This window comes from Gordionus sp. m RMFG-2023, chromosome 2 (genome assembly GCF_954871325.1).
Source record: "Gordionus sp. m RMFG-2023 chromosome 2, tfGorSpeb1-WG-v2, whole genome shotgun sequence".
NCBI lineage: Eukaryota > Metazoa > Nematomorpha > Gordioida > Chordodea > Parachordodidae > Gordionus > Gordionus sp. m RMFG-2023.
This window is the reverse complement of record NC_088776.1, coordinates 43,868,067-43,992,978: the sequence shown is the minus strand read 5'-3', so window position 1 is coordinate 43,992,978 and position 124,912 is coordinate 43,868,067. Positions and strand designations below refer to the sequence as shown.

The 124,912-nt window shown below is 27.2% G+C and overlaps 3 protein-coding genes across 6 annotated transcripts; 2 read left to right on the top strand and 1 right to left on the bottom strand.

Annotated features, from left to right (window-relative positions):
- The first annotated feature begins 11,001 nt into the window (after nucleotides 1-11,001).
- Nucleotides 11,002-70,915, top strand: LOC135925164 (DNA-directed RNA polymerase I subunit RPA1-like). 4 transcript variants are annotated; one of them, XM_065460376.1, is made up of 31 exons: nucleotides 11,002-11,064; nucleotides 11,121-11,231; nucleotides 24,368-24,469; nucleotides 24,517-24,644; nucleotides 24,814-25,551; nucleotides 33,302-33,417; nucleotides 34,818-35,034; nucleotides 36,358-36,578; nucleotides 36,829-37,078; nucleotides 37,658-37,800; nucleotides 46,962-47,138; nucleotides 47,590-47,689; nucleotides 48,215-48,475; nucleotides 48,713-48,847; nucleotides 49,176-49,402; nucleotides 49,692-49,776; nucleotides 50,026-50,226; nucleotides 50,789-50,917; nucleotides 51,061-51,194; nucleotides 51,417-51,657; nucleotides 56,840-57,082; nucleotides 58,438-58,499; nucleotides 58,675-58,869; nucleotides 59,327-59,541; nucleotides 66,949-67,233; nucleotides 67,991-68,151; nucleotides 68,661-68,744; nucleotides 69,621-69,776; nucleotides 69,923-70,033; nucleotides 70,169-70,361; nucleotides 70,672-70,915. In XM_065460376.1, exons 2-31 carry the CDS (start codon nucleotides 11,210-11,212, stop codon nucleotides 70,782-70,784), a joined length of 5,445 nt encoding a protein of 1,814 aa, XP_065316448.1. In that variant the 5' UTR covers nucleotides 11,002-11,064; nucleotides 11,121-11,209; the 3' UTR covers nucleotides 70,785-70,915. The 4 variants fall into 4 exon arrangements, with proteins under 4 accessions (XP_065316448.1, XP_065316447.1, XP_065316446.1 ...); XM_065460375.1 differs by lacking the exons at nucleotides 11,002-11,064; nucleotides 11,121-11,231 and having other exon boundaries at nucleotides 24,295-24,469; nucleotides 59,327-59,514; XM_065460374.1 differs by lacking the exons at nucleotides 11,002-11,064; nucleotides 11,121-11,231 and having other exon boundaries at nucleotides 24,295-24,469.
- A 20,181-nt stretch (nucleotides 70,916-91,096) lies between these two features.
- LOC135924365 (follistatin-like) lies at nucleotides 91,097-94,884 on the top strand. Its single transcript, XM_065459421.1, has 4 exons — nucleotides 91,097-91,310; nucleotides 92,206-92,424; nucleotides 92,879-93,106; nucleotides 94,640-94,884. Exons 1-4 carry the CDS (start codon nucleotides 91,097-91,099, stop codon nucleotides 94,882-94,884), a joined length of 906 nt encoding a protein of 301 aa, XP_065315493.1.
- A 1,128-nt stretch (nucleotides 94,885-96,012) lies between these two features.
- Nucleotides 96,013-121,106, bottom strand: LOC135923362 (pre-mRNA-processing factor 39-like). The gene is made up of 16 exons (XM_065458059.1): nucleotides 120,835-121,106; nucleotides 120,455-120,792; nucleotides 120,372-120,410; nucleotides 120,201-120,326; nucleotides 119,755-119,912; nucleotides 117,625-117,792; nucleotides 113,784-113,898; nucleotides 103,527-103,640; nucleotides 102,987-103,187; nucleotides 100,934-101,060; nucleotides 100,459-100,673; nucleotides 99,808-99,867; nucleotides 99,000-99,181; nucleotides 97,267-97,344; nucleotides 96,685-96,904; nucleotides 96,013-96,323 (listed from the first exon to the last, which is right to left on the bottom strand). The coding sequence occupies exons 1-16, from the start codon at nucleotides 121,079-121,081 to the stop codon at nucleotides 96,213-96,215; spliced, it is 2,499 nt and encodes an 832-aa protein (XP_065314131.1). The 5' UTR covers nucleotides 121,082-121,106; the 3' UTR covers nucleotides 96,013-96,212.
- Between the last annotated feature and the right edge of the window lie 3,806 nt (nucleotides 121,107-124,912).

Here is a 124,912-nt window from a genome sequence, read left to right as displayed (position 1 = left end):
ATGTTGATATATTTGAATTATATCAACTTAAATTTTACCTTACGGACTTATTATATTATTTCTTTCACTTAACATAATATTAATCTAATAGTTACATTGATTGTTATTTACTTTTGAAAAGTATATATATAGAATTTATTAGGTTAATAGTCAGTTAGTTATATTTTATAATAATAATTTTTGTTTCGATATCTTTTTGCTTATCCATACCACTCACACTATATTAGCATATGTCAAATTCTGGCTAAAAACATAGTCTTAAAAAAAAATTTTATTTTTATTTATTAGTCAAACCATAAAAAAAATTAAATATATAAATAAGTAGAATTCGTCTTTGTTTTTGAGTAAAATGATCAATTACTGAATTATAAAAGTTATTGCTAGATTTTAAATTTTTTAATAAGTTTTTTTCAATCGAAACCAAAAATAGATTTAAAATTTAAAAATTATTTTTATATTAAACTTATAATTTATTAATTAAAAGTTAGCGGAATATATATAAAGTTATTTTACAAAATTCTATTTGCTTAAAATAATTGTGCCCAACAGTGGTATTGTTTATAATTAATTGGTGTCATGGCTAAGCAAGGATTTATAAATTCCTTTTGCACGATAAAAATATCAATCACAATCTTGAACTGATATCTATAGATATAAATGAGAAAGAATTAATATTTATATATTTTTTTTATTTAAGTTTTAATATTATATATATATAATTAAGTCTTAATATTTTTATAATATATATTTAATTAAATTATATGCTTATACATATGTGATAAAATTTACACTTAAACATTTTTATTTTTAGATAAAAAAGCGATAAATAAAAGCAGGGATGTGAACCCTTCGTCTTAAAAAAAGGTTTCGGGTTCGGGTACAGTTAAAAAAAATTTAAAAAGGGTCCGGGTTCAGGGATTAGGGAACGTAAAAAAAATGACTCAAAATCAGACTTTTTTTTCATTTTTTTATTATATTTAATTATATACACATTCATAATTAACAAATAAAAAATTTTAAAATAATTTATATTTTAAATGTTTTATTAAATCGCACAATCATAATATCTTCTAAAATATCATCCTTGAGATTTCCACGTAAATTAGACAATATTTATTTCAAAGATGAAAATCCACGTTTGCGCTTACCTAAAATAGAAAGTTATCTTTATATAACATAAATTATTGTACTTGTGTCGCCGGTACAACCATGACGATTCTATAAAAGATATATAATTCTGGATATATTGAAGGATCCCAGGATTTTAAAATATTTGTATCCTTTATTCTCTTAACTTCTGAGAACTTTTCAATTAAAGATGCAATAGTCATTTTTTGATCCTCCTTTGTATCGAATGATAATTTGATTTTTTCTCTATCTAAAAATATTTTCAAGATCATCATTGTTGCCTTCATTATCATCAGTGCAACCAGTAGGTATTGGCAGCCTCTAATATACTGTATATACTGGAGTTTTGCGTGTGTCATAATTAAGATGGTCTTTAGCCATTTGTTTTTGCTCTACTTAACTTGATATCGAGGGTCTACATGTTTTCTAATACTCCTTATGAAAAAGGACTAATAAATCTTTCTAAATCTAATCGGCATCTAATCCATATGCCATAAAAATAAGTAAACATAATTGTTCTGATTTTCATTCTTAATGTTATTATTTTTAAAGTAACTAATACACTAGTAAGGTCCTTTATTTGCCACCAATCATCTTTCGACAAAATGACTTCACATGCTTCTATAATAAAATGATTACAGAAATCTTTCAAACTTAATAGTCATTCCAGCAATATAAAAATTGAGAATCAACGTTTGTGCAATCTAATATTGCCATTGACCTTTTCATTGATTTTAATATTCTTACAATTGTGGGAGTTCTTAAATCAATGATTAAAGTGATTTTTTTAGGCGATCATTAATAGCCAATTGTAGAGGAAATAATATTAACATTGACAAAAAAACCGAAAATAAAGAGGAAACAAGAGGTTCAAATATTAATTATATCAGAAAAATTACTAAGACTAAATTCTACTATAAAGCTAAACTCAGAATGCAAACTATCAAATTAAATGCTAGGCAAACTAATCTTCGGATCTATATCTTTATTAAATAAAACTATTTCAAATTACAAAGGTAAAAAATTAAAGGCGCAAAATATTATCATAATTTAAAAAGGTTTTATTACCATCAAAAAAAAGGTTATCAAAAATTTAAAAGTCACAAAAATATAAAAATCGAAAAGTCATAAAAAAAAAGTGTTTCTTTGTTCAACAAAAAAATATAAACAAAAATCTTTGTCAGAAATGACTGACATTTGGTTAATTAAAAACTAATATATTTATAAAATTGATTGATATTTCTACTAAAATGGGTATCATTTATGACATGCCACCCCTTTATGGGCTGTGGCACGCCAAATAACAAAAAAAATATAATATAAAAGGTGTCTGGGTGCAGCGGGGACCTTTTGTGGAGCCTTCAGGAGAGTAACTGATTCTCCCACAAGTCCATGTCATCTATACGTGTAGCTTCCGCAGAAAAAGCTGACGTCGTCGGCGTAGGTCCTTGAATGTTATCGACCGTTCGCGGGAGAATGTTGTCAATGGGGGGGTTTGACGTGCTGCTGGAACTTCCGCTGGAGGTACCATTCAGGGCACCCCTGTTGGCTGACGGCGCTTGTCGTATGGGAGCGCATGGAGCTGTCTCCCGCGTAGAGTCCTCCCCTCTCCTTCGATATTGCCTGGTTGATTGCCCAATAGTGTTGTCATTGATAGGGGCTAGAGGCGATCGCCCGTCTCTTCCTAAGCTTGGGCACTGGCTTCGAATATGATCATTGCTTCGACAATGGAAACATTTCTTGATACGGGGACCTCCAGACATCATCGAATTATCTAGTACCATCGTGGCTGGTATTGTCATACCGGTATTCTTGGGGATCAGGGTAATTTGAATGTAGCAGGACCCCCCTAGATCCACTAATCGACTGGTAGTTTCCATTTATCTTATCGTCCGGAATATGTGGATATCAGCTGCAACGGGAGATTTATTTTTAAATTTTTAATATAAAGTTAATTTACTTTAACCTCTTTTTTTTTTTTAAAAAAAAATTTTAAATTTTTAATATAAAATTAATTTACAAAATTTTAAATTTTTAATATAAAACTAATTTACTTTAACTTATTTTTTAAAAAAAAATTTTATGTTAAAAAATTTTATGTTTAATAAAAAAAAACTATTTTTATACTCACGATTTACGGCGCAAGCATATTGTATCAAAACAAAAAAAAATATTCCTCTCAATAATATTATTATAATATCCCTTGGTGGGAGCGTCAATTGAAACAAATAACATACTTTCTAACTTATTCACGCGAATCCCCCAATAAAAATAAGTGAGGAAAAATTTTTGCCATCCTAAAACTAACAGAAAAAAAAAACTAAACTTTCTATTATTCTAATAAAAGATAAACATCTTTTCTTTTCATTACATTTTAAAAAAAAAACTTTCTATTAATCTAATGAAAGATAAAAACATTATTTCATTACTTTGAAAACCAAACTTTATTTAATACCAGATAACATTAACACAATTTTTCCTTACACAAAAAAAACTTGCTATTCATTTAATAACGGACAATATACACACATGTTTTCATTACTTTGAAAATCAAACTTTATTTAATACAAGACAACATTAACACAATTTTTCCTTACACAAAAGAAAAAAAACTTTCTATTCATTTAATAACGGACAATATACAAACCTGTTTTCATTACTTTGAAAATCAAACTTTATTTAATACAAGACAACATTAACACAAATCTTCATTTGACAAAACAGACAAAGACATTCCTTAACGAACCAAACCGAAAAAAACTTTCCATATCATTACCATGTTGATAAATTTATTAAACTTGTCTATATGGACCTATTTTTAATATGACCAAATATATTAAGAACCCGATTTTATTAAACTCATCTAATCTAAATTGAAATATGCTTTTAACTGAAAATGACCAACAACCTGTCTATATTGAACTATTTTCAATATGACTAAATATATTCGGAAACCGAACCCATATGTACCCCAAACAAATAAGACGCTTCTTATTTATCCCAATCTCATATGATCGTGATGCCGAACCACGGTCACCCCTGTTATTAACAAAATTTCACTTAATTTCGAACCCCGGTTCAATATGACCCGACCCTTTTCCCATTTGGTTGCTCGATTGTCGAACAATCGGGCCCAAACCTTTTGTCCCACGGCAAACCTTACCCTTAATTTTACTTCCATTGAGGTAATAGTCTTCTTCTTTGGTTTTAAGAAATCCAAAGGACCCCGTGTTCGCCTACCTAAAAATAACTCGACAGGCGTAACTCCCTCTCGATTACGAGAATTGAGGTAATATAATTGAGACATGTAAGCCTCCTCTTTATGGGCTCCAGCCTTTTTGATCCAATTTTTAACAATGGCTACCATCCTCTCCTCTCAGCCTGTCCATTCGAGCTGGGATGATATGGTGGAGCTAGAATGTGTTTTGTCTGTGACTCAACACAAAACTGTTTAAAATCTTCGCTGACAAAGACGGGACCCCCGTCAGACACTATTTTGTCCGGAAAACCGAACCGAGCATATAATTCTCTTAATTTTTTCACAACAATTTTTGTGGTGTATCCATGTACTAATGCATATTCTATCCATTTAGAATATGAGTCTACCACTAAAAAATATGTCTTTTTATCAAGATCAAAGAAATCGATGTGGATACGTTCCCAAGGTTTCTTTGATTTAGGCCAAACCTGCCCTACCTCTTTACGGGGCATAGGAGCACATGCATTACAAGGAACGCATTTCCTGGTAATCCGTTCAATATCTTTGCCCATACCAGGCCACCATACATATTCTCGAGCCCAAGACTTCATCTTGTCTCGACCTTGATGACCGGCGTGCAATAATTTCATAATTTTACTCCGTAATTTATAAGGAATTACATTACGGCCCTGTTTCCCCTCATAATACAATCATCAACAATTGATAATTCTTTCTGTATTTTTTTATATGCATCATATTTGTTTTTCCAAGGTTTATCTCCTGTTAGACTTAATTTTATCTGACCTAGCACTTTGTCATTCACAGTATTGGCTTTCAAATCCTCCCAATTGGTAGGACCCCCTTTTAAAATATAAGACAGAGAACGCACTAAGGCCTTCTCTCTATCACTTATACTACTATTTATTTCCGGGTCTGCACAGTCAGAACCCAACCTGGACAAAATATCCGGCAAATGATTCTCTTTGCCCCGACGATATCTAACTTCCACGTTAAAACTTCCCACTAATAACAACCAACGTTGTAACCGGGGAGATAGCATTAACTCCCTATTATCCTTTCGGAATAGGTGGATTAATGGCTTATGGTCAGTAAAAATTTCAAATTTTTTACCAATCAAATATTCACGGCATTTCGTCAAACCGAAAATCACGGCCAAGGCCTCCTCCTGTTCAATCACCGAATATCTCGTTTCGACATCCCTAAAAACTCGGGAAAAAAAAAGGATGGGTCTTTCCACAGCATCAATTACATGTAATAAGGCTCCTCCAACACCTTTGTTGGAGGCATCAACCGCTAAAATAATTTCTAAATCATTGTTGAAACAGACTAAAATTGGCTCTTCCCCAATTTTTCCCTTTAAAATTTCAAATGCTTCTTGTTGCTCTACTTTCCAATCGAAATGAACGCCTTTTTTTAATAACTCATATAACGGGGCAGCTACCTTCGCAAAATCCTCTATAAAACGATGATAGTAATTTACCATACCCAAAAAGGACTGCACTTCAGCCTTATTATTGGGCTGCTTTAAATTTAATATATTTTTCAAATTTTTTTGCAATGGCTTCACCTCAATCCCATTTATTTGATGGCCTAAATATTCGACCTCCATTACACCCAAAAGGCTTTTCTCTTTGCTGGCTCTCAAGCCTTTACCCTGAATTCTTTTAAAAAAACTTCCTCCAGACGATGGTTATGCTGCTCAGGCGTTATCCCTGTAATTAGCACATCATCCATGTAATAAAATACACCCTCTAGTCCCTGGAAAACGGACGCCATGGTTCGCTGAAAAATAGGCGCTGACACACTTAACCCAAATGGTAATCTACAAAAAGCGAACAGCCCTTTGGGAGTCGTGATCGTCAATAATTTACGAATCTCCTCCCTCAAAGGTAATTGTAAATAGGCGGACGAAAAATCAACCTTTGAAAAATATTTCGCTCCCTTCAACTGGGCCAAAATTTCCTCAATTCGGGGTAAAGGATATTTAACCTCTACTACCCATCGATTAACGGTTACTCTGAAATCAGCACAGAGTCTCAATTTACCATTTGATTTCTTAACCGGTACCAACGGGGTTGCCCATACACTATATTCCACTGGAACAATGATACCATCTTTAACCCATTGATCCAATTCTTCGTCAATTTCCTTTTTCCATTCAAAAGGGACTCGCGACGACACGCTAGGAAAATAGGTGCAAATCCTTCCCTTAATTTTATATCTACTTGATAATCATTAAGACAACCTAATTTGTCTTCGAAAATTATTTCATACTTCTTCATTAAACGAGATATATTTTCACTCATTTTATGTAATTCAGGAATACCAATAGCCACCACTGGGGTTTTATCAATGCTAATGTTGTTTTCAACCATTAATTCCGTGGACTTTACATACCAATCAGAATTATGGGTTGAATCATTTTGTTTTATGGTTAAATCCTTCCCTTCTATTTCACAGATATTTTTTAGAGCGTTATAAGCAATATTTTGGTCCTTCGGGTTAATTATGACCGAACCATTATGTAGGGCAAAAATATTCCAATAATTACTGAAAGGACCTAACTGAACAATCCAATCCCACCCCATGATGGTTTCCACATCTTTCTTTACTACCCATAAATCTAGGAAAAATGTGGTATCATGAAGAATTACGCCCAATTTAGTTTTTCCCAAAACAACTATTATCTCAGACCCATCAAATTGTCTGACGCACATAGATTCTTTCTCAATCTTACCTTTAGGCCAATACTTAAAATAATTTCTTCGAGACATTATAGAAATGCTAGCCCCTGTGTCGAACAACATGTCAATATCCCTAGAGTCAACTCTTACGATAACTCTTGGACAAGGACGAGGTTCGACTAATCTTTCAGTCATTAAAATATCATATGTTTTAATTGACGGATCAATATTAATCTCATCTGAAACATCAGTTTCATGAGAATTCTCATTTGAACATAAATTCAACTCGGAATTTAGTGGTTCCTTAACAATATTCATATTGTTTTTTTTTATATAACTGGGATATTTTTCCCATCTGAAAATATTCATATTCCTTTCATCGGAATATTTAACAATACCCAAAGGATATTTCTCCCATTTAAATTCATTAGAATCTTTATTATTTTTATCATCATAAATTAAAAAATTTCGGTTATTATCATGGTTATTTACTTTATTTTATTTTTTTTCCATCCCGATCTCCTACCTACTATATGATTACATTTGCAATCATATAGTCAATTTTTGATACAGTTTATGGCTACATGTCCCGGTTTGTTACATTTAAAACACAAACGGGATTTGCCATAATTCGGTCGTAAAACATCAAATTTATTCGTGTTAGTACCAGAAATTTTTCTAACATTAAAATTTTCTGATGCCAATCTCCTTAACGGAAAACCTTCACGAAAATTTTGTTCTTTGACTACGCAGGTCTCTACCTTGTGACCCACATACCCACAACGGGTACATTTCAAATCTTCAAAAATTTTCTTATGACCTGAAAAGCCATTCTTTTCAATGGAAATATTTTTTCCATCTGTCCATGTCGGACCACGCACCTGGCCTTTATTACTATTACTATTAGCCATAACCAACGTATTCATATCCTGATATATAATCTTAATCATGTCTTTTAATTCTTTCAATTCCTGGAGGATAACTATAGATCTCTCCACACTATCTATCCAAACGATCATCGTTATTATCTTTCATCATTTCCACCTTTTCAGGTCTGCCGTTCTTGATTTCATTTAAAATTCCATTTAAACTACTTTCCAAGACCGAAATCTTTTTCCAACAATCAGCCGACACCGGAGTGTCTATTTTCCAATTACCATATACTCTAGTCGCGCCCAGAGTACATTTTCCAAACAAAAATTTTATTGTAATATATAACACGTACAGTAGAACCAACAATAAAATTGTCACTACGGCATTATTTACATCAAATTTATCAACCATTTGATACAAACTTTGATAAGTAATACTCGGATACTCCGAAATTTTATCAAATACGCTAGGCTCAATATCAAAATTAAATATAAAGCCCATCTCATTATATGAAAAATTTATATTACCTTAAAACGGCCTTGTTCAATTTTTAAAAAATTTAAACAAAAATGTGATTGCGTTGTGTTCTGAGGTGAGATACAAAATATAAAATAAAATATTTTTTCTTTACCTTTGAAATACCGAATAACCCTGGAATCTAAACAATCCTGGTGGTCTCGGTCACCAATGACAAAAAACCGAAAATAAAGAGGAAACAAGAGGTTCAAATATTAATTATATCAGAAAAATTACTAAGACTAAATTCTACTATAAAGCTAAACTCAGAATGCAAACTATCAAATTAAATGCTAGGCAAACTAATCTTCGGATCTATATCTTTATTAAATAAAACTATATCAAATTACAAAGGTAAAAAATTAAAGGCGCAAAATATTATCATAATTTAAAAAGGTTTTATTACCATCAAAAAAAAGGTTATCAAAAATTTAAAAGTCACAAAAATATAAAAATCGAAAAGTCATAAAAAAAAAGTGTTTCTTTGTTCAACAAAAAAATATAAACAAAAATCTTTGTCAGAAATGACTGACATTTGGTTAATTAAAAACTAATATATTTATATATTTATAAAATTGATTGATATTTCTACTAAAATGGGTATCATTTATGACAAACATCACTGGAAAATAATTTATGATATTAATCTCTAAATAAAATGGAAGTCCAGGAAGAAAATTGAAAGAAAAACGCGAAGAAAAAATAAATGATTCCACGAAAAAAAGTGAATAAAATTTAAAAAAATATTTTTATGACACCTAGAATCCTTGGAGTCCACTTTTAAAAAGGGTCCCGATTCGGGTACAACCAAAATACGAGGGTCCGGGTTCGGGTCCACATCCTAGAATAAAGGTTTATCATAATGTATCTTAAAAGTATCTATAAACAGATGCAGATACCTCTGAAATAGTATATAGATATTTTTTATACAACTCTGATAATCTTTATAAATTTTCAATAATATAATTATAAACATTAATTATTGCTTTTAAAAAAGAAAAAAATTTTATTTAAAAAAAGTAAGGAAAAAAATAAAATATAAAATTTTTTTTTCTCTTTTATTTATTAAAAAAATAAGCATTTTTTTTATTTGCTTCCCCAATGCTTATTTTTTAAATATAAAATTACATAATATTTTTTCTTTATTTAGTAAAAAAAAGGAGCAATATTAAATTTGCTTCCCTCATACATTTTTTTTTAACGTAGTAAATTTCTTAACGTGTAAAAATAATAGTAATTCTTCTTAACGTAGTAAAAATAATAATAATATTTTTAACCTTATAAAAAGAAATCATATTAATTCTTTTAACGAAGTTAGATTAGTTTTTTTTTAAACATTATAAAGATTATTAAGTTTATTTTAGAATTTTATAGGAAAAGTTTCAAGGGAAGCAATTCTCCCCTTGCTTCTATGGAAGCTTCGTCACTGGTCCCTCCACAGACATGATAGTAATCAAAATTTTATTTGTAATTCCTTAAATTGACTTTCTAGAAATTATACACAGGCTTGCCAATTGTTTATCGAGTTGCTTAAATGTATGAAAGAAACGAGCTTATTGTTTTAATATATTTTTAAATTAACTGTCCATCTAAAGCAATTACCAAACACAACGTTAAATATAAAATGTTTCCAAAAAGTATAATATCAGTTTCTTTTAAGTTCTAATTTAAAAGGTACTTGATTGAAATATTTATTATATAATATAACTATATCCTGTTAATGATTTATTTTAGATATTGTATTTCATAAACCTATTAGCAATAGCATAAATAAGGAGGGAGGAATACATGAAGGGGCTCGAACCCCTTCAAAAATTTGAATAGCCCATCTGAACGAAATTTTTTTAATGATTCCCTAATAGCTCCCAGAACGAAATAAAAATTTTGATAGCCCATTCAACGATTTTAAAAAAAAATCCTATTATGTATTATATAAAGATTTGATATTATTTTCAAAAATAAGTCTATATGAATTTTAATTAAATGAGTGCTATTTTAATTATTAGATTAATAGTATAAATTATATTTTCACTACGTTAACAATTGCAATCTAATTTAGTGTTAAAAATGGAATAACAATATCACTCATCATTATAATAATTTTATATTTTTTATATGTATATTAATATAGAATTATGAATTCTATTTTCATATTACAAAATTATTAGTTTTTGAAATTCGTTATTAAATAGATATTAAATTTGACATATTATATGACAAATAATAAATATTTATATACTTAATAATAACGTCTTAATATCAATCAATCATTAACAGTTGAAACATGATTGATTTATATCATTTTAATTATTCTATAACCCTATTTAAATAAATATAATTATTTATTAATTGAAAATAAAATAAATCCAATTTAATATTGTGATTTGTATTAGCCGAGTTCAAATCACTAATCAACTATATTACACATTTTAAAATTAATTTACTACACCTCTTGTTATGAAAATTTCTAAGATCTAAACCGGTATATAAAATTTCTTTGTTAAAACTTACTCATTTATTTTATATTAGAAATTGAAGGAAGAGATTTATTTTGAGATGATGATTTAAATAATGGAAATGGAAGCAATATTGATGTTGATAGACAAAAGAAGAGGGGGCAATGAAGAATTGGAGTTGAACAAAGTATATTTAATTAAAACATTTTTAACTCATTTATTTTATATTTATAATGAATAAAGAAGAGCTGATTTTGTGATGAAAGCTTTATATAATGGAGATAGAAGCAATATTGATATGGATGATATTTTAGACAAAAGAAGATGAGGTGATGAAAGAGTTGGTTAAACAAAGTATATGTAAAATGTAGTTTTTCAAACTATGCTTTAAATAATAAATGAAGAGTAATTGTAGTTCTGAGAGGTATGAACATTGAGAGCAAAAATGTTAAGAGAAAGAAAATAGGTAAATTAATTTATATACAAGATATTTTATTTTTAAAATAATAGAAGCATGGGTGATTCCACGTCAAATCGACCAAAAAAACGAAATTTTCGGCCTACCATCTCAAAAATGAATGAAACTTGGCATGTTAGTTATTTATGTTGTAAACGTTAATATAATCAAAATTTTTGAGTGCTAGCTTAACCAGATCCAAAAATATACCCCTTCAAAGTCGAAAATCGCGAAGTGCGAGATTTCATTAAATCTTGTTATTGTAAAAAATACTTAAGATAGAGTTACAAATTATATATCATTTTATAGCCCTTAAAAACGTTGGAAAATAATAAAAAAAATTAAAAATTTCAAGTGTTTTCTTATTTCCGGTAAAAACAAAAAATTAACATTGTTAGGAAGGGATTTTTTGGGGGTGTTGATATTCACTAAAAATGTTTATTACCTTTATTTTAAACGAAATCTCGATAGCCATTTTTGTTTTTTTTAATTTTATTTGAATTTTTATTATTTTTATAAATAGAAAAATGCATAGATGGCGTTATATTAATTTTTTTATAATATATAATTTTTAATAAAAATATGAATAGTATTGTTATTAAAATTAAAAAATCAGTTGAGTATAACCAAGAAGGATGTCCTGGGGCGATATATTAGCAGGCAGCCCATACAGATATTATTTTATTGACGCTATATTGTAAAATAAACATATTTTAAAATTTTATATTCAAACTATTATAATTTTACGCTTATTAATAGAAATTCCTAAGGCCATATGTTGTGGATCTACTATCGTTATTATTTGAAAATAACGATTTTATCAGCTAATTTTTTTTTTATTCCTATCATCTCTACCAATCAATCATCATATATTTCAAAACTTAAACTTTTTTTACAACCAAATGAATTTGTGATTTCTCTGAAAATTATGCATTTACAATCCAAGACGCTGTTCAAAGATTCCACTAGAATAATAATCAAGCCACTATCCATCATATGATAGCATATTATTATAATAATGGTAATATCAGAATCACTTCAACATAATGTTATTGAAGTACATTTATACCAGACTAAAATGATAAAATTTCTGACCAATCAATTCAGCAAAAAGCCAAACAAAATATATTACTTGCTCTGACGGATCAGCTGCGCAATATAAAAACAGAATTTTTTTTATAAATCTGTGTTATCATAAATCAGATTTTGGTGTAGCAGTTGAATGGCATTTTTCAGCTACATACCATGGAAAAGGTCCATGTGACGGCCTTGGCGGAACATTAAAAAGATTAGCAGCACGTTCCTTCAGCGCATCAGTTCTGGACACATTTTAACGCCAATTGATTTATATCAATTTGCAAAACAAAACATGCAATCAGTAAATTTTACATATATAACCAACGGACAATACAATTTACAAGAGATTAAACTACGAGAAAGATTCAATTTAGCTCGTCCCATTCCAGGAACACAGGAAATACATGCTGTATTTCCTTTGAGTTTAAGTAAACTTAAATCAAAAATTATTCATATGTAGAGGATTTTCAAATTAACAATATCTAAAATGCCGATAATTTGTCTTTTGCAATTTGTCTTTTGCAATTTGTCTTTTGCCGATATTAAAGGATTCGTAGCATGATGTGTTTATGACGATTTTTGGTGTTTAGCCTTAGTACTAAAAAAGAATAAAATTGAGATATATATTTCCTTTTTACATTACCATAGACCATCACCATCCTTCTTTTACCCTACAATTGCGGAAAAGATATGGTTACCCATTAATCAAATAATAACAATAGTAGATCCTATTACAGTGACAGGGCCTACCTACAAATTATCGTCTCAAGAATATCTACTAATAAGCACAAAATGAGATAAGATTAAAACAAGAGGTATTTATTTTTTTATTGTTTGTGTATAAAATTTAAAAATATGTTTATCAATATAGCATCCTAATAAAATCATATCTGTATGGGATGCCTGCTTACATATCGCCCCAGGACATCCTTCTTGGTTATACTCAATTGATTTTTTAATTTTAATCACAATACTATTCATATTTTTATTAAAAATTATATATTATAAAAAAAATTCTATATAACGCCATCTATATTGCATCTTTTTTTTATATAAATAATAAAAATTTAAATAAAATTAAAAAAACAAAAATGGCTATCGAGATTTTTCATTAAATCGTTTAAAATAAAGTAAAGGTAAGCATTTTTTAGTGAATAACAACACCCAAAAAAAATCCCTTCCTAATAATGTTAATATTTTATTTCTACCAGAAATAAGAAAACACTTGAATTTTTTGAATTTTTTTTATATTTTCCAACGTTTTTAGGTGCTATAAAATGATATATAATTTGTAACTCTATCTTAAGTATTTTTTAAAATAACAAGATTTAATGAAATCACGCACTTCGCGATTTTCGACTTTGAAGGCGTATAGCTTTGGATCTGGTTGAGCTAGCACTTAAAATTTTGATTTTATTAACATTTACAACATAAATAACTAACATGCCAAGTTTCATTCATTTTTGAGATGGTCGGCCGAATCGCTGGTCGATTTGTCATGATAACCCATATGTGAGGCTCAATGTGAAGATATCCATCATGGTATTAAATTTTCTCATGTAATTAAAAATAAATTTAAATATAAGCATGAATTCTGATCAGGATCCTATAGTCTGATTGTCGGTAGAATATTTTTTCATCACTTTTATAATTCTTTACTAGCAAATTTTTTTTTATAATTGAAATCATTAATGCTCTTTGATATTATATATTATAATATATATTCTGCAATCGCAAATATTAATTACTGTAATAAATTGATAAATAATTTATATTAAAAAATATTATTTTTGAAGTCTTATATTGTTTTACTTATTATTTATATTATATGCCAGTATTAGTGTGTATGCATAATAAATGACAAAATATGAATATTATTTCTTCAAATTCAATTTAAAAAGTTTATTATATTTTTTAAAAAAACCTGATAAAATTTTATTAATTGAACCTCCTGGGATTGTAAAGGCTAGAGACGCTCTTGCTTATTAGTTTATAATAATTATAATAAATACATAAAGTAAAAATCACTAAATAATATATTATATACATCATTGACGTACGCAGCGGGGAGGGCAGGGAGACAAATCCCCCCCCCCCAAGGCAAAAAATGCAAGTGCCGGATATATTTTTCAAAAATATTATTGTTTATATTAATTTATATTTGTTAATATTTATTCGTATCTCACATTAAATATATATTTAATTACATTTATTATCACATTTATCTACTGTTATTTTATCAATTAATTTCGATTTCAAGTTTTCCGGGGTAATATTTACTTATTATTTTCAAATTTTTAGTGGCGTAATATTTATCTACCATTTTCAAATTTCTAGTCAAATAATAATTATTTCTGAAACTTATTGTTCAACAGGGAAAAAGAAATTGCAACCTTGTCCAACGAGATAGAGTCTCTGCCATCAAGCATTAACAGCTTTTAAGGAGTTAGAAGAGCCAATTATTTGCTATTACTGAAATATCATGGCCTGAAAGAAATATTTCCTCAGAAGTAAGAAAATTATTGGATTCAATGCTTATTCCAAATTTTATTTCTCATTAGAATGTAATATTTAATTATACAACTATTTTAAGTATTACTTTTCATAAACATGACATTGACTTGATTAAGAACATGAGAATAGCGGAGAGCATTTTATCAGAACTCAAGGAAATTTGTTTCCCTCGACTTGTAGCAAGGCAAGCTCATCGTTAAAACATTAATATAGGATCAGTAGAAGAGTATATCTTAAATACAGATACATTTATAACCCAAATAAATGAATTTTTAATTCATCATGCAACACTTACTAATCTGCAAATAAGTTCCACAAAAGATTTCCCTACCTTTTTTCAGATAGTGATAGAAAAAAAATATTTGCTAGATTTTTATTATGAAGATGTTAAAGTATCTTATGATGGCTTACTAGCTGAATAACTATGTTTATAAGATTAACTATGGTTGATATAGTCCCAAAAAATGCTATGGATGCTCTGCATTATTTCAAACACATTTTAGATTAAATTCCCAATGTATTAAAAGGCTTTATAAACTCTTCCCATTAGTAAACTAATGAGAAAACATTCTCTTTTTTAAGAAGAATAACAGAGGCCTGCAGAAGTACCATTTGCAGGGCACGGCCCGGATGAAAATTTTCAGGCCCGGCCCGGATTTTTTAAAAATAAATTATATTTATTTTTGATTTTTATAGCTATTAATAACGATTTGAAATATAGGCTGTTTTAAAAAATACAGTCCGGATTGGGTGTATTTTTAAAATAATTCAGGCCCGGCTTGAGTGTTTTTTTAAAAAAATTTCGGGCCCGGCCCCGTTATATATAAAAAAATTAAAATACTCTCCGGCCCGGGGGCCGGGCCTGCAGGTCTCTGAAAAACATACCAAGAAGTACAACATCTGAAAGTAGATTGAAAGGTTTGGATTTTTTGAATATTCATAGGCATTTGACAACAAGCAAGGATGAGATAATTGAAAAATTAGCTCAATCACAACGAAGATTGGATTTTACATTGTAAATGTATAACATACAAAATGCAATTATTCCTTAGAAACTTTTTGTGTAAAGGCTCAAAAAATTCAAAATTCTATTTTGGGTTATTTAAGTGATTCTTTACATATAATTTTTTATAATTCACATTAATTTAAAATTGTGTATTAGAAATAGTTATTAGCCCTAATATATTTATGCTTGATATTTTTAAAAAATAATAATATTTTTTTTAAAAATTTATTATCCCCTCCCCCCAGACCAAATTCCTGCGTACGCGCCTGATTGTAAACATTTTTGAGAGAAGAGGTTACGAAGGGAGGGATGGTTTAGAAATTTTTTATTAGCTTATAGGCATATTTAAAAGACCAAGTAAATTTGATTAATGCTTTACCTGAGTTTATTTTAAGCTTATTAAGGAAATGCAAAGATATAATTTCGTTTGCACCAATTTTAATAAGTGATTTTAAAAGAGGATGTCTAAAAAAGTAAGGGATAAGGTTAAAAGATTTAATAAAAAGAGGATGATTTTATTTTTTAATGCTAATCGTATCTCTGCAAGTCTGATATATTAAAAACTATATTATGAAATATAATATATATAATTTTATAATATTTTTATGTCGACTCAAATCGGAGTCGTTTTTTCGACTAGAAACTAGGCTCGAGTCGCAGCTAAGTCGACTTGGCTTAGCCATTTAACAACATTAAATTGCACAATTAAAATTATTGATTTGATATTTAAAATTATTACATATAGAATACTATAAAATTTAAAATACAAATGATACAAATCATATTAAACCTTTAATAAGATTGATTGTATAAAATCACGCATATCCCAAATAAAATTTAAATAAATAAATTAAAAGAATGATAAAATCTTAAAACTATAATATCTCATTAATTTGGAACTTTAACGTAAATAAAGAAAATTATTTCTAGCAACAATTTACTAAGGATTTCAATAAAAAATGATATAAATTATTGTATCTCATATTTGCCCTAAGCCTATTTTAAATTTACTAAACCTTCTTTCACAATTCAATTGCGTTAATTATAATGTTAAAATATTCATAAAAATAATCGAGATTATTATAATCAGTTGTGTGCAGATTTTGGGGAAAAAATTTAAAATATGGTAAATTACCCTTAATAATATTTATTTTCCCATTTTTAAAATCTAACGAGGAGCTTATATTGGCAATATATTGTGTGTCACTTAACGTAATCCTTGTTTTCATTACTTTTGAAAGGAAATTTTTATGATTTAAATTTTTATTTCAAATTTTATCAGTGCTTTATTGTGGTCTGATTTTATGTTGCCTAAAAATCAGCTAAACTAATGAGGCATTGGCTAAGGATTTCGGCTAATTATGTGTCAGCATTACACAATTTTTAATTTTATTTATTAAAATTTATTTTATTTATATTTATAATATAACCCTGAGGGTGATTAGCATCAATCCTTATCGGATGTCTAATTTTTTATTAATTAGTTTTGATTATTTTTATCTATAAACTTGGCGGAGGTTAAACAACTTAACTAAAAAAAATTTATTATTCAAAGCTTATATAGACTTTTCTAAATGTGACTACTTGGAATTTTTATTTCCATCCATTTATTCTAGAGATTCTGACCTAAGATCAACTCATTACATGCAATGTCTATAACATATCTCTTAAAGCATCGACTTGGATTTTTTGTCCATTTTAATTATATTCCTTTTAAATATTGCCTTTGCTTTTAATGGAAAAATATTTCATTTTTCTTTCGGTTAACAAATATTTAAATGATTTTAAATTAATTAATATTTCAATAACTGATCAAATTTATTTTAATGAATTATACATCAAGGAATGGGCAAATCACAGATATGCGTTTTTTAAATCATTCAAAAAATTTCTGATAATTGGTGGATTGTTAAGTGAAAGAAAGTACGATTTTAAGGCTTCATACATTTTAAGAAATGACATAAGGAAATAAAAAATTTATTATATTTTTATGATAATAAGTTGTTTATAAACAAGTTCAATGAATTAAGAAAAGTACACGATAGGGATGCATAAAAAAAATATTAAAAAAATTTTTTTAAGAGGACAAATTAAAGCAAAATTGAAATAGGTACAGTACATCTTTTTGTGGATTTATCGTTATTTTTAAAAAATTTTACCCATTTCTTCAATGCTTTTAGACCATTTATTTTAGAGTATTCTGGAGAATAGAAAAAATAGGGGGTAACAATCTCCCCAAACAAGACATCAATATCTTGTCCTTATCTTTCTTTTGGAAACTATTTTTGTCGTACTTAATTTTATTTTGCTATAATTTTTAATCATTCCTTTTCTGACATCATATATGTTTGTAAAAATCAGAAATTACGATAATTTTGTTAAAATTATTTGTCTTACAAACATTTTCCAAAATTTATATAAAAAAATTGTAATAGTTAAATATTTCAAAATATTTGTAGCATATAGATGAACGATTTAAGAACTATTTTAGGATAAATTTATATATCCAAGTGTCTTAAATTTTAATATGGGATGACTGATCAACTTCCCCAGTTTTTTCTTTTCCACTATAAACCCACCATTGGCGTACTAGCGGGGGAGGGGCAGGGAGACAAATCCCCCCCCAAGCCAAAAAATGCAGATGCCGGGAGATATATTTTTCAAAAATATTATTGTTTATATTAATTTATATTTGTTAATATTTATTCGTATCTCATATTAAATATATATTTAATTACATTTATTATCACATTCATAAGTTATTTTATCAATTAATTCGATTTTAAGTTTTCCAGCGTAATATTTACTTATTATTTTCAAATTTTTAGTGGCGTAATATTTATCTACCATTTGCAAATTTCTAGTCAAATAATAATTATTTCTGAAATTTCTGGTCCAACAGGGAAAAAGAAATTGCAACCTTGTCCAACGAAATAGAGTCTCTGCATCAAGCAGTAACAGCTTTTAAGGAGTTAGAAGAGCCAATTATTTGCTATTAGTGAAATATCACAATGGCCTGAAAGAAATATTTTCTCAGAAGCAAGAAAATTATTGTATTCAATGCTTATTCCAAATTTTATTTCTCATTAGAATGTAATATTTAATTACACAACTATTTTAAGTATTACTTTTCAAAAACATGACATTGACTTGATTAAGAACATGAGAATAGCGGAGAGCATTTTATCAGAACTCAAGGAAATTAGGGCTAATGTTGATGAAGAATTTCATATTTTATATTTTATTGTTGAGTCAAAAGCAGAGCTATATGTGTTTAATATTTGTCTCCCTCGACTTGTAGCAAGGCAAGCTCATCGTTAAAACATTAATATAGGATCAGTAGAAGAGTATATCTTAGATACAGATACATTTATTATATAACCCAAATAAATGAATTTTTAATTCATCATGCAGCACTTACTAATCTGCAAATATTACTTTCATAAAAGCCTTCCCAACCTTTTTCAGATGGTGATAGAAAAAAAAATATTTGTTAGATTTTTATTATGAAGATGTTAAAGTATCTTATGATGCCTTAATAGCTGGATAAATATGTTTATAAGATTAACTATGGTTGATATAGTCCCAAAAAATGCTATGGATGTTCTGCATTATTTCAAACACATTTTAAATGAAATTCCCAATGTATTAAAAGGCTATAAACTCTTCCCATTAGTAAACTAATGGGAGAACATTCTCTTTTTTAAGAAGAATAACAGAGGCCTTCAGAAGTACCATTTGCAGGGCACGGCCTGGATTTTTTTAAAGATTTTTTAAGGCTCGGCCTGGGCTTTTTTTAAAAAAATTTTTAGGCCCAGCTCGGCTTTTTTTATAAAATTTTCAGGCCCGGCCCGGCTTTTTTTAAATCAAATTATATTTATTTTTGATTTTTATAGCTAATAATAACGATTTCAAATATGTTTTAAAAAATACAGCCCGGCCTGGGTGTTTTTTTAAAAATAATTCAGGCCCGGCTTGGGTGTTTTTTTTTAAAAATTCAGGCCCGGCCCGGGTATATTTTAAAAAATTAAAATACTCTCCGGCCCGGAGGCCGGGCCTGAAGGTCTCTGAAAAAACATACCAAGAAGTACAACATCTGAAAGTAGATTGAGAAGTTTGGATCTTTCGAATATTCATAGGCATTTGACGACAAGCAAGGATAAGATAATTGAAAAATTAGCTCAATCACAACGAAGATTGGATTTTACATTGTAAATGTATAACATACAAAATGCAATTATTCCTAAGAAACTTTTTGTGTAAAGGCTCAAAAAATCCAAAATTCTATTTTGGGTCATTTAAGTGATTCTTTACATATAATTTTTTTATAATTCACATTAATTTAAAATTGTGTATTAGAAATAGTTACTAGTCCTAATAAATTTAAGCTTGATATTTTTAAAAAACAATAATATTTCTTATAAAATTTATTATCCCCATCCCAGACCAAATTCCTGCGTATACGCGCCTGATATACATAGATATATATAGTTAATATCTTTGAGTATTTATTAGTGCTGTAAGCGTTACCATAAAAAAAACGCGTTACCGTTACTTGTTACATCTGAAAAAAGGAACGCTTTACCCTTACTCGTTACTTTTTCAAAAAAGGAAAGCGCGTTACCGACTTTTCAAGGTAACGGGCTACTCGTTACTTAAAAAAATTAAATATATACAAAAATAATATTTATTTTTTTTTTAACAATATATAATAAAATAAAACTACAAAAAGAATATATATAAGATCATTTTATAAAAAAAATTATACAAAAGATAACATCTTTCTTTATGTAACAATTTTTTATTTATTTTTAGCAACAATTGATTTCAAAATTTTGATCAGACAAACAAGAGCGCTTGGTGCTCAACACAGCTGGTTAAATAATGGGATGTTAATATTATTTTATAATACATTAAATCTATAATGAAATTCTCTGTAAAATTTTGTTATTGGATAAATCCTGGCTACACCACTATTTCATATATATATTATTTAAACGAAGTTTTTTAAAATCAATATTTTTTATTCTTTAAATTTATTAACAATTATAGTCAAACCAATAGCAATACTAAAACAAGAAATAGAAGATAAAAAAACTCAATATAATACTTTGAACCAAACCAAAACCAATATTTTGTTAATCTTGGGTTTTTAATGTTGGTTCCTAGCCCAATACTGTAGTATAATTTAATTGCTTATATTTAGGGCTGTGCCTATCCACATATTTCACCGATCCGATATTTATATTGATTTTTCACCACCCCCCTTTGAACCAAATGTAATTATGAAATCAATATTTTTTATGCAAAATATCAACATTATGCATTTAATTTAATTTTTTTTTTATTTCTACATTTAAGACTATAATTTAAAAAACATATATTTGATAATATATCCATTTTAAGTTGGTATGAAAAATAAAATTGTATTTAATATATAAAATTATAATATATTAGATTTTTTTTAATAAATACTAAAGCCTCTAGATTTTCTGGTAATAAGCTTCTACAATATGGAGTATCTATATCCCTTGCCGTACTGAAGGCAAACTCAGATGATTCCGCAGATAACGCATTTTGCAAAATTATCTTTGTCTTTTGTAAAATATTTCCATAATTCATATACCATATTTAAAAATATTCTTTTATTTAAATTATAAATAATAAAATTGGCGTTATTATTTAAAAAGATTTAAAATAATTAAAACTTTGGGAGTTCTTTTCTATTTTTACAAAAAAAACTTTTCAAATACTGTAAATATATTTTAAAATATAATAAAATTTAGAGGGTGTTGTGCATTTGCATTGTTTAAAAAAAAATTATTTAGAAAATATTATAATAATGTAAAATAAATATACCTAACATAAAATAAAATAACAAAAAAAGAAAATTAAAAAGATCGTATCGGTTTTTTGCAGGTATCGGCCCTTTTAGGAAAACGCTAAATATCGGTGTTGATACCATCCGATATTTAATATCGATACAGCCCTACTTATATTTTATTTCCATGATTAAGCTTTCAAAATATTATGAAAGAATATTATTTTATTATTAAAGTAATGAATAATGATATATTAATTTATCTTATACCTTAAAATGTTTTTTTAAGTTTGAACTGCTGGACATTGAGGTTGAAATATTTGTGTTGGGATATAATTTACATTTACAAAGTGTAGACTTGGTACCATAATTTTCTTTATTGGTTTAAAATATATTTCAAATTAGGGCCAGGGAAGGGTTAAATCATCTTCATCTGAAGAAGTAAGTACTATGGACATAATATTCTTAAAATAAATTATAAGAATAATAATGTCATTATTAACATTTACTTTGAATTTTGATTGAATATTAATTTCGACAGAAAATTTAACAACGAGAATTTAAAATAAAAATGAAGGAAGTGGTTTATATGAATTAAAACTCTAAATTATTTATATTTAAGAATTAAAAAATAAATAAAAGTAATTTTATAATACAATATGTTTTTTAACGAGTAACCTTTTGCGTTACCGTTACTCAAAAAAAGAAACGCGTTACTCGTTACCTCTAAGGAGGTAACGAATGGCGTTCCTTTTTTGACGTTATTTCACAGCACTAGTATTTATTTATTTTTATGTGATTATTTAAAATTTGTTTTTATCAAGGGTGATATATTTTAATAGTTGACAATTTAGAGTATTATAAATTTTTATATTTTATAAATAATTTAATTCTTTAGGGTATATAAAAGTTTTTATATATTAAAAATAATATTTTTTTTTAATAATTAAAAATATGTTTTTATTCACTCAAAACTAGTAATTTTAAATATGGATAGTCTATTGTGCTAAAAAATATATGGTATTTATTTATATCAAATTAAATAAATATTAAATGAAGTTTAAAAAAATCTATTCATTAAGTTTTGAACGAACGTGAACGAGATCCTTTTTTTGAAGGTTTCAACCTGAACGCGTTCAATTTTAGTCCATGAACGTTGGACGTTAAAGCTTTTGATATTTTTGGAAATGTTTACAGCACTTTATATTCGAAGTCTTTAAATAAAAAAATAGAGGATGTTTAAAACTACCTATATATTTACTTTGGTAAGAATTCAATATATTTTCCTAGCACAAGTGAAAACATCTCCTACCTCCCTTTTTAATAATTGTAAGAATTCATTATATTTATCTTAAAATAATTAGAAAGTATAATAATTTTATAATCTAATAAATATTATGAATTTCAAATAAATTTTGTATTATTTTAATTAAAATTGATCATTATATTATCGTTAAGAATTTAATATATAGACAAAAATAAGGGCAAAAAAACGGAAGGTTCGTTAACTAGAAGTAAAATCCTCCAGGCCTCTATAGATATGGCTCCCTTTCTAAGGAAAATTATAAGCTATGCACTGAATTATGTGATTACTCCTCACATAAAAATTTATAATTTTAAATTAAAATCAGCTCCCATAAACTAATTTAAATATCAGGATTTGGTCGAATCCCTTTATAATCAGCCTACAGACGTTTAATAATAGTTCTCGGACTATATGCATGCAGGTTACATGCGCCTGCCTGCAAATGTTTAGACAAATCCTCAAATAATATTTCTCAGTTTTTTTTATATCTAGTTTGATGGAAATATTAAATACCTAGCGTAGCTCTATTTTATTTACGATACAGAGAGCTTATACGCTTAAATCATGTATTACATTAAAATAATTGAGAATCATACCGGGAGGGTGGTGGGTGTAGCCCTTTTGTTTTTGTATATTCTTAAATTTAATGGGAATGTTTACAAAGGCGGATTATTGAAGTAAGGGTATATCTAGCAAATAACTTATAAAAATATACATTTTTACTTTATAACAAAGTCAAATTGATAAAATTATTGGAAGAGGTGAGGTGGATCTAATCATTAACTATCAAAATTTGACAGCCCTACAAAAACGTGTTAACTTGACGACATATTTAATTATTTTTTTAACTACTTTATAATTTTATCTAATTTTTATTCACAGAACATTTTAAACTTAATTGATACTTCAAAGGATATGACCATTTTGATGTAGTTCTAACAAAAATATTGATGTTGTTTCTTGTAGTGTTGTTTAAAAAGGCTAACTCAATATTTTAGACAGAAATATATTGCCTAGGCCTCGAGATTTCATTAATAGATGTCCAAACCTTTGTGTCATCGATGAGCAAAATCTTTAGGCTTGCATAATATTTTTTCTGAATAAAATATTGAGTTAGCCATTTTTAAAAATGAGCTCAAATCGAGCCGTTTAACAACACTAGTTTCTTGTCATTTTTTTTTACAAGTGACATGTATAATTTACAATCACTTTATTTATATTCTAATAAAATGGGCCTATAATCCTTCATCATAAATGTGTGATATTCAAATGAAATACATTTCTAAAGTTACCTTTAATTCTTTTAAAGATGACGAAATTAAGAAAATATCGGTTGTTGAAATAATTAACCCAAAAGCTATTGATAGAGATTTAAAACCAACGCCTAGGGGTTTGCACGATTTGGCCATGGGTAATATTAAATGTACCTTTTTAAACTCAATAATTATTATATTTTAGGCCCAGTTGATTACAAGGATATATGTATAACTTGTGGATTAAATTATTATAGCTGTCCTGGTCATATTGGTCATATAGAATTACCATTAATTATATATAATCCTAGCCTTATCAAAGTTTTATATACTGTAAGTTTTTTTTTTATTAAATTGAATCAATTAAAATAAATTTAGTTAAAAAGAAATTAATATATTAAATATTTATCCTTATTTGCCTTTTAAAGACAAATTTTATATAATTTGCCAATACATCATAAAATAGTATTATAGATTTAATATATAAAACATTTATTAATAGATTTTAAGAGGATCCTGTCTATTTTGCTATAAACTTCTAGCTCCATCTATTCAATCATTTCTTATTAGAATCCAGACACATTTAATTGATCAAGGCATGGATTCCTGTGTTAAAAATATTAAGGATATTATTTTGAAGCCTAATGATAAAGATATTAATAATATGGGATTAGAAAATTTTGACGAATTAGAAAATTATGTAAAAGAGAATACTTATTTACAAAGCATACTTGCTAACAATAAAAATTATGTTAATCTGACTAAAAATACTAATGAGTTGAAAAGTTCACTTCTATACGATTATATTAAAAAATATCATCTTGGGTCATCATTTAAATCTTGCACACATTGTCACTCCAAACTACCCTCTTGGAGACTTAAAGAGGGTAGCAAAATTTTATTATCCTTCATTCATAAACGTAAAGATGCTGGCATACACAACCTTATGCTAAATCAACCCAATGAATTAATAAACAATTATGATAATAACAATGAAAACCCTTTAATGTTTGTTGATCCCCAAATTAAAGGGGAACAAGAATTAACACCTTTAGAAGCCAATCGTTTATTGATTAAACTTTTGGAAAATGAGCAAAACTTGAATACACTTTCCATCATTTTTGGTTGCATTAAATTGAAAAGTTTCCAACACAATAATTTATGCCCACATTACTATGAAGATATTGCAAGGATGTTTTTTATTAAGACACTGCCAGTCATACCATCTAAATTTAGACCTGTAATACATTTGTTAATTAATAATTTTAATATTTTTAGTGTTATAGATATAATAAGAATAAGGAGGGTGCAGATTAGAAGGAAGGGAAAGGGAATCATTCTATATTAAATGAGCAAAAAAATGACATTTTTGGTTTATCCTCTTCGATTTTTTTAAAATTTGGTAATTAAAGAAAGGTTAATGTAGCTAAGAAATGGATAAAATTTTAGCTAACACTTATATTTTTATTAGGGTTTCAAAGTGGCAAGAATGGCATATTTTTACCATTATCTGTCTTCTTTCAATTAAACATATCTTAAAAAATACATGATTGTAAATTACAAATTTAATCAGGGATCCAAATCGAAACGAATATCGGTTCGGTTCAGGTTTGGATAAAAATAATGGTTTAAGGTTAAGGTTCGGTTCGCAAAAAATAAAAATATCGGTTTGGTTCGAACCTCTAAAAACTGGTTTGAACACATTTGTATTCAAACCTACATTAGGATTATGTATCAGGAAAAAATTTTTTTTATTTCATAATTAAAATAAAAACCATCATTTTTATTAATTGCACATTATAAAATAATATTTAATTTATAAATATAAAAATAAATATATCAATGATTAATTTAAATATGAATAATTACTTAAATTTTTTATATTAAGCTACACAATTAATATATTTTCAAAATTTGTCTCACTCAAATTACATCTATAAGGAGATAATATAAATTTAATTGTTGAAAAACATCCTTCCACACTAACTTGGGTAGCTGGCATTGCCAGTATGATATCAGATTTGATGTGTCATTTATAATACTATATGTAAATAATTTATATTAGATTTAATTTTTTCCATTATAATTTATAAGCTTAAAATATTTAAAAAATATTGCAAAATGGCAATACACTAAAGTTTATAAAAATTATGACTGACGTTTATCAATCAAATGTGATTGATAATAATTTTTAAAACAATTTGATTATAATTAAAATATTTGCAATATACTACTAGTAATAACTTAAACATTATTTTATAAGCATAATATTATGAGACTTGAACCGGTTCAGAGTCATTTTAGCGGTTTGGTTTAGATTCGATAAAAAATACAGGTTTTTAGCGGTTTAACGGTTCGGTTCGGTTTGGATCCCTGAATTTAATACATTAATATGTACAAAGATTATTCTTCAAGATAAAAAGAAATGTTTTTTTATTTTTCAAATTTCTGGCCATTTTATTTAATATAAAAGAATTAAAAATAATTTTTTGGAAATAATACCACCTTCAATTTTTATAAAAAATTTAGTTTACATTAACCTGAGACCTGCAGGCCAGGTCCGGGTACCAGGGCCGGCCGTTTTTAAAATTTACACGGGCCAGGCCGAGTCTGAAAATTTTTTTTAAATGACGGGCCAGGCGGTATTTTTTTTAAAATTTTATACAACATGAATTATTATATTCGTCAATTAGATATGGTTATAATGATTATATATAGTTATGATTAATATAATGTTTGGTGATAGTTAACACTAGCTAACACTCATAGTATCTATTACACAATATAATTATAGTTTTCCTGCCATGGAATAAATATGCAAAGGATTAAATACAATATTATATAATATATGTTATATTTTTTTTATTAATTAATATCAGTTTTAATATTTTTATAAATACAATTAATATAGTATATTCTCTAAATATTATTTACACATTTTTTATAGTATCAATTTGTAATATACTAAATATCTGTTTAGAATAAAAATAAAAAAAATATATGTTGTTAAACAGCTCGTTTTGAACCGATTTTTAAAAAAACTCAGTTTTTGATCCAGAAAAATATTATGCAAACCTAAAAATTTTGCTCATGAAGGAGCAAAGGTCTAGACATTATAGTATATAAATTTCGAGGCTTTGTCAATATTTTTCTCGCGAAAATATTGAGTTCACCGTTTTAAAAAATCGGCTCAAAACGAGCCGTTTAACAATATTAGTTAATATGCTTGCTTATTAAATGATAATACTCGCCGAAAAATATGATAAAATACCAAATAGATGAATTTTTTGTATATACCAGGTCGAATATAATTTTAAAAAATTCCGAGCCGGTCATAATAAAATTTTTAAATCCTGGCCAGGCCGTAAAAAATTTTTGAAAAAAAAATCCGAGCCGGTCATAATAAAATTTTTAAATCCTGGCCAGGCCGTAAAAAATTTTTGAAAAAAAAATCCGACAAATGGTACCTCTGCAGGTCTCTGACATTAACTCTTCTTTTATATTTATAAAAAAAAATCAGTCAGTGACGCGACCAGCTTCATCTTTAATCGGGAAAAAATATTAGAAAGATGTTTAATCTTTTCCCTAACGGGGGCGTCTTTGTTTAAAATTACATATTATTCCGATTTTAATCGTTATTTTAACATTTGATATAATTTAAAGGCTTATTCTTCCTATAAGGGAAAATAACAATCAGTGGAAGTTTCAATCAATAAAAAAAATTCGGGTATTTCATGCCAAGTCGATCATGATTCGGCCGGCCTCTTTTAACATTGAATTGTTGGAATTATTTAAAATCGGTAAAAAAAAATGATAAAGCAGTTTTTAGCTCGCTAGCTCACCTGATTCCAAGATACAGGGTCTCAAAGGTGCGAAAAATAGCGATTTTTGCGCCTATAAAATTTAAAATTTCTTATATAAAAAATTATTTAGGTAGAAATAAAATAAATTCATCATTTAGGTATAAAAAGATTTAAAGGTCTATCGAAAAAAAATGGCTCAAATTTGAGTCCTTAACTTCCGGTATGAGTCTTTACATGTGTATCAAAGAATTAGAGGAGTTGGTTTAAAAAAAAGATTGTTGCCTTTTATTTAGGCACCTTTTATAAATAGGTGAAGATTCTAGCGACGTTATTGGCTCTTCCTTAATATACATTTTTAACAAAAATTTAAATTTTTATTTGCATAAAATAAATCGCGCTATACGAAATTACGGATTATTGCTAAAATTTTGTCGCTAACTTACTAATAACAGGTTTTCACTTTTTATACTAAAATATTTTGAATCTCTATTAAATGTATTAATTAAACTGATAGGCAGTGGTGGCAAATGCCCCTTAAAATTTTAATAACATATCAAGTTTCCAATCATAAATCTCTTTCTTTCAATTTTTTTATTATTCATATTTATTTAATGACATAGAAGATAATCAAATTCATTACATTATTTAAAATATATTTGAAACAAAATAAAGTTAGAGATATAAATAATTATATATTTAAGCAATAACTATAAGATGAATAATTTAATTGTCTCATCTTTATGTAAAATGTTCGTTAGGGTAGCAGTTGAAAGATTGGCCACATCTAAAACTTGTACTATCTGTATCCAATCTGTATCCACAATTTATCTATCGGGGAAGGATATATATAAGAGTTTGAAGGTCCTTCAGGATGCAAAAAACTAACTAACACCTGTTTACTAAATTTTTTTCTAAAAAGGTCATCCACCATTGATTATTTATTATTTGCGATTCTATTGAATTGAATAAAATTCAGTTTCAATTTTATCTTAAGAAATTTGATAAATAGTGGACTAAATATTTTTGGAATAAATCAACGGCAATTGTATTATGAATGAGATTCCAAAATTACATAACTTAAATGATTTAAATCATTAAGTATAACTGTGCCGATCCACATATTTTTCACCGATCCTATCCGATATTGGTTCAAAATCGATCCGATATATTGATTTTTCACCACCCCCCTTTGAACCAAATGTAATTAAGAAATCAATATTTTTTGTGCGAAAAGTCGAAATATGCATTTAATTTAATTTTTTTATTTCTACTATAATTAAAATGTTGGTATGAATTTAAAAATTGTAATATTTAATATATAAAATTATAATATATTAGATTTTCTTAAAAAATATTTCCATAATTCAGATATCATATTTAAAAAATTCTTTTATTTAAAGTATAAATAATAAAATTGACGTTATTATTTAAAAATATTTAAAATAAATAAAACTTTGGGTCCTTTCTATTTTTATAAAAAAACTTTTAAAATACTATAAGTCTATTTTAAAAAAATAAATAAAATTTAATGGGTGTTCTAATTGCATTGTTTAAAAAAAAATTATTTAGAAAATATTATTAATGTAAAATAAATATACATAACATAAAATAACAAAAAAAGTAAAAAGATCGGATAGTTAGCTCGGATCGGTTTGACATATATCGGCTCGATCCGATATTTAGAAAACGCTCAATATTGGTGCCGACCCGATATTTAATATCGGCACATCCTTATTATTAAATGCCTTGTAATAAGTCACAAAAATCCTTGTACTCGATCATGAACGACAAAGGCATAATTCAGAAAAATTTGCCTTAACAATATATTATTCCTTCATTTAAATTCATTTCATAGAATTCATGCCTTATATGGTTTTTAATATATAATTTAAAAATTTTACAAGTGCGAAAACCTTCATTTTTCCCACATTTGAGGATCTGTTTCTCGGGAATCAGGCGTGCGCTATAGTTAAAATAAATGGCTATCTTATTTAACGATTTAAATAATTCCACTATATAACAATTTTATGAGGTAAGCCGAAAATTCGTAGTATGAAAAAAATATCCTCTTATTAGTAAGTTGGCAATAAAATTTTATCCATGCTCCATAATTTTATATATCGCCATCTATTTTATACAAGTAAAATTTCAATATTGGTAAAAAAATGCATATTCTGGAAGAGCCGATAGCGTCACATGGTATACGGTAAAGATATACCGGAAGTTAAGGACTCCTTTCTCTTTCAGTAAACCTTTAGAGATTTTTAATCTACAAAATGATAATTTATTATTTTTACCTTAAATAGTTTTTGAGATATAAGCAATTTAAAATTTTTACAGCCTGCGAAACTCGCAATTTTACGCATTTTGAGACTCTGTATCTCGGGAATAGGTGTATATGAAATACACAAGATTCTGATTCATATTTTGAAAAACTCTAAACATATTGTACATATTTTATTAATATTCATTAAATATATGTTATATGGGTAAATATTTTAAATTATAAATGATGTAATTAATTGATTGACCTCGTTGATTGTTAGTCTCATTTATAAGATGGATATTCTTTTAAATTATATCAAATTCCTTAAAAAAAACGTCACTGAATAATATATATTTATACACTTTTTAATCATTTTTCTAGGATAAAGCTGACCGCGTTCCAAACCGTTTTTATAAAAGAAGAATTTAGTAATGTCTAGTAGTGATCTGCATCGGGCCTAATTTTTCAAGCCCGGCCCGGCCCGAAATTATTTTTAAAATGATTTTGCCGGCCCTGCCCGAACTCTAAATTTTTTTAAAAAACTTTTGCCGGCCCGGCCCGAACCTGAAAATTTTTGAAAAAATTAAATATAGAAATTAATTTTTATAATTACTCAAAATATAAGACATATGTTATGTGGTGTTTTGTTTCAATAAATAAAATCAAAAATTTTTATTTTACATAAAAAATTCAATATAAAATTGATAAATTTAGATATATTTAAAAAAAATTCCAAGGTCCGACCTGACCCAGCCCGATATTTTTATAAAAATATTAGGCCCGCAGTTCTCAAATGTCTACTGAATTTTATATAAAAATTGATAGTTGTATCATTTCCCAAAAATCGTTTTTAATTCATATATATTAAATAAAATGGCCGGAAAATCAAAAAATTTATCTAGTATAATTTTTATACTTTATCAAATTTGTTATAATTATGTAAATTTTAAGATATGCTTAGTTGAATGAAGGCAGATAATGGCGGTTATACGTTATTTTTGACACTTTGAACCCGAATATCTAATGTTAGGAGGCTTACCAAATTTTTAAAACCTTGAAGTGGGTCAGCCGAATCGTGATCCCAATTGGAATTCCATACCAAATCGATAACTTTTTAGCCTTACTTTTTCATTTTGATAAAATTTTCCATGCTGAGAGAACATCATTAGAAAGCATCAAATCAAAATTTTAGCCTCCTAGTACTAATAGTTCCTGAGATATCAATGATCAAAATGCCAAAAATGACCTTTTTCAAAAAATACGATTTTTTTAATTGAGATAAACTAATGAGGCAAAAATAGAAATTATATGTAAATCTATTAAAGGCCTTTTAGTAAATATTAAGGATTCTTATAAAAAAATAATATTGTAGTTTTTATTTACATTAGTTTTGAATCTGAAAGCTTCAGGTTTTTTGCCTTCCAAATTTCTTTGTATTAAATTTTTTCACTTAAATTATATCTACTTGCAAAATAAAATTTAAACTTGCAGCCATGGGTTTTTTTAGATATTGCAATTTTAAAAAAATTTCTATATAAAAGAACTTTTTGTTAATATTCTATTTTTTAAATTTTTACCATTTTTAAACATAAATAATAAGATTTTATATATAAGTTGCTGTTGATAATTTATAGGGTTAACAAAATTTGTGATTTTTTAGATTTTAATTCCGATTTAACCCAAATACTAATATTTTAATTAGAGAAGTTGTTATAGATTTAGATTTGTAAATATCATAAATCATAATTTTTTTTACATTAGTGCAATATTTCTTTGTAATTAAAAGTTAATGCTTCAGGAGATTCGATCAGAAATTATTGAAAAAATATTGATAAGTCATGAGCTAATTTGATATTTTGTCAAATAATGAGCCTACTCTTAATCAAAAATTCGATGTTATGTGCAAACTGTTTAAGAAAAATTGTACTAGTGGATATCAATGAGTCGGAAAGAAAATCATTCATTTTTTAAAATGAAAGAACTGTAATCCAAATTTAAAATTTTATTTTTTAAACTAATGAAATAATGGTTGTTTTATTATTTTTAAATTTTACTACTGTTATTTCCCAATTGGGTGTCCTGATGCATTAGCCAAATTTATATATTCATTAATACCCTTAATTTAAAATAATCTTGATTATTAGTTTTGTGGCATTTGTTTAGTATATCCCAAAAGTTAACATTTTTAAAACTCTCCCTCATCCTTTTTCTGAAGGCTAGTTTTTAAATTATATTATGATAAATATGTTTTAATTAACCCTTTTCTGAGGATTAATCAATTGTTTATAACAAAATATTACACAAATCAAATAAGCAGTCTAAAATGTTTAGTTATTTGATAAAAGTAAAAAAAAATTAATAATATCTAAATTAGATTAGTTTATAATTATTATTATATAGTTGTTATAACTCACCATCCTGAAAATCAACATTATTTACTTTCACCGTCACATTTCTTATCTTCTCTTTTACCTCTCAAATATGTTTCAAATTTAACAAACTGTCTAAACCGAGTTTTTAGCCGAAAACTATTATTTTGGTCTCGGGGTTTTTCTTAAAAATATAGCAGCTCAATTTTGAAAGAAACTAATATAAATTAAAACGCCTTAATATTAACGGATTTTCTCCGAAACGCGATTGTATATTGAGCTTAATTAGTCACATTTAGCCATTACCCAACTATTCTTTTGACCATTGATATCTCAAATACTATAGTACTAGGAGGCTAAAATTTTGTAATCAATACTTTATGATGTTCTCTCAGTATACAAGTTTTTATCAAAATTAAAAAGGTCTGGTCAAAAAGTTATCATACCCAAAATAGATAAAGGCATTTTTGGTTTGAACATTTATGTAAAATAAAATTTATTTATTACTATTACCTCCATCAGTATAAATTATATCTTTTCATTAAAAAAAAGATAAACTCCCTTGGTGATTCCAAATATGTGACAGGCCAAACCCTAATATACGTCAAAATTTTGGCTGCATGTCAGTTATTATCTGAAATTATGAAAATTGATGCATCCACTAACAAGTTTTTATTTTAACTGAAATAAAAATAATGTATTTTTATTGGTTTAGCATTAATAATTTGTATATTAAATATTATGATTTGGATTAATCGATTTCACATGAGAACGATTTTATAAAATTTTATTTTAAAAAACATTACTGTCATCATATTAGCACTACTAGATAAGAAGTATATTTGGATACGGAACCTATACTTATAATATATTCTAATTTTGAATATTTTTAAAAAGTTTTGGATCCAAATAATTTTTAGAATGGATTTTTGGGTTCTAGTTTTTGTATTTACATGATTATAGACCAGTTTGACCTAAAAGCCTATCTTGGCTAAAAGATTTTCAAGCCAAATTGAACAACTTACGTAAAATACTTTTATGAGTCAAGTCAGAATTTTCCAAATTTTTGTGAAACTTTGAATTGGGTAAATTTAGCCTTCATAAATTATCACGAATCACTAAAATTGTTTGTTTTGAAGAAATGATCGACAAATAAAAAGTCTAATATATTTTATTGACCCAAAATAATGATAAAAATTGTTTAAAAACTTAAAAATAAAAAAAATGATTTGAACATCTTTATTTTATTATAAAACATGAAGAAATTACAAATTAAGTAAATAACCATATATAAATTTGCTTTTGCAAAATATGTTAAATTTTGTCAATCATTTAGAGTAAGTAACTATAATTACAAGTACTCGTTTAGAAATTTTTTAGCCCGCCCACCCATGGTTTCTTTAATTCACCCTGTCGCCCATTTATCTAAAAGTATCTGGAACTCTCGGAACCACATTAAAATTAAAAACAAGAACACACTTTTAAAAATTTTAGCAAACGAACTAAAAACTTGTTTTTTTCTCAGGTTCTAAACTCTCAGAGAAACCTTCTAACATGAATCAAAAACATTTTAAACTATATACATTAAAGATTTGCAAGCTCGGAAGAAAGGTCCAGCCGGAGATTGGGCGAAATTAAGTCCGAGCTGGGCCAGGCTTTATAATAAAAAATGTAACAATCCTAGATTGAGCCTAAAAATGGAACCTTTTTGCAAAACTCGGGCTAGGCGATTTTTATAAAAATGAATTTAAATTATATCGATCAATCATTTAGAAAATCATATAATTTATCGTTTTAGTATTCATTTAATCATATTTTCAATTTCCTTTGAAACAATTTACCTAAATAGAGCCAAAATTTTCAAAATGACGATTTTTTAAAAAAAATATGGTTAGGGGCATAAAAATTATTCAAAATAAATTAATCCGGGCCTTGCTATTTTTCCTTAACAAGAAGGAGAGTTATAGTCCAACTATTTATATTTATGCTTCACCTTTTCACATTTCTTTTTACTTTGATCAACGAGAGAATATTAATTATTTTTTATAATTAACCCCCCTAACACTAGTATGGATGCTTTGCAAAACGAAAAAGTTGACAAAGCTCTTCGATACTCCAAATCGTCAGCGAAATTTCGCAAAAATTCTAATAAGCCTTCGACCATTTCTGGCGTTAAATTACCCGCGCACGTGACTGTGTGGAGATATATGCAATCTTGTGTTAATTTGCTACTGGAAAATGACCCGTCCCTTTTTCCGCGAGAAAAATTGACTTCCATCAAGCAAGTTATTGAACTTTTTAAATATTGAGCTCTATCGATAAATGCATTTTCATCCTATAGCCCTGGGCAAACCGCAAGATCACCTTATAATATTGGTCTGGTTTAAACAATGGCATTAATACTAACCTAGACCGATGATTCATTTATTAAAAGTGTGCCTACATTGAAGTTAGCTGTGATTCATGTCATTGGAAACAGATGCCCAAGCGGAATTTCGTTTAAATGCCTTTTAATGGCTAACTTCAATGTATATACAATTTTTAATACATTTTAATGAATGAATAGAAGGTTTAGGTTAGTAATTAATATTGGTTTAGAAGCTTGAATTAATTTATATTTCCATTTCTTTTTTGGATTGAATTTTCACAATTAAAAATGATACACACAGGAAAAATAAAATAGAACAGAAGATGGGAGGCGAATAACTAAGGCAGTTTTAGAAAAATGTTTTTTCAAAATTTCTTTGGTTTATAATTATAAAAAATTTTTTTTTAAAAAAAAATTCTTATATTCCATGGAATAAAAACATAAAAAGTATTTAGTTTCTAGATTTTACAACTGAAATAAAATCATATTATATATAATGTTAATTGAAACAAAATACTACCAAATTAATCAATCATTTGATTAAATTTTATTTAATTTGAAAACATGTAGGCTCTAGATGCATGACTCCAAGCCCATGGTTTTTGGTTATCAAGTTGACAAAAGACAATTTTGTAGACTATAAGAATCATTTAAGTTTTTTGGGGATGGCAGGGGATTGTTATTTAGAAGTTTAGAAGCTAAATAGAAGCTGGTAACTTAAAACATAATTTCACATCTTTTATATAAATTGAATTATAATTTAAATAATCTCAATGACTAAGCCAAAGCAATTAGTTAGTAAATTTTTCAAAACTTAATTCACATTTTTTGATTAAAATTTTCGAACCAAGCTTAGTCTCAAGTCGGGTCTAAAAATGAATAAAAAATTCGGACCTGGACTAAATATTTTATTATAGAGCTCTAGAATGATTTAGTGGTTAAAATTATGGCTGCAATGTTTAATCAATAATTTCTAAATCTATGCTTATTTTATTATCTAAATCTCAAAAAGTTGACTAAAAGATGTTTGTTGGTTTAGATTAGCTTATATTTTTAAATTTTGTCTTATATATACCTGTCATCTCTTTGAGGTTTTTATATTAATTTCACAAAACGTTTCATTGATTGTATATCAAAACTACCCATTCAAAAAGAAATATTTTGAATATAAACTATAAAATTCATATTAAATTTTTAGCAACATCATTTTTTTTTTACATATTTTGATATCCTTCAAAAGATATTAGAAAAGAAGGAGGGCCTCTTCAGGAAACATATGATGGGGAAAAGGGTAGATTTTGCCGCCCGTTCCGTCATTTCTCCTGATCCATTTATAGATTTAGATCAGATAGGTATTCCATTAGTGTTCGCTTGCAAATTAACTTTTCCAGAACCCGTGAACGCTTTTAATTTAGAAAGATTGAGACGCGCTATCATTAACGGTCCCGATATTTATCCAGGGTACTATTTTTATTACTTCCTAAGTTTATATTAGAAAACAATTAAAATTAAAAAATGTCTTAAAAAATCATGTTTATGATGATTATTATAGGGTTTTGTATCATTATATTTTTAAAATTTTACAAGAGAACGAATTTATAAAACACCCATGACATCTAGCTAACCTAAAAAATCATTTAGGAATTAATTTTTAAAGTTTTTTTAATCATCATAGTCATAACTTTATTGATTCATCTTTGACTTAAAATAGCGCTTTCACTGTCAAAAATGCCCGGGGTAATGTCTTATTCATAGATCCCAAGAACGTTTCCCAAAGGCTTAATCTAGCGCGCAAATTAACCTCCTCGGCAATAATAACCGCTATTGATGATAGTTGTATCATGGAGGCCTTGAACGATTCGAGCAGAATAGTGGTTGTCAATAGGCATTTGATGGATGGCGATTTATTGTTACTCAACAGACAACCTACGCTTCATAAACCTAGTATCATGGCACATAAGGTCTGATTTATGATTTTTATTTTAAACATGTTTATGATTTCTAATGTTGTGTAAACTATTATTTACATATTATGTAATACATTCTACCCAGTTGAGGATCAAATAATTTTTCAACACATTTTTTTAGTAACAAAAACAAATTATAAAATATTGTAGAGCCAGCTCTGCATCGGTCGTTTATTTCTAAGTCCTACCTGATCAGCGGTTTTCCGACTGATTCGATCATAGAATTTTTTTTTCATAGCTGGTACTAAATTTTACCTATCTTTCTTTCTTTCAGAATTGGGAATCCTGATCCAATCCGAATTTTTTTATTATTTGGCTGATAGAAAGGTGCAATATTTCAACGAAGTCGAATTTAAGGATAATAAGCGATTTTCGTGCTTATTCTTGGAGATAATATTCATAAAAATATCAGCAAAATAATTAAATTTTTGTCAGGTTCTGAATCCTACCAAGTCTGAGAAAATGTCTTCCGACATATTCGAGTTTGATGGAATCGGATTCTGGGTTGAATCAATTTATGGGTTCTAGAATATTCTATTTGAAATAAAAATGTTTTTATTCATATTATGCAAGGCCAAAATTTTACCGGCTCAAAGGACTCTCAGGTTACATTACGCTCATTGCAAAGCTTACAACGCGGATTTTGATGGGGACGAAATGAACGCCCATTTCCCCCAAGATTATTTGGGTGTAGCCGAGGGACACTATCTTGCCGGGTTTTTTAATTAAAATTTTTTTGATTGCTTTAGATTTTATTTACTAAGTGTATTTTATTTAAATTACAAATTTCTCAAATTCCACTTTTATGTGAAATATTTGGCGCATAGATTTAATTCTTAATTACAATTCTTTAATACTTGGTAATATAACATATTTTATTATTTTTAATTTATATATCGCATAAGTAAACTACGAATTGTGGAAAATTAAGAATCGACAGGTAATTAAAGTGACTAAACTGTAAATCGCGCAAATTAATGTAATTTACGAATCGAGCAAATTAATATGACTTAACTGTGAATCGAGTAAATTAATGAAAATTAAAATTGCTAAACTGCAAACGAGAATATAATATACGAATAGACCATGTAAACAGTAAATTGAGATAACTTCTCCGTTTTATGGCGATTTCCAGGTTTACCCACTTTTCCAGTTCTGACGGTCCTGAGCATCAATATTTGTAAGATTCATGCTTCTTATACTAGCCGCTATCACATTTGTCCACGTCATCTTGGGCCTTCCTCTAGGTCTTAATCCTCCTACTTCCATCAAGGTGCATCTCTTTACCCAGTCATCTTTTGTCATACGTTCCACATGCCTAAACCATCTTAGTCTATTTCGTCGCTTTACCACTCCAATCATTTTTATGCCCAATCTTGCTCGCAATTCCTTAGTTTTTCTCTCTCTCAGAGAAACCCCACACATCCATTTAATCATTCTCATCTCTGCTCTTTCTAATTTGGCTTCATGAGTCGTTTTCATTGCCCGTGTTTCTTCGCCATAAACTAAACAACTCCTTACACAGCTTACGTAAACTTTCCCCTTTAACTTCAGAGAGACTTATTTATTTGTTAGAATAGACGTCTCTCTGAACTTCTTTCATGCTTGTCTGACCCTTGCAACGTCAGAATCTACACCATCTGCGTTTAGCATATCACCCAAATTACAAAACTTACCCACTTTTTCTAGGGTTAACCCATTGCCAATATCCAAACTACCATTTTCTACGTTATCACTATTATGTACCCCTTTCATGCACGATATACAAATAAAAGTCATTCTTGATAACTCAAACTTCCTTTTTTCCCGCTACATCTATTATCTACCCATTTATGGCATCTGGTGCATTGGATTGAATTTCTAGCAACTCCTTTCCCACATACACCACAAGGCACCGGATTACTCCATCTTTAGATTTTTCCTACCAATCATCACCTTTGTTTTTGCTATATTCATTTCATACTAATTTTATCCCTCAATTCTTCCTCACTGTTTGCCATTAATACAAGGTCATCTGCATATAATAGCTCCCAGGGAAGTCCTTTACGTATTTCTCTAGCCACCACATCCATTACTAAGACAAATAATAAGGACTCAGCACGGATCCTTGATGAAGTCCTACCTTCACTTCAAAGCTTTCACTATCACCATAATCCGTCCGTACTGCTGTTTATGCTCCCAATTGCCATCACTGCTATAACCAATCATTCCTCCACACCTGTCTGGTAACCTCACGCGGCACCCTGTCAAATGCTTTCTCCAAGTCAACAAACGCTTTATACAGTTTCTTGTCCTTCGCAAGATACTTCTCCTGTATTTGTCTCATCACAAAAATGGCATATGTTGTATATTTCCCCGATGTAAAACCAAACTGCATTTCATCAATTTTAGTTTGTTCCCTTATCCGCTTCTCTAACACCCTCTCAAATACCTTCATTGCATGTTCCAAGAGTTTAATAGCTCTGTAAGATCCGCAATCTAAAGGATAATCAAACCCGTGTATACTGGGATAATTATACTTCTTCACCAGTCCTCGGGAATAGTTCCTTGACAATTTGATTTGCCAAATTCATTAACCATTCAATCCCCAAGTCATCAGAACCTTTAAACATCTCTGATACCACCATCGTTAAACCCGATGCCTTCCCTTTTTTCATTTTTTTCACTGCTCTCTTTATTTCATCCTTGCCAAATTTACACCCTGGACCTTCTACCTTTACACAACTAACATTATTATCCCATTCATTTTCTTCGTTCAAAAGTCCTTCCATGCAGATCTTTCAGGTGTTCTTAATATTATTACTATCAATCACCATTTTTCCTTCCATATTTTTCAAACCTTGCCTCTTTTTTGCCATCTGCTTTGCCATTCGAACCACATTTCCCATTCCTTCAAAGCATTCCATTTCTTTAGCAAACTCCTGCTTTTTTTCTTCTTACGCCTTCGCTATTAATTTCTTAGCATTTCTTTTCGCCATCTTGTAAATATCGTTACCACTATTATCTTTACTATTATATCATTCTTTAAAGCACCTGCGTTTCTCATCCACAGCTTTCGCTATCTAGGGTTCCACCACCAAGTCTCCTTATGTCCAGGCGACCCTTTTGTCTATCCACATATTACCTCAGTTGTCATCACCCAGGCTTTCTTCATGGCTTCCCAGTTGTCATTTAGCCCAAATGCTTGTGCCACCTCAACCTCCTTTATCGCCAATGTCATATTGAATTGACGTTGCACTCTCCTCCTTCAATTTCCAGACCTTCAGTCTTGGCACAAACTTTCTTTTAGTGATCCTGGCACCTTTAAAAGTAAGATCTCTTAGTCGATGCTGATTTATACATTCCTCTCCCGGTATCACTTTCACATTTTTTACTATACATCTCCTTAATAACAAATAATCCACCGCACTTTTGGTACTATCCGACTTATTGTTATTAATGAGAATTTAGAGAATACAAATAAATAGCATAAATAAATAAACTACTAATACTTTATTAATTAATATAAAATGTAATTAAATAAATCAAAAATAAAACAGCAAAATAAAATAATGTAACAAAAATTAAAATTAAAAGATTAAAAATTATGTTCGCAAATTCATAATATATTTTTTTAAGTAAAATATCCTCGATTATATATACATTTATTTACATCGTCTGTACTCAAATAATATAATAATTCGTTTCGTTTTTCTGTTTAAAAGTCGATTTGAATATTACTTCCTTTTTCTCGATTTTATTTCAAAGTAAATTAACATATTACAACACTTATAAGTCACTAGCTTCTCTGATTCTTTCTTAAACATTGTATTACAGACAATCATATCCATAGCATCACAAAATCTAAAATCCTCTCCCCTTCCAGATTCCTCCCGTAACTGTACCTTTCATGTACCCCTTCATAACACTACTCGCTCCTACATGTCCATTCAGAGCACCAGCCAGGATAATCCCCTCAGACTGTCCCAAAATATATCTTTCACTTCTTCCACCTGAGGAACATATGCCGAGATAATATTATATAGCTTTCTACCAAAAATCATTTTGATAACCATTATCTGGTTATCTAGCCTTCTCACTTCGACTACTTTGTCTACCAATTTTTCTGCAACCAATACCCCAACTCCAGCCTTACCATCATTACTTCCTTGCCAAAAGAATATACTTTTCACTAATCTTGCCAATCATTCTTGCGCCATTTCCTTTCCATCTGATCTCCTGTATGCAGCACACATCTATATGCCTTCTATGCGATAATCGACCACTTCTCCCGCTCTTCCCGACATACTCCCAACATTCCATGTAGTGCCCTTACTCGATCCCCCATAAAATGATTTCTCTACCTATTATCAGGTCGTTTATGGCCGTCATAAGTTTCATTTTCATGAATCGTGGTTCCACCAGATTTTCCATCTTTCTTTTTATCGTAGGCTGATGAGGAGGCCCACGGGGGCTGTACCCCACCCATGCTTTGTTATAACCATAGGGAAAATTTGTAGCAAGATTTTTACAATCGGATGCCCTTCCTGACATCAACCTCTTTAAGTGGTTTTTACACCCCGTCGAGGAGACGGTGATCCTATTCTAGACCCAGATCACGGGTAACCTTATAGACCTCCATTAGCCGCCAAAACGTTGCCACTCCCCCGCCAAGATGAGACTGAAGGTGAGAGTAAATTGAGATAACTAAACTAACTATCAATAAACGAAATAAACTAGAAATTGACGTGACCAAACTGAAAATCCACCATATGAATTAGCAATTTAATAAAATTGCTAATCAAGCTTGTAAATGTGAATCTAATTGATCAAATGGAAATTTTATAGCAAATCTACGAACCAAGCAAAACTCCAACAAACATTTAAATTTATAGTTTCGTAGAAATATATCAGGAATCGAGCAGGTTTTTTTGTAATATTGTATAGAAAACTATAAATCAAAGGTATACTAAAGAGCAGCAGAATAAGCTAACCTATCATCTAATCTAAAAAATGATATGTAAATTTTTTATGTCACTTTAAATTTAATATTTTAAACTGTTTTGCTAATTGTATCATATTAACTATTTCACCCTGTTTTTAGTCATTCTTCCCCGGATATGTATTAAAATTAAAAAATTGTCAAATTTAAAGGATATCTCGACTTTTTTTAATCATATTATTTTGTTAGTTTAGTCTATGATTTATAAATTTTTTATTGAAAACAAGAAAAATGCATTGAATAGATTTCGTTCTTACCTACATTTAATATACATTATATCACGATTATTTTATAAAAAATAAAATTAAGATAGTTCATAAACTTAATTCATTATATTTTTCAAATACTATTTTAAAAAATTTAACACATTAGTTAGACACTTTATTTTACAATGTGAAAATATATATAATAAAGAATAAATTTAATTCATAATAAATTTATAAAATATACAATCTTGTTTAATTATCACAACTTTAGAAATAACAAAATTAAATACAATATATAGGTGAGATATTAGTGTTTATTTTGGATATTTTTCTTTGTCTTAAACTTGAATGTACATTTTATCTGTTTTAACTCGTTCATCGTTGTTCTGATCATCATCAAGCTTGGAATCTTTTTTGATTTCATACGATATTTCGACAGGTACCTTCTTTGATTAGCGTCATTGTAATTTACCGCAATGTCTTTCTTAAATGTTAGAATTGTTTTTTTAAATATAACTTAATATTTATGTATAATTTTTATATGGAAAATGAGTTATACCATAGCAACGTTTTTGTCTTATTCTAAGCTCAGGTAACGTTTCTATTCGGATATAGATCTTCTTAAATTCTTTTTTGATCGTTCTATAACTTAAAAAATAATTATATTCATAAATGTCTAGATCCTCTGCCATATTTTTTTTTAAGTATAAAATTAGTGAATATGTGTAGCATGGGCAAACGTTTCTTTTTAAACCATTGTAATTTTTTTAATGATTTATCAAGCTTTTATATTTTATTTTTTTATTAAAACTATACTTCAAGATTTATTGTCTCACCGCTTGTGTCTCCTGTAGACTATATATAACTACAAAATGTCTATAAACTTAAAAAATTATATTTGATAATAATACTTTGCTAACCAATCAATTATTTAGAGGTCTGTATCAACCATTTAAAATAATTAGGTATTAGGTATCATATATATTAAAAAATAATTTTTTATTTGATGATATTCCATAATTATAAGTTTAAATATAAAGATAAACTAACCATTCAAATAATTTTTTAATAAATAAAATTTTATATAAATGGGTAGGCGGGTAAATTTTTTAAAAAGCTTAAAGCTAAAAGTGAAAAGATGTATCCATATTGGTTATGTATAATCCATCATTTTAAAGAAAAGCAATAATTTTAATTTACAAAAATTAAATTACCATAATCATGAATATCAGTTAGCGCCAGATATCGAACCTATTCACGGTGATTTCTTTGTTCTTTTATGACCATTTTATCCATTTAGAGTATTTATTTGGTGTTCCAATGACCTTTCTCGTCATAGAATACATATATATGGTGCTTTCATGACGTTTCTCGCCATAAACAATATTTATTCGCCATTAATATATAAGCTATGATTTGGGATGAAAAGTCGAAGATTCACCTTTAGGATTTTATATGATTTGGGACAATTTTTTGCAAATATTGTTATAAAATAAATGATTCAATAGTGTTTAAATCTTCCTGTTAAGTCAACAGCTAACAATGAGTTTATTCATTATCATGTAAAACCCTACCTTATTATGAATATCAAGATGTAATAAAGATAAAGTAAATATTATAGTTTTAAAATATTTGAATGGATATGATATTTTAGAAAGATATATACCCCTTAACAGTGGCGATGGGAACTTATTTTATCGATATCTATAGCCATATTTGGAGATGCTGAAATTATATATGGCTGGGTTAAAGCCGCTTAGAAATAATATCAAACAAAAAAATTTGCAGTTTTTATAGCCCTATGTATATTCTATATGGTGATTTATTAAATTTTAAGAACTCATCAGAGAACTTATTAAATTCTCTTTTAAATGTAAGGGTACGGCTTAGCAGAATTTTACGCCACTAGCACTGCTTTAAATGATCCTTTTAGGTCAGAAATCATATTTAAGAACTACCCTTATAGCAGGGATATACGAGATTTGGGTTTGCCAATTGAAGAGCCAATTAATTGTGTCATTCTTTGGACTAGTATTTATCCTCTTATTATAAAGCCTATCACTATTATTTATTTTACTTTTTTTATATGTGAAAGACAACACTATTGATACAGATAGCAAGCAATATACCTACAAAATCAGAAAGTAGTGCTATCGATTTACCTAAAAGTCATATCTACACTTAACAAAGTGGACTTTGAAGATATAATATCAGGTAAATCGACACAAGATATGATTATCCATGATCTAAAATCCTTCATCCAAATAAAAATAATAATGATGGAATATTAAAACTGAGTAGCGTAGATTATTTTAATACTTCAAATGACAATCTTGTTAAATATTCTATGGATTCTAAAAGTCCTTATAAATTGTCGATTCGCATAAACTCACTATATATTTATTGGCTACCAATTATAAATCAGATATTTCAATTGAAAATTCTCTTAATGTTTTGAATTTGCCCCTACACACAATATGGTAAAAATCGTAGATTATCATAATGCAGGAAGACGATATGTCAGATATTTCAACAAAGTAATAATTTTGAGATATCACAATGTATCATTAAAGTATGTCAAACATTTCTAATAAAAAAATTTATATCGCTGTTAAATTTCCATTACAGGTGTTTTAAAAGATAAAAAGAGTAATTGTCCAGGATTGCGATTATGAAATTGATTCAGTTATTTAAATGATGATTTCTTTAAATATATCTGCAAAAAGAAAGTAACATTGAGAGAAATGTAAAGAAGGCACAAAAGGATTTCATGACGAGAAATTCATGAAGGCACCAAATATATATGTATTCCATGGCGAGAAAGGTCATTGGGACACCAAATAAACTATTACCATGACGAAAAAAATCTTGAGGAGACAAGGAAACCTCTGTGACTAGTTTCGATATCTGGCGCTGACCGAAATCTATGGTATTTTAATTTTTGTAAATGATAATTATTGCTTTTCTTTATAAATAAATGATAGAATATACAAAACTAGTAAAGTGAGGATGATAAACAGCAATTATAGGTCTTAAGGCACATTTCTAACTCATTGTTTTTAAAAAAATGGCCCTTCCCACCCATAGCTTTACCGCCCATTTATATAAAAATTTGTTTATTAAAAAAATTTTTGAATTGTTGGTTTATTATATTAATTGTATATATATATATAGTTAAACTTATAAATTATGGAGTATCATCTAACAAAAAATTATTTTTTAATGTATATGATCCCTACCCTAATGCTTAAAATTATTATAACTGCCTTGTTACAAACTTCTAAATAATTGTGATTGATTGAATGTTAAATGCAAAGTATTTATATAAGACAATTTTTCAAGTTTATAGATAGCCTACAGCAAAAATAAGTGGTAAGATAATAAATTTCGCAGTATATTTTTATATGAAAACCTAAAATAAAAGGGCTTAATTTGATCGTTTAAAAATTACAATTGTTTAAGAAGAAACTTCCGTTCCCATGCTACACTTTATATTCACTAATTTTATATTTTTTAAAAAATAGGCATAGAATCTAGAAATTTTTTAATATGTTAGTGGAACGATCGAAAAGAATATAAAACAATATTTATATAAGACTCCTACTACGTAATTCCAATTAAAGAAAAAAACTAAATTACTAGAGGGATCTGACAAACGTACCTGAGTTTAGAGTAAGAGAAAAACGTTGCTATGATATAACTAAAAAATATTGAAGTTTATATAATTCTGAGGGTGAGACAGTAGCTTAGTAAATTAGAAGTGTTGCTAATCAAAAGGCACCTATCAAAAAATCATATGAAATCAGAAAGTATCTCAGGTAACCATCGCGATGAACAATTTAAACCTAATAAAATATACATTCAAATTTAAGATATTAAGAAAACATGTTACCATATTCCAAACGAAATATACACATATATATTGAATTTAATTTTGTTATTTTTAAATTTGTTTATAATTAAACAAGATTGTATATTTTGTAAATTTATTACGAATTAAATTCATTCTTTTAATTGTAGCTTATTTAATTTGCAAATTAAATGTATAGAAGAACTAAATCTATGCAATGTATTTATCTTGTTTCTTATAAAAAATTTATCTTAATATATAGGCTAAACTAATAATATCATAGCATCATCATCCTGTTAGAAATATTCAAAACGTAGAGATATCCTTTAAAACTTAGGTTACTATTTTTTAATTTTACTACATGTCCTGGGATGGCTAAAGCACAGGATTAAATAGTTAACAGTATCCAATTAGCACAACAGTTCAAAATATTAAATATACAAAAGTGATATAAAAAATTATTATATATCTTATAAATTGGATATTATAATTTTTTGTGCATGGACTAGTTTATCTGCTGAAAACCTGCCTGATTCCTGATATATTTCTGCGAAACTCTAAATTTAAGCGTTTGTTGAAGTTTTAGTCGATTTACCATTTGCAAGCTCGATTGTCTTGTAATTTCTATGTTGGTAGTCTATTACCAATTGTTCTCAGTTTAGTCACGTCAATCTTTAGTTTAATTCATAGTTAAGTTATCTCATTGGTCTTTTTGCATTTTATATTCTCGATTTAGTTTAGTTTACTCGATTCACAATTATTTCTTAACACGGTAAGGTCATCATATATATTTTTTTTGATATTCAAATTTAATTACCATTTTTCCTCTATCTAAAAAAGCTGTCAGCACAATTATCTAACATCGAAAGATGGTACACCTCTCACTGGCTTAATTCAAGACCACCTTATAGCAGGCGTATTGCTGACTAATAGAGGCAAATTTTTTGATAGAAGAGATTACCAAGATCTGATTTACAAAGCTTTTGGAGATCGTGCAGTTCCTAATATTTTTACTAGGTTACATTTTATAATATAAGTTAATTTTTTTCTTGAATTATCTTTTAATAAATTTAATATCTTGGTCCCCTTTTTGTAGTGTAGTATAGTTTCATTTTATTGGAGATATTTATATCTTGTGAATGAACTATATTAAAATTAGAGATCTGCAAAAGTCTTACTCAAGTTTACAGCTTGAGTTATCAAAAATGTGTGATTTTATTTATAAAAAGTAGACGCCAAATAACATATATCGTTTATTTTGAGTAATTATAAAAATTAATTTCTATATTTAAATAAATTTGGGCTGGGCCGGCAAAATTTTTTTAAAAAAATCAGGTTTGAGCCGGGCCAGGCTTGAAAAATTAGGCCCTATGCAGATCACTAATTAAAATATTAATTTGTTTTCAAATCATAGCTCCACTTTCTATTTATCAATTATAATTTACCCATGATTATTATATAAATTAAGAAATTATAATGGAAACACGATTTCAGAAAGTTTGGGAAAACGTTTATATACCATCAAACCAGCTATATTGAAACCTAAAGTTTTATGGTCTGGAAAACAGGTAGTATCATTCTTAATATATTTTTTTTGAGCGTCTTAATATGATTTATACTACTTTTTTTTAAATAAAATTTAAATCGTTTTATAATTAAGATATTTAGATTACAGATGCATAGCGTCGTACACTATTGATTTTCATATGAACAATTATAGTTTTTATTTCATCCTATCTTAGTGAACATATCTAATATTAATCCGTTTAAAAATTTAAAGATACATCATATATGGTGACAAATATTAACTAAGTTGATATTTAATACTCATATTATCTCCAAAATCATATCTCTCGTCAATAGATTTTTAGACATTTATAGATAAACATGCTCATAATGGTTGGGGTATAATGAAAAGGCAAAGTTTTTTTAAAGAAATATCCAATTTTCAAGTTGAAATTTCGCTTTATAATATTATGGTTCCTTTTTGGGAATACATTTGTTAAATCCTTAATTTTTTTATACAGCATTTTTATTTTATTATTAACTTAAAAGTTAATTTTAATCATCTCATGTTATTGGTATAATATTAGATAATTTCCACCGTTTTGCTCAATTCTATTGGATCAGATCGGGCCAAATGTTTTAACATGTACAACAAAAAAAGCAAGGTTACCGAAGATTTATATTGTACTAAAAAATCCTCCAAAATGGATGATAGAAATTTCACCTCCATACACCTAGACATCTTGTCAAAACATCATTTATCCGAAGATGGGGCTCTTGTAAGAAATGGATATTGGATTAGAGGGATATTCGATAAATCTCATTTTGGAGCTTCTCCATTTGGATTGGTTTGTATTTTGAAATATTTTAAAATAAACCTAAACATTCAATTAATTAGATAATTTGTTCCATTCTGTTACAGTTTCCTTTAAGATCCTAATTTTCGGAATCCCGAGAATTCAATTTTAATAAAATTAGCTGGAATTAACAAAAGTCAAAAATATTTAAAATTGATTCTTATCTCCATATTAAAATATTTAATAATAATTTTTGATTTAATATTATGTTTAATATTTTGTGTATAGATTCATTGTTGCCAAGAGTTGTATGGTGGCCAGATAGCTTCGGATATATTGACAGTCTTGGGTAAATTATTTACTTCTTACCTTCAAATCAACGGCTTTTCTTTGGGAATCAAAGATTTACTCGTAACCGATAAGGTTTAAATTTTATCCCTATTTTTTTCTAAAAAGTCTTATATTATTTTAAAGGTATAGTTTGATTTTTATTGAAAAATCCCTATATTATTCTTATAGTTTAATGAATCGAATATAAATAATGCTCTTTTTCTGAATATTTTTTTTACCTTTTAACATATTGGTCAGATGTAATTTACTTTTTGATTTGTGAGAATATATGCGGGCAGTTTATTTCATTATAAACTGGCAATAGTTATACAAACATCATACTTCTTACATACTGATTTTTTTTAAATATAAAATTTATTCCAACGAATTTTTCTTAAAATACAATTCTCTAATAAAAAAGGCCGATAAAAAGCGCAAAAAATTAATAAAATCTTGTGATAACATTGGTAAAATGATCAAACCCGAAACATTTCTACAATCTCATGAGTTATTGCGAAAAATTTTCGGTGATACAGAACCTTTAAAGGCTTGGCGCAAGGCCTTTTATTCTAGAGATGAAATACTGCTCAACGAATGGGAGAAAGGTTCGAAGAGATTCGTAGACACTATCAACAATCAGATTACCGAGTAAGTAAATAAATAAATGTAGTAATTTGGAAAATTCATTAGAATCCTACATACCTGTCCGAGTCGACTGATCTAAAATTGGCCTAGCTGGGCATTAAGGTAAGCATTTTCATTTTGACAAAGGTTCAGGGTAAGTTTGCTCATTTATCTGAATCTAAATTATCTATTTAAGCAGACTCTTTTTTTTATTTACTAATTATTATCGCATTAACTGTAATAAAAAAAAGTTTTTAATGATTTTTATTATGGCGTAAAATTATCTTCAATTAAAAAATTATCTCTATTTAAGACACATCATGGGTAATGGGCTTATCAAATCATTTCCTTGCAATAATCTTTTATTGATGGTCAATTCCGGTGCCAAAGGAACACTTGTAATGAAATTTATTAATTAATAATATGCCACGAAATACACAATTTACCCTCCTTTATTGTTATGATAATTTTATTTATTCGTTGGTTTATAAGATTTAAAATATACCAAAAGCAAGAAACAAAGTAATTATATTTTTTTTGTTCCTTATTTACCAAGTGAAAAGAAATCACCTTTTAAAATTCAATTTTGTATAATAAATAGTTAGTAAGTAAATATTTTTTTTAAAAATATATTTAAAAAAACAAAGGTAAATTGCGTTCAAATATGTTCCACTCTCGGTCAAATAGAGCTTGAAGGAAAGCGGCCACCCGTGCTTATAACCGGTCGTTCTCTACCTTCTTTCTCAAGCTTTGATCCAAATCCAAAAACGAGGGGCTTTGTGGCTTACAGATTTTTGACGGGACTCAAACCTCAGGACTACTTTTTCCATTGCATGGCTGGAAGGGAGGTTAATGATATTTTTATCTTTCAATCGTTAATTTAATTCAATTTATTTTACAATTGCAACGAATTTGTTTCATTTTTTAACTCATTAACATATTTTGTTCTTATAATTGACATGTTACACATTTTTTTTGCTAATATGCGAAATGTTGTTATTTTTTAAACCAAAGCAATGTCACTTTTTTTTCCATCATTTTACATTCTTAAGCAAAGAACCTGAAGTGAACCAAACTTTTATAATTGTCGTGAACGACTTTTATAGTCCAGTTTAAACCCTTTTAGGTATATTAATGGTTATTGCTTAAATCATTTTTTTATAAAAGTTGCGAAATCTTCATTTTCTTCTGAGGTGTTACAAAGTCCGACATTTCTTTTTTTTAAACTAAATCAAATCATATACACACTAACCCTTCATTTATTTTTTAAATTTATTGTAATATCTTAAAACCTGGGGAACCTTTGCAAAAGTTACCAACGTACTTTTAATTTTAAGCCTCTGAGCCGTAAACTGTAATAAGTTTAAGGAATCCTGATCTTAATCATTATGAAAAAAATAATTTTGAAAGGGGCTCATTGATACAGCAGTTAAAACTAGTCATTCCGGTTATTTACAAAGATGTCTGATCAAACATTTGGAAGGAATTAAAGTGTGTTATGACTCTACCGTTAGAGACTCCGACAATTCTATTATTCAGGTTTTCCTCCAGCATTTTTCTAAAAAAAACTAAGATATAAGTGAAAAATTTTGTGCTTTTATATAATTTTATTTATGTAAAAAAAATATTACTTATTTTTTCTTTATATATAAATGAGAAATAAATATATCTATAAAATTTAGTTTTTGTATGGCGAAGATGGGCTCGAAGTTACAAAATGTCAATATCTAAAAAATAAATCTCAAGTGGATTTTCTTTTAGCCAATCATTCTTCTTCCAATTTCATGTTCAAACATAAAAAGTCGTTATATAAAAGGTGTTATATTTAACTTTATAATTTTATGCATTACGGTAAAAAAATTTATTGATTATCTTAAAATGAAACTTTTAGCTTTTATGTTAATTAATAAACTCAGATTAAATAGATGGATAAAATTTTTGTAGCTATTGCTTAATTAGTATTTCATTTTGTTTTAAAACTGGTTTATTTGTAATTGTTGATTTTTAGTATTAAATTTTATACTCTATTTGAAAAAAGTTTGAAATCTTTCAATGGTGAAATGTCTGAAAACCTACAAAATTTCATAAAAAAGAATTATAGTTCTCATCAGTCGATTACTAAGGGCCATAAGAATATCTATGAATCTAATAATTGTCATAATGAATATCCATCAAGTGATTTTCCACCCAATTTTAAAGATATCAAAAAAATTTTGCGATTCAAAAATGCGCAATCATTGGTTTCGCCTGGCGAGGCTGTAGGTTTGTTGGCGGCTCAAGTTAAACTTTGTTTTATTACAATTTATTTGAAATCTTTTTTTATATTCATTTTTTATAAGATGAGAATTGTTATTAGTAAGTTTGCAAAAATTTTTTAAGGAAATAGGATATCAGCAATGCTTAATGCAATATGTGAAAATTTTCTTAATAAATATACGAGTTATTATCTTTTGAGATGAAATTTTATAAAGAAAAAGAGCTTATATCTATTCAAGCAGAACCTAACCCCTATTATTTACTAGGGCTGTGCCGATATTAAATATCGGATCGAATCGGCACCAATATTTAGAGTTTTCCAAAAATATCAGATCGATATCTGTAGGGCTGTGCCGATATTTAGCGTTTTCCGAAAATATCGGATCGGGTCGATACCTGTAAAGATCCGATCTTTTTATTATTTTATTTATATTTATTTTACATTATTATAATATTTTCTAAATAATTTTTTTAAATTTTATTTCTTTTTTAAAATAGATTTTTTTTTTTAGGATTAGGTAAACTCGGTAAAAAAATTAAAACATGAACATGAACATTTATATACACTATTGAATTAAAAATATATATTAAAAACAAAAAAATCTATATAAAAACATATAATTAAAAGAGGAAATTAAGAGAAAAAAAAATTAAAAAATTATTTTAAAAAAAAAGAGGGATATCTAATTAGGTGTGGTCCACGGGGCTTAATGACCCATGAATGGATATACAGTTTGAACGGCAGATTTCGATTGAAATCCTTTGGCGGAGGTAGAAACCTTCTTTCGGATCACCTGTGATTAATCGTAACCTTTGCCCTATTGTTTTGAATAATTTTAAGGCTTGGGGTCCGAATGATCCACAGGTGTCTGAGACTACCGGAGCGAATAAAATATTATTAAGGTGGCAATATTTATTTGTTTTTGTATTCTCCGCTTTTGAGATGGAGTTGGCAGAAAAAGATCTGGCAAAACGATCAACGCAGGTATAGTCCCAAGCGAGAGGTAAACCTTGGTTCCAAGGGACTAACGTCAAACCATCAGGTCTGGTTTGATTATCGGAGCTAAGACCGGTAGGTTCCAGTGTGGAGGGAGTATTTGTAGATCTCAGCGTTCTATTGATTATTGAATTAATGGCATAATGTCTAGGAAGTCTGCCTTTTGAGAAACGACAGTGTAGGGGGTGGTGTCCTAGACTATCAATGTGAGATTCACATAGGACACAAGTCGTAGGGGTTACGATACCGCAGCCTAATCGAAGGCCTATAGCTATTCTGAGTTCTTCGTTGGTAAGTAGTAGGCCTAGATTAGAGCTAGGGATAGTTTCTAACCATTCATATCCAAGATGGCATATGGGTGGAGCTGGATTTATTTGATCTGATAAAAGGGTCGTATTATGGACATCGAGTATGCATGGGGTTGAGCTTGGGTGGAGAAAAAGAGATGGAGATTTACTTTGAACAGCTTTGAAGTGTAAGTAATCGACGCAATGCTGTATCAATGGCAAATTCCAGTCTCTTTGTCTTATAGAATTGGGATGTGAGCCGTTTGGGGCGTTTTTTTTCCATAGATCTAATGCTATCGTGTGATGTGGGTCGATAGTATCCAAGTCTCCTAGTGTATGACGAAATTTAGCAACTAAGGATAGGAAGGCTGAGATGCTCAAGGAGATGGGGGATTGGATGCCTATACCTCCTAGCTTTGGTGGAAGGGCAGCTTGCATCCAGGAGAGTGATGTGAATTTAATGTTTAAAATGGATTCTAGGGTAATTTTTAAATGGACTTCGAGGTCCAATAGTATTTCAGGGGATGTGAAGATTGTCGATGAATGGAAGGTATGTAAAATTTTTGGGATGAATAAAAATTTTTAAGCAAATAAAAAGCCTGATGGGCAGGTAAATGTTTTAAAATATTTGTCATTCTATTGAATTTGACAAGGAATTCATCTCTGAAATGAAATTTTGCATTTTCTCCTCCAATGGGTGAACCTAGATGGGTAAAGCTAGCTTTGTTTACTGTGATAAAATTTTTAGGAGGGCAGTCTGATTCAAGAGGTGAATAAAATTCACATTTATTTGGGTTTAGTAACAGCCCTGTAAGAGGGGCTAAGCCATTTATAATTCTTGGAATTTTTATAATTTCGTTATATGGGCCAGCTACAGTGCCGTCATCCAGGTACCAAACATTTAGTTTAAGGTCACAATTGGAAGAAATTTCCTTTATGATTAATTGGATACCTTGACAGAATAATGCTGGACCTAAAGGATCTCCTTGTTGGATACCTTGTTTAGATAGAATGATAGAATCATTAAATTTTAAAAAGGTGGATTGGTTGTAACATGCAGAAATGTACGTTGAATAATCTGGGAATATTTCACAAAAAGAGGGTATAAAATGTTCCATTAATAGTGAATTGAAGGCATTTTTGAGGTCTATTTTAAGGATGCATTGATCTGTATTGTGGAGAATGACACGTGTCGAGTGGGATGTCGCCTCACATCCTCCAGGAACATTAAAACCAAGCTGGTTTGGTTGTAGTAAGTTGGATAGGTTAGATTTTATACGGGAGCAAATAATTTTGGAAATTATACGTCGGAACAATGACCCTAGAATATTTTTTGAATGACATGATTGCATCCAAGATCTCCTTCTCAGTTAGTGGAATGGGATTATTGGATGGTGGAAGGATAATTTGTGAAAAATCTTGAGGATGTTTAGATTGCAAGGCCATGAAAGTTTTATCATTATTGGGGGCCATAGTATCACTGAAACAAGCTATGTTGATAGCTGAATTTACATTGCATAAGTTAATTTTATTTTCAATAAGCTTGGCCTTTTTCTTATCTGTCAAAAGGTTATTAAAAGAATGAGGGGGTTGTTTAGGTATATCAAAATAACTTGTGTCATTAGAATTTAATGTTTTTTTGATGTTTTGTGTTAAATTTGATTTTGAAGTTGGAAGATGTAGATTTAAATATATAAGTGATAATAGTTTTATCCAATTATCTAAGCTTTTGATATTTTTATTTAGGGAGGTTAATGTGGCTAAATTTTGAGAGAATAAAATTCGAGCACCTTTTGGAATGCGAGCTATTGTAGGTGGGAGACTTTCCTTCATAAATTTTTCTAACCATTCTTGAGCCTCAACAATAGATGTTGAATTAATGTTATTATCTGGGCATGAAGATGTAGGAATTGTTTCTGTGAAAGTATTGTGGGAACTTGAAGATGTAGGTATTGGTTCCAAATTAATATTATTAATAAAAGCAGGTTAAGAAGATGGAGGGATGATAGGTTCATTGTTGTTAAAGAAAGTTCCTGATGAAGGGCATCTGTTACCACGTTTACCATGACAAATAATTTTATTTCCTTTTATTAGAGATACATTGTTATTGCAAGTAGGACATATAACCATGGTTCATTTTATTTATATATATATTTATGATTAAAGTTTACTTTATATTGAAAGATTCTTGATAGAGCTTAACAGCTGCTGGATAGGTGATATTTTAAAAGTTTTATTTTATAAAAATAGAAAGGAACACCAAAAGTTTTATTTATTTTAAATATGGTATCTGAATTATGAAAATATTTTACAAAGGACAAAGATAATTTTGCAAAATGCGTTATCTGTGGAATTATCTGAATCTGCCTTCAGTACGGTCAGAGATATAGATAGTCGATATCGTAGAAGCTTATTCCCAGAAAATCTAGAGGCTCTCATATTTATTAAAAAAATCTAATATATTATAATTTTATATATTAAATTTTATAATTCATACCAACAAATGGATATATTTTTTTTTTTTTATTATAGTCTTAATTGTAGAAATAAAAAAATTAAATTCATAATTCGATTTTTTGCATAAAAAATATTGATTTCTTTACATTTGGTTCAAACAGGGATGATTAAAAATCAGTAAAAATATCGGATCGGTATCCGATCGGTTTTGAAGCAATATCGGATCGGATCGGTGAAAAATATGTGTATCGGCACAGCCCTAGATATCTGTAAAAACTCAATCCGATCTTTTTAATTTTCTTTTTTTTGTTATTTTATGTTATGTATATTTATTTAATATTTTCTAAATAATTTTTTTTTAAACAATGCAAATGCACAACACCCTCTAAATTTTATTTCTTTTTTAAAATAGATTTATATTATTTTAAAAGTTTTTTTTATAAAAATAGAAAGGAACGCCCAAAGTTTTATTTATTTTAAATATGGTATCTGAATTATGAAAATATTTTACAAATGACAAAGATAATTTAGCAAAATGCGTTATCAGCGGAATCATCTGAGTCTGCCTTGAGTACGGCAGGAAATATACATCAGAGACCTTCATGGGCCGGCCCGTAAGTCCATACCCGGCCCATACTATATTTTTAGTGGGCCTGGGCCAGGCCTGGATTTAAAAAATAAAATTTTAATGGGCTGGGCTAGGGCCTAAAATTATTAAATTTAAAATTATATTATTTAAAAGTGTTGTTAATTTAAAGAAATATTGCCTTTTATCCTTCTAATAATAATAAATTTTAGTATTGTAAACAAAATGATTGCCTAAATATATTTAAATATTGTTTATTTTCATTAAATAAAAAAAATTAAATTTTTAGATATGGGCTTGGGCCGGGTTTGGGAAATTTTTTTAACTTATCATGGGCTTGGACCGGACTTGGGAATTTTTTTAACATTTGATATGAGCCGCTTGGTCAAAAAATTAACGATGAAGGTCTCTGATATAGATACCATATCTCGAAGCTTATTGCAAGAAAATCAGAGGCTCTCATATTTATTTTAAAAAATCTAATATATTATAATTTTATAATTAAATATTACAATTTATAATTCATACCAACATAAAATAGATATATTATTAAATATATATTTTTTAATTGGTCTTAATTGTAGAAATAAAAAAATTAAATGCATAATTCAATTTTTTGCATAAAAAATATTGATTTCTTAATTACATTTGATTCAATGGGGGGGGGGGGGTGTGATAAATAATCAGTATAAGTATCGGATCGGTTTTGAAGCAACGGAAAATATCGGATCGAATCGGTGAAAAATATATGGATCGGCACAGCCGTATTATTTACTGCACCTTATTTTTATTTTTTGAGAAAATTCGATGACCATAATTTTATCACCTTTATTAATCAATTTAAAGTAAATACTTTAATGTAAAATATTAAACAACAGAGCGTGGGTGAACCATCTACCCAAATGACTCTTAACACATTCCATTTTGCCGGACGGGGTGAAATGAATGTAACCTTGGGTATTCCCAGGCTTAGAGAAATTCTTATGACTGCAACACGAGACTTAAAAACACCAGTAATGTCGACGCCCTTAAAAATGACAAATGAAAATTCTACCTTGTCGCTGGAGGAGGAAAGGGGGGAAGAATTGAAATTGGTATTTAGTAGAGTAGCTTTTAGTGAGGTAAGTTTTTATATTGTTGTTTTTGTTTTATTCTAGATCTTTCAAAATTAAAAATGTTCCATCTTGATTATTATAATTATTGAAGATAATATATTAAATAATGTTCCATTCCACTTCTATAGAATCTGATACTTTCTGGTTCTGGAGCATAATTATTTTTAAAATTTTGAATCTATGATGCATAATTTTTTTCTTGAATAATTTATTAGAGTTAATCAAAATAAAACAATAGATATTACTTGTTTACATGTTTAATATTTTATCAGCAATTTGCAGAGGTATCATTTGCACGGCCCGGCCCGATTTTTTTTTCAAAAATGTTTTACGGCTCGGCCCGGCCCGAGTTTAAAAATTTAGGCCCTGATATTTTTAAAAAAAAAATTGGGGGCCCGGCCCGAATTTTTTAGGCCCGGTTCGGAATTTTTTAAAATTATATTAAAATTCACTTATTCGATATTTTATCATATTTTTCAGCGAGTATTATCATTTAATAAGCAAGCATATTAATGTTGTTAAACGGCTCGTTTTGAGCCGATTTTAACGGATATATGAACTAAATTTTTAGGCTTGCTTAATATTTTTCTGGATAAAATACTGTGTTAGCCGTTTATTACATTTCATATTTTTTTTTTATTTTAAACAGATATTTAGTATATTACAAATTGATACTATAAATTTGTGTAAATAATATTTTGAGAATATACTTTATATTAATCATAACTATATATAATCATTATAACCATATCTAATTGACGAATATAATAATTCATGTTGTATAAATTTTTTAAAAAATTTTAAGGCCCGGCCCGGGTATATTTTAAAATACGGCCCTGCCCTGAAACCTGGGCCTAACCTGCAGGTTTCTGATTTTTATCATTTAAGAACGTTCGATTCGAGTTTATAAAAACTTTTTTTGTAAATATACGCACATAAAATAAAATCACAAGCAGATAATATAATATTGATATAACCTATTTGAGATATCATCGGTTGAGTATTATAGTTCTATATCCATGTTTTTGCAAAATGTTATTTTATAATAAATGAATTCTTCAGTACTATATTCTTATATATCCACAGTAAAAATGCTAAAATACAATAAATTTCATTTTTTTAAATACTCTTAACAATTTTGAAAAATGAAAAAATCAGTGGCATCTTTCGCTCTTATTATTTAGGCGTTTTAAAGGGACACTTTTCTTGATTTACGAGCAGCTCAATGATATGTTTTGCTCAAATAAAACAAATTTTTTTAATATGCCCAAATTAAATACCTCACGGCTAAGCAAATATTATATATACATTAAAACTCATTATAAATATTATTTTTTTACATTTAATAAATACTGTGATAGGTTTTAGAAAATATAGAAGTTAACGAATCTATTACTACAACTTATGATTCCAAAAATCGCAAGTAAAATATATAATATTCAAGATTTTACACAATTTTAATTTTTTTATGACAATATCAATCATTTATATAAAATTTATTAATTTAAAAAATTTTTTTGTTATAAATTATCAGTATAATCCCGTTTTCTTTTTTCCAATCTTATTTACTTAATTTTTTTAAAAAAATATCTTTATAGGAAAGTTTTTTGGATCTACGAAATAACTTTCCGATTGTTACCTATTTCCTATTTGAGCAAAATTTTACCTTTAAAGGGAGGTAAAAAAATGAGAAAAAAGTTATGTAGTCATGTTGCTTCACAAATAGAAAGTCGTTTATTGAGTAGACTTGTTAGGGCTATCAATAAAGAAAATGGGCTGCTCAACAATATCAAGTATGATTATTAAATTTATTTTGATCATTCAAAAATAAGCTTCAAAAAGTCGAATCGAATATTGAAATAAATTATAAGTAGATAATAATTTACATATATTTTAATATAGTATTGGAAATTAAATCCGGTCACTATGAAAAAAAATTGATAATTGACAATGTGGCCGGCCTAATTTATCATCTAAATTTTATTAAAATATTTACGAATAATTCAAATATTTACTAATTTTTTTATATTACTCGTATATTTTTGATTGGCCTATTCAAAAATGATATTTCAATGTTTTAGTTTTAACAGTTTTACCTTCATTTCTTTTAAATGATGAAACCAAGTTTGTAGGAATTAGAAAGTATTTCTTATTTATAATTTTTGATTCCCAAAACAATTCATTCAATTTCTTTTATTTATTTTTTCAATATATTTGTAAAAAAAATAATTGATATTTTTTTACATTTAGATTATTCGAAAGTCACAAGAAATTTAGGACTTTCACATCTCTCCTTTCACAGCCCGATGATTCTAAGGACCAAGGAGATACAAACGAAGATGGAACAAATGAAATGGAAGAAAATAAAATAAAGCGTGAAAGTTCGATTACCTCGTCATCAGATGAGGAAAGTGGGGAAGAGGACAAAGATCAAATTGGTAGGTCTACCGAAGAGGAACATATAAGTATAATAAATAAATCTGAGATACACTAATACCGATATTTTGGTATCAATTGGGTCGATTCCTTCAATTTTAACTAGAGTCGGACCTATCCACAATTTTTTTACCGATCCGATATTTCGATTGAGTTTTATTTACCATCTATCTTTAACCAATGGCATAAAATATCAATATTTTCTATTATAAATAAACCAACCAACTTTCATGAATGATTAACTGTATTTTATATTCTCTAAAAATTAATGATGTTATTAGAAATATTTGCATTGTTTATGGATGAATGTGTGTTGTTAAACAGCTCCATTTAGCTGATTAATAAAAGGGACTAATTAGAGATTTTAATAAGCCTCGAAATTTCGCCAATAGAAGTCCAAACCTTCTTGATATATGTGGGCAAAATAAATAAGCTTGATTAATTTACTTTGGCCAAAATCTTGAGTTCCATTATTAAAAATTGGATAGCTGAATGTAACTCTTTAGATATTTTAATATCCTTTACTTGTTGCAGATACTATATAATAAAAAATAGTGTAGAAAACTTTTTTTTTTAAACATTACAACAAATAAATTGTATTTTAGTTCCTCTCATTAATTTATTAATGAAATTATTTATAAAATTAAAAAAATTATACAATTATACATAGAAATATAAAATAACCAAAAACAATAAAAAAAATATCGGCCATATCCGATATTTTTGAAAACGCCGAGTATCGGTGCCGATCTGATATTATCGGCATAGATATTATAATAATTAATCCTATATTTTTTTATTTCGCCTATTAGCATTATATGTAGAAAAATCATTCTTTTGCAAACAGATAAGAATGGAAGGAAATAAAGAAAGCTTTTAAAATTAAAATTTTAAGCTCCAACATACTGTTTATTTAATGCCTAATATCTTTACTTTCCAATAATAACCATCATATAACAGATATTAAAAATAAAGAAAGCGTCGTTAATTCTTTTTCTATATCTTACTTTTAAAATATGTTTCGAACATTTATTATTAAGGAAAAACATAGAAAATAAATTTTTCTTACAAGCTTCATTCAAATTTAAGTCTTTAATAAAAAAATAATTTTTGTAAATGCAGACTAAAAAAATCTTATATTTTTTATGTATTTTTTAAAAACATACTTGAAATCTCTAAAATAAGTTTTCATAAAAAAAAAAATTTAGGCTATGTCCATAACCATTTTTAAGTTTCAAAACATTCACAAATTTTATTGAAATCGTATGTTAAATTTTTAAATTATTTATTTTCATATAAATTTTGAAAGTTTGTAAATTCGATTTTAGACACAGCTTTCAATTTTATATTATCTCTCCGATTTATTTTAGTGTTTTTTGGAAATTTGACTCCTCCGTCTCTGGAAAATTTTTAAACAATTCTAAACAAAAATGAGTCCTTAATTACCAGGCAAAATATTAAATTCTAAATTTTTAAAAGCAACCTAATGAATATTTTTTTTAAATTATTTCTTAAATTATTAAACCTTTCTTTTTCCTTCCATCATATTTTGACGGGTAAATTCTCTCTTTATTTCAATAGTTGCTGATATAATATGTTATCAAAAGTTTATAGCAAATTATAAATTTTTTTATATGGTAAAATTAATAAAGGTAAAAAAAATATAATTTGCGAAAGAGGGTAAGGGATAAAAGAATGGAAACTAGGAAAGAGAAGGGAGAGAGAGAGAGAGCATAGACATAGGAGATTATTCAATGGAAGAGATGAAACTTAGGTAGTTAGAGCGAATGATGGCGGTAGCAAGTCTCTGTCGTAAGAAAAGGGACTCTTTAGGCTGATCGGTTTTTTCCCGAATCCGTTTGCCTAATTCTTTAAAAAAACTTAGAGCTTTGCTACCGAAGATGGTAAGAGTAGAGCAGGCGATAGGTATGAATAAGAAAGAGGGGTCTATGGAACTATATTTGATAGTTTTACGAGTTTCTGCTAGAGCGAGGGCATCGACGTTGTGGTTGGATGGTGCATTTGGGTCAATGCAGGTGAAGTCCCAGACTAGTAGCTGGCCCCTTGACCAAGGAATCAAGGACATTCCATCAGGACGTTTTCCGTCGGATCTAAAAATGCCGGTCGGTTCAAGTCTTGATGGAATGCCTGCGGATTTGAGAGCGCGCAATATGATGTCATTACAATTGGTGTGCCGTGGAAAACGGCCTCGGTAATGGACGCAATGTCTGCCCTTGCGATCGACGCTGGTTTCGCAATGTTTGCATTGGTACGGTAGAACAATTTCGCAATTGAGCCGTAATCCAATGGTAAATCTTAGCTCGTTAGCGGTCAGCAACAAGTCGAGGTTGTTGGAGCGTATAGTTTCCAGAAACTCGTAACCCGATCCTTGGTTTAATTGGTGAAAGACTGTGAGATCGTCGTCATGAAGGCTCGATTTTAGGTAAGCGACGGAGCCTTCGTTGAGTGGAGTATCCCAGTCTCTGTAAACAGGAGGAGGGTCGAGGAGTGTTTGGGACAACGGAATTGTCCCAAATGGTCTGGGCTTCAGCTAATAATGGGTCAGGAAAGTGAGAAAGCTGGCTAATGTTTGAGTCAGATGAGAGGCGGGAGGCGATGAATCCACTGATGGAAAGAGTTAGAGGTGAGCGTAAGCCGATGCCCCCGAGCTTGCATGGAAGTGATGCTTGTAGCCATGAATTATGGTTGAAGCGAAGATTAAGGATCTCTTCGGCAAGAGATTGGAAGTTTCAAATGATTTTAGTGAGTCGGGAAATTTAAAGATTGAGGTGGATCGAAGAGCGTAAAGAATTTTAGGAATGTAGTAAAAGTTTTTGAGGAGAAAAAAAGCTTGATGGCGAGGGAGAAATTTAGAGATGTTTTTGAAATGAAGTAAGCTAGATGATGCGTTAGAGAAGAAGTGATTAATGGATTGCAAGCCACCGACAGGTGAGCCGAGATGAGTGAGGGATGATAGCTCGGTTGTAAGGAAGTTATGGGTGAATGGGATGGAACAATGAAGTGGACAGATCTCGGTTTTTTGTTCGTTAAGTGAAAGTCCAATTTTGGCGGAATGTGTATTAATGATGGCGAGGGCCTTGGCGACCTCGTGAGGGGAGCCGCAGAATATTCCGTCGTCGATGTACCAAGTGTGGAGTGGAAGATTGCAGTTGGTAGAAATGTTTTTGACCATTTCGTTGATTCCTATGCAGAAAAGTATCGAGCCTAGAGGATCGCCTTGCTGGATCCCTTCAGATGATGAAAGTATGTAGTTGTTGAATTGGAGATGAGATGGCTTGGAATAGCAGGAGTGGAAAAATTGGGAGAAGGTGGGAAATGAGTGGTATATTTGTGGAAGAAAGTGGGAACGGCGAATGGAGTTGAAGGCGTTAGAGAAATCAATTTTGACGAGGATTTCGTCACTAGGGTTGGTTTGGAGATGGATGCGAGTAGCGTGTGTGGCTATTTCGCAACCGCCCTGGATGCCAATACCGAGTTGATGGGGTGCTAAAATTAAGGCTGCGTTGTCCTTAATTTTGGAAGCTATGAGTTTAGCAACGAGACGACGGAATACGGTCCCGATTGCTATCGGCCGGATGTCCTTGTTCGGCTTTTCGAGTGCGATTAATTTAGCGCCGAACAGGAGTGGCCTGATGGATTCGGGAACAGGTCCATGTGCTATTTTGTTGCAGAATGTTGTTAGATTCTGTAAAATAGGGACCTGGCTAACTATGAGGGGGGATGTAAGGTCCTGGAGGAATATGGGGCGAAGCCCATCGTACCCGGGCGAGGAGTCGTGATGAAAGGATAGGATACTTTTGCGCACCTCGACGGGGGTAAAATTAGTGGGAAATATGTTGGGCGGAGGAGAAGGTATGAGGTCACCTCCAGAAGGGTGCTTAAGTTTAAGTTTGTTGTAGCTCTCCTCATTACTGGTTGCAATTGAGTCGTCAGATGCTAGTAAGCGGAGAGCAGATTTGATGTTTAGATTGTTTATTTTATTAGAAATTATCTTAGCCTTTAATTGGAGGCTGGAAAGTTTTTAGAATTATGAGGAGAAAAGGTGGATGTGAGGGTGAGGGGGTGTATGGTTGCGTCTTTAATTTGTTGGGTTAAAGATTTGTGAATCTCAGGATTGGGAGGTTGGAGAGTCGTGAAAGAAAATGAAAAAAGTTTGAGCCAATGATCTAGAGAGGAAAAGTTATTTAATAGTGAATGAAGACAGGTAGAGAGAGCTTTGGCTACTTGTATTCTAGAGCCTTTGGGAATTCTAGAAATAATGGGAGGTTTGTCGGACTTTAGAAAGTTAATGATGTCGACGTGAGTGGTAGGTGGAGGGAAATGAATGTGTCTGATGTGGTTGGTATGTGGGCGTTATTGGATGAGGTGGAAGTATAACTGTGAGTAGAAAAAATGGAGAGGGGATTTTGGAAGGGAGGGGAAGGACGCTTTCCAGACTCAGGACAAGCACAGCCTTTGGATTTGTGCTTGGTGAAAAGGCCGGATTTGGTGATTTTTATGTTTTTGGAACACGTGGGGCAGCGTTCCATTGTGTGACTAAAGGAGAGGCTATGAATTGAGTGAAAGAACTTATCAGTGAGAGAAATGTCAAATTATTTTGTACAATGAATGCAGATGTGATGGAGAGTAAGGAGAAATGATCTATAGAGAATAATGAGATTGTAAAACCAAGATTTTTCCATATGGAAGGAGATGGGCATAAGAATTTTAGGGAATAGTTGGTATGTGATGTTGATTATTTGCTTTGTGAAATATAATGGGTAGGGAAAATAAAGGTTAAAAGACTGAGGAATATATATTTTTAAAAAAAAGAAATTATAGTTGGGTGTATTTTTAGGTATGAGTAAAATTAAAGATGTATAAAGAGATTTGAGTTTTCAAGTGTAAAAGAAAAATGTTAAAAAAGAATTGAGTAAAATTATAGATGTATAGGAAGGTTTGAATTTTGGAGTGTTGAAAAAAAAAAAAAGTTTTAAAAAAGAGGAAAAAATTACAATACAGAAGTATTGTAAAAAGAAAATAATAATTTATTGTTCAAAAAGAAATATATGCAAGTAAGTAGAGAATTTGTAATGTGTAATATATATATAAGGAAAATGTGTAATTTAAATGTTGAATTTTTGGAAAGTTAATGTTGATGTGTTAATAATTAGTTTAAAAAGTAAGTTTAAGAGAAAAAAATAAAATATGTAATGTATAAATGTGCAGGAAACTTCTGTTGTATTTGTTCAAAAAGAAATATATGCAAGTAAGTAGAGAATTTGTAATGTGTAATATATATATAAGGAAAATGTGTAATTTAAATGTTGAATTTTTGGAAAGTTAACGTTGATGTGTTAATAATTAAGTTTAAAAAGTAAGTTTAAGAGAAAAAAATAAAATATGTAATGTATAAATGTGCAGGAAACTTCTGTTGTATTTGTTCAAAAAGAAATATATGCAAGTAAGTAGAGAATTTGTAATGTGTAATATATATATAAGGAAAATGTGTAATTTAAATGTTGAATTTTTGGAAAGTTAATGTTGATGTGTTAATAATTAAGTTTAAAAAGTAAGTTCAAGAGAAAAAATAAAAAATAAAATATGTAATGTATAAATGTGCAGGAAACATCTGTTGTATTTGTTCAAAAAGAAATATATGCAAGTAAGTAGAAAATTTGTAATGTGTAATATATATATAAGGAAAATGTGTAATTTAAATGTTAAATTTTTGGAAAGTTAATGTTGATGTGTTAATAATTAAGTTTAAAAAGTAAGTTTTAAGAGAAAAAAATGAAAGATAAAATATGTAATGTATAAATGTGCAGGAAACTTCTGTTGTATAAAAGGAGAATGGCAGTGCTTCAATTCCTATTTTTAAGCAAGTCATGGAATAAAATCATGGATATAACATTTGTTAATTGATGAACTAAAAGCATTATTGGTGTTGTAAATATTGTAAATGTTGGTGTTGGTATTTATGTAGGATGTTCAATTGGAAAAAATGTCATTGTATTCATTAGTAGGTTGAATATTAGAATTAATTAGATCCATAAAATTGGAATATGATTTTGTGAGTGTTCTTTGGTTTATTGAATTTTTATTGATATAGAGGAGTTAAAACAAATAGATCTTCTCAGATATGTGGTCTATAAGTTGAGTTATAATAGACACTTCAATTAGGGGAGGATTGGGCTGATTTTTGTTGCCAATTTGGGGAGACAGCAATAAGAAGTTTAAGAAGTTCACTCAGTATATTTACTTCCTTATATGTATCGATTACTTAGGCAAGGCAGGCATTGAGCAATGAATAGAGATCTAGATTAGGATAGATTGTTGCAATGTGTTGTTTCTGATAGATCTGCGTTGGGTAGATTACTTTGACAGATTCTGGGTAGTTGGGTTATTATTGCAAGGGATTTCGATTATAATTAAATGTAGGTGAATTATGTTGCCGATATGGGGTTGTTGGTATATTTCACAATTATAGTTAGGTAACTTATTTTTTAAGAGAATTGTGAGATGATAATTTAATTTTCATAAAAAAAATTAACACTTCTGTAATAATTTTATTTCTTGTTTTATGTATGATCAATTAAATATTGTTTGTATGGTTGTTTAAAAACAATATATTTATTTACCTTTAAATGTTAAGATTATTTTGCTGTATTTACATAAAAGAATTTTTTATATAGCACTTTAATAAACTACACATTATTTAATAATTTACTAATATATTATTGATAATTCCTTTTAGGGATGTACCGATATTTTTTTCGGATCGAGTAGATATTTCACCCATTTTAAAATATCGGTTATCGGCAAATATTATAAAATTTTCCGATCCGATAAAAAATGGCGTTTTTAACAAAAATAAAATATTATAAAATTTTTAAAAAAGTTATATCTAAAAAACCATTTATTTATAAATAAAATAGAAATTCATTTTTATGTTTAATTTTTTAATAATAATAATTAATTAACATTCTGCCATATTGTTATTTTTTGCGCATTCTGTTTATAAAAGTGTGCGATAATCTCTTCATAATCTGTTTTTAGTTAAATTGGCAGTCCCTATCGCCGCAGACTGACCTCTGTAAATTGGAAATTTTTATATTTCTAAAAAGAAAATAAAAAATATTTTATATACTTTTAAAATTGCAATTGAATTGAATAAACTATAACTGATCATTATAATATATTTAAATGACATATGTTTTGGTATAGTTAAATTATAGATGTTATACTTATAAAAAGTATATTAAAAATTAAAACCATTGGTATCTTTTCAGATTACATTATTAGATATGATATCGGATCGGTAATCGGCCGATATCAATTTAATATCGGATCCGCCTTCAAAAAGTGGTATCGGTACACTCCTAATTCCTTTTCTTATTTTGAATTTAAATAATTTTTATTTCTATAATTTCCAGAAACCGAATATCCTAATGATTACGAGGAAGCGACGAATGACACACAGGGAGAGCAAGAAATCTCCGGCGCAAAAAGAAATAATGTTAAGAAAAAAAGAAGGAAAAAAATAGTTGCAAAAGGGTCTAAACAAGATATGCAAAAACGAAATAAGAAACAAGATGGTAGCCCCGATACAGAAGCAGATTCATCTACATTATCTTCCGCTCTTGATAATTCTAGTTCCTCTACCATTACCGGTTCTTCCATGGATTCCGACGGGGATATTGATGAGCAGAATAACGAAGGTAAAAGTTGAAATCAAGATGATAAAAAAAATTCTAAGATTTTATTATGATTTATATTTCATTTTTATAACTAATAGATAAATATATGCGCCATTAATAATATATACAATACACTAATTATTCAATGGCTAAGATAATGGCCAAATTTTATTAAATAGGGACAAAGTATTTGCCCAAATTAACCGTTTTTTTCTTTAATGTAATTTAGGAATTTTTGCATTAATTATGATTAGTCAATCATACGCACAGTTTTAAAATTCTTATTAATTTGTATTTTTAAAATTCCAATTGGGCAAGTATTTTTTCCATTTAATTAGATTTTCAGTGATCTCAGCCAAATATTGATTAATTTTATCTTTTTATAACTCATGTCTAGGCCTACCGAAAGATTTTTCATTAGCCATTTTCGATTCAAAATGTACGAATGCGAATAATATTTAAAAAATTGACAAATAATAAACATTTATTTGTTCAAATTATTCGTAAATATTACTATTATTTTTAAAAATTTTATTTACTGATTAAATATTTTCAATTTTTATGTCAGTTTTGATTTTGTGTTAATTTCTGCATTAAAATCTATTTATTTATGAATTCACAGAGCAATGCCAATTTTTTTGTATTATATTTAAATAACACTAAAAAGTCAAAATTTAAAATAATGTATATTTAATTATAGATTAATTGTGTTCCCAAAAAGAAACCTTAATTATATCTAAATTTGCATTTGAATTTTTTTTATACTACGCCTTTAAAGGTGATTATTACAGGGCGACGTCTATGCCTTCTTCAACTACATCCGGCTTTTCTGATTCCTGCCCCTTGCTAAGCGAAGAACATGAAGAAGATAGTTCTACAAAAAATAATATAAGCATAAAAAAGCGTGGCAAGTCCAAAAATGTTAACAAAACTCCTAAGGTTATTATTTTAAAAAGTTAATTATTTTTTTTACAAATATGCATTGAATTTTCATTTATTTAATTTATATTTTAAACAAATACAGTAGTACTCGTTTATAATATCTTTTGATTTTCGATTCCAGAAATGTTATAACCCCCCCCCCCACCTTTAACTTATATATTTTCGTTAAGAAACGTTAAGCCATTTCCAGTCAACGTTTTTTCAAAGTAGTTTTTGAGGCATGTTTCCATTTTTATTAACGATTAAATGGCGTATGAAATACCAATTTTTAAAAAATTTTATATTATATAAAAAATTAATTCAACATTATTATAATTGTTTGGAAATATTAAAAAATTACTAGAAACATGCCTCAGAAACCGTTTTAAAAAAACGTTCTGTCTGGAAATGGCCTTAAGCGGGTTTATATTATATTAATTAGCAATTAATAGTTAAAAAAATATTTTTTTGTATTATGCCTTGCTTGACTTTTAAATTTTAAACCTAATGTACTATTTATTTTTCAGAATAATAAAGAAACAAGTGAAATGCAAACCAATTATTATTACGATAAAAAAGTTGACGATAGTATTTGCCGTGCGACACTACAAGTAATTTATAAGAATTTTATGAATATCTTACTTATTTATTTTATTGGTTTGACCATAAATTTAATGAAAAATTATCAATTTATATTCCACTTATTGGTAGCAAAGTATATTATCCAAGTTAGATTAAATAAATATAATTGCATGAACTCATTTTATCTATGGCAAAATCAATAAATATGAATATAAAATGTGAAATAAATCAGTACGTTTATACCAGAATTTAAAATTTCGTCCGTAACATCAGTGACCAAGATTTTTTTGTTAAAATTAATTAAATAATAAAGTAAAGAGAAGAAGAATTTAATGGGTTTTGGAATAAGAAAATATCCCATAATAATGTAAATATCGGTAAAATCCGATAAAGTAAATCTAAGAACAAAAATAATAATGAATATAAAAAATACATGTATGGGATAGACTAAAGAAATAAATAATAATGCAGTGAATTAGAACAAATAGGCGGATAAAAATAATTCCCCGAAATTGAAAAAATGAGCTACTAAAATTAGTGCAAACAACCTAATACTGGCATTGCGGAACGACGAAAAAAGTAGTAATACGTCATTAGGAAGACCAAATACCGATATTTTGGAATAGAAAGATCATGAATAAGAGAAAAAAGGAACAAGATACGTGAAACCAAACCAGCAATAAAAGATAACCCTGCTTGGGAGAAGGTTAAATTATAAATCAGCTATAGTGACTGGGAAAAAGAAATGCTAAAACATTGAGGAGATATTTTATTTTGCACATTTTTATATAACACATTATTTATAAGATCGTCGTTAATATTAATTCGCGTTTCTTTTGTTTCATTAACTTCATTCTTCCACTATTAGAATAATAATTATACCTAGTTATATAAAAAAAATTTAGGTTCCATTATCGGACAATAAAATTGATATGGAAGCGATATTGGAAAAGGAATGCAAAAATGGATACATTTACGAAATTTCTGGTGTTACATCATCTTCTATATCTCGACCTGATCCTGATACCTTGATTTTAAACGTCGAAGGCATTAATTTTAATGTAGATATTCATTTTATCTTTAACTTTATAAATAATTTTTAAAAATCGTTTTTATTAAAGAATTGGTTTCAATTTGAATGTTATTGAGCCAATTTGCTTATAATATTCTTTATATATATTGTATCTTTTTTTATTAAAAAATCTAGGAAATTTTTAAGTATGGAAATGTTTTAGACCTTAATAAACTTTATTGCAATGACCTGCACAAAATTTTGGAGGTGTATGGAATCGAAGCTTGTAGAAATGCCATTATAAAGGTGGGACAATGTTAAAAATTATCTATTGTTATATTTTAAAGTTTATAGAAAATATTTGTTATTAAAAATTTTATAAATATGGATGGCTCTTACTCTTCTATTTGAATAACTGGTTTTTTTGTTCTTCCATAATAGGAAATTCAAAACGTTTTCTCCGTGTATGGAATAAAGGTTGATTACCGACATTTGTCACTAATAGCCGATCAAATGACGAATTCTGGGCATTACAAAGCATTCAATCGTTTTACTCTCGCCAACAACACATCTCCTTTTCTTAAAATGTCTTTCGAATCCACTACTTCTTTTCTCATGGATTCTTTTATTTCAGGTTTAAATGTTTCTTATCCTTATATTTATTAATCAAATTCTTTTACCGATAATAAAATTTATTTTATGCATAGTGTTGCATTCTTATGAATTTTAGTTAAAGCCAGTAGATTTATTTTGCAGATCATTTGATTGTTTTATTTATGTAAGATATGCTAATTTTTATTATATCTTAATATTTTATTTATAAACTTGGCATTTCAATATTTTATATCATATATTAATATTTAGAAGGCTTTTCTTTTAAAGGATTGTATAATATTATTTATTTTTTTATAAAATTTTTTGTTTACAAATTATGAAATATGTAGGTAGCTCGGATTATTTGCAAACACCCTCCGCCTGTCTTGTTATGGGTAATGAAATAAAAACCGGTACTGGCTGCTTCGATCTATTTCAAAATTTATCACTAAATATTCGATGATTATGATTGAAAATTTTCCCTTTAACTTATGATCGGTGCTAGATATTGAAATTATGATAAACTAATCTATTGTCATTTTTTATAGAAAATTGTAAATAATTTGATTGTATTATTTCAAATATAAAATTTATCCTCGGTGAAAAATTAAATTAGTTAAAAGAATTTGTTTTAGTAAAAGGAGAACCCGACAACATTAATAACCTTTTTTATTTTAAATTAATCATAATTATTATTTTAAAAAGATTTATATATTTTAAAAATTTCTTAATATTTAAATCACTATAATAATACAATTTCATAATTTTGTTTTCCAAAAAGGAGTCAATATTGTGAAAATTGGAGATTTCATTATATTGTAAATTAAGGAACTTCTTCACCCCTCTAAACCAATGACGAGTTGTCACGATCATTCCTTCTTACCTTTCTACCCCTTCCTATCAATCAAAATTACCCTCTTCAATTTTAATGACGATCTTGCGTCATACTCCCAATCCATGGTAAAGTCCTGAATGATGAGCAATGTATTCGCCCATTTTTAGGTTTCCTGATCAAAAAAACTAAAATAACCAACAATCAGTAATTTAACTTTTAAGATTCTCTTGAGTAATGCAAGTTTATATTATACCAACTTTATTTTAGTTTTAAGGGAAATTCTTCCCAAACAAAGAAACTATACTTGGAACGGGAAAATAAAATACGTTTCTAACACAAACCATACATCATAATAAAACGACCCAAATTTATTCATTAAAAACAACAACAATCTAATATATAATATGTAGAAAAATATAATATAATAAATCATAATTATCCAATTCTTCATTTCCCAAAGGTCCACAGCTGACATCTTCTACCACTAATCCAATATCTCCCAATCTCCAACTAGGGGTTTTTCCTAACAATGAAACACCCCGTGATCATCATCTCCCCTTCTTTCCTCAAGGAAAACTTTATTCCCCTGTCAGAAAATAACTGACATTTTATGTATTATATTAAATTTATTTCTTCTTTTCTCAACAATTACAACAGGCCCACCCTTCACAAGCCCAGCGTCCCTCTCTCTGTGGTGGTGTTGTATCGAATAACCTCTTTGAATTGTATCGAATCACCTTTTTGAATTGTATCGAGACGCCTTGAAGACGTTCAGGGAATTTGTCGAATCGTCTTCCCTTATGATGATTTATAATATAATATCTCCGATTCATTTCAATATATAATCGCGAAAACACATATTATCAATAATAACATGTACATTGGGGTATCTGCATTTATAATCTATGGAACATAAATATGGACAATGTAATATCGGCAAAACATAATAATTCATTCATTTTTAGACATTTGGGAACTATGAGCTATAATATACATTATTTGGGTATGATTCATATTAGGAAATAATGATTTTGCATTTAATACTATAATAACTATTACGTTGTGCCGTATAAGTCCGAATAGAAAGCAAAACTCCGAGTATAATAATTTTATTGAATTTCCCACACAAAAAAAATGAATAATTTTATTTCAAAATTTATATATACTATTACAACCAAAAAAAAAATATATTAAAAAACAAAAATAAAATAGTTAATAATTATAAATCGAAAAAAATTAATTGTTAAAAATAAATTAATTAATTTTAAAAAAATGAATTCAAAAAAAGAAATGAATTGATAATTTACAATTTTCGCTTCCCTTTTATAGAATCATCACAAATAAATAATTAAATCCCATCATCATAATGACTTTACAATAATTAACTTTTATAAATCTAAAAATAAAATGTTAACGCGATTAAACTAAAACATAAGATTATAAAAATAACAATGACTCACCAATTTAACTAAAACATAAAATTATAAAAATAAAAATGACTCATCAAACGCAATACATACTGACTTTACCAAAAATCAAATTTTACAAATCAAAGTCTCCCAATTATGACAGTGAACACATGGTCTATGTGTGAAATGCAATTTTAACACATGTAATTGTCCTTCTGTAATGTAAACAAAATCAAAGCTACATTTTTATAAATATCTCCTAAAATAGATAAGATATAAAAATCCATTTTTAGGTATTAAAAATAGTTTTGAAAATTTGCCGAACAAAGATTTTAAATAGAATTACAATACTATGTATAGAAATAAATTTCATATTTTATAGGGAGGAAAAATATATAATATGTAGAAAATAAAATATTTTCCATCTAGGAATTACTCAGTATCTTAAGAAAAATATCCTATTCCTACCTAACTCTGCCATCACAATTAACACAAATTCACAAAAATGTAGAATGCAAATTCACAAAAATTGAGAATATAATGGGCTATATGGTATATACCTTCACAATATAAAATAATTTGAGTCTTTTCTTTAAAAAATATGTTCATAATTAAATAGTAAAATGTGATGTGTTATAAAATTATTAAAAAGATTAAAAAATATATATTATGCAGCATATTTACAAAAAAAATTTACACCAAAAAAAAAAACTTTCCCCAGTATGCAAACTAAACAATATTTTCACCTCAAAGCCTACCCCTCAACATGGGCTGACCTTATCTGTAAAAATAATTTCCCTTCACATCATTGCATACCATAAAAATAATATAATAATTGCAAATAAAAATTTTATAATTTAAAAAAAAATATATATTAAATATAAAGATTTCATAATTTGGAAAAAAAAATATTATACATCATCTGATATATCATATAAATTCCTATCCAATTTATATATATACTAAATGCAGACACTAAATCAAAATAACTATTATCATTCATCATTAAATATATCATATGTGTAATTCACATTACAACCTATTTCATAAAAAAGGTTAATTACTTCAAAATAAACAACATTAACTCACCCTCAATAGATCCTTTAATAACATATCAACCTTAATTGAAACTAAATTACAAATACAATATATTAACATTAATTAATAATAAATGATCCCACACATGTCCATCCCTTTAAAAACCCAAAATGCATAATTGTAATATATACTTTATTACAAAAGTCTATTTCCATATATATTTTCCTAAATTTCAAATATTTAGCAATCCTTTCTGTCCTGCTGATCATGAGGTCTACCTTCCTATGACGGAATATCTATAACACCATTCAATGAGTCTTAACCCTTTCGGTCGCGGTAGTGCAAATATAAAACCACCTTTTAACCTTTATATCTTCTAAAGGAGTTAATCATATAAAATGAAACCACCACGAATATATATTAAAAGATATTCTTTTTCATATGTTTGTGGAGGAGTTATTTTTTAATTTTTTTTTTCGCGCCTTTATTTCAAAATACGTTTTTTACGGTGATTTTTCTTAAAATTCCAATTTTAATTATAAGTAAGTATATTTATCAAATATTTTTAAATGTATATATTCCTCACTATTTTATCTATCTTTCTAATATTTATTTTTGCTCAAATAAATAATATTTATATATTATTTTGATCTCTTTAATGTGGTATATTAAACTAACCACTGCCACTTAACAACAATATTTTTAATATTTATTTTTTTAAATAATTGATAAATTTTGCCAACTCATTTCGCAATAATTTTAGCTTGTTATATATATGGATGATTATCTGGACATTCCATCTGAAGGTTCTTCGTTAGACAACTCATCCACTGATTCCGAAGATGATTATGAATCGGATACACGTTACCAAATTGATAGTGATGATTATGAATCGGATACACCTTATCAAATTGAAATTGATCGATTTAAAAAAGAAAGGTATATATGCTACCGGAACACTAAACAAAAATAGGAGATACTTGCCCATAAAGAATATGGAAACAAAATTAAAAAGAGGTGAGTTTGACTGGAGAAGTGACAAAAATAATATAAGTATAATTAAATGGCGAGATAATCGTGACGTATTTATAATGCCCAATTATATTGATCCGAGATCAGTGGATACTGTGAAGAGAAAAAATAAAAAAGGGGAAGTATTTGACGTAAAATGTCCAATAATGATAAAGATGTATAATAAATATATGGGGTCTGTTGACCATTTCAAGTCTTTATATGAAATTTCGCGAAAGTGGCGAAAATGGTGACTACCAATATTTTTTTGGCTGATAGATGCGGCGATTATCAATTCATTCATAATATACAATATTCTTACAGATAATAAACTCTCATCGAAAGAATTCCGAAGACAAATAATTGCTAGCGAATTGGCATACTGTAAAAATGTTAATAGGGATGATAATATTCATAATGATAATAATTATATATCAATGCAAAGAAAAAATAATAAAGCTTATATCCTTCCAGAAATTAGACTAAAAAACTCAGCTCATCAACCTCAGGCAGGAACCTCACGAAGGTGTACCTTCTGTAGTACAAAGTTAAATCCCAGAAGAACAAGGTGGTCGTGCAAATTATGCAACGTACCACTATGTCTAAATAAAAATAGAAACTGTTTCGAAAGTTTCCATAAGGTGTCAATGATATGAATTTGAAACCACCAGGGAGAGCCGCCATTTTGAATAAAAAACTTTTTTTGTGTGTTTTATATTATATTATACTAGAATCAATAAAAAATTACTAAATATCGTGTTGCAACATATTAATTTTATGAGGGAACCTAAAGGGTTAAGGCATATCAAATAATAATCAAAATTGGATGTACCACATCTAGACATAAGATAATATACCAAATATTACTGTCTTAAATTCCTGATCTTATTTCCATATTTCTGCCTAATACTCATTACATACTTTCTATCTTACACCTTTTTAAGTTAAATATAAAAGTATAGAAATCCTTAAACTCACCCCTTAATCTCACCTCCTTCTGTATAGTTACTTGCGTTGTGGTTTCACATTAATCCCTAGATAAATCCTGTCGACGGTAACAATATAACAAGCCATATTCCATAATATAAAACAAACCATATTTCATAACAAGACGATCCAAATTTATTCATTAAATAAAACAACAATCTAATATATAATATGTAGAAAAAATATAATATAATAAATCATAATTATCCAATTCTTCATTTCCCAAAGGTCCACAGCTGACATCTTCTACCATTAATCCAATATCTCCCAATCTCCAACTAGGGGTTTTTCCTAACAATGAAACATCCCGTGATCATCATCTCCCCTTCTTTCCCCAAGGAAAACTTAATTCCCCTGTCAGAAAATAACTGACATTTTATGTATTATATTAAATTCATTTCTTCTTTTCTCAACAATTACAACGTTTCCATAATAATTTTTTTTATTGAAAAATAAAGTTTTTTATTATAAATAATATATTATAATATCTCATCTTATGAGGTTATTAATATTAATAATATCTGAGGATTTGTATTAGAGATTTATTTTTTATGATAGAAGGAATTCGGAGCTAGCCGAATCATATTGGAATAAACTTATAATTTTCTGAACCGTAACCATAACTTTATACCAAATCGCTAAAAGAAGCCACTCGAACCTATTATATTTTTTTATCCGCTTAAACCACTTTTTGTTATATATAAATAATTGATTTTTGCCCCTGGATTGAAACATTTGTAGATAGATAATGGGTTGGATCTCTAGCTTAAATCTTATATTGAAATTGTATCTGTAAAATTCCCATTTACTGATATGTGTCTGACTTTTTTCCAAAATATAAAATTATTAGAGCTTTTCTATCAAATTATTAAATTTATTATACCGTTTAAAAAGTGAGGGCGGGTATTATAAAAAAAATTGAATGTTGGGGTGAATAGTTTTTTTTAAACCAGGGTTTTAGACAATCTCATAATAAATTTCGTGATGTTCGGATTTTTTTAAATGAAGCTTGTTTCAGACACACTCACCTTGGTTCGAGTTTGGTTTAAACTATCGATTGAATATAATGAGGTATGTAAGATTTAAAAATTTTACTGGTAAAAAATTGAAAAACAGTATTGGGCAGTTATATTTTAATGCATTAGGACTAGGAGTAAAAACAAAAAACGTTTGGTTATAATTTATTATTTCTCACTTTTGTTTTAAAATCAATCAAACTGACTAAGCTAGGAAAATTTGGGTTCGGGATTATAAGCATAAATATTGGGTTCTGGCAAAATAATTTTCGAACGCAAACTCAGGTTCAGTATAGAACCCTGTTCAAAATACTGCACACGATTTGAGGCTCCCAAAATGAAAGCTATAAGCAGAGTTGGGCAGATCTAGGTACAGATTCATCATAAAAAGTTTATTTTAGAGGTAGATACAAGTATCTTATTAAAATATCAAAAATATATAAGATGCATATATCATTTGCTAAATAAGAATATTTAAGATAAAATATATTTTATATGAAAAAATATATTCCTTCTGCACAATAAGTTTCATAGTCAGGATAATATTGCGATTAACAAAATATCAAATCATCGCTTTCCCATCTAATTGCTATAAAGGTTGTGGTGGAAATGAATAAATTATAGATAGAGCTTTATATCATGTTGATTGTTTCAACGAGCTGAGAAATAAGTGCTTCATTTCTCAAAAGAAACTCTTATCAAATCTTTTAGAATTTGTTTTTTAAATTTTACAGTCAAGGAAGACATAAAAGTTTATATACTGGGTCCAAAATATGAGACAGCAGGGGAGGATTTATGCAACGACCTCGTGGACATTTTTTTAACGGTCTCAGGGGAAGGCTCCAACCACCACCCCCCCCCCTCCTATTTACAGGCTTTCGACTCGCTTTTACTGGTTTTCGGCCAGGCTCCCTTTACTGGTTTATTCCTATTATACATGATTTTATTATTTCTTATATTTTTATAAACAAACATGTTTGAAATGATGGTTTAGACACTATTGAAGCATATTTAATAATAAAAAGACTTATGATATAATAATTAGAGATCTGCAAAGCTAGAGCCCGCCGGGCCTAATTCTATTTAAAATAATCGGGTTCGGGCCGGGCCTAATATTTTTTAAAAAAATTTTGCCGAGCCGGGTTGGACCTTGGAATTTTTTTAAAATATATCTAAATTTTTCAATATTTTATTGATTTTTTTGTGTAAAATAAAAATTTTTGATTTTATTTTTTAAAACTAAACGACATATAACACAGATCTTTTATTTTGAGCAATTATAATAATTAATTTCTATATTTAAATAAGTTCGGGCCGGTCCGGGAAAACTTTTTAAAAAATTTCAAATTCGGGCCGGCCCGGCAAAACATTTTTAAAAATTTTTCGGGCTGGGCTTGAAAAATTAAGGATGCAGATCACTAATGTTAAACACATTTTATTTTAAAAATTGTAGATTTCAATTCATATTAATTGCGCCAATATTATTACTTATCACCTTATAAAACCTAAATCATACATAACATTATATATTTCATCGAAAACAGTAACGTAGCCATGGAGGGGGGGGGTAGGGTTGAACCTTTAACCCCCCCCTCCCCATCCCCTTAAAAAATATCAAAAGGAAAAAGGTTCAGCAGATGCTGATAATTTTTACAGGGTATTATTAAGCCATAATTTGTAATATCAATTCAAATGTGTTTATTTTATTTTTTATTTAATTATACATAATATTTTAGCAAAATGTTACAAAAAATTGATTTGGAGGAAGTGTTGAATATTTGAATGTTGATTTAATCTTTTCTTTATTTTGTAAAACAAATTTAGGTCCGTGAAGTTGGCCCCACAATTTTAGATTTTCAATGGTTTATCAGTTGATGTGATTTGAACCCGATTTGTACCGTTTTCAGTTCGATTTATACCATCACCGTTTTTGAGATATTCAAAGAACAAAATGGGGGGCCAACTTCACGACAGCCCCACAACTTTTGAACTTAAAAATAAAAAGTGAATAGGTCGATAGAGAATGATTTGTACCGTTTTCAGTTCGATTTGTACCATCACCGTTTTCCAGCTATTGACCGTTGGAAAATATGGCGCCAAAAATAAAAAACACTCAAAATTTATTTATTTTAAAGTTTTTTAACGTACAACGGTAGAGAATTTTTTTCTCTTTCTAATGATGCCTCAAATTAAGCTTTATCTTCATTATTTATTTTGGAAATTTATAGCTTGAAGTTAGCCCCCCCCCCTCGATATTCAAAATTTGAGATTTTTCAAATTTTTAAAACGGGATTGATTTGTATCCGATTTGTACCGTTTCAAACTCGATTTGTACTATTACCGTTTTCCAGCTATTGGCCGTTAAAGATATGGCGCCAAAAATAAAAAACACTCATTCCGAAATAAATAATGAAGATAAAGCTTAATTTGAGGCATCATTAGGAAGAGAAAAAATTCTCTACCGTTGTACGTTAAAAAAAAATGCTAAGTGTTTTTATTTTTGGCGCCATATCTTTAACGGTCAATAGCTGGAAAACGGTGGTACAAATCGAACTGAAAACGGTGCAAATCATTCTCTATCGACCTATTCACTTTTTATTTTTAAGTTCAAACGTTGGGGGGCTGTCGTGAAGTTGGCCCCCCCTTTTGTTCTTTGAATATCTCAAAAACGGTGATGGTACAAATCGAACTGAAAACGTTACAAATCGGGTTCAAATCACCAACTGATAAACCATTGAAAATCAAAAATTGTGGGGCCAACTTCACGGACCTAACAAATTTGATTTGTTATCGGAAGATATTTTTATATTCTTATTTTTGTAAAACTTATTTTTATTTTGGAAAGGCTTTAAATATTTATAATATTTTTAGAAATAATATAATAAAATTTACTTTCCACCACCCTTTTAGCGTGGTGCCCCGGTCCGGGAAAAAAGACCGGTTAAATTTATTTTGACTATTCAATTATTTATTTTGATTCCATTTTGTTGTAATGGGGAAATTAATTAAAATATGAAAAGAAAAAAAACTCGTATTCGAAATAAATTCCAACTTATGTAAAGATATGCAACTCAATGTGTTGATCAAGAAGCAGTATGGAAGTTGGAAAATAAGCTATGAATTCTGTATAGTAAAATCATGAAGATTTATACGACAATTCCAAATGCACGTAAGAAGAAAAGTTATTATAAATTAAAATACCAAAGTCATAAATTATAACATGAAATAACTTATAACGTATTTAGCAAAGGTTATGAATAGAGCAAACGATATTGTTGAAATAATATCAAATATCTGAGAGAATGATGAAAAATTTCATAAAATATATGAGAAAGTAAAGGAGATTGCTAATATGTTTGGAATTTAAATTTTTAAACCTATATAAGTTTATAGGCAATCCAATCTCTCAAATATTGATGCATCTACGATTGAAGATTTTAATAAAATAAACATTTTTATTCCCCTTATTGATACATTTTTATTTCAATTAAAGGAATGATTTATTAATAATTTTATTTTTAAAAGCTTTTATATTCTTTTGCCGGCTGAGTCTAAACTGTTGATTACACTTGAAACACGAGAGGATATTTAGAAACTCTCAGAGTTTTACGTTAATGATTTAGTAGGCTCATATGATAATTTACTTTGTTATGTCAAATTTTGGTATAGAAATTTTACAGAATAGTGTAATCTTTTAGACAAAAAATGTTTTGCAGGTCCTTTCCATCTGTAATTGTACTTTAGATTCCCTGCCCAATATCAAAATATTATTAATTATTTTATAGTACCTGCAATAATGAAAGGTCTTTTCAACTTTAAAAAGGTTAGAAAATATGAAAAACGTTTATAGTGTTAATGCTATTATTCATAAATATGCCCATTTTTTTAAAAAAATAATTACTCTATATTTGGTATAATATAGGATTTAAGCCATACTACTTATATTTAAAGTGTAATAACTATTGACCCAGTACTCGTCCCAATCTAGGATTTTGTACAAATATTAAGAAGTATAATGACTATCTGTAAAAAAATTTTAAAGAAAAAAAAGAACAATTTTTATTTTATAGCCATTTCCGGTTTTTGGTAATAAACTTTTTTTCAATCAAATAAATTTTATGCCATATAAAGAGCTATTCTAGAGCTATTTAATAAAATTTAAATCATGTCTTTCTTTAGCTTAATTACTTTTTGAATTATATTGTATTTTGGAATTTCCGCGTTTCTAAAGATGGCCATATCTCATGAAGTAAGCTGAGTTGAATTAAAATTTTATATTTTTACTAGTGAGTGTATACCATCATACAAATTTTTAAAAAAATCGAAGGGGGTCGGGTTGAATCTTCAGTTGATTTGATATGTAATACAACAACATATATATATATGTATATCTTGTATTAATCGATAAAATAAATAATAATCAATCATTAAGTTACGCAAAACGAAAATAAAATGTTCTTTGTTTAAGATTAAATTTAACTTAAGTGATAAAATAATAAAAAATGTAAATTGTAACGATAAAATAAAACTAGGGCTAAAAAAAAAAAATTTTTAATATTTAAAAAAAATAAATGAAAAAATAATAAATTTTTTCGAGTTTCAGTGAGTTTATATTTAACATTAATAATATTTTTTAAATAATTTTTTTTTAAACAATGCAAATGTTATTTATTTTTTTAAATAGATTTTAAAAGTTTTTTTATAAAAATAGAAAGGAACACCCAAAGTTTTATTTTTTTTTAAAAAAAATAACATCAATTTTATTATTTATACTTTAAATAAAAGCATTATTTTAAATATGGTTTCTGAATTATGGAAATATTTTGATAAAGATAAAGAGAATTTTGCAAAATGCGTTATCTACGGAATTCTAATTTCACGGGGAGGAGAGGAATAATGAAAAATTCATTTAATACAACAAATATTCGGAAACATTTAAAGCGATTCCATCAAACGGCATTTGAAGAGTTAATACAAAAAGAACGAGAAATATTTGAAAAATAAAACAAATCATATTTTTTTTAAAAAGAGCCCTGAAAGTCAGCCAACAATATCATCCATTCTTAATAAAACTAATATTTGGAAATATTCTGATCCTTTGCCTGAAAATCTAGAGGCTCTTATATTTATTTAACAAAATCTAATATATTATAATTTTATATGTTAAATATTACAATTTTATAAACCAACATAAAATGGATATATTATTATATTTATTTTATCCATTATAATATAATTTTTTTTAAATTATAGTTGAAATAAAAAAATTAAATTAAATGCATAATTCTTTTACATAAAAAACAGGGATATGGAACCCGGACCCTGAACCCTTGTATTTTGGCTGAACTCGGACCCTTTTTAAAAGTGGAGGGTCCAAGGGTTCTATGTGTCATAAAAATTTTTAAAAATAAAAATATTTTTTTTAAAAAATAATATAAATTTTATTAACTTTTTTTGTGGAATCATTTATTTTATCTTCGCGTTTTTCTTTCAATTTTGTTCCTAGACTTCCATTTTATTTAGAGATTGATATCATTAGTGTAGGTAATAATATTTTATTATGTAAATTTTTTAATATGCTATGTTATAGAAATACGTTGATTATTTTTAAAGTGAATTGTGTAATAATATTTTAATTTAAATGATAATGCACAACACGTTCGTTCTCAATTTGTATGATGCTAGAACGATTAAGTTTGAAAGATTTCTGTAATGATTTTATTATATGAGCATGAGAAGTCATTTTGCCGGAAGATGATTGTTGCCAAATAAAGATTAAGATTACAATCAGAACAAATATGTTTATTTGATTTTTATGGCATATGGATTAGATTTAGAAAAATTTACAGTTCTTTTTATACGAAATATTAGAAAACATGAAAATTCGAGAGCAAAAATATTTGCAATGTATACGCTTCTATATATTTAGACCCTGGATATCAAGTTTTATTGAATATTGAGCAAAAACAAATGACTAAAGACCATCTTGAGGATTTTTGGCATACTCTAAACTCCATTATTTACAATATATTGGAGATTACGACAATAATTACTGGTAGTAGTGATAATAATAATGATAGCAACATTGATGATTTTTAAATTTTACTTTTAGATTGAGAAAAAAAAATCAAATTATCATCTGTTAGAAAGGAGGATCAACTTTAATAGTAAAGTTCTCAGAAGTTAAGATAATAAATAAGGATATAAATATTTTAAAATTCTGGGAAAAAAAATTCTTCAATATATCCAGAATTATATATCTTATCTAGAATCTTCATGGCTGTAACGGCATCGCAAGTACAATAATTTTATAAAGATAACTATCTATTTTAGGTAAGGGTATACGTAAATTTTCATCTGTGAAATATATATTGTCTAATTTACATGGAAATCTCAAGGATGATATTTTAGAAGATATTATGATTGTGCGATTGAATAAAATATTTAAAATATAAATTTTTCATTTGTAAATTATGAATATGTATATATTGAAATATAATAAATAAATGAATGAAAAAAAAATCTTATTTTGAATCATTATTTTTATGTTCCCTAAACCCGAACCCTGGACCCGGGTCTTTTCAAATTATTCTCTACCCGAACTCGAACCTGGACCCTTTTTTTTGTCGAAGGGTTCACATCCCTGATAATATTGATTTCTTAATTACATTAGGTTCAAAGAGAGGTGGTGAAAAATCAATATAAATATCGGATCGGTATCGAATCGGTTTTGAACTAATATCGGAAAATATCGGATCGGATTGGTGAAAAATATGTGAATCGGCACAGCCCTAAATAAAACTATGATATGAACCGATTTTTAAAGTTTTTATTAATGCCGTTAGTTATAAATAAATATCTTTGAAATAAAACGAAAACTTAAAATCAATTTAACATTTCACAGAAATCCCGCCTAGGTTCTCCTTGGACATATAAAAAAACGTTCTAAATTGTTCTTGATTTTGTAGGCAAGTTTGTTCAAAGCGTATCTTAACGGTTTGCCAGATGTCCATTTTTGCTCACCGCTAACGTTATGTCATCAGCTTGATCATCACGTTTTGTTTCCTCGTAGTTATGTTTCGAATTGTCATTATCAACTCCTTTAATAAGCTGCTGTCATACTCAGCTGTTATTTTTATCATAGTTTATCATTATCATTTGTGGTTATTATTATAGTTATTTATATATAATGTATTGGGACAATATTGAATTGGAATAAACGAATATTAGATTAAATAAATAGGATAAGAATGTTGGAATAAGAATTTCATAAAGATATATATGTATTCGCTAAATTCAAATTTTTAATAACTTTAATATGTAAATATATAAATATATTGATCTAAGAAAAAGAGCAGAGAGTAGTGCTTCTCCCTCATTAAAACAAGTAATTTATAAATTTGAATCCTTTCATCATTAATTGAAATAAAATTTTAAAGTTTTTACCAATTTTATCCTTAAAATATAATTTGGATTCAATTTCATCCACTTTATTTAAATTATGTGTTATATATTAGTTATATTTATATTATTATCACTGTTTTCTTTAGTTATTAAAAATTTTTAAATAATATGCTATCATCATGAATTTCACTCATTATATACGTGTTAATTTTATGTAGAATAATTTTTTTACTTATAAGATTTATGCCCTTATTATTGTCACAGCTTATAATGATAATCTTCCTAAATATTAAATAAAAGCTTGAACTTTTTTAGTAAAGTGTCTGGAGACTTAAACTCCTCATATGTCGATATGACCCTAACTTTTCTATAGATGCTATCGGGTTAATTATTTAATAGAATAGCTTTATATCTATTTCTCAGCTATTTGTTTCGAAAAGATCGTTAACTTTTAAAATATATGAATGCGTCACCTATATATTTGGGAAAAGATATTTTCTTTTTATAAAAAAATTACTATATTTATATAATCTTTAAATAATTTTTTATTATTTAGCTTTATCAAACAAAATTTTGAAACAAAACATTTATATTTTATATTTTTCTTTTTTATATTTTTTATTTTATAGATAGCCTTTTACTTTATATAAATAAATAATAACAAAATCATTAGAAACCTCTAGTCTTCGATTTTGATTAATGAGAAAGTTTCAGCTTGCCTTTTCTACGCTAGCTCCTGAAAATAGTCTGTCTTAAAAATAATTTTAAATATATATAATAAAATATATGAATATGATAATGAAAATGATAAGAGAAAAGTTACAATATCATATTTATTTAGATGGGGATTTTTTTCTGATCTGCCTCAAAACTTGACATTTTTTTGCGGCCTCGTGGGGAAAATGTCCATAGTCTTATGGCCAGTCCGCTTCTATTGCACAGTGAAATATAAATCAATATATTTTATTCCACCCTATAAAATGAGAGGATTATTTTAATACAACTATTAATATAAATAAAATTTTTACGTATTTATTTATTTATTAATTTCAATCCGTTTATCGAAGAGGTTCATAACGGTTTACAAAATTATAATTATTTTAAATGAATGAATAATTTGAAATATTAGCCTATTTATTTGAGGATAGTTACTATAATTTGTAATATTGTGGTAACGCATAACACTAATCGTTACTTAAATATTTCCTTAAAAATATGGAAAAAATATTTCTTATTTTATTATAGTCGAGTTTTTCATTCAGATCAATCACCAAAGTTCTTCATTTTTATTTTATTTATTAAATTTTTTTCAATATTGAATCAATCAAGGTATGTTAATTTATACTCTCTAATATTATAATTCAATATAAAGTATATATATCAATAGTAATTATTTCTTTCTTTATAAGGCACCAAGTCCACAGTTTATAACTATAGATTGTGCCCTAATTCAAATATTTTAGCCTCGATGTTCAGCAATTCAAATTTAAAAAAACAAAGGAAAGTAAAAATATGAATTGATTATATTCTGATAAAGATAAAAAAAAATTGATGAGGATCTGAATTAAGATTTTTTTAAAATGTGTCTAATTCGAAAATTCCCCCAATTAAAAATTTTATTTATTATATATTATATAACCCTCCCATCCTCTGCGCCGAACAAGTTTTTAGCACAGAGAATGTTGACAGGCGCCTAGTCATAATTTTTTTACAGAAGGGGGGGGGGGGGTAATTTTTTGTATTGAAATGACTTTTTTGAAGAATTAAAAATTTATTAGTATACATCATATAAAATTTATTAGAACTAATCATATTTGAAAACATAATATTTCGAACACAAATAATAAAATATTGGAAAATACAAATTATTAAGAGCGAATATAATACGATTAAAAAATATTACAGCTACATAAACCGGTATGCAAATCACAATAAAATATAAAATTAAACATTATACAATGATTTAAAAAGTTAGTCAAAATATTGTTCATAAATTAAAATAAAATCTTCTTTGCGATTGCGCCAATTTTTTAGTAATTCGTTCTGTGTTAGGGATTAGATCTCGATGAGTAAAGGCTAGTATATTTAATAAATTTTAAGATGTCGTACTTTTGATATAGGTTTTTATTCTTTTTAATGAAGAAAAGGTTCTCTCATTTGTGCTTGTACTAATTGGTATCGAGCCAAAATATACAGTAATTTTAATATATTTGAAAACTAATAAAATATATTTCAAAGTATACAATGCTTCCACTATATTTCTTGGAGGATTATCTACAAAAATAAATCTTCCATCATTTAAATTCTGAAATTAATTGGCCTTGAGATACCTTTATATCCTACAAATAGAATTTAGCTAAATTTTTAATTTTTCAATATCAAGATTTGATATATCCTCAGACCAGAGGGAGTTATGAGATATAGTATTTGTAAATTGGATAGAGCCATTTAATAAATCACAAATCGTTCATTGATTTGAGCCAAAATTAAATCTAAAAATGGAATAAAAACAGTTATTTTATAATGATCCTCAAATGAGTCCACGTTACTATTGGAAGGATTTGTTTGTCGGAAAGTCGAGGATTGTAAATCTCAAAATCATGTAATATTGCTTTCACTTCAACAATAACATAAATTTCAAGAAATCCCTGGTTATTTTATTTTTTAGTTTTCTAAGTTGTAATAAATTTAATATCCACGATTCTCATAACTTAGCCAAATCCATTTTTTTGAAAAATATTGCACTAAATTGCTGTGTAATAAATAAATTATTAATATATTCCAATGAAAAAAATCGGCAGTCATATTAAATCTAATAATGTATCAGCTTCAGGTGAAATTTGTTTGATGATTCTGAAAAATCTCAAAGCTCATACAAAATAGGCTCTTCTAGATCAAAAAAATTAACAGCCTGATGTCGAAGGCTTCATCTTGTTTGCAGCTTCTTTTTTCTTGTAGCACAATAAGCCTCAGATATAATTATATTCAGAAAATTTTGTCAATTTGGATAGAACATTTCATACACTCTAAAAATTTTGTAATAATAGTTATGAGTATAAATAGAATTTTTTTTTAGGTTGATAAAATTTTCTTATATCCATCAATGTTTAAGGTTTAAAATATGTAAGAAAATAAACCTTAAATTTTCCTGAGATAAAATATTAATATACAAAAAATAAATATTAAAATTTTTCTAATATTTAGAATTCAGGAAACCTATTTTTTTTTTCAAAATTTCTCGCTATGAGGCGGGGTATTTCTCCCCCTCTCCCACTCCCCTCCTGCTGGCTACGCTCCTGAATTCTCTTATATTTTTTCAAATGTTTATCTGATCAAAATTTTGAAGAAAATAATTTATAATATTACAAGAAGAACAATTATTTTTGCATAATTTTGTTTTTTATTATCTATGGGAAAAAAAGAAATAATAGGAAAATTTATATATAATATTGAGTTATTTTAAGTAACCTGTAAATTTTTTTTGAATAGCGAATAACGCGTTCCTTTTTTTCACAACAAGGTAACGAGTAATGGTAACACGTTCCATTTTTGAAACCCAACGAGTAATAGTAATTTGTTAAAATAAAGTTCAACTTAATTTTTTCTAATTTTTGTATTATGAGATAATTTAAAACAAAAATGTGACTAATTCAAAAAATCCAAAACTTATAAAAAACCAAAACGAACCAATATAAATTTGTTCAAAATAACTGATGAAACTAAAATTGTTTTTAAAATGTTATTATTATTAATTATAACCAGAATGAAACCGACCTTTATGCAATAATTAGAGTTGAAACCCGGATATCTAAATGTTAAGGGCTTCACCCTCCTCGCTTTTGAACTTTCTTCCCACTATAAGAAAATGCAAATTATATAAAAAGTGTATTTATTTTCTTTGAATTACCTTTCCATTAATTAATATTTTTCCACAAAATATAAATATTTTCTAATTAGTTTTCGGGTAAACCGAGGGGAGTGGGCAAATTGTTATTGCCCTTCATAGTTAATATTAATAAAGAAAAAACTAGCAGCTGTTAAATCAAGTCAAATAATGGCCACTATGAATTCAGCATTTAGCCAAGAATCTTGTTTATTATCACTAAGAATGATTCTGAAGCTGAACCAAAATTTTGATTTCAATTTTTGGATCATAGTAAGTTTATATAAAAAAGAGTTTTTAATGAGCTAATATGATGCAACAACAAAAAAATTTAGACAAATTATTCTTTGACTTGTCATATAATTATTCATACATTTATATTATAATTAAAGTTCCCTTATCGGCGAATAGCTTAAGGTAAATAAAAATATACATTTAAATCTTTGTCAAACAAACGAAAAATAAAAAGATAAAAAGCCGCCAGACTAGTAGACAACCTTAATATTTTCAATAATAAAATTATATTAAAGATTATTTACTTATATAAAATGAATGAATTTTTTTTGTATTTTCGATGCGACTCTTTGTGAATAAAAATTAAATTTTAAATGCAATAAAATATCCAGACGATAATAATAATAAAAAATATTTTATAAAAAATATGATCCTCGTGGTGAATAAGAATGTGAAAGTCTAGTCATACTGGAAAAAATAAATACTCGACTCGAAGTTTGTTTGAAATTAAAAAGTTTATTTAAAATTCACAAAAGTTGAACAAAAATATCAAGACATTAAGGCGCTTATTTGAATAATTTAAAATATTTATCCTAAATTTGTTAATAATTTATTTAAAATCAAACTTGCACAAATGGTCATTTGCTTGCCCGTATTTGTATAAGTTATTTCACCTTATTTAAATATTTTAAAAGGTATATAAAAACGAATATCGCGCTATCATTAAAATCTTTGTGTGAAAAAAAAAAATATAATAATATAATTTTATGACTTTTTTTTATAATTTACTTTGGTTTATAACATCTATAAAAAAATTTGTACTATACTCTGTGTGTGATAAATTCGTTATATGTAGTAAATTTAATCTAGTCTTTTTTTAAAAAAGACCGACTGACTGCTAAAAATTAATTACCCAATTCTTTTTTAGTTTTTGGATAAATTTTTTTATGTTAGGACAAATATTTGACATGTCGCAAAGTAGATATTTTATTTAACAAACATTGATAGATAACGAATAGATGAAAGAAATTTTTTGATATAATTTTTGTCTGCAATTTTTATAATCTTTTTAAGGAAAATTTATCTAATTAAAACAAAATACATATAAAAATCACTCATTGACAAAAAAATATAATAATTCACACTTTGTGATTGTCTTTATTAAATGTAAGGTTAAAGTTTAATTAGCAAATTTATTTAATTATTCAAAGTCCCCTTTTGAACAAAAAATCATTTTTATTACCAAAAGTTATATATTTTTTGTCATAATTTATATTTTAAAATTTTTTTTACAAATACTCTTTTTCTTTATTATTACATCACAAAGAAATGATCTTATGAAAAATTATATTTAATAAAATATTTTTCGTCTTTTTTTGTTAAACAAAATTAGGGAAAAATCGCTAACCATAAATAATAATGTCGCGGTTGTTCTAATCCCTAATAAAAAAAATATATCCATTTATAATAAAATTTAATTTCTTTTTTATTAAAAATTTTTTTTTAATTTTCCAAAATTTGAGTTGTATTTAGTACAAATAATAATAATTTTGGACTTTTGAACAAATGGGTAGTTTATTCGATCCTTCCTATGATAGTTTAGAAAAGGGCGCTTATGCCATTTCTTATAGAAATATTATTCAATCCTTCCTATCGATATACAACTATTTTGTGCATCTTAATCGTAACATATGTAAAATTCCTATTATCTATCTCGTATATTTCACAGTCCTTCACAACATTTCCAGTGTAACAGGTATACGTTTCATTTAAAATTAAGTTATAATCAGAGGCGAAAGAGCAACTTTAGGAGAATTTTTTTAATATGAATAGATCATTATAAATGTTAGAATGTGGGAAAGGATATTATATAACAAACAAAAATACCCCTTAACTCAAAATTATAACATTGATTGAAATTGGGCAAACATCATAAACGGGTTTTTATTTGGTTATGGCTAAACTATTTTTTTAGCTAATATATTGGCTTCAGGTTTTATTTAAAAAGAAGAAGGAAAAAATTAACTCGTGCATCAATACCTGGCAAATTTTGTTAGCAAGTGCCTATAGATTACCCAACCTATCGTTTTTAGTTTGTAAATTGGAATTAAGTGGGGATTAAATGGGCCTCAAAATTTATTTTCCTGTTAGGATTTGGATTTTTTTGTTGCTAATTTTAGATTTTGGATTTCCTTCTATTCCTGCTATTTTTTCAAACGTGTTCTAAAGTGAAATCCTGGGATGACGCACTGCAAATCTTTAAAATTTATATAAAAAATTTAATGTTTAAAATATTAATGGGTCAATGTTATCTATTTGTAAAATATTTCGATGGAGGCGCGACCCCGTTGCCCCATGCCTTTTTTAAGAAAATATTTTTAATTTGAAACAAAATTATAATTCATGTAAATCAATTTTAATTTAATTCACGATATTAAATAAAATAACTTTTAATGTTAAATGATTATTTTATGATTTTTAAAAAAAAAACTACATAAATTATCAATATATTTTTTTTTTAAATATAAATCAAAGTTCTGTTAATTTTTTTCTTTTTTTTGATTGTAAAAAGCGATTTCTTTGTTTGAACTTTGTTCTATGATAAGCTTAGTAATATAGTCCCAATAATATAATTTTTAAAAATTAATATAACATCTTCAAAGATGATAAACATGTTTCATCATTTAAATTTCATAATTATAATAATTAAACAGGTTACATCAGAACAAATGGGGGCAAATTGTTTGATTTTTTAAAAAAGAAGGTTAAACATTACTAGAGGTTGAGTTAATACATTTTATCATTTTTATAACGAAAACATCGGCATTGGGGCAAAGTCATGTTTGGTACAATTCTCTGAATATTTTTTTTGAACACTCCTAAATTTAAAACAAAAATGTTAGAGAGGCAATTGAACAAAATTAACACCTATTAACTATTAATGTTCCTAACAGAATAATGTATTATTTTATCCCAATAGCTGGCTTTTGCTGGAGTTATCAAGGCTATGATAACAAATGCAAGGACTATGTAATGGATGTTGTTAATAAAACTGACTGTTGTTCCTTAAATTCAGCCTCTGTCGCTTATTCTCACAAAAATATAAGTGCTAATGAGTTTTTTATGTATGAATATCTAAAGCAAGGAGCTCCTGATTGCCAGAGATGTCACAGTAAAAAAAATCTATAACTATATAAGTTCATTATTATCAATTCCATTATTAAATTAAATTGATCTCTAAATCCATTATAATATGATTTTTGATCAAGCTAATTTATATAAACAAAATCAATGAATAACTATTAACAGTGTGCCTGTATAAAGATAAGAAAGGTCTATCGATAATTATTCGATATTTGATACAAAATTTACGAATATGGATAACAAATTATTCGATATGAATAATAATTTTAAAAAATTACAAAAAATAATTTTTAAAAATTTGACGAATGTAAATATTTGAATTATTCGTTAATTTTCGGATTAATTACTACTATTTTAGTAATTATTAAATTAAAGCTACTCTAATCAAATATCCTTTTGGTACCTTTAACATTATTTTCCTTTGTTGTATTGAGTGACTTCTTGTTTAAAATTTCTTAAAACCTAACTTAAACAAATGTAAAGATGTGGAGTCAGAGAAGAGAAAATAATAGTGCTCTGTTACATCTTATAAGCTAACCATTTATTTTTGTAGACATTTACTACCAAAAATAGCATGTCCCGGGAGGACAAAAGAATTAGGAAAACCCTTATTTCTTTTTTTTATAAATTTATTTTGAATTATGATTAGTTATTCTTATTATGATTAGTTATTCTTATTATGATTAGTTATTCTTATTATCATCATATATTATGTATGAATGAATTTTGCGATAAAATGCAAAAAAAAATAATTTAATATAAAATTTATTAATTTATATTCGAATTTTTAGAGATCTTGTCAAGGTGGTATTTTCTAAACTATCATTATAATTAGTAATCATTTAGTAAGCATGGAAAAAAAAATTACATTTAGATTTTTGGCAAATTCCCATTTAAAACTCAATATATTTTTTAATATACAGCGAACTGTTCTACGGTCGTTTGTCCTGTAAGCGAAAAATGTGTTATGCGAGAAAAATATCCGGAATGTGTTTGTGATCCCCAGTGCGATAAAGAAATGATAGAATCTGGTATTGTGTGTGGAACAGATCTTAAAACTTATTCTTCTATATGCAAAATGAGGCACAGAAATTGTGGAAAAGGAGATAATGTGGAGGTGGATTATAAAGGAGTTTGTCAAAGTAAGTGAGATGTTGTATAATATCAATTAAGTAAATCCATCACATGAAATTATGATAAATTTTACAATTTGTTTAAATATCTATTTCAAACTTATGTTGAGTGATACTAGATTATGTCACCTTGATCTTTCAAATGGGCATCAACAGTTTGCAAAACTGGCCCGAATATAAAAAAATTTAATATTAGGCCGAAGAATGCCTTAACTCGATTCAATTTTTTTTACTTTAATTGTATAAAATAATTTAATTTGGTACAAGAATTAAGGACAGTATTGAAGATCAGTAATTTATGAGTTAATAATAATTATTTTATTTTAGGCTGCGTTTAAAAATTTAAGGAAGTCTAATGTTAAAGTTTTACAAATTTTAAAAATATTTAAGTTTTCATACTAAATTTTTTGCCTTATAAAAATTGTTAAAATTTAACCTTTAATTATTAAAAATTTATTATCAGACTCATGCGATAAAATGAAATGCCCGTTTAAAAAATATTGCATTTACGATCAAAATAAACTACCACATTGTATAAATTGCTCCAATTTGTGCTCGTCTTCTAAAACCACAAAATTTCATGAAATTTGCGGAACAGATAATATCACTTATCCAAATTTATGTAGCATTAAATACGCTAATTGTTTCTCGCATGATGATATAGAAATTAGTTATGAAGGACCATGTAGAAGTAAATACAAAATGAAATTCATGATTATTATTAAATTGTTCTAACTCCACTTTGATCGGTTTAAAGGAGTGATTAAAAAAATATTATACCATCTTAAAATTCTTTAATGTATACCCTATCTCAATTTCAACAGTGGAGTGGAGTTAAGGTCTTTTAAATATAAATCAAATTTTGCTGATTTTTCAATAAATTTTGAAAAATTCATATACTTTAGAATTATTTTTAGCCGAAACTTAAGTATATTTTCATTATTAAATTTCTATAAAAAATATCAATGTAAAGAGAATCAGAATGTGATAGCATAGTTGAATTGATTTTATATTAAATTTCGTTTAAATAAACTCTTATATGCAATATATTTCACTATGTCTAAGTTTATAAAATAGATGTAGGGATTTTAAGGATCAAGTTCGACAAGGATTAAAGATTATTTAAGTGGTAATAAAATAATGATTATCACAATTTATTATATATATATATATTTCAGTAAAAGTTAATTGTAAATAAAAACATTTGAATATTATTTCAACAAGAATATAAATTATATTAAATCAATTTAGTATAAACAAAAAAAAATTAATATTTTCGATTATGTCAACTTATAGTAACAAAGCAATATACAGAAACAGATATTTTATAACTATAATATATTAATAGTTTGAGGACTTAGGAGATATATCTTTGCCATACCCCAATTTCAATTTTCATACGTTAAAAAGGATACCAGTAACAGGAAACTCGTAGAAAAATTAAATACAGACGCTGCATAACAGTGTTATTCTGAAATCACTTTTCTCTTTACTTAGTAGAAATTTAGAATTGTGGTATTGAAAAAAATTTTCAATAAATTTCATGAAATAAAATATTTATTAAAATTTTACACTGCAATACCATCCTTTGCTCCGAAGAAACGCGTTTTTAACTCACTACATAACATTCTTACGTATGACATCAATTTTTTGAAAAATAATTCTTTATCAAAAATTCTTAGAAAAAAAAATTTCGTTTAAATCTTAACTTCTTTGTTTTCTATTTAAACAGTGTTATTATATTATATATTTGTCAAATGTTTAAAAATATATATTTAAAGATATGAATAAAAACGCCAAATTTGAACGCGTTCATTCTTATAAATAATATAAGTTAAAAATGATTACAAATTACATAAGATATGAGATTCAATACGTTTTAAATAGATAGGGCCTCATGATATGGGTAGGGAGAAATGGTAGCCATATAATACCACAAATTTTCTTAAAATTTTAATTATATATTTTTTCGCTATAAGAAAAACATTAAATAGAAGTAGTCGCATTATTACGATTTATGAAAATATTTAAGCTATTTCATTTTGGCAAAAAAAAATTAAAAACAAAAAAATAAAAAGCATATCGTATTCTATTTAAATTTAATTTTATAAATAAAAGCATTGATAATACATATATATATTTAACATTAAATAAATATCATAAATTAAATTTTACTTTTAATGTTATTAATTTATAAATTTTTTATATATTCTCTTCAATAAAGCCGTTTCGGAATGTGGAATGATCAAGTGCTCACATCAACATATGTGCGTAGAAGATCTAGAATCTACTAGTGGTTTTAAATGCATGGATTGCAAGGTGGGTTGCCCTAAAACTAATATTACGATTTGTGGTACTAACATGAAAACGTATTCAGACTGGTGTGACATGAGGGATGAATCTTGTAAGAATCGTGTCCGCATTAAAACATTACACCCAGGACCTTGTAAGAACAGACATATCTTTTGAAACAAAATCAAATTCAGAAACTTTAACAAGCTTGAACGTTTTATAAAGTTTGTTACCTAGAATCATAACACCTCTAATTATAAATGCAATACGTTTCCCAATTCTCTAATCCTTAAGTATCAATTATTTATTTAGACAAAAGATAATTATTTCGATTTTTTGTGCATTGCTAAGAGAGAAAAGTAAATAGCTCGGCCTAAGGTTTTTTTTAGATATTATTGACCATTATTAAATTAAATTTCGTAATGTATAATGTAAATAATCGTTTATATATTGATGTAATGTATTTATATACTGCTTGATTTACATGCAAATATTTATATAATATATTATGTAAACCTATTGTATTCATCGGCACAATTATATTTTTAAATTTATTTTTAATATATCTTATATTAATCTGAATTTCAATAAAATTTACAACTTAATTTTTAAAAAATCAGAGATTTATGCAAGAAAACAAGAACAAAGCAACTAAATACCAACGTATATTAAATTTATAACGATCCTAGGTGTTATAGTGCTTATAAATTGAGCGTTTGATTCAAATAAAATAAAATTTGCGATTTTTTAACATAATATTCGTCATAAGGATAGAATCACCCAAGCTGAACGATATTATTTATAACCTATTATTTGGATTCAACGCAGCGTCAATATTGAGCATTTTTGAACGAACTATTATGTTGACAAATGATAGAATGCAGTTTAACATCATATAGTCCTATAAGTTGGCCCGAAAGTCATAAACTCACATAGGTAAATAATAAAATTCTTCAAATCAATAATAAATATAAAAAAAATTAGCCAATAATTATATATTATATTAAAATATCAATTCACTAATATTTTTCAAAACTAAGGGCAAATTATCTTAAAGATTTCGAAAATTTCTATTGGGATGGTATTTTATAATCTCAATTTATATTTTAAACACTTTTGCAAGATTATATCATTATATATGTATAGGTTATATACACTTTAAATGAAAATTGTTAGTCTACTTGAAAGAATAGTAATTTAAATAACATCTTGAAAAACAAAAATATCAAGAATAACCAAAATCATGATTCTCTTTTCAATAAAAACGCGGAAATTTTAAAAATAAATTTAAACTAATTTCCCAGTTTCATTTTTATTTGTTATATAACTAAACTATTATATCCCTTATTATATTTTTTATACAATATCGTTTATATAATACAAGTAGATAAAGATAGTATGATTGTTTTCCAGGTTATAATTTCAATATAAAAGAAAATTAATGAATACAATAACATAACGATACAAAGTGTGATCATCTCCCTGTTAAACGCAAAATTAATATTTTATTTTTTAATAATAGCAGATAAAGGGACAACACTTGGGTAACCCATAGAAGCGTAAGCGGCTGGGTAAGCATTTCCACCAATATACATTGGATTTGTAGGAGCGGGTGTCTAAAAATATTTTATATAATAATAAATTAAATTATCCTTACAAATAAAAATTCAATTTTGCAGTACTCAGTTAAATATTATAATGAATCCAAATAAACAATTTCATTTTCCAGCATTAGACTTATCCTCTTCAATTTTATTCATTAAAAAATCACGTTAATATTAATTATGTAAACCCAGGTTCACGCACTTTTCAGAACTAGAGTCATCAAAGCTCTGAAAGTCAGCCAATGTTTTTTGGGTGTCCAAATTTTAGAACAATAATCGTATATTATATCACAAACACATACAAAGTCAAGTATTCATCTTTAAATTAGCTTTAAAAAATGGAACAGATCATTGGTTATTTATTTATTATTACATAAACGCCAGGGTGTTGATGATAAGCAGAGGCCCATTGTTGGTAGTAAGCAGAGTAGTAGTCACTAGTAGCGATAGCTGCGTTACTGACCGTATTTACGGCTGTTGAGGTGGAAGAAGATGAAGCTCTTGGAGAAGCGGTATTGCGGCTAGATTTTGAAGCTAAATTTGCAGAAGCTACAGAAGGGGGTAGTAAAGGAACGTTGCCCTTAACGTATGATCTTTGTAAATGTGGGGTAACGCAAAATTTATTATAGAGAAGAAAGGAAATAACATAATAGAGGAAGGAATAAAATTATATAATTTAAAGTTTAAAAAGAAATCTTAAAATGTTAGAACTGCAACCAAAAAATAATATTTATTTAATCTACAAAAACACTAGTCTTAAAAAATTTAATATTAGAAAAAAAACTTAAACGGTAAATGTAGTGTGTAATATTTATTTGCAAAAATTTTATAAAAATTGCGTAAATAATTTATTTAAAATCCGATCATAAATAAATTATATATTCCAACTCCACTTCGCTATTTATTTTTTTAATCATTAATTTTTGGAAAATAAAATTTAAATATATAATAAAACTTCTGGTAAGTAGACGAAAAATCTCCTCCCAATTGTATTTTCAGCAAGGATATAAAATCATCACGAGCTTTATTGATCCTAGATATTCAATAAAAAAAACTATTGATAAATGTTGACAATAAATAAAAAATAATTTATATTAAAGATCTGCAAATCCCAGCCCAAATGGGCCTGGGTCTATTTTTTAAAAATAATTTCCGTTCCAACTGTCAGGCTTAATATTTTAAAATATATACTTTAATTTTGTGAAATAATTGATATATTTTAAAATTCTTGCAAGAAACAAAGTGCTATTATTTTTATTTGAATTAAATCTAGACCGGGTTAGACAAATTTTTTAAAAGAAAAATTCGGACCAGGCATAAAAAATTACGATGAAGATCACTAATTTATATAACAATAAAAATGTGCTAGTGGCCAGGCCATGTAAAATAAGGGGTAGCTGGAAGAATTTATTAAACCAAATTGTAGTCCTGGAAAAGTCTATAAAATTTGTTAGCATATTTAAGTAATATATTGACTAATCATTAAATTCTTCACAGTATTTTTTATTATAATATATTCATCTAGACTAGTGTTGTTAAACGCGATTGTTAAAACAGCAAGCCTAATGTTATAGCCAAAAAATTTTATAAACCCTGAAGATTTTGCTAATAGATGGCAGAAAGGTTTGATCATCTATTAACGAAATCTTGGGGTTGTGTAATATTATTTTGGCTAAAATCTTAATTTAAAATTGGCGAAATCGAGCCGTTCAACAACACTAATCTAGACCCATTAATGCACATTATAACGATGCATTTAAATTAGATTAAATACGAGAATTAAATTATTAAGTGAGCTAGATAATTATTTTTTATAAATAATTTATTAAATTTATGTGAACTTGCCCGTTTTGATATATGGCCAATGATTTTAACATTTAAACAACCTTTTTATATATATATTTATAGAAGTATTGTTATTTATAAATTTTGATCAGAAGCACAACTAAAAATACTACACCTCCCATCCATAGACAAAGATCATAGCCGACCTCGAAAAATAGTATCTCAGTTAACAAGTTCAAACAGAGCAATCGTAGGGATGTGATGTCACAATAAAACTGAAATAAACCTAAGACCTCTATATCGTATTTCGTCACATAATGATGACAGAAATATTTAATGATTTATGGAGGGAGATTAATATAGTGCTTCTATATTAAAAATGGTTATCAAATAAAATTGTTTGATAATGGTTATCTTTCTACGCCAAAAAATTCTGAAATTGGTAAACCCTGAAGAATATTTATGCGATTTTTTTCAACTAAGCTATCCAGGGTTTGTAAAATATGTGTAGGGATGGGGCAGGTATGCTTCAGTCTGTACCATATATCCTATGTTTAGGACTGTATTAAGACAATTCCTGAGGTCTCAGAGTAATTGACATAAATAAATTATATATAGCTCAAATACAATATATAGGTTTGGATATATATACCCTTAATCTGTTTTATAAGAAGCCAAATATATTAAATAAAACCTAATAATAAAATTTGCGGGCTTTTTTTATTTCTAAGATACAACATTAATAAAGTATCAGGCAATTTAAAAATATCAGCCCATACCAATATTTTAAAATAATATTTGTTTATTTCAATTCAATATTTAAAAATCCATATATCCTAATAATTTCTATATGCCTAATTCTGAAGCAGTTTATAAAAATTTACATCTATAGATCTAGCTAACCTATAAACATCATGGTCAAGACTCTCCAAAAACTCGTATTTTCTTTGAGCAAAGGCAGTTTTAGAACTATCTGGTAAGGTGCTATTTAAGGTGCGATCAAATATGGCCGCTATTCTATCTATATTGAGTGGCTCCGTCTGGTATTCCATGTCTAGCAATTGTAAGTATAACTTTTCGTTGTGCTTTAACAAAAAGAACATAATTATATTTTTTAAATTGTTAATTTTACATAATTAAACTTTTGTTTTGATTTAAAACTTTCCATTTAGACTAAATAGGGATCAAATCCCCATACGATATGTTTAAATGTATGCTCACTAAAATTTTTATGTTTTTTCACAAATTTATTCATTTTGTCACTCAATAATGTGTTAGGTTACCAGTGTCATATCTGATTTTACGGTATTTAATTAGCGATCATATAAGCAGGATACTATAAAATATAAGTTTCAAATTAGTGATCTGCATAGGGCCTAATTTTTCAAGCCTGGCCCAGCCCGAAATTTTTTAAAAGTTTTGCCGGCCCAGTCCGAATTTATTTAAATATAGAAATTCATTTTTATAATTACTCAAAATAAAAGATATAAGTTATATGGCGTCTTGTTTTTATAAATATAATCAAATATTTTTATTTTACATAAATAATTCAACATAAAATTGATAAATTTAGATATTTTTAGAAAGATTTTGAAAACCCAACCCAGCCCAAATTTTTTTTAAAAAATAGGCCCGACCCGGGCCTACTTTGACAGATCTCTAATTCAAATATACCTTCAAAATAAAATTCATAATAATATATAAAATATACCGGATCATTAATAATGGCGTCTTCTAGCAATTTCAAAGCTTGAGGCTTATCATTCTTTACCTATCGCAATACGTTTACAAAATTAATATCTATATTATTTTATTTTGTTTTGCGAAAAATTGAAAACATACCAAATTTTTAACTTTTTACTTCTTAAAATTACAGAGCATTTTATTTAACATTTGGTAGCTTTCATTGAATTAGAGAGATAAGTATGGACCCATATTTTAAACAGGTATATTTAAGTCATTATATTTAAAAAATCTATTTGAAAACATTCATCTATCTAATATAATTATTTTAAAATTTAATCCATTAAACAATTTTATGTTAGTCAAGAAAATTTAAAAAATCATTTAAAATTTTAAAAAATATTTTATTATATTAAAAAATAATTGACAATCTTTATTTTAATCATTAATAACAAATTAAAACGATTTTTAGCCAAAAATACCTCTTTATGAAATTATAAAAATTTTAAATTCTTAGGGCTGATCGAAAATCTTTTAGCAAAAGTAACCAAAATAAATTTGACATAAATATTGCTTAATCAAAATTATTAAACTACTGAAAAATCCCGACCCATATCTATATGAACCCCACGAAGGTTCGTAAAATAAGAACCAATTTTTTTATAAAAATTAATGTAACCCGATGAATGTAACGTGCATATTGTATAACGAAATAGCTGTAATAGCAAAGATTGCTTTCATATTTTGTGAGGTTTTCTCTGTAAAGCCTTTCTACGAGATCCTCCATATCACCTCTCCTTCTGTATAAATTAATTCTTCTCATAGTTAGCTGGACAAGATCCGGAACATTTTTATCTAGCAGATTAAGGATAAAGGAAGCACAATGAAAGTTACCTGTGTGAATTGGGAATTAAACAACGTAATTTATATAATTTATTTGTATGAATGTATTCATAAAGGAAATGTTATAACAAAAGAATATAATCACTAAATCGAATTAGGAATGGTAAGTAAATATAGAGACAGGTAACTATTAATCATTATTAAAATGGTGAATAATTAAAATAAATAAATTAAAGTCAAACCCTATTTAATTATTTCTAGTGACTAAACGTAAAAATATTTTATATGTAATAGTATTTAAAAATAAATACCGTATTTTTCTTCGACAGCAGCCCAGGCCAAGAAAATATTCGGTTTAGTCGGCAAGTGTATAAAGCAGGCTCTTTGGAAAACTCTTCTCATAGCATTTAGATCCAAGGTTTCCATATATTTGGCGTACTAATTTTTTTAAATTAATAATCAGTGTTATGTTATTAATAACGAATTAAATATTATTTAAAGAAATAAATGATATAATTTAAGTGGCATCTCTAAAAATAATAAATAAATACAATAAAAATATTATGTTGTCCCTAAAATTTATTAATATTTTTCGTGGGCTTACATAAAACACAGTCCAGATCTTTAAAAAGTCTGGAATGACATATTTTACTCTGAATAAAATAAAAGAAGACCATAAAAATATATCATAAATTTATATCTTTTCCTTTTCATTTGTTTCTAAAATTATCATTATGTTATATTTGCATATGTAATGTTATCGCTTTCATTTCTATATAATTCTTCTAGAGGTAACATGCTCAACATCCATGTTGCAATTTATAAAATTGGGAAAACAAATCAATTATGTGTTGATTTTCTATTATTAATTTTTTTATTATAATTATGCAAACTTTAAATTATAAAATAAAGTATGAAATTTAAAAAAGAAAACAAGCATTTTGAAATTTTAAATACTCAATAATGAATTTCTATAATGGCTCAAAAAGCTAAATTTCAAAATGCCTCAAAATACATGCGCCAATATTTTCAAAAAGGATTTTGTACATTTCTCTACATTCTCCATAATATATCAATGGTGGAAATAACCTAGACAAAACTACAACCAAAATTCAATTTATTAAACTTGTGATGTTTTAAAGAAAAATGGTATTTTTTTGCTAAAGGAATGAGATAATTAAAATTTAAGTAATAAAAAAACTACACTTCATTATTTGTGATAATGCAACAAATCGCCTTGACCATGAGAAACGGAATATTTCAAAGCGTTTCTTAGTTCGCCCATAATTTAGTTATTTGTTTTTTTCGTTATTTTGTAATTAAATTTAAAGTTATAATAGTGAAATTTAATATTATATTTTGAATTACATTTTGTTTATAATAAATTTAATCCAATAAAACCATCTGATAATATTTGCTTCTAAATGAAAATAAAATTAATAAGACAAATAGTAGTCAAAGATATTATAGAAAAATATTATCCTGAAATTGGTAATATAGTTATGAATCTGAATTTTCCTTTACAAAATTTAAGAAGTATTTTAACTTAAAAAAATTTATGACAATGATAATATACTTGCTGCCATTATTCATCCAAGTTTTAGGCTGAACTAGCCATATATTACTCTTCCTAGGTTTATATATCAACTAAATAGATGTATCGAATGATTAAATAATATTACCAAAAAGAATAGAGGTTAAAACCACAAAAAAATTACTTCTATTGATGCTTTCTTTGAGAAGAATGATACCGAAAGAAAATCCAATATATGATATTTATGCATCAAAAAATAATACAATTAACATATTCGATGACTTCCCCTATTTTATAAATATATTTATTAAATTAAAAGCACCACTACCCTCAAATTCATCGGTTATTTAGCCAAATTAAACTTATATTTAGTGATTACCATTCAGGACTTGAGAGGTGAAAATATAATTTGTTATTAAAATGTAATAATAATAAATGAAACATTTGTTTTTTTCTTATTATACACATGTCACTTATCATAATAAATTGATATATTTTGTCTAATGTTTCACTTCCAATTTTTTTACAAAATGAATATCTTCATAAAGTAGCAAAAGCAAATAAAATAACTATTGAAGGGACTATTTCAAAACTTAACGTTAGCATTACATACTACTTGCGAAAGAGGGTAAAACTTTTATATATATTCAAGAATTTATTGTCTCTAGATATATTCAAGAATTTATTGTCTCTAGTTATAACAAATATTTTTTTAAAAATTTTAAATATGAATAAAATGTTTTGATATTCGTTATTTTTGCCTTCATGTTTCATAAAAAATGGGAAAATTATGAAACATATCCTGTTAGAAAAATAAAAATTTGACCTACTTTTAGCCAAAATTCCTCATAAAGAGCACATGTAACTAAGCATCGCTCAAACAATGATTTAACACGGGTGTTTTTAGCTAATCCAGTCTTTTCACCTTTATCAAGATCAACGGTTATGTTCATCTCATAATCCAAATACTGGTTCCAGTTTTTGAGCTGAAATCTTTCAAGAGGTTTGATGTGAAAGTATGGTCTTTTTATCTAGTTTTATGTGGGTGTAAATAAAATTAAGATTTATATTTTATGAATTGATGTTTACATGTAGATCTAGTATAAATTTTGGCCAAAACTTAACAATTTTTTATCTTTTGTATATAACAAATTTTGTATTAAAAATCTATTTCTCATGACATAATTATTAGAACAAAGTATAAGTTTTGTGTTATAATAAATCTGGGTTCAATTATAGGCTTGTTTTTATTATACTTTTAGCACATTGAAAAAAGTCTATTTTAAGTGAGGTATTAATTGATTCCAGTGATATATTTTCAATGCTGCAGACTTTATATAAAAATTAAAATTTATAATCCAATCATTTACATTATCTTCATACGTTTTCCTTTTTTTCACTTCCATTTCTGTTTCGGCAACAATTTCTTGTCTAGTTTCAATAATTTTATCCCTGATAGCAATAATTTGATCATCGGTGAGTTCCTTTTTAATGATATTTTTTTTATTTTAAAAAAATATAATGGAATATTTTACAATAAATTTAATACAATTTAATGTAATGATAACATTTGGAAAAAATAAGATATTAATAGATAGAATTGGAGGCATAATTGATATTGGAATTTTAACCAGAGATTCACTGATGTCAAGTATAAAGCTAATAAACTAATTATTCAACCCTCTAAAGGTTAGTTGAATAACTTTTTGATCCAATATTGCAAAGTGTATTAAATTATATAATCATTTTATTTTTTTAAAAAAATGATATATTTTTTTTCCTTAAAATTTAAATTTTACAATATTCTATATTTTTTAGTTCAGCCCTTTCTAAAAAAGATTACCCATAATTCAAAAGTAAAATCTCAAATTCATAATTTTTAATCCATTAAGTTTATTTTTCCAATAGAAATCATAAAAAATCCGCACAAAAAAAGCATCCTAAATAAGAAATTTGTATGGCTGCATAACGCTGACTTTTATAATATTATATTATTGGAAAAATCGAAATGCGATATAAAATTTCAAAAATTATTGATATATTTTTGATATAATATTGAAATTTTTTATATTTTTATATATCTTGTCTGACTATGACAAAATATACATCGTGGTATCTTCTCATCAGTAATCATTGTTAAATAAATCCATAAGATAGTTGTTTTACTTAGTAAGGAAAATTGACTGTGGGGATACACCTCTATTTGCTAAGGAAATTTTAATTGTTGTGATTTCCCGCTAAAATAGAAGTAATAATATTATCAGGATTGACTCGATTCCAAAACCTAAACGAATTTACCACTGCTACATCAATAAAATTGCTAGAATAGGCTATCACCATTTTTTTACTATTTATATTTATTCTATATGTTGACAATATGTTATCGTATAGATCAACACCACCCTATGGGAATTATATGAATTTATAAGATTAGGTTGTGCAATTTTTATTTTTGAGAAAATTTAAGAGAATTTTGAAACGGCTAAGATTTCAAGACTGAACGATCATTCCATCGAATGACAAATATTTCATTTGTATTTTCAAGTCGGCAATCGTAATAGCCCGTTTCCATTTCTGCTATAACTTTAATCGTTTCAATGAAAGAAATTTAAAGGTCAATTTTCTCTTTAGCCCCAGTTGCGAAAAATCCAAGGTGTTTCAAATGTTATAAAAGCTTTAAAGGTATAAAAAAATTATCGAAATAAATATGCAAATTGGGAACTTGGACTATCTTGAGTAGATTTGTAACGACAGCACCTTTTAACTAGGGCTGTGTCGATATTAAATATTGGATCGGATCGGCACCGATATTTAACGTTCCCCAAAAATATCACATAGGGTCGATATTTGTAAAAATCCGATCCGATCTTTTTACTTTAATTTTCTTTTGTTATTTTATGTTATGTATATATTTTACATAATTATAATATTATTTTTTTATCTATTATAATATAATTTTTTTTTATTATAGTCTTAATTATAGAAATAAAAAAATTAAATTAAATGCGTAATTCAATTTTTTGCATAAAAAATATTGATATCTAACGAAAACATAAATATAAATAGGCCCTTTACTTTCAACCCTTCCCTCACAAAAATATAACTTATCAATCAGAGCGCTATCTTTTTTGGTAGCTATAGCTAATAGCCGCTACTTTTTTTAAAATTATTTAATTTTTTAGCGCGCTACTTTTTTTTATTTTAAAAAATATAATGAATGTAAGTATAAACATGAAAATTTAAATATAATATCATAATTAATTATAATTTTTATAATTTATTATTTAATTTTGAAATTTAAATATATTTTCAATCTGTGTTAATAATCTAAAATGGCATCGTCCATGGATATCCAAATCCTTGAAAGTTATTCAGACATGGAAGATTCAATGGAAGATAATGTACTTAATAGCTCTAATAACGTTTTTCCATTCCCTAAATTTGGAAAATTTTTTAAAATAAATATTAAAACAAAATCTGGATTCAAATTCCTGTGCTTAAAATGTAAAAAAAATATATCATCAAATCAATCGAGTAGCTATAACCTGAAGAAACACCTAAAGGTAAATTGTTATTTTTACATTATAATATTATTTATTTTATTAGACTGTTCACGCCAATTGCTATAAGGAAATAGAGAAACATATAAAAAATTTTGGTATAGGAGAATCTTCATTAAAAATGACAAATACTATCCAAACCAAATTAACTGATAATAAACATGCCAATATTTCACAAAAATTGGCTGATAAAGTTATTTTTGATTTTATTATTGACACAGTTCAGCCAGTGTCTTTGGTTGATAATCCATCATTTACTATAATGATTAAAACTTTATCCCCTGGCACAACAGTTTTATGTCGCCAGACACTTATGAATAAAATAGCCGACAACTTCAAAGTGATGAAAGATGCCCTAATAGTAGAGTTATCAGATATATCTTATGTATGTACCACGGCAGATAGTTGGACACATAACAGAAGGTAAAAACTTATTTATATTCTGATTAAATATTTTCAGAGCTTATTTGGGAATCACAGGCCATTGGTTAGATCCTATAACTTTAAAAAGAAGATCTGTAGCCTTAGCCCTTAAAAGGATTATAGGATGCCAGACATATGACGTACTTGCAAATAAAATTATTAACATCCACAAGTCTTTTAGGATTCACAATAAAGTTTGCAAGATGGTTACTGATAATGGGTCTAATTACCTGAAGGCATTTAGGTTATATCACAAATTTATTTATAATATTTATTTTAAGTTATGATTTTTATCAGAATGGAAGGGTTATTATTTAATCTATAAAATATTTAGTATTTTAATATTTCACATTATTTATAGAATTTTTATTAACTAAATACACACATATTTTAGTAATATTATGATTATCATAATTTATATCAAATTATAAATAAAATTAGTGAAATTAACTAATAAAATATAAAAGAGAGGTGGATTATTTCATTAATTTTTATTGTACAGTGTCATTGAGCTAATCTAACATTTAATAAGATATGGTTATTGACAGAGTTGGGCAGGTCCTCCAGAAAAAGAATCTAGATACAGATTCTTTTTAAAAAAATGAATCTTAGATACAGATAGTATTTTTTAAAAATAATCAAAAAGATACAAGATAAAAGATTATTGTATCTTTTACTAAATTAGAGTAATTTAAATACAAGATACTTTTAAATTATCATTACCAATTAAATTAGAATAGTTTATAAAATACAAAGTTTATTATTTATTTGTGAAGAACATAGCATACACATATAAGAATGAATATTTGCAATAATTAATAAATTATTTATTGATGAATTAATCATAATAATCAGGGATTAATAATATTAATTTTTGCCCATTAATAGCTTAAACAGGGAAGGGAGAGTAGTATATTTAATGGGAGTTAAAAATGTGCAAATAAGAAAAAAAATTAAATCAAATGATTTATTAGAATTTGCAGATTATTTTCTGTGTTGTTTTAAATATAGCTTATATTAGTATGGATAAATGGCATCTCTAAAAAATTATACTAATTTTATTTTATTCATTATCTTTAATAAGTATTTATCATTACTTGTTTGTGATATTTATGTATTTTTTAATTAGTTTTATTTTCTAATATGACTTATTAATTCTTGCATTTGTAATATCATATATAGTATTATAAATATCATTTAAATCTTTTTTCATATTTTTTTTATATATTTCTTGCAAAATTATTAATTATATATAAAAAATATGAAAATAATGTACAACATTATATTATTTAATTGTTAATTACATAGCAATTTTCTTTAATGCATTTTTAATTAAATTCCGTAAATAAATACTGTAATGTAATTTTATTTATATCATAAATAAATAAAAGTAACTAATAAAGTTAAATTCTACCTTATTATAATTTTTTAAAATTATCTAATATTATATATCAATTGTAGCTTAAATATTTCCTTTAATAAGAACTTGCTAAAATAATTAAATATAAAATATATTACACAGTACAGGGAATTCATTCAATATATTCATTTGATAAAATATTTTTGCTTAGTTACATTATAATTCCTGAGGTTCAAAATTTAGAATACTAAGAAATGATTTTTCCACTCCATTTTTGATAAATATTACTAGACATTTATTTCTATTAAAATTGGATGAATAATTTAATTTGTCCTATTTAATACTCCATTTTTGATAAATATTACTAGACATTTATTTCTATTAAAATTGGATGAATAATTTAATTTGTCCTATTTAATATGAATATAGAATATTTGGTGAGGATAATGCTGAAGATGAGATACAGAATGATAGTCAACATGTATTGGAAGAGGAGGAAATAGGTGTTGATGCCAATGATATTAATGAGATCTTAGAAGAAGGTTTAAATTATTTTATAATACATGTTAATCTAATCAATATTCTATAGGATCTTCAACTAACTCCACAATGTTACCCAGCCATCATAGATGCTCCTGTCATAATTTAAATTTGATAGCAACAGTAGATGCTGAAGGAGCTTTAAATGATGAAGATTTTAAAAGGGTGTCAAGATCGACATTTTATAAATGTCAAACTTTATGGAATAGGCAGAACAAATCTCCTAAAAGTTCTGACATGTTTAAAAAAAAATTAGGGAGGTATTTATTAACCCCTAATCGTACAATATGGAATTCTGTATACCAAATAAAACTAATCGCTTTTTTTCTGGAGGAAAGAAGATTAGAGATTAATTATCTCTGTGATCTTGTTGAAATTGAATATATTAACGATGAAGAGCATACTTTTATAAAAGAGTATACAGAGGTAATTCTAATTAATAATGATTCATTTCCATATCATTTTAATTTTTTAGGTTATGCAATATGTTGCTGTTTCCCTTGAAATTTTGGAAGGTGAGGATAATATGGAGATGGGGTATTATGTTCCCACTTTAAGTATCCTAAATACCAAATTAAAGAGATTGAATAATCTAATCTTATGCCAGCCCCTAGTAGACTCTCTGTTAAAAGGCATTGAGAGAAGGTAAATAAAATTTATATTGTTTTGTTTTGACTGAAGATTTATTCTAACTTAATGTTTAAAGCTAAAAAATTTATAAAATTTTATGATTAAGATATATTTAAAATACTCTATTTTTGTAACTTTTAGATTTCCAAACTTATACAATGATGACAATGTCTTAGCGGCAATGGTTCATCCAAAGTTTAAACTAAACTGGCCATATATAAATTCCGATGATGCCAAACATCAACGCGATAGGCTAATGGCGAAGCTGAATAATCTTACTCCAACAAACATAGATTGCCGAGTATCTACCACGAAGACATCCTCAAATAATTTTTTTGAAATTAAAGATGATTTAATAGAAAATCCAATTGATCTTTTTTTTCAATCAAAAAATATTGAAATGAATATTTTTGATAATTTTTCATATATTAAAAATTTATATATAAAATTAAATACCCCCTTGCCCTCAAGTGCTAGTGTCGAGAGATTATTTAGTAAAGCAAAGCTTATACTTTCTGATCGTCGCTCTAGACTTGGGGATGATAATATTGAAATGATATTATTATTAAAATGCAACAAATTAAAATAAATATTTATTTATATTGCTTATTTTTTTATAATCTAAACTAACTATATTTTTATATTTATAAATGTTGATTTTTATATATTATTTATTATACATTTACATTATAAGCAAAAAAAAATAAAAAAAATTTGTTTCATTTGTTCCTAAATTTTTTTTTATAAAAAGTAGCTTAAAAGTAGCTAAAGCTACTTTTGAAAAAAAGTAGCTAATAGCGCGCTACTTTTTTTGAAAATAGCTATAGCGGTAGCGAGCTACTTTTAAAAATAGCGTTTAACAACTCTGTTATCAATCCAAAATAATCCCTTTAATAATATTAAATAAATATAATAAACATTACTACAATTCCACTTTATTCATGTATACGTATAAACATATTAAATTTTCCCCAATCAATCCCGTCTTCATCCAATATCTTCACTCCAAATAGCAAACAAAGAAACTTTCTTAAAAACAACCCATGTGATAATTTTGTTTTACTCCTATCCACAATAAAAAACTAATTTCCCTGTCAGAAAATAACTGACATTTGATGTATTATATTAAATTTTATTCTTCTTTTACAGCTACAACAATTTCTTAATTACATTTGGTTCAAAGGGGGATGGTGAAAAATCAGTATAAATATCGAATCGGTTTTGAACCAATATCGGGCCGAATCGGTGAAAATTATGTGGATCGGCACACTTTTAACCATCAAAACCATTTAGCTTTTATTTTCTGATATATATAAAATGCAAATAAACATCCATCTAAAAAAGCAAGGATCTATGAATTATATACCAAATCATCATTTGCTCAACCATTTAAAAATCGTAAAAATATACACTAAATTGTAAAACTTTTTATTTAATATTTAAAAAAACATTTCCTAAATCATATTGAAGAGCTTAACGGGAATGAATTTCCATAAGAATCTGCTAATTATGGATTATTATAAAAAAAAATAATAGATTCAAGTTTATCTCTTCAACGTGATTCAGAAAATGTAAAAATTAATTTAAAAAATAATATTTAAAGTAGTGGGATATTATATTAAAAAAAACACTATTTGTTTTGACTAAATAAAAATCCCTAAGAATCCCCTATTAAAATCAAATTTAAAAAATAAAATATATAATCATGTATAACTTTTAAAGAGGATTCAGAAAAAAGTTAATATCAATATTTTTTTTAAATTTTAAATATTGAAAAAATTAATTTTTTTGACTAAAATTAAAATTCCTAAGAAAAAGAAAATTAATTATAGAATCAGGAACGATCTTTAAGATACAGAAAATGTTAATATTCATATTTTTTATAATATTAAAGAGCTTCACTCTTTCGAGTATTATTTTTATGATATATTTTATTTTATTAACCTTAAAATATGTAAAATAAATTTACGTGATGTTGAAAACATTTTGCTAATTACAACAAAAAGTAAACATATTGAAAATTTTGGGCCAATATTTCAAAATAAATATTTTATTTATTTCAGAATGTAATATAATAATACTTAAAATTATATATAATTTTCATAATCTACTACTCTCTTCATTTATTAGTTTTTCAACCGATAGAAAGAGTGACTAATTAGGTGGTTTGGGAATAGGGTGTGCATTTGTGGGAGACTAGTTAATAGGCGCGAGGAATGAGGTAACAGGCGTCAGGCATGTGAGAAGGAGTAACAGGAAGATGGGGTAATAGGCGAGATGGAGAGGAAATAGGTATAGCCAGGTGCATGTCCTACCTATTATGTGATCTACTGTCAATATTAATTAAAATGAGTTGAATGATTTTACTCATTTATAATAATTAATGTGTTCTGGTTCAATACATAAATATATATTGTCATAGTTAAATAACATTAAGTAAAATCAAAAAATAAAAACGTCTACTTAGGACATAAAGTAATTAGAGTATCGACGCTCACAGTATCTAGTGATTCCCCCTGCATTTATAGCAAATTAAGATATCTCGAATTTGTACTAGACCAATATATCTCCAAGCCTCTTCGCTTACATGTCATATTTAACTGGCATCTATATATAGTTGGAACTGGAATCCGATAGTTGGCTGAAAGATGCCAGGTCTTAGGCATTGCTTTGTGGACAGCTAATAAATTTGGAGATAAGACCCAATAACGGAAGAGGATGGGAGTTATATAGGCCTAAAACAAATTAAAGAGAAGCCCTAATTTGATTTATGTGCGAGAGAAATCGTTATGTTACATATTGTAAGTGTCTTTATTCTAATCATAAGTTAACATTTTTATTTACATATTTTATCTCTTTGAAAATAATATTTTTTAAGTATATCACATAGGCTGGACGCTGCACTTATTTTCCTTTCTTCCACATGTCATTCCATCTCCTGAGCCTATCACCCCCTCTTCCACCAATATTAATCAGTGTCCTATGGTTAACCCTCCTTGAGATCCTGCAAATCCGCCACCCTAGCTTGCAGTTGATAAAACAAATGATATATCATTTATTAAATTATGAAAATTCCTAGCTTGCAGTTGAGTAACAAATGATATAATATCATTTATTAAATTATGAAAATTGATATGTTATGTGTATTATTAAATATATTTTTAATTTAAAAATTTTTAATAACATATATCTTAAAAATAAAATATTGGTTCAATATTTTTTCTTAAATAGCAACATATTCTTAACACCACATAAATTTATTATATAGGTTAAGAAATTAAAATATATCATATGTGGGAAAAAAATAGCGAAAGAGTGGGCGGTGTTTACTCAGATTCTAATTCAAATAGGCAATATCTTTAAAAAAATATAAGGCCCATTAATATCAAGAAATTATTAACGTTTTTCAAAAATCTGCCAAGTAAGACTTATGCTGTTATTAAGATACTATAATTTTTTATAAGAAATCCTTATGTAATTTTTATGCATAAAATACAGATGATGATAACTTAGGTAAAATGAAAATTTAATATTTATTGTCAGTTGAATTAATAATTAAGCCTGAAACTTGAGGCAAAGGCAAAAAACAATAATATATATATCATGTCTTAAAAAGTAGCATTTTTAAAATCTATATAATTAGAATGTATAGCTTATTTATAAAATTAAATTTCCTTTTTTCATTAAAGGGGTTTTATCAGATTTAATGTACCTAAAAATTTTAGACATTGATATTAAGTAGTTTTAAGGAAATTAAGATTCTCTAGATTTTTTTTCCAATATAAGTTGGAAATTCCTTATATTTTAAATTAGTGCTATTTAGTGAGGTATTCAAAAAAAATATTATCTGAATCTTTAAATTAGAGCCTTTTTAATAGAGGATTATTATTTTAGTCAAAAAATAAGTATTTTAATTTTAAAAAAAATTCATGTTAACATAATGTGAATTTTCTCCAAGAGTTGTACTGTTTCTAAAATTTATTTTTTAAATTTGAGGCATTTTAATATGGGATTCTTATAGTCAAAAAATAAATATTTTGAATCTAAAAAAAACCACAAAATTTTCTGAATCCTCTTAAAGAGTTAGTTATACATGATTCTATATTTTATTTTTAAAATTTGAGCTTTTTTAATAGTGGATTTTTATTTTAGTCAAAAATATAAATTTTAAATATATTTAATCTAAAAAATTAATATTAACATTTTCTAAATCCTCTTGAAGGGTTATATATGATTCTATCTTTAATTTTTAAATTTGATACTTTTTAATGGGGATTATTACTTTAGTCAAAAGAATAGTGTTTATTTCCCATTACTTTAAAAATAATTTTTACATTTTCTGAATCACGTTAAAGAGATAGACTTGAATCTATTTTCATTTTTTATAATAGTCCATAATTAGCAGATTTTTATTTTTGACATCAGAAAAAATGTCTTACCTTTTATTTTTTTAAATTAAAAATAACATTTTATAAATCACATAGAAAAGCTAAACAAGAAAATATAAAATTTTTAAATAGTGCTTGTTTAATAGGAGATTCTTAGTTTATGGGGATTCATATTTTAGTCTAGCCCAAAAATTAGGCCCAATGCAGATTACTAGTACCCATTTAAACAAAGATCATGGTGAACAGACTTATGTACTATGAACATATGATGGGAATGCCTAAAAACTAAATATGAAACAGGTTAAGAGTTTAGATGTGATGGGTAAACAAGATGATCAAAACTCCAATGGACCCACAAGGTTTAAGCCAATATGACTAAATATAAATTGAATAAAATAAATTGAATAAAATAAATTGCATGAATAAGATACAAAATAGTGGTACTAGTGCATCTTAGATAACTCTATTTTGATCAATCTTAAAGGAGTGATTTTTGGCACCATTGTATAGTTTACAAAATAAGAACTTTATATTAAAACTTAAAAATATTTTGTGACAGATTTTTAAAATATGTTTAAAAAAAAGTTTTGCCCATAACTTAATTTTGATAAAAGTTGATTTAGAGTTAGAACCATATAATAATCAAGAGGTAATGGATAAATTTTATTTTAGAATTATCAAGTAATAATATATATAGATCAATAAATATTATAAGATATACAATACTTCTGTAGAATGTCTGTGTTTAGGATTAAATAAGTTTAGATCTCGTTTAATTCTGTCAAGTTCCTCCTCGGTTATGATCTCTTGTATATCATTTGTTTCAATGTGATTTTTAAATCTAATAATTTTATGTAATATTAAACATATATCAGTTTTTAGTTAATATTATTTTACTGGTGGGTCATAACAAATCGATCAAAAAAGACACATTTTTGACCGACCTCTTTTAAAAATGTTAAAAATTTATGAATTATTTAGACAGGTAAAAAATGAGAAAGCCGTTTATTTTAGCTCGCTAGCACACCTGGTTCACGAGATATAGGGGCTCATAGGTGCAAAAAAGATTCACTTTGGAATCTAAAATTTTTAAAATGCATATAACTCAAAAACTATTTATAATAAAAAAATATATATAATAAATCATATGGTAGGTAAAAAAAAAATTTCTAAAAGGCTATCAAAAAACAATAAAAATTGGCACCAATTTGAGCCTTTAACTTTTGGTTTGCCTAAATTGCTTTACCTGTGTTTCCATAAGCAAAAAAGAGTCTGTTTTCGAAATTCTTTTTTTTACTTTTTATTTAGACACCCTTTATAAATATATATACTATGTCATAACCTTGGCGACTCTATCGACTATTCTAAATATACATTTTTACCAAAAATTGAAAAAAAGGCTTTATGAAATTACGGATTATGTTTAAATTTTGTTGCTAACTTATCAATAGCAGGATATTTTCCCTTTTTAAAAAATTTCGAATTTCTTTTAAATATACCAATTAAACTGAAGAGCAGTGTAGGAAAAAGCCATTAGACACTTAATAATGTAACAAATTTCCAATAATAAATATCATTTGTATAATTTTTTATTATCAATTTTTATTAATAATATAGAAATATAGATAGATCATATTCATTCCATAATTTAAAATATTATTGAAAAACAAAAATTAGTTAGATATAAATAATTATATATTTTAAGAAAATAAATTAAAAAGATGAATAATTTTAATTATCTTGTCCTTATGTATATGTTTGTCCAGTAGCAGTTGAAATGACCTCATCTATAATTTGAGATTTATGTATCCACATAATATCAATCAAGGAGTGATATGTATAGAATTTGAGGGTATTTGAGGATGCAAATCCTCTTTTTCGATTTTTTTTCTAAAACATAGGGCATCCACCATTTATTGTCAAAGATACATGTTATATATCCATTTATATTTCCATATAGTAAATTCGCATTAATATTCAAGTGAAATGTTATATTTAATATTTGTGAAGTTTGAATAAAATTTTGCTTCAATTTTATCCTGAGAAATTGGGTGATGAATTTTTTGCGTTCCTGGTATTGTACATGCTTTATTGAAATCTCTCTTCTAAAATTATTTGCTCTTTTTCATATTCGTCTTCCAAAATGTAAAAGAAATATTCCTTAATAAAAAAATTATATATCTTATACCTTTAATATTTTCCTTAGAATAGGCAAAATTCTTTAGAGCAAGTTATTTGTTCTGAAACAGGTCTTTGTAAACCTGCCCCCACTAAACGTTTGACTGTACCTCCGACCCCATCACAAGCTGATTTGCCATGAGATGTGGCCCAGAAATGTCACTCAGCTTTTGTCCTGAAATCATCTTCATGGTGACAAAGCTTGATTAAATTTTTGCGATTATCGTATTGTGGTGCTGCTTTATCTGAAAAGTAGAAGAATTTTTTTGGTCGGCATTGAAATTTCTCTGTTAAGTATCAAGCTTAATATTTTTGGAATAAATGAATGGCAATTGTATTATGAACGAGAGATTTAGATATTATTACGAAACTTAAATTATTAAATGACTTATAATAAATCACAAAAGAATGAATGGTAACTTGAGATTTATTCCAGTGAACTCTATATCATCTTCAACAAAAAGACATAATTATCAGCAAAATCTGCCTGAACTTATATCCTCCTTCATTTGAATTAATTTTAAGAGAATTCATGAATATTGTTTGCTGCTTTGTTATGAATGAGTAATAGTAAAATATTTGGCTTTTCGAAAATTATTTCTAAAGAATTAGAGGTTGATGAAGTGATAGTTAAAAGATCTGTGCAATCTGTAGTTACCCATTGCTTGTAAGTAATATATTCAATATCACTTGAATATAATATTTCACTTATCATGGCCTTTAAATAAGAAGATCCAAGACATTGATCACAATCACCAAAAAAACATTTTGGCAATGCTGGATACAAATTATTTTTGACAATATATCCTTATATGTAATCTAAATTAAATCTTCATTTATAGTAATTTTGAGCAAACTCATCAGCAATAATTTTGTTTTGATGAATGGAGCAAACACATATTGAATGGGCACCACTGATGCCAACAAATACACAATTCTCGGGATGTAGATTATAAAATTTAAAGAATCAAATTTAAATATTTGAATCATTATCTTTAAATTTAAGATATAGCTCTCGTGAATTGAATCTTTTTACCATGCTTATTATAGATACAAAATGCCTTTACCAGGCATTGATCTACTATATTCATCATTGCTATATAAAGTTTTGACAATAGCAATGGTGGTTTGTCTTACCAGATTTAGAATTGGGTGTTGAAAAAAGCCCCTTTTCTTTTATTTAACCTTTTCGTTTTAACGCCATAATCTGAATCTTTTGTTCATAATACAATTTCTGATCATTTATTCCAAAAATATTTAGTTTGCTACTTAACAGAGAAATTCCAGCCGACCAAAAAAATATTCTTCTTTTCAGATGGAGCAGCACCAGAATATGAAAATCGCAAAAAATTAATCAATCTTTGCCACCATGAAGATGATTTAGGATAAAAGCTGAGTGGCATTTCTGGGCCACATCTTATGGCAAATCAGCTTATGGTAGGGTCGGAGGTACAGTCAAACGTTTAGTGGTCAGAGCAGGCTTACAAAGACCTGTTTCAGAACAAATATATCCTAAAAAGTTTTTGCCTATTCTAAGGAAATTTATAATTTTTTAATATATATTATAATTTTTTTATTAAGTAATAGATATCTCCCTATATTATGGAAGAAGAATATGAGAAAGAGCAAATAATTTTATAAGAGAGATTCAATAAAGCATGTACAATACGAGGAATACAAGAATTTGATACTTTTCAACCAATTTCTCAGGATAAAATTAAAGCTAAATTTTATTCAAACTCAACAGAATCGCAAATATTAAATATAACATTTCACTTGAATATTAATGCAAATTTACTACATGAAAAAATAAATGGATATATAACATGTATTTATGACAATCAATGGTTGATGAGATAATAGGAAAAACCCCTGGAAAATATAAACCCAGGAAAAAAACTCTCGGAAAATAAACCCCCGGAAAAATACCCCTAATTTTTTTTCATATTTATACAATTTGTCACAAGAAGCAATTCTCAATTCCAAAGACGTAGAATTTAGCCTCGTTTTCCTCCAGTGAAACGTAAATCAGAGCACTCTATCTGACGAATTTTTTACCTACAATATGATATATTATATTTTCTTTTACCTACAATATGTATATTTTTTTTACTATAAATAGTTTTTAAGATATATGCATTTTAAAATTTTTACAGATTCTAAAGTGGTTCTTTTTTGCAGCTCTGAGCCCCTAAATCTAGGGAATCCAGTGTGCTGAGCTAAAATAAATGCTTTCTTATTTTTACCTGTCAATAATTCTAGCAATTTTAAAAGGGGTCGGCCAAATCATGATCAATTTGACGTGGAATGGCCCTGGTTAAATTTAAAAAGCTTAAAAATTGTAAAACATTTGACAACAAATATATATTTTTCATGATTTAAATAATACCTTTCAAAAAATTGTCTGTAAGCAGCTGTCATTTCCTTCAAGGCTAAATCAAATACTTTGGTAACCTTCCTCATTTCTCCATGTTTCATCTCCCAAGTTAAGTATAAATCCCAAAATGGTTCTGATTTGTAATCTGATCCAACCTTTTGTATGGCTTTCTCAAATAATCTTGTTTATTAAATTCATAAATGAATATTTTTTTAATCAATATTTTTGGTTAATGAGTTTGTATATAATAGGGTTGTGCCAATCCATAAATTTTTGAGTGATCTGATATTTCCCAATATTATAAACTAATACTGACCCTTTATATCTATCTTTGAACCAAAGTTATAAAAAATCAATATTTTCTAATTTAAAATATGGACTAGCTGGATTGAGTATTGATAAATGGTTAAAATTCCCAATTTTTAAAAAAGGGTTAAATTAATAGCTAAACTAATATTACCTAAGTCTCAAAATTTTGCCAATAGATATCTAAACTAGTGATATGCACCTGGCCTAATTTTTCAAGCCCAGCCCAAAATTTTTTTAAAAAATTTTTGCCTGCCTGGCCTTAACTAGCAATATTTTTTAAAAAGTTTTTCCAAATTTATTTAAATATAGGAATTAAAGATATATGTTATGGGCGTCTAGTTTCTAATTCTATAAATTTTTATTTTACATTAAAAATTCAACAAAAAATTGATAAATTTCGATATAGTAAAAAAAAATTGAGTTCAGGCTGGGTTGGGCCTAATATTTTTTTAAAAAATTCAGACTGGGTCAGGCATATCAGGCAGGCCTACTTTTACAGATATCTAATCAAAACCTTTCAATCTCATTTTGGGTAATAGATAAAATCTTTAGCTAGCCATTTTCAAAAATTGGGTAAATCAGATCATTTAACAACATTAGCGAGTTGTTAATGATACTCCTGGAGCTCTGCTACATATTTTCAAAAACACCTATAGCACCCCTTCTTTTTAAAATTAAGGAGGGGGAACAGGAGCTAGCTCCTTTTAGGGCTGAAGTGGAGAAGCAACAATCCCTTATATATAAATTAAATTATTTTTTAAATATTAATAATATTTGTTAATTAAAATTCAATAAAAATGAAATTTTATTTTATTTAAATTTATCCAATATTAAATGTTTAGCCAAGTTTTATATTTTTCATCTAATCATTTTAAATATTAAACATCAAGTCCTTTTTATATTGAAAATTTTTTGGAAAATCTTGTAGACATTAATATTCATTTTATAGATATATAATAAAAAATATTATGGATTTAGAGATCATAGATGAAGAAATCGAATTTCCATTTCCATCATACAAAAAATATTTTAACTTCTAAAGGATGTTGATCCAAATGGATCAAACAAATTTAAGGGCAAAATGTCTTTTTTGTTTAAATAAAACTATTTAATTTTCAAAAGTGAGCAGCTTCAATTTAAAAAAGTATAAATACAAAATGATTTTTTTGGATTCCATGAAATTGATCATCAGGAAAATAATATATTGGACAAATATTTTTTAAATAATAATATCAGAATTATTATTTTTGATAAATTCCCTGAATTAAAAAATATATTTAATACAATACCTCGCTTCCCTCTAGTTCTCCTATGGAGCACCTATTTAGTATTGCAAAAGAGGCATTAGGGGAGAGGTGTGGATATTTGTTAGATTCTAATTTAGAAAATTTATTACTTTTAAAAGCCAATAAAAGGTTATAAATATTTGATAGATTATTTAATATAAATAAAGCTTTTTGATAAAAAAAATATATGATTTTGTTTCGTATACTTTCTAAAAAATGAAAATCAAAGGAGCAGTTATGGAGTGGCACTCCATTACTAGGAGCGGGAGCTAGCTCTTTTATGTAGTACGGGAGTGGGAGCTAGCTCCTTTTGAGAAGGTAGGAGTGAGCTAGCTACTTTTAAAAAGGAACATTAACAACTCTGGCTTAATGTAAATAGATATGTTTTTACCCTTTTTTTGTTGTAGATAATAAAATAAAAATTAATACCAAATTTTTAGCTACATTATCTTTAAAATAATTTGATTTATTTTAAACATTATAAATAATATTTAATTACAGCCCTGGTATATACTAATAATAAATTAATTTAATTGTCAAGAATTACTTTCTAATTTGTTCATCAGACCATTGATGCTCAGTAATGACAAGAGTAGATATAAATGGATTGGAGTTTTCAGATGCAGAATTTTCAATTATAAAATTAATGTAGAATATCCATAAGTCAACACTATTAGGAAATGCTTTTAATGCTTTATCATAAATCTAAATATAAGGAAATAAATAACATAAAATATATTTTTTTAATAACGGGTTAGTTTAATATACAAAAAGCCTGGATGACTTTTATATCCATTTTTATACTGTATCAAACAAATAAACCATTTTGATACCCTAAGAGAATTTGTATTATACCGCACCAAAGAAATAAAAATTATAAGTATAAATATATTCATTATTTTAAAACCAACCTGTTGTTTTTTTTGTATTTCATAGAAGATTGTGCATTTAAAATGTAATAAATATATTTAGTAAAAAAACAAAAATAATGACCTTAAATACATTATCTAGAAGTCCAAATTTCCTTTCAATATCAGCATAGTTTTTCCAATAACCATAACAATAAGGATACCTCTTAAGAAATTCCTTAAATGAATGTCGCAAAACTTCGAGTGCCATCTGTAGTTAAGGTAAATTTTTTAAATCTATAAAACAAGTTATTACTTGTTGCTTTTCCTCCTTTATAACTTGAGGATTTCTTAACTATATATGTAAATATAATATCAAAATGTGATTTTAATACATACCAAACTTTCACAATATTGTAGTAACGTGACCCATGCATTAAAATCTGTAATATTTTTCAGAATTTCATCATGTTGTTTTTGTAACAAATCAAAATTTTCATACCATGATTGGAGTGTCTCAGAGAAACAATTTTTAGTAAAAGATAATATATCCATTAATTGATCTTCTATATATTTCCGATTATTATGAGGAATATTTTCTATCATTGTAATAATATCAAAATATACTGGATCTTCTCCAATAGATTTTATTTGAGAGGAATAATGATCGTCAAGGGCTGAGTGAATATTGGTATTATTTTGTGCATTATCATAAGTTAATATTTGGTTCATTTCAGCTTAAAAAAATATTAAATGTCTTATTATTTATAATCAACTACCTTTAATATGATTCAAAGTTATATCCTCTTTAATTTCAATATCCAAATTATCTTTGATGTGATATTTATCTACCTTGTTTTGAATAATTACAGCTTCTAGACGTAACCTTTTACAGCTAGGAAGATCATTTAAGTTATCATTATTTTCTAATTTTTGACTTTCAATAAAATGCTGTTCTAATGTTTGATCAATCTCCTCAAATTCATCCCCTTCATAATAATCATTATGTATGTCGTTTGTTGCCATTTCTTGCAAGTTTGCAAATGATAATAATATAAAATGGCGTCTTTATTAAATTAACACTAGAAAAAAAAATTATAATGTTGAAAATATAGAAATATATAACATAATTTCATATCAGTGGCGTCACTATGGGAGGGCGCGCAGGGGCTCGAGCCCTCTGAAATATTTGAGTAGGCCCCTTAAGTAAAAAGATTTTTTTTAATGACTCCTTAATAGCCCCTAGAACTAAAAATAAATTTTTTGATTGCTCCCTGAACGATTTCTTTTATAATTCTATTACGTAATATATAGATTTAATTTTTTTATCTAAAAGACTATCTTAATTTTTATTAAATGAATATTATTTTAATTATTAGATTAGATTAATACATATAAATTATATTTTTACATATCAGCCTGCAATCAAATTCTGTGTTAACCAATAGAATATCAATATCACTCACTAAATATTTATTTAGCATAAACAGTTAAAGCTTAATTAACTTTTATTTTTTAGATCATTATATAACCCTATTTAAATAAATATAATCATTTATTAATTGAAAATTAACAAGTTTAATATTGTAATTAGCCGAGTCAAAATCACTAACATTATATTATTCATTTTTAAATTTAATTACATGCCTCTTCCTAAAAATATTTTCAAGGCCAACTAAGTATTAAGTAATATAGTTTATAATCCTCTACTATATATAATTGGTTATAAAATATTAGGTAAAAAGCCACTTTTACAGACGTATTTGACAGTTTTTACTAATAAATGCTTTTGATAATAAATATAAGCAACAATTTGCATTTAATTATTTAACGCCATCTATTTATTTAATAATAATATTACAAATTAAACATCTTATTATTCATCCCACAATGGATATAATAAATTAGATATCTTTTCTTCTCTTTTTTTACTCGATTTTAGGAAAGTTATTTTTTTCTTCTTTGAAAAACAGTTTTGAGTTAAAATTTTAATACGAGTATATTATTGATATTATTACAAACTACTATTATTTTAAGATATAATATACCAACTAGAGGTAGTGCGATATATATAAAATCTTAATTGTTTTCATCATATTACTCTGGTTCTTATTTTATAGTTACAAAATGTTTCATTTATAAAATGGAATCTTGCCGTGTAAATAACTTATGGCTTCAATATATTTGCATAATTTCTTCTAAAGATTTATAGTGTTTTTGTTTTAACAATTTATCTAACATAATAAATTCTGATATGAGTTAACATCGTGTGTGTCAATGACTGCCAATTAACCAGCATCTATTATTTGTGTAGCTATGTAAGTTTAGATTATTACTACAGCTGCTGAAAGCATGTGATTGCATATTTTAGGTAAGCAATAATGATCAAATGTGTAGTCGTTTATATATCATTAAAAATGGAAGATAATCCTATAGAAATATATCTCACAATAATTATCTCTATTACTTATCTAGCTTCCATCATGTTATCTAAAAGTAAGCTCTAACCACTATATATTTTTATGATTTGGATTGGTCGTTTATATTCTCTTCTTCAAGAATTGTTAATTTGGTTAGGCCTATAAATTTTTCCTATTAAACATTGTCTAAAATGATAACAGAGAGAAATATTAGCTTCATGACCTTTTGTCAATATAAGTTGTTAAGAATTATATTATATTATGTGGTTTTTAGAAACTATTATTGATTGAGGTATATGTATGAAATAATTAACCTTTTTTATCACTTGTTATTCTTTAGACGCAAAATCTTTTTATACCAATAATCGAAAATACTTTATATTGTAATAAATAGATGTTGTATTAAAAAATTATTTTTATGTCTTGTATTGTTTTAATTATTTATATGCTAGTTTATTTTTTATTAATATAATTTTTTTTTTCTCTTTAGCTTTCATCTTTTCTGGTGGTAATCTCCTTCAACATCTCTCTCCACTTTGTTATTCATATAATCTCTTTTATCTAATTTATACTTCTTTATATTGTCTCTAACTTTATGGCCCCATTGAAGTTTTGGTCTTCCTCTTTTACGTTTGCCCATAACTTCCAAACTCTCAACTTTATTTCCTATGTAGTTCATAGGCCTTCTCATTGTGTGCCCATACTACCTAAGTCTGTTTACCATTAACTTAGTCTAAATGAGCAACCTTTAAACTACTTAGTATTCTTGTACTGCGCACTTTATCCTTTCTTGTTACCTCAGCAATCATCTTCAGCATTCTCATCTTCAGCATTCTCATCTCCATAGTTTATAGACTTCTCTCATCCAATTCTTTGGTTGTCCATGTTTCCGAACTATATAGAATAGTTGGTTTTAATATGGAACTATAAATTTTTCCCTTTAATTTGTGTGGGATTCTTTTGTCAAATAGCACTCCAGATAAAGATCTCCACTTTAACCACCCTTGATTAATCTTACTCTTTATCTCTTTTTCTATTGTGCCGTTTGTTTGTATAGTGGAACCCAAATATTTGCAGCTTTCAATTGCCGATATCTGCCATTCATTTATATCAATAATCTCTGTTTCATCTCCTCCTATCACCATATACTCCGTCTTTTTTCTATTTACTTTTAATCCGTGCGTTTCTAAGATATTTATCCAACTCACATTTCATCCTTAGATTCGGCAAGTAACACAATATCATCTGTAAATATCATATTCCACGGGACTGTTTGAGGTATTGTAATGAAGAATAGTGGGCTGAGAGCCGACCCTTGATGAACTCCTTCAGCTATTGTAAAGCCTGCTGAAACATATGTGCTACGGACCATTGTTTTATGACCCATATACATATCATGTATTATTCTTATATATTCTTCGGGAAGATTTTTGTGGCGTAGCGCCCACCAAATAAGTTTTCTTGGGATTCTATCGAAAGCCTTTTCTAGATCGAGAAGCTCGGGCAAAAGCGCACCGAAGGCCCACAAATTAGAGGGTTTGGGGGCTTCGTTCCCCGTAAATTTTTTTTTAGTTGAGCCCCCTGAGATTGTAAAGGCTAGTGATGCCCCTGTTTCATATTCAAAGAAGTATATACACTCACAGATATATAATGTTATATATCTTTTCAATTTATGCTAGTTTGCAAGTTAAATAAATAATTATTTTATAAAACAATGTGTTTAAGCGTTTTTACAATAACCAAACAAAATTGGATAAGATCGTGCTAATTTTTGTTAATTAACCCTATTTATATTTTTTCTTCTACATTTCTTTTTTTTTTAAATATCAAACAACACTATTTATATTTTTTACTTTTCTATATTTCTTTATTTTTCTTTCAATATTTCTTTACTTTATCTTCAATAAAAATCAATAAAATATATATCGTACATAAAAAAAATATTTCATCGTTTGTTTTTCTTTTCGCGCTTATATATATATGTTTTTTTACAAAATCATCCCTTTTATTTATTATTTTATTTATCACAAGTCAATCAACTTTCTTTTTTTTTAAATATTTATTTATTCCATTCCTTATTATTCGTATATTACGCCATTACCTTCCTCTAGTGCTAGGCTTAATAGTGCTCCCTTAACACGCCCCCTTCAGCAAAGATGATCATCTGCCCCCTCCTCTCAGAGGTTGCCCCATTCCGAATCCTCTACCATTACATCCAACCAGCCTCCAAGCTCCTCAACATCGTCCAACACGGCCACTAGATCCCTCCATTCTTCGGTTCCCATCACTCCTTGACTAGTTTCTATACGCTCGGCTGCCGTGATATCCTCTCCTCTCGTTATACCGTTTCCCTCCATCCTCTCGTATGCGCCTTCAACTGTTAAATCAACCATGGGCCATTCCACGCTAGCTGCTGGACGATGTTCACGCTGCTCCT

What these genes read in the sequence shown, in the direction of transcription:
- LOC135925164 (XM_065460374.1), top strand. Translation starts at nt 24,313, where the DNA reads ATGTGTGATATTCAAATGAAATACATTTCTAAAGTTACCTTTAATTCT. An exon ending in ATCAACAATCAGATTACCGA is followed by an intron (nt 49,403 to 49,691) that starts GTAAGTAAATAA and finishes TCTCTATTTAAG; the next exon opens with ACACATCATGGGTAATGGGC. An exon ending in TAGGTTTGTTGGCGGCTCAA is followed by an intron (nt 51,658 to 56,839) that starts GTTAAACTTTGT and finishes ATTAAACAACAG; the next exon opens with AGCGTGGGTGAACCATCTAC.
- LOC135923362 (XM_065458059.1), bottom strand. Translation starts at nt 121,081, where the DNA reads ATGGCAACAAACGACATACATAATGATTATTATGAAGGGGATGAATTT. An exon ending in TACAATATTGTGAAAGTTTG is followed by an intron (nt 120,411 to 120,454) that starts GTATGTATTAAA and finishes TTACATATATAG; the next exon opens with TTAAGAAATCCTCAAGTTAT. An exon ending in TCTGATGAACAAATTAGAAA is followed by an intron (nt 117,793 to 119,754) that starts GTAATTCTTGAC and finishes TTAATAAACAAG; the next exon opens with ATTATTTGAGAAAGCCATAC.
- LOC135924365 (XM_065459421.1), top strand. Translation starts at nt 91,097, where the DNA reads ATGTATTATTTTATCCCAATAGCTGGCTTTTGCTGGAGTTATCAAGGC. An exon ending in TGATTGCCAGAGATGTCACA is followed by an intron (nt 91,311 to 92,205) that starts GTAAAAAAAATC and finishes TTTAATATACAG; the next exon opens with CGAACTGTTCTACGGTCGTT. An exon ending in TTATAAAGGAGTTTGTCAAA is followed by an intron (nt 92,425 to 92,878) that starts GTAAGTGAGATG and finishes ATTTATTATCAG; the next exon opens with ACTCATGCGATAAAATGAAA.